A 144179-nucleotide genomic window follows, 5' to 3' on the forward strand; every position below is an offset into this window, starting at 1 on the left:
TTTGTACTACACCCTTAAGTTATGAAAAATACGAAATAAATGTAGCTTTTATTAATATTGGATAATGTTCACATTCAAAGAAAGTGTAACCTACAAATAATTACCACAAAGAGCAAGTGAGTCCCAGAAACAAAGCAGTCACACCTCAAACTAAACCTTCTTTGAGCACCAGTAGAAGGAGGTTAATATGTGACCTTCCCAAGATGGCGCAGGTCTGGTTCCACCACCCTGACGCCATGTCCGATTCCCAGCAGCGGTTTCCGGTTTCTCTGGAAACGGGAGCGAGACGACACCTCGGAGTGAGCTTGATCCGAGCCGAGCTGTGCCGCTGGGATGGCGGACCGCGCCCCGCTGCTCGAGTACGAGGAAGGTCCTGCTGTCACATTCCCTCCTTGGGATGGCTCCAGCCCGGCTCCTGGGAATGCCGCCGGATCAACGGCCTCACCGCGCGGAGCTGCCGACAGCTGGAGCCCGGAGTCGGAGCCGGAGGGGGATGCGGCCGCGGCTCCGGGAGCTCAGCAGCAGGAAGAGGAGGAGCAAGTGGTGGCCGTGTTTGTGGTGACTTTCGACACGAGAGCAGGTGAGAGCGGTCTCCCCCACAGCCACAGCTCTCATCCAGGGTCCGCAGTTAAAATGGCTGCAGAATCGGGGGGTGGGAAGATGGCGGGGTCTCCATGGTACCCGGAGGAGGAGGAGATGGTAGTATCTGCATACTCAAGGGTTGAGGAATTTGTTCTCTACTTTAGTTGCACTGAATGATATTCCTTATAATAAAGCGTTTCTGAGTTGATGATACCTTCTCTGGTCCAAAAACTGTATTGGAATACGGCTACAAAGCGGTAGAGTTCATTCCGACCACTCAGCCCTGGGTTGTTCCAACTTGGTCCCAATAACCGAGGTGCACTGTATCCTTAAAGAGACTTGGTCCGACCTTTTTCAAAAGAAAAAATAACGGTCAATGCCAACCATTTGGATTTGGTTTAGATACATTTGGTTGAGATATCAATGTTTTACTACTTCGTGAGTAATGAAGAGAGTCTGGAGTTTATGGAGGCTGAGATTGGAAACAGCATTGATGTCATCCTTTTGGTTTAAAGGAAGCTATAGATTTTGTTGAATGATTGTGGACTTAGTTCTTAAATTGCTAAGGACTATGTAGCTTGGACATTTGCTGTAGGATGGCCCATCAGGTAGCAGATCTAGAATACATGATGTATTTACTCTTTCTTTCCTGCTTCACCGCTACTTCTATATAGGATCCCTACAGTGTGGAAACAGACCCTTCGGGCCAACAAATCCACAGCGCCCCTCCGAATCATCCTGAATGATTGGTGGCACGTTCTTCACAATTATTTAATGGCAATGTAGCTACACTTCAAGAGGAACTTAAGAACATCTTTGCAGTTTGACCATTTGAGAGTTGTGAAAACAGGATCTGTCAGGGAATGTGACTTTTGACCATCCAGACAGTGACCAATCTGTCAAAGTTAATTTTGCAAGTCTTTTGCCTGATTGTGGACCTGGCTGCAAGAAAGGCATTTGACACTTGACATAAAAATGCCTGCCAAGACTCAACATAGTCCATGATTTGGAGGTGCCATTGTTGGACTGGGGTGGACAAAGTTAAAAATCACACAACACCAGGTTATAGTTCAGCAGGTTTACTTGGAAGCACTAGCTTTCTTCATCAGGTGATTGTGCAGCAGAATCCTAGAACACAGAGTTTATAGTAACAGGATTGCAATGTCATGGAATGTAATATTAAACAAATTAAGCTTAAGCTTTTCATCTTTAAGAATGATCATGTTAGTTTTGGCTCCTTCATATGTAAATCCCAGAACTTTTTTAAAGTTCCATTCTCAAGGTAGCTTTAACAATAGGTGCCATCTCAGCTCAGAAAATGCATTGAAGACGTGAGGTTAAAGTTTGTCTGTGTCCCAATGTTAGGCGAGACTGATTCTACTTCTAAAGTGGAATTTACAGAATCTTACATGGTTTTATGCAGTTTTTGAACAATATAAAATGTAAATCTGCAAGTATGAATTCATCCTACAAGCTTGTGCATGCATGTGCAGGGGAGACCGAGGTGAGTGTGTGCATGGGGTTGTATGTGGGGGTGCGAGTATCTGTGAGTGTGTGTGTGTGTGTGTGTGTGTGAGAGAGGGTGTGTACACTGCAGCATGGTCACCTGTAGCATGACATGAACCTAAGGTCCCAGTTGAGGCCATCCCTGTGGGTACCGAACTTGGCTATAAGCATATTCCAAAGTACTTCTTTCAACATATGGTGGGGGGGGGGGGGGTCAAATGTTCTGGATGGCAAATCTAGAACTAGGAGTCACTACTTCAGTCCAAGTACATCAACATTTAAGATCAGTTTTTTCACCAAAATGATTTTGAATCTGTGGAATCCCCTTCCTCAGACAGCAGTGGATTCTTGGACATTGAGTACATTCAAAATAAACTCAACCGAAATTATGGAACATGTGCATAGTGCTTAATAGTGGAGTTGAGATTGGGTGTCTGTTAGATTTAGGATCCAAAAATAAGCCACCTTCATTAATCTCTCAGTATTTTTATAGTTTCACCCATTTAAAGTCATCAATAAACGTCTTTACACCATGAATGTTTCAATGGTACCCTATTGTAGTTTTCAGGCCCTTCAGTGTTGTGACCTTGTAGCTTTATGCTATAAGTATTGTCATAAAAAGGCCATTTTGTCTTTGATAGCCAATATTCTTGAAGTAGAAGTGATAAAATCTACTTATAATCCAATGCTTTGAGCTGATGGCATGGAAATACATTAAAAGGGAAGAGTAATTTTACACAGATTTCCCTGTTTGAACAGAGCTGACAGGTTTATTTTATATTTCCATGGTTGATATTAAGCCTGTGGATAACTGAGCAAGGACATGTGGCATCAGATTTCATTTATGAAGCCTGATTTAATTTTGGGTGCACTATGTAATAATATAGGGACATCCTTAGGGCTCTTAACGCTGTTCTGCTCCCAGTTTTCTTCCTTCCTGCAAACAATGACAATTAATAGAATACAGCACTCTGAACAGTAGTACCAGAATTTATCAAATTTGGCACACTCATCTTACAATTCATTCCTCTGAAAATCTGAAGGCTTAATCAATAGCTGTGTTAATGAAGATATAAAGTTAAACACACCTTTTATTGAAATGTTAGCTTTGCTGAGTTGGCAGTACTTTTACCTCTGAATTAGGTCAGGGTCAATCCATTCAAGGCCACCTGCTGTCACTGTCTTGGCAGTACAGTGCTGAATGCATTAGTGGCAGCAATATCTTTCAAGTGAGATGTTTTTTGCACTCCTTGAAAAATAAGCTGTACACTCACTGTTCCTTATTTACTGCTTACTAGGTTCTTGAAATTTGCACGTAGTTTAATTTGTCTACAAATCACTTGACTCCACTTCTAAAATAATTCACTGGTTGAGCAACATATTTGAAGATATTGAGAACAAAAATGAAATAATCGAGATTCATTAATTCTTATGTCTCACAGACTGAATCTATAGTGAATAAGCTATTTACTATGCTTTCTTTTATAGGTCAGAGTATAGAGTGTATGATGCAGCTCTATAGGACAGTGGTTAGGCCACTTTTGAAATATTGTGCAATTCTGGTTTCCCTTCTATAGGAAAGATGTTGTGAAACTTGAAAAGGTTCCGGGAAAGAATTATAAGGATGTTGCCAGGATCGGAGGTTTGAGCTATAGGGAGAGGCTGAATAGGCTGGAGCTGTTTTCCCTGGAGCAGCGGTGACTGAGGGATGACCTCAAGAGGTTTATAAAATCATGAGGGGCATGAATAGGGTCAGTAGGCAGGATCTTTTCCCTGGAGTGGGGGAGTCTAGGGCAAGAGGGGAAAGATTTAAAAGGGTTCTAAGGGGTAACTTTTTCACGCAAGTGTGGTGCATGTGTGGAATGAGCTTCCAGAGGAAGTGTTGAAGGCTGGTACAATTACAACATTTAAATGGCATCTAGATTGGTACATGAATAAGAAGAGTTTAGAGGGATATGAGCCAAGTGCTGGCAAATGGGACTAGATTAGGTTTGGTATAGACAAATTGGACTGAAGGGTCCGTTTCTGTGATTTAAATCTCTATGACTCTATTCTCTATTACTGTTGTAGAGAAATAAGGAAATATGTAATGTAATCTCTTAAAACAAATATTATTTATTTTTAAAGGTATGTTTTCAATTGAGTCTAGTCATGAAGCATTCACTTTTTTGAAAGGATCTTTAACAAAACTTAGTTAACAGAATCTTGCATGTTAATGGAGTCTTTAGTGTCACAGTAATTGTTTGAGCAGTTTTCAACTGGGATAGCCTTTGGAACTTTATTTTCTCCAATTTGATTCACACCCCTGAAATCTCAGCACTGAAATCTCTTAACCAGACTCAAAAGTAACATCACCTTTGACTTTATCCCTCTTGTCTTCCTTGACGTGTCAGTAGTCTTTTCCATTCTTGGCTATTCAGTGGCAGCAGGGAATCCATCTATGCTACTGATATAGGCTGAACCATGCAGTTCACAATCTTAAGCCATGCTTTTGCTAATCATTGGCAAGATTATCTCTTTGAACATTGTAATGTTACTTATTTCCATTCTTGCTTCAGTGCTGAAACCCTCAACCAGGCTTTTGTATTTCTGCTGAACTGACTGCTTAAGTGCTTTCCTGGCTGGTCTGTCATCTTCCATCTTTTAACCTTGAGCCCATCAAAACAAAGTGCAAATGTGACCCAATACAAAGCTGAACTATTAGCTGAATTCTGATGTTAAAGTCAAATTGTTGCCCATACTATTTAATTCTTTTGTATGTACCTTATGCTTAGAGAGCAAAAGGTTCATGGTCTAGAGACAGGTTATGATACAGCCTCAACAGAGAGATTCTGAAATAAAACCAAGAATGCAGATGCTGGAGATCGAATCAAAGCAAAAATTGCTGGAGAAACTCAGTAAGTCTGACAGACCCCTTCAAAATTGGATTAGTCACTGGACTCAAAGCGTTAATTCTTATCTCTTCACAATGCTGCCAAACCTGCTAAGTTTGTGCAGCAATTTCTATTTTTGTTTGAGGGTTTATGAAGTTCCTCTCACAGATTAGTAGTCCAATATCAAACTGATAATCAACAATCCTGATGTCCAAGTTTAGGATTTCATGTAGAAAAGCCATCTCTTCAAAATTGAGAGATATGACTGTTGCTGACCTATGCTTCATGGAGTGCTGTAAAATGGCTAGTGTGTAATAATTGACATCTTTCTCCACAGGTAACATTATTGAATGGTGTCTGCCACATGAAGTGGATTTGGAAGGGGTCGAATTTAAATCCATGGCCAGTGGATCTCACAGAATAAATTCTGATTTTGTGTAAGTCATTTTCCAGACAGCTTTTTCAAAACTCCTCTGAAACGAACCTCAGTGGGAAGGATTGATTCTAATTTGTCAATTAATTTAAATAAGATTTAATTGTGTGTGTAACAGATTCATGTTGTCTAAGTTTGAACTGCTGAAATCCCGTTTGCAGAATAAGTTCTGATTTCTGCAAAATCAAGCTACTATGATTGACAGATGGTATCTGCTGTTAGTTTGGTTTGCCACCAAAGAGAGTATTCTTGCACCCCGGCAGTAGGATCAGTTGCTTATTTGTTGAATAAGGTTTGCATTTAGTTACAATGCTAACAGAATACATAACTGAAATCCCACCATGGCAATTCCAGGCAGAATTTCAGTTGAGCTTATATTTTTAAAACTTAGAAATTTAAAACTGAGGTTTAAAAGTGACCATTAGCTGCTGGATTATTGGAACAACCTATCTGTTCAAGAATGTTATTCTTGAGGGAAGCAAATCTGCTTTCTTACCTGATCTGACATGTAAATGCTTTCAGACCCCACCAATGTGATTGAATATGAACTGGTGATGGAGACTAAATTTTGGAGAGTTCTGAGGACAGGTCACTGGACCCAAAATGTTAACTCTGATTCCTCTACACTGATGCTACCAGATCTGCTGAACTTTTCCAGCAATTCCTGTTTTGGTTTGAGACAAAATGTTCCCTTGCTTAGTTTACAAATGAGTAGAGAAACTGGTCTATAATTAATGATGGAGCAATAAGAAGTTAAACATTTAAGTGTCCTACAAAAATGTGCTGGTACAACATTAGACCCTTGTCTGAAGTAATAATTCTTCCAGCTAGCTATACCATTAAACAATAAACCAAACCTTCACCTCTTAATTCTATTGTAAAAGTAGAATACATGATTAACCTGCTAGATGTTAAGATTGCATTTAGTATCATAGAATCCTGACAGTGTGGAAGTATTTGGCCCAACAAGTCCACATCGACTCTCCGAAGAGAATGCCACCCAGACCTGTTCCCCATAACTTGAGCTTTCCCCTGACTAATGCATCTAACCTACACATCCCTGAATGCTATGGGCAATTTAGCTTCGCCAATTCACGTAATCTGCATATCTTTGGACTATGAGAGGAACCTGGAGAAACCCACGCAGACATGGGGAGGACATGCAGACTCAACACAAACAGTTGCCCGAGGCTGGAATCGAACCCAGGTCCCCAGTGCTGTGAGGCAGCAGTGCTAACCACTGAGCCACCATGCTGCCCAATTTAACACTGATCTTTTTGACAGTCTTTTTTACCAAGAGATTGGCTTTTGATTTAAGTCTGTTAGAATACTTTGTACAAGATGTCATTATTTGTGCTAATCTTAATATCTAGCTGCACCATCAGGGTTGATAGAAAAGCATCTCTTCACACAAAGGAATTGAAAATCTCCTTTTTAAAAAAAACTTGACTCTGTCAATTAAAAATTGTTGGGTATTAAGGGTAATGGACCCAATTTGGCTAAATGCAGTTAAGATACAAGTCAGCTATAATCTAAATAGCGAATTAAACTCGTAGACCTGAATGGCCTACTGGGAGATGTTTACTTAATAATACCAGTTATCACAATTCAACTCAAAATTTCTTCTTATCCTTCCTTTTGAGCGATAGAATCTTAAAACAGCAAAGGAGCCACTCAAGACATCATGCCTCTGGTGACTGTTTGAAAGTGCAGTCATGCTTTGTCCAACATCCCTAAATTGACCATTCTCTTTTCAAAATAATTTTGGAATTGACTTCACTACTTTTTTAGGTATTGAATTTGAAAATTCTGACTGAAACTATTTCCCTTTTTCCTCTTTTTCAATATTTATTTGTAAATCTGTAACCTCCTATTGTTGACCCTTTCAACATGAAGAATAATTTATTCTTTGGCAAATGGTTCATCTCTAGTTATTCTATCAGAACCTTTACTAAGTTACCTGTTGGGCTTCTCTTTTCAAACCTCTTGAAAACCTAAGTCTTCATCTCAGTAACATCCTGGTAAGTCGTGGGCTTTCTAAGGTCTTGCTTCTTTGCTGAAGTGTGATGCCCAGAATTGTACACAATGTTCCAGCTCAGGGCAAACCAGTAACTTATAAAATTTCATCTCAATCCTTTTTTTTAAATTCTGTGGTTGTAATTATAAATATGAGTAACCCATACTCTTTTTAACCACCTCAACAACTTAGCCTGCCACCTTTTCTGGATTTCAATATATTGACACCAGGATCTCTGCTCATCTACAATCTTAAAAATTCTGTCCTTTATAGTTAACAATTACAATATGTTATATAATCTCTAGTGGACTTATCCACTTTAGAAGCCATCTGCTGAGGCTCTATCTAATTCAACATTATGTCTATCCCTCAATGCCTATTTACTAATCTCAATGTATCTCGCCCTATGTCAACTTTCTTATCTACAAACTTTATAATGCTGATTTATACACCCACGTTCATATTATTTATAACATTGAAGACTAATGGACCCAAAGCTGGATAGTGGGAAACACCCAGTGCAAACTGCTTCCCAGTCTGAAACAAAATGTTTCTAACACTCATGCTCCCTTGCTTCCTGTCAATGAGCCAATTTGGAATCTGTATTGCCATTTTATCCTTGAGAGGCAAGAGTTCATGAAAATAATGAGCCGCCTGTGTAGGGCTTTGCTTCTGAAGTTCAGGTATAAAACTTTCTTTTTAATCCATTTGCAGGATATGGGTGATACTGGGAAGGCTAACATTTATTGCCCATTACTAATTACCTTTGACAAGGTGTTGGTGAGTCACCTTTTTTAGCATAGCTGAGTGACTTGATAAGCCATTTCAGAGTGCATACAAGAATCACCTGCATGTCTGTGTCTGGAGTGATGCGTGAGTCAGACCAGGTAAGAATGGTAGATTTCTTAAGTGACATTGGTAAACCAGGTGGGATTTTACGATAACTGGTGATTTGACGGTCACAGTTATTGATGGTGTCTTTTTAGTTCCTGATCTATTTAATTAAGTTTAAATTTTCAAGGTACCATGGTCAAGTTTGAATCTCTATATCTTTACTCCAGCACTTTAGTTTGTTAGTCATGTGACATAAATGCTATAGAAGCATGTCCTTACATCTACTGCACTTACCTTTTAACAAATTCATGCTGGATTTCCTTTAATTAAACTTTGCTATTCCAATATGTCCCTGCTACCATATTCCTCATCTTTACCACTGCATGTTAACTGTTCTTTTTCTGTAATGAATATAAGCTGACTTGTGCTGTGATCACATTAGCTGAATTATTTCTGTTATATTGTATTCTACTTTCCCTATTTCATTTCTCAGAATCGTAATCAGCTTGCTTCCTTCCTTGTTGAACTGAAGATGTTGATCAGCAAAGTTCTTTTTAGCATTCGTGTTGTTTTTTCTAGTCTAGATTGGAGTAGTATATCCTAATATTTCTACTTATTTAAATAAATGGCTTGAAATTCTGCCAACAAATTTCAGAATCCACCTCTTACCTATTTTTTTGGTGCACTATATAAGAAAAACTCCCAGTCAAAGTAGCAACTGAGCCTTTGATCCTTGTATTGAGCTAAATAGTTTTACGTTCTTGAACCATCTAGTAAATCTTCCTATTTAGAGCCATAACCACTAGTTGCTTCCTTCTGATTCATGTGTAAATTATCCTTTTTTAAAGAAAAAAGTGGAATCTGGAAGATCTGAAACACAAACAGAAATTGCTGGAGAAATTCACCTGTGGAGAGGAAACAGTTAATGTTTTGAGTCAAGTGATCCTTCTTCACAATTGATAGCAGCTAGGAAACAGCGATGAGGAGGTAGGGGAGAAAGTGAAACCCAGCGTGGAGGGGACGGTGGAGAGAGTGCAGCCGCCACAAGAAGTGTATTTGCAGCTTACAGTGCAGTCTCCTCCACACCAGGGAAACAAAACACAGATACTTTGAGGAATAACTATGTGCTATTTGTAAAAATAACCCCGAGCTTCCAGTTACCTGCCCCTTCACTGTACCACCGTCACCATTTCTTTCTCAGGCCTGCTGCAGTGCTCCACTGAGCCTCAACAAGCTGAAAGAATCTACTCGGGGACATTACATCATTAAGGACCTCATTTTGCATTTACATATGAATACACTCTTTCATATCATTTATTTTCCCCAACATCCATTCAGCGCTGCCAATCCATTTTCACTACTTATAGTTCCCATTACCAGTTAACTAGCTTCTCTCCCTTGGTTTACTGTCAGCAATCCCTTTGTCTGCTTTTTTTTGCCCTGTTTTTTTAGGACCTCTGTCTCCATCTATCCTCTCTCTCTCTCTCTCTCTCTCTCTGCCCTCCTAAATCATTAGCATAAATGCCTTTCCTGGTTGATGTCTGTTCTGAAGAATGGTCAGTGCACTCAAAATATTAACTGTTTTGTTTCTCCTTTGATGCTGCCAGACTCCTGTGTTTCTCCATCAATTATCTGTGTTTTTCTATTGTCTAACCCAGCCAATATTTACCTTAAGTTCCATGAATGTTTCTTCTATTGAACAGTCTCCAAATTGCCATCCTACCCCTGCTGAATGTCTTCTGGAAATGTTTTCCATCCATACACCCTAGTGTTGATGAAAGATCATCAACTTGAATCATTGCATGTTTCTCTCCCTGATGCTCCCTGACCTGCTGAGTACTTGTTTTTGGTTGATTTTCTGGCATCCACATAAATGAATGTTGTCCATAGGCATTCTTCAGTCCTACTCTAGTCACTTTTTTTTATAAAACAAAAATCAATTGGGCTATGATATACCCTTTAGAAACCCATGTGCAATCACTTTAATCAGCTCGAATTTCTCCCAAGTGCTGAGTTGTTCTGTCTTTCATTAAAGATAATGACAGCTTTAGAATGGCTATTGTTAGACTGTTTTGTTCATCATGCCTAAATAATGCAGTTTTCCAATCTGAGGGAGTAATGTCTGAATTGAAGACACTTTGAAATATTATAGCTAAAGCATTTTTTCATCACCTTCCTATAAAACCATGGCGTGGAAATGAAGTCCTTTTAGTCCTAGAATTTTTCACATGCTGTGGAACCTGACACAAACTAGTTATCACCAAGTTTGCCATGTTGTTATTTTAATTTGCAATGTCATCCACATTTTGATTTAAAGGACATACATTGCCCTTGGCTGACCCTTTTCTTATAATATTATTTATTAATGCTAATATTATTTTGTTAATTCCTAGCTCTAATAAATTTTTGTGTATTCCTTTCTGCTGCTTTTTTTAGCACCTTTTATATTTCTACCAGTGCCTTCTAGTTTTGTTGTCTCCTGTGTCTAAACATCCATCCTTTAACTTTGTAAGAAGAGCTCTTGTCTCTTGAGAATATATCGATCCTGAATTAAATTAAAATTTATTTGTATGCCTCTCTCTGTTCGTCTGTGATTTTATCCATTAGGAGTTTGCCCTACTTGATGTCATCAGCCTCTGTTTAATTCCATTAAAGTTGTCCTGAACAAACCTTGAATCTTAATAGCTGTTACGTTGCTTTTTCAAACCTAACATTGAATTTGATCATGCAGTGACCACAGTTTGATAAATGTTCCTTTATTGTTAAATTATTAAAGTAATTATTCATAACTAAGTCTAGTAATCAGGGTTATTTGCAGCCAGGCTGGAAGTCAAGTGCACAACATTATGTTCAGCCACAGGGAGCAGTCAGGTGAAAGTAATTGGGCTGGAATGAGGAGTTTGTGGAGAAGGAACTGCTGCTACTTGCATAATTTTTTTTCTGATCACACTGATTTGTGTAATTTTAAGCATTGTAAGCTTTGCATTTGAGCCACAACAAAATGGTGATGTAAAGGATGCTTTACACTGGAGGGTACTTGAAGACAATGTTGGCTTCTTCATTCAAGTTTGATTCTCCACAACTTACAATCGACTGACTTGTGGCAATGACCATGACAATTCATATTTAATTGAATAACCAAAGAGCTTATCAGAAAGAAACAAAGTTTATAATAGGATAGATTTAAAAAGCAGGTTTTTCCATAAAGTTAATATTAGATACCACAGCTTGTAGTCATAAAGTTGGGTAGTGGTAGAGTATGTATACTTTGAGAATGTAGCTAAAAATGTTTACTAGATATATTTTATTCCTCTCAGTTGTTTTGATGAGTTTCCTACTAAAATAGATGATGACTCCTAAATTTGAATTGGAGGGTGCATGTACAAAAAAAAGCTTTGAATGTGGCAGGGCAAATTGAAAGGAAGTTCAAAAGCATATGAGATTGTTTGCTTTATTAATGGTACAAAAACAAGTTAAACTAAATTTGTATAACTGGACCTCAGTTGGACTACTAGCTCAATATGAATCACTACACCAGTTAAAAGCTGGACTTGATAAATAATAAAACACTAAGGAATGATGATCATTTGATGATTAACTTCAGTGTTGAGTTTGAACTAAAGAAGTGTAACAGCTACTAAAATTTTAGATTTGTTAAGGCTAATTTTACTGCAATGTCAAAGCCTTGGCAGAGTCCAGAAGGGATTTACTAGAATGTTACCAGGGTTGAAAAACTTCAGGTAATGTGGAAAGAGCACAAAGCTGGGGTGGTTCTACTTAAAGCAGTGAAGCTTAAAAGGTGATATGATAGAAGTGAAACAAAATATTTTTAGAAGTAAGCAAGGAACTAATTCCAGGAGCAGAAGTGTCAGTAACCAGTGGGTAACATTCTCGCAAATAAACTGTATATGAAATAGTGGAACATCCTCTTAAAGAGCATTAGGTTGTATTTTGGACCATTACCAAAACTGGTTGGTGAGACAGATTCAACTGTAACATTCAAACGTTGATTGAAAACTACTTGAAATAGAAGGAAAATACATACAGGGCTGAGAGAGAACATGGATGTAGGACTACTTAGATGCATCTAGTATAAGCACTGTCATTGGTGCAGTTGGCCAAATGGCCTCTGTCTATGATTTGTCATTCATGATTAGCACTCATGTCAGTGTGACAAAACTGAAGCATCTGTCTATCATATAGTATTGTCCTACTTTTGATCATTCTACAGGTGCAGCTAGAGTCCTCACATAAAAATAGACTAATATCATCATGATTTAAGACTTGCACCTTATCTAATTTACATCACAGTTTCAGAATTTATTGGTGTTTTTGCTTCTCTGGGAGTTGAGGTTAGCTTTGAAAATATGCACCATGTCACTGCTTCTGTTCACTTCTCTATTCACTCTTTAATCTTTGTCAGTTTGTAGCTTGAGACATGATTCTGGTAAAATGTTAATCTGCTCCCTTATCAGAAGTGGAGAAAACATTTGAGGACAAATGATAACTGACTAATAACTGAAAGAACATAGCCAGAGGTTTCTTATTCATCTCTGATCTATGCCCTGGCTACAAATTGTGTTGCGCAAGCAAGACATATTGTGGGCCATGTGAGACGAGGCCTTTTTTGTAGAAGTAAACTACAAAACAGATTCAAAGCAAAACAGCTGTGAAAATCTAGTCTAACCACTGTTGTTAAGTTGGAAGGAAATGATAGTCATAACTTCAGTTTAGTAGGTTAGAATTTCAAAAATGCCACTTTGAAAGTAATATAGATATGTCAGAAATAGAGGATGTTGAGGGAATTAAGGATGGAAATCCCAAGGGGCTTCTAATGTTACTTCAACACAAGGGGTCATGCAAGAATGTGGATAATTGCAAATGTTTCATCCTTTTTCCAAAAACAGTTTAAGAATAAGTCCAATGCTACAGGGTAGAAAACTTGTGCTTGGTGCGAGTGAGTGAGAGAGAGAACACATTTCTGCAAAGTAAGCAGGCAGAAGGGGTGAGAGCCCCGAGACTGAGCAAGCCAGGTACAGCAATGATTTGTGATATAATAAGTTTTTGTTAACAATGTTGAAGTTCATGGAATTAAAGGAACAATGACTTCATGGATAGAAAATTAAATGTAAGGAAATAATACTGCTTCGTGGCTGAATGCCGGCTTAAGAAGGTATGCAACGGGGTTTCCCAGAGGTCAGTTCTTGCTTGTTTTTTGTTAAATGTTAGTAACTCAAACTTGGGTGAATGGGGAACAATTTGAATGTTTGCAGATGCACATAACTTGGATGCACATTTAGTAGGAACAATGATGAGAGGAAGTAAAGTGCAATACTGATTGGGTGCCAGAACAGAGGTCTTCAGGTATCTTCACATAATTCATTGACGGTTCTAGAACATGTTGACAAAACCACTTAGAAAGCATAAGAGATCTTGCGCTTTACAAATAGGGCCATAGAATACAAAGGAGCAAGTGAGGACTGAAGATGCTGGAGAGTCAGAGTCAAAACATGTGGCACTGGCAAAACATAGCAGGTCAGACAGCATCCGAGGAGCAGGAGAATTGACATTTTGGGCATAAGTCCTTCATGAGGAATGGGGAGGGGAAGAGAGCTGAGAGATAAATAGGGGGCTGGGGAAAAGTAGGTGGGAGGTGATTGTGACAGGTCAGTGGGGAGGGTGGAATGGACAGGTGGGATGGAAGATAGACAGGTAGGTCAGGTCAAGACAGTGATGCAGAGTTGGAGGGTTGGATCTGGGATGAGGGGTTTGGGGAGATTTGGAAACAAGTGAAGTCAGTGTTGATGCAGTGTGGTTATGGGATCCCAAGGTATAAGATGACATGTTTTTCCTCTAGTCGGTGGATGACTTTGATTTGGCAATGGAGGTGGCCCATGATTTGCATATCCTTGGTAGAGTTAAAGTGGTTGGCCACATGGCAGTGGGGCTGTTGGTTCGTGTGGACCAGAGATGTTCCCTCAACTGCCCCACATGTTGGCATTCAGTCTCTGGGTTGTCCTGGAGTGGAATTGTCCCTCCTGGGAGCAGATACAGTGGAGTCAGAGGAATTGGGAATCAGGGCTTATGTTTTTGCAGGAGAGGGGTGGGAGGAGGTGTAGCCAAGGTAGTTTTGGGAGTCTTGCAACTGACTCAAAATGGGCATCTATTTCAAACCCTTTATTTTAACACATCAGTATTTTAAAAAAACCCAAGAATCTTTTTTTAAATTCACATCATGAAAGCACTACCTCAAAGCAGTTCATTTAGGACTTTCGAAAGAAAATTGGGTGAACATCTAAAGGTAAAATTAATTCACAGAGTTTAAAGGAAAGAGTGGGCGCATGACAGAAACTGAATTGCTCTTGTTAAAAACAGGTACAGCCATAACTGTCTAAATTGCTGCATCCTTCTATGCTGTAACCATTGAATGATTGTTAGAAAAATGGTTCGCCTTCTTGAATGTGTTGAACTTATACCTCTTTCTTAACTTTCATCAACATCTATTTTTAAATAGATAAATTGTCTAATTCATCTGATTCACTCATTATTTTTCTGTATTGTTGTTATTAATAGACTATATATTTCCAGTTTTCAGGTATGACAAAATATTTAAATCCAAAAAGTCAACCTATCTTTTCTGTTTTTTTATATTAACACATCCTAGAGAGCTAGGAACAGGATGGGGTAATTCAACCCACCAAGCCTGTTCTGCTATTCAATATGATCAATCTATGTGTGTTGTTTGGACTTCGACCAGTAGAGGGCGTTTGCTGCCATCATGTCTTGTGCTTCTAGCTTCAAAATGTGTTACAAATCCATGTCAGTCTTTGACTTAAGCACCTTGATGCTAATAGTGTATCAGGTAAGCCTTGAGTCTTGGGAAGTTTCATCTGTATTTTGCTAATAAGTTTTTTTTTTAAAGCCTTTATCTCAGAAGACTGAATTTAGGTGAACAATTGATCAATTAAATTAAAATTCCTGATCAGATAGCTGTCCTTTGTGCTTTCAGCTACTTTCGAAAAGGTAACTACTTTGGTATGGCATGCTTTGCCAACATGCCTGTGGAGAGTGAACTGGAACGAGGCGCTCGAATGAAGTCTGTTGGAATACTGTCCCCATCGTATACACTCCTGTACAGATACATGCATTTCCTGGAGAATCAGGTCAGGTGAGGGCTCTTGTGTTAGTAGCCCTTAATGTGATGAATCATTTCATGTGAATGGTGTAAGCATTCACAGGTCGAAAAATGTTTGCAACTTATACAGTTGGAGACTAAATAGGTATTTTTCTCCAAGCAGACTTAAAGATCCTTTCACTAACTTGTACTTACATTATTCTGTTACTAATAAACTACATGAACTCTGTGCTGCTAACTGAATGTTTCCTGATGTAATGTAGAATTAAATAGACTTGTTTTACTGATGTGTTACTAAGAAAACCTTGTGCATCGATTCTCAGCTAGTATACACTTTCTAAGTGTAAAAAGTGATAATTAATAGATTGCTGCCTATTTAATTTATTTCCCTCAAAATACTGACTTCTGTTGGTACTGACACGTTTGCTTGTTCTTGAAATATTTTGATTAACTTTCTTGTACTTTTTTACTGATTCATTATTTAAAAATCTTTTGATTTAATACATTCTCACCCACCAGTTTCACACCTCCATGAGAATTACAAAAATCTGTCTATTTAATTTGATTCATTCTCATTTATATTTTATTCCTTTGCATTTTTTGATTTGTTTCCATGTTTGAATAAAACATGCTTTTTGTCAAGTTTCCAATTGAAACTCATTTTCAGATCTGATAAAGTATATAAACTCAGAAGTGCAACCTATTTTATGTTTATTTTCTAATACTGATGTATCATCTGTGTAATTCATCAACAATCAGTTTGATTTTGCAGTCATTTGAATCTAATTTTATAAACGTGGATACCCTTCCAGCAGCATGCTATACCTTACATGAGTCCACCACTAGTATAGTAATGGTTGAAATTCAGTTTTGAGGATATCATATCACACTTCCTCATGGACTTAACTAAGCTTTTTCTCATATTGCTTACTGAGAAAAAAAAAATTGCTATCTTAACTTTCCCTGCCTCCTTACCCTCTAAATAATTCTACATAGAACAACATTCAAGCTTGGAAGTTTCCTTAGTATCAGTAGCTTGCAATCTAGATTTTATTGAACTAAGATAGCTGCTGTGAGATACACAATGTGATATATTGCATTTTGTGTACTATTTGTTCATTCTTACTGAACTGGAGATTCATCTGTTCCCTTTAGCACTGTAATGCCACCAGATGTACTGGGGTCTTTGGAATTTAACGGTCTGTGCACCAAGCATCTAAATTTGTCTTTTTTTAATATTTCTTTCTTTCTGCACTTCTTTAGATTTGAAGAAAAATTGTATTAGACTATGCACATAGCATACCCATTAGCCTATACTTACAATATTATTGATTCTGCAGATCACAGAAAAGGGGCATGTTGGCATCCACTTGACCCCAGTCTATCTCATCCCTCTTGCTGTATTGAATGCTTATTATCTGGAATGAATCTCAAGGTTAGGTGCACAAGTTAGCTAAATAAGCAGTTTTCTTGGATGGACTCAAGACTATTGGCAAATGGAATAAAACAATCAAAATTTGGCCATTACCAATTGCTCTGGAAGTAGGTTTGCTTGCTAAATAGAAAGCAGGAATTATCAATAGTGCTTCACCTGGAAACCCACTGAAGATGTTCTGTAGAAGGGTGATGAAACGTCTGGAAATGAACCTTCCAGCTCAGCGAGCAAACCTACATGCAGAACCTCAACCTGAGCTACAAATCTTCTCAAAACTCGCCATTTCACATTGTGTTGAGAGAAAAGGCATTCAATATGCATCCACTTCACATTGACCTAGAGACAAAAGCTTTGGATAGCCATTGAATGAATTGCTGTGATTTAGTTTAGTACAATTATTGGATTATTGACAGACATACAGTACAACCAACATATGAAAGCAATATCTAAGAAAGGATTGTTGTACTCCCCACCCTTCTCTGTAAGCTTAACAAACATGGTGTGTCCAGCTGAGGTAGAACTGTGTTAAATAAATTGAGTGTCAATTTTTGTTCTAAAGATAGGCAATATTTTAAAACCCCTCCAAACAGTAAAGATATTGAACTGAAATTCTCAAAGTTACAAAATCCCCGAATAGCTCAGAATACATTGTATATTTTTACAGGCATCAGCTTGAAATCCCTGGGCATTATGCACAATTAGAAGCCTTTTATGAAGACAAGAAAGGTGTTTTACCAACAGCGATGAGCAGCAAAGGAATTCCTACATCCCTTCAGCCCCTTCACTGGTTGCCACCTGTTAATAAGTACATGTATCCAGAAATGAAGGTAAAAATAACACAACTATTTAAAGCATTTGGTGTATGAAAGGCATATAGTTGTTCAAAGGGATTTGCAAACCCAAATAATATGGTAATTACTATGTGCGATACTATTGTCATCTGAACTCTGCTAATTTGGCACAAGTTGAATTTCATAATCACTAGAAAATTAAGTTCTTTTGGCTTTGTTTTAAGCAATTCTCATAATGCTTTTTGTATTAGGTTTAGATGTTAAAAGCTTCAGTTTATAGTGTGCAAAACAAGTGGGAATGTACATTCTACACTAACATTTTCAAAGAATGAAAGTTTTGAGCAGATTAAAATGAATATAATAACTTGGAATTTTGAATCAACTGGGAAATATAGCTTCAGGTGTCCACATCATTAGGGGGAAAAGAATCCAAAGCTTTTTTTTTCTTTTGAAAGCTTATTATCTGGAATGAATCTCAAGGTTAGGTGCACAAGTTAGCTAAATGAGCAGTTTAATTGGATGGACTCAAGACTATTGGCAAATGGAACAAAACAATCAAAGTTTGACCATTACAAATTGTGCTGAGAGCAAAGGCATTCAACATGCATCCACTTCACTTTGGCCTAGAGACAAAAGCCTTTTGGGTGGCACGATGGCACAGTGGTTAGCACTGCTGCCTTACAGCGCCAGAGGCCCGGGTTCAATGCCTACCTCAGGCAACTGTCTGTATGGAGTTTGCGCATTCTCCATGTGTCTGCGTGTGTTTCATCCGGGTGCTCCGGTTTCCCCCCTCAGTCCAAAAAATGTGCAGGTTAGGTGAATTAGCCATGCTAAATTGCCTGTAGTGTTAGGTGAAGGATAAATGTAGGGGAATGGGTTTTGGTGGATTGCTCTTCGGAGGGTTGGTGTGGACTTGTTGGGCTGAAGGGCCTGTTTCCACACTGTAAGTAATCTAAACCTGCATAACAAGTTGTACAAGAGCAGAATTTATTTCTCTCTGGAGTGTAATTTGAAAGCAACATTTTAGTTAATGACCAACCTGCACTACTCTTATTTAGTTCATTACTTCACTGAGAAATCCAAAACCAGTTTGATAGTGAAGTGATTAGAACTTGATTGAATGGTTGGGTTTAAGAAATGTCTTAACAAGAGAGTTTGAAAAGCAAAAGGTTCCAGACAATGGACTTGGCTAGTTAAACGTATACCCTATAACGTAAAGGGAAGCATGAGAAAGTTATGAGAAAGCATGGGAAACTAGAATGAATAAATGCTACATTGATAAATCAAAGTATAGAATCGATATAGACTCAATTAGGAATAAGATTTAAATGTTACTTTACATCTCACAGTCCTGCTTCTTTTTATATTTTTGTCCATCCATTATGAAAAGTAAGTGCCACTGTTTGACTTTGTTATGTTGTCTGTGATCAGTCAACTTATTAGAGTCCAGGTTTGGCCAACCCTTATGAGAAAGCATAGGTTCTGCCCAGGAAGGGCTAATTTCACTTTTGTTGCTCCATCTTTCATTGTATTTGAATAATTGATATTAGTATCTTCTCAAATATTTAGTATACCCAAGATCAGCGTTATCATGAATTTTATTTGCAATAGCCTAGTCCTTGCCCTAAAAACACCATTACTGTTTAAAACATACGTGATATGTGTCTCTGTTTGGATTTGTCGTTATTTGAGAATTTGCTGCTAGAATCCTTATTCAGTCAATTAACTAGCAAATAGTATTATTGAAATGTTGCTAAAATTCTTGTCTTGGAAACAGATCACACATCCTGCAGGGTGCATGTCACAGTTCATCAAGTTTTTTGGGGAGCAGATAATGGTTCTTTGGAAATTTGCACTTTTAAGGAAACGGATTTTAATTTTCTCTCCCCCTCCCGTTGGAGTGGTCTGCTACAGAGGTGCGTGCTTTGATTGAATTCAGTTTTTCATGCAGTTCGCAATTTAAAGTTCATGTAACGCTAAAAATGAGAATATGAAGCACAGACCATTCTGTCATTTGCAATAGTGACTGTTGGCTCCATAGTTGCATAATTCCAGTTATTGACATGAAATATTTTATTATTGTAAGGTTCCAGCTCAAGCTGTGCAGCAGAAACCTAAACAAATGATAAGTTACATAGCTAGCATTATTTCTGATTAGAAACAAGATGAGTCTTCATTTTTATTTTATTTCTGCTTGATTAAACACAATGAATACTTAATATTCCTACATAAAGTATAATTTGGGGCGGCACCGCTGCCTCACAGCGCCAGGGACCTGGGTTCGATTCCCACCTCGGGCGACTGTCTGTGTGGAGTTTGCACATTCTCCCTGTGTCTGCATGGGTTTCTTCTGGGTGCTCCGGTTTCCTCCCACAGTCCAAAAGTGTGCAGGTCAGGTGAATTGGCCGTGCTAAATTGCCCATAGTATTAGCTTCATTAGTCAGGGGAATGAGTCTAGGTGGGTTACTGTTCAGAAGGTTGGTGTAAACTTGTTGGGCCGAAAGGTCTGTTTCCATACCATAGGGAATTAATGCTTTTGCTTCTGAAGATAAGTAATGTATGCAATATTGCAGAGAACCAAAATGGGTTATTCCTTGATCTTGATTATCAATGCAGTAGGAGAAAGTGAAGACTGCAAATGCTGGAGATTAGAGCTGAAAATGTGTTGCTGGAAAAGCACAGCAGGTCAGGCAGCATCCAAGGAGCAGGAGAGTCGACGTTTCGGGCATGAGCCCTTCTTCAGGAATCTGTGCAGTATCAATGCAGTAGCTAAATTTGACTTGAAGTTACTTAGACAAGAACGGTTAGATCTTGTGTGATCACATCAATTTAACATTGGTAAGGATTTTGAAGTTAGTTTCCATCTTTCTTTGTTAGTTGAATGTCCACATTCCACTTACCCTTTTGTCATCCAGGCAAGAAATCTAGCCCTCTCTCACCATACTCAGCACATCACTACATTCATTTTCTCTCTCTCTCTTCCCCCATTTTTTCTATTCTAGTTTACTGTTGCTGCTGTCTGGCCAATGTTTCACTGCCTGGGATCAGAGGAGTGCCTGAAACCAAGCCTTACTTCTACATCAGTGTAGCGGATATTGAAACTCTGGAGACAGAAGTATCTTATGTGGCATGTAAGTACATAAAACATTCTGAAATTGCCTTCTAACGTAAGTCTCTTTGAAGACCTAACAGATGGCAGCATTCCAGCATTTTGGTTCTGTTTGACTGCAAAATCTCAGCATGTTTATAAAAGTTTTACGAAATTTAAGGAGGAATTCTTAAATTGGTGGAAAAAATACATTTTTCTTGTGCTCATCAAGATAATTCATAAGAACATCAATTCATGTGGAAAATCCCTTGTCTCCTTTTTTCAGCAATATTCAAGTTCTGCACTACTTAAGGACTAATTGTATAAATGCCAGTTGGGTTTCCATGAATGTGATCTTGAGCTCTTAATTACAAATTGCATTCCATGTTTTAAGGCACAACAGAAAAGATTTTTGAAGAAAAAAAAGATCTATATGATGTTTACGTTGATAACCAAAACGTGAAAGCAGACCGTGAGCACCTGCAGCAACTACTTAAAATAAACAGTGCAGATAAGGACAAGTATCGTAAGCTCAATGACCAGAGGTAAGCAAAATCCCTTTTTCTTTTCCCCTCAGTTTTCCTCTCCCTTTTCCTCTTTTACTTAAAAATTATGTATTGGTTATTACTTCAGGATATTCCAAGGATTGAGTCCAAAGATGTACAGTATAGGTGGATTGGCCGTGCTAAATTACCCAGAATGTCCAGGGCTGTGTAGGCTAGGTGAACTAGCTGTGAAAAATCCAGGTTTACAAGGTAGGGGAATGGGTCTGGGTGGGATACTGTTTGGAGGGTCAGTGTAGACTCAATGGGTTGAATGGCCTCCTGCCATACTGTAGGGATTCTGAGTGAGGGATAGATACTCCTGACTAATGTATAATTTAGGCAGGCAATGGATGGCTTGTGCTTTTGCCTTGTGAGTACTTTTATTGCCTTCGCTCTGCAATGGGAACTGTGTATAGCATTCTGTTTATATTTGCATGTGCAATGTTCTGTATTTAATATTGCTTAGAGGGTTTAAATTTTGAAGGCTTGTCAGAAATGGAATGCCCACAATACTTGAAATGCAATCAGGGAGAAGCTTCTTCAAAAGAGTTCATTGAAGGTTCACTGTGGACATTGAAGATATTTTTAACAAGGCTTCCCGGAAGTTTCATGATTAGTGATCGCTGTTTGCTTTACTGTAGATCATACTGGAGCTTGTTTGTTAATTGTGACTAGCTTGAAGTGGTTTTAACTGATTCATTTGGGAGAAGCCAACTATGAACAAGTTGCCCAGCTGATCTTTCCCATTTCTGAAAGAAAACTCTTTGCATTAGTTTGGAATACAACCTATTTGTTCTGAAAGAATGATTAAAAGAATATCTGGAAGATGCTATTTCCTGAGCAAGCTGTATCCATGAGATCTTAGAGACAGCCATTCATGTCTATATGTGCCAGAGCACGAGAGCAAAAGATGCCACAAAATCGTAATCTTTATCTTTTTGACTCCAAGAATAACTTCTTGGTCAGAATTATTGTTTTTTTTTCATATAGCCATTCTTTACAGAGAAATCGCTTTTCCTCTGTTTCTGAAGCATATTTGTTCATATTTGCATGTATCATTTGGGGATGTTTGTAGGTGAAAATACCTCTAAGTTGCTGACTATGTAAGTTCATTAATTATTGTATCTTTATTGGGTAAATTTTGACGAAATAATAAACCTATAATTGTTTAAGAAACCTGGTTGATGGATCTTTTGAAATTTAAATCTTGATATATGAACAGAGAACTAGGGGTTCAGCTACATAGTTATTTGAAAGTTGTGTCACAGTTAGACAGGGTGGTAAAGAGATGTTTGCTATGCTTGCCTTCATTGGTCAGACCATTGAGTATGGGTGTTGGGATGTCAACTTGCGGTTGTATGGGATACTGGGGAGTCCACCCTTGGAGTATGTGTACTGTTCTGGTTGCCCTGCTATAGGAGGGATATTATTAAATTGTAGAAGGTGCAGAAAAGATTTGCAAAGATGTTAGTGGGACTGGAGGGTTTGAGTTTTAGAGAAAGGCTGAAGAGGCTGGGACTTCTTTCACTGCAGCATAGGAGGTTGTGAGGGGTGACCTTTTGAGGTTTATAAAATGGTGAGGGGCTGAGATCAGGTGAATAGCAAAAGTCTTTCCCAAGGAGTTCAAAACTAGCAGGCATATTTTTCAGGTGAGAGGGGAAAGATTTAAAAAGGACCTGAGGGGCACCTTTTTCAGAGTGATGAGTGTATGGAATGAACTGGTACAGTTAAGACGTTTTTTTTTGTAGATATTTTTATTGAAATTTAACATTTTTGCAAATTTACAAAAATAAACAAAACTCTCAAATACAAACATTGATGTACAATTAAATCATATATACAATAGTCATAATTTAACAAAGAAAAGAGAAAGAAAGAAAACAAAAAAAGGAAAAAAAAAGAAACGAAAAAAGAAAGAAAAAAAAACTCTACTTTCTACTAATCTAACCTATAACTAACCAGAGTGTATACCTAAGTCTCTTACACGCTCGGAATGTATAAACATCAAATATAATAAAACCCGTATTCGCGCAGGATTCCTTTCCCAAGGGGCCCCGGAGCAGCCCGGTCTGAAATCTTCACTAAATAAAAGCCCTTGTTAGGATAGCTGAAATATCTGCATTTATGTAATTCAAAAAGGGCTGCCATATTTTATAAAATAATTCAGTCTTTCGGTGCACCATATTTGTGAGGAAGTCAAGGGGGATATATTCCATAATTAATCTGTGCCAATTTGAAAGTCCAGGGGGGCCCTCAGCCACCCAGTTCACCAAAATATTTTTCCTTGCACAGAAAGAGAGAATAGAAAATAGTCTCTTCCCATGCATATCCAGAGATGAGAGGTTCGAAAAGCCCAAAAGGAGAGATACAGGGTCCACCCTAATTTCCGTTCCTAAAATTTCTGTCAGGGTATTTGCCACTTTAGTCCAGTATCTGCGGATTTTCTGACAAGTCCACAGACAATGTACAAGAGTACCCACCTCTATTTTACATTTGGGACACATTGGAGATGCTCCTGCCTTAAATTTTGCCAATCGAGCCAGAGCTATATGGGCCCTATGAAGTATCTTTAGTTGGATAGCCTGAGTTCTGTTACAGATAGCAATTCTTCTAGCATTTTCCCAAATGTCATTCCACATATCCTCAGAGATTTCTAGCCCCAAGTCCTGCTCCCATGTTTTAAGCAGGTCATCCATGTCTCCTGAGACTCCATCATGTAGCAAATGGTATATAGTACTAACGGAGGATGCCCCCGCTGGTCGTAAGACATTACGTTCTCTGTCTGATTTATAAAGACTATCTATTAATGTAGTCTTCCTCTGTATATAATCTCGAACTTGGAAGTATCGAAAGAGATCCCCATTAGGTATTCCGAATTTCAGACGCAGCTGCTCAAAGGACATCAGGATCCCATCTTTAAATAGGTCCCCTAAGCATGAGATACCCCTGGATCTCCAGAGTTTAAAGGTGGCATCTGTAATCCCTGGTTGGAATCCCCATGCGCCTACTATTGGTGCATGGGGGGATGTTTTATGTGAGTTACCCTCATTTTGCCGCATTATATTCCAGCCCTTAATTGTGTTTAATATTATGGGATTTTTACAGTGGTCTGTAATGATTTTCCTTTTATCTGAAAATAAAAGGTTAAGAAGTGGGTATTTTACTTGGGAGGCTTTGATATCCAGCCAAATTGATTGTGGATCAGATGAAACCCAATCAGCTATGTAACTTAGTAGGGAGCTTAACTGATATTTCCTAAAGTCTGGGAAGTCCAGTCCTCCCCTTGCCTGTGGAAGCTGTAGCTTCTTCAGCTTAATAAGGGGCCGTCTATGGTTCCAAATAAAGGAGCCCAACCAGCCATATAATTTACGTAGGGCTAGCCTTGTTAGCATCAGCGGGAGCATTCTCATAGGATATAAGAGACGGGGCAGAACATTCATTTTAATTAATGCTATTCTCCCTAGCCAGGAAATCGGAAGGTCTCTCCATCGCTGGAGGTCCTGCCTTATCCTTTCCATTAATTGTACAAAATTAGCCCTATACAGCTGATCAAATACTGGCGTGATAAAAATACCTAAATATAAGAAGCCCTCCAGGGACCAACGGAAGGGAAAAGGGGATCCGTCCATTAAGTGGGGTATCATAGCCAGACCACCCATTGGCATGGCTTCCGATTTTGAAAAATTAATTTTATAGCCTGAGAATGCACTAAATGTATTAATAACTTGAATTAGACGAGGCACTGACATTAAAGGATTACTGAGGAATAAGAGAACGTCATCTGCATAGAGGGTAATTTTGTGTTTACCTGTACCAATCCTCGGGACCGTTATATTAGGATCAGTCCGGATGGCTTCTGCTAATGGTTCGATTATCAGTGTAAACAACAATGGTGAGAGAGGACATCCTTGACGGCAGCCCCTACCCACACTGAAGCCATCCGATCTTAACCCATTAGTAATAACAGCTGCTTTGGGGTCATTATACAATGTTGAAACCCATTTGGTAAACACCTGTCCAACGCCAAACCTTTCCAATGTGTAAAATAAATATGACCTTCAACCCTATCAAATGCCTTTTCCGCATCCAATGAAATTACTACTCCTGGTATCTTTCCCTGATGACAGGCTTGGATCATATTCAAGACCCTTCTGATATTGGATGATCTGCGGCCCTTAATAAATCCCGTCTGGTCCTCCTTTATAATATATGGCAGTACCCTTTCTAGTCTTAGTGCTAACATTTTTGAGAGAATTTTAAAGTCTACATTTAGTAAGGATATTGGTCTGTAAGATGCACAATCTTCTGGGTCTTTTCCTTTTTTGAGGATAAGAGAAATATTTGCTTCTTTCAGCGTGGGCGGGAGACAGACCTGACTATGCGCAAAATTATACATATCCATAAGTGGGTCAACCAATATTCCTGTAAATTCTTTATAGAATTCAGCTTGAAAACCATCCGGGCCCGGTGCTTTTCCGCTCTGAAGTTGCCTAATTGCCTCAAGTATTTCTTGGACTGTTAAAGGGGTATTTAGGGCCGACACCTGTTCCGGAGTCAGGCCCGGGAAGGTCAAATTTTTAAAAAATGACTGCATCCTCCTAATCCTATCTTCACAATCCTGCGATCTATATAGTTCAGAATAAAATTCTTTAAAGGTCGCATTGATCTTTTTATGATCATGAGTCAGGGTACCTGTACTTTCCTTGATGGTCGGAATAGTTTGAGGGGCTTTCTTTTTCTTTGCAAGAAATGCTAAGTATCTACCCGGTTTGTCGCCATATTCATATAATCTTTGTTTCGCAAATAATATTTCCCTTTTAGCCGTTTGAGTAAGCGCGGTGTTTAAAGCTGTCCTAAGAGCTGTAATCCTCTGCAATTTTGTGATAGAAGGTCTATCAGCGTATGCTGTTTCGGCTGCTTTTAGGCGAGCTTCGAGCAGACGCTGTTGCTCTCCCTTCATTTTCCTCTGGGTCGCTGAATAGGAGATGATCAAACCTCGTGCATAAGCTTTGATGGTCTCCCACATCATTGACGGATTGCTAGCCGTACCAGTATTAATTTCTAAAAAAGTTTTAAGTTCTTGGGAGAAGTACTTTAAAAATTTGCTATCTTTTATCAGGAACGGGTCCATACGCCAATGCCGAGCAGATGTCCCATTGTTCTTTACCTTAGTTTCCATGTATACAGCGGCATGGTCAGAGATTGCTATAGTACCTATTTTACAGGTTGCTATAGAGTTTAGAAAAATCGATGGGGCAAAAAACATATCAATTCTTGTGTGACATTTATGTGGATTAGAGTAGAAAGAAAAATCTCTACCCTGTGGATGGAGACATCTCCATACATCTACCAATCCTAATTCTTTATTCAGGTCCGCCAGTTGTCTAGATCTGGGAGATACTCCAGCGGCACTCTTGGGAATCCTGTCTATTTCCGGATCCATAATACAATTAAAGTCTCCCCCTATAATTGTATGACGGGCACCAAAGGCCATCAGTTTTGAAAAAGCTTCCGTTATGAATTTAAAGGGGTGTGCCGGGGGGCAGTACACATTTAAGATCCCATATTCCTCTCCATTTATGAGGGCTTTAATCAAAATATATCGTCCAGATTCGTCTTTTATCTGATTTAGAATTTTCAAAGGGAAGTTCTTCCGGACAAGGATAACGACTCCCCTGCTTTTTGAATTAAAAGAGGAAAAAAAGGCCTGATCAAATCCGCCCTGTCGTAATTTTAAGTGTTCTTTATCCGACAGGTGTGTCTCCTGTAGGAGAGCTATATCAACTCTCTCCTTCTTAAGATTTGATAATATTTTCTTCCTTTTAACTGGCGAATTACTCCCCCTGACATTCCAGGTGCACCACTTAACCGACTGTTCAGCCATAATCATCTGGACAGATCTGAGACCCCTCGGGAGGGGAAACCCTATCTAGAACATCCCGAGCATGGAGCATACAAGATTTACAAAAGTAAAGACTCTCTGATACACTCAAAACAATATAACAAAAAACTCTTTCTAAGTATAAAAAATATAAAACATTCCGAATTGGAGATTTTCTCCCTTGTTCCCAGGGAGCGTCACTTCCTCTCCCACAGTCCATCTTACCCTCTTCCAACCAGTGCCCCACCCTTGACCCAGGTGTTCCTCAATAAAATGAGGAGAATTCAAATATAATATAAAGCTAGAGTTAACAGTGAACACCCCACCCCCACCCACACCCACATCTAAATATATTTGGGAATATTAATACCATATATAACTATAAGATTACAATCTCAACATGTAATACTTAAATATAATACCACAAAATAACAGGGGAAAGAAAAACAACCCCGCTCCTAAAAACAGAAGTAAAATAGAATAAGGTAACCACCTCTCCCCATCAACATTAACCAAACGCCCCAACATATATATATATACATACACACATAGGGGGAAAGATAAGTAAAGATGAAGGGATGTAAACCAAAATAATGGGAAAGGCAGACCAGCGTCCACAATCTCTTACAGTTTATTTAAGAGAGTCCAAGAATTCCTTAGCCTTCTCCGGTGATCCGAAGTTATATATGGATCCTTCGTGGCTAAGGCGTAGTGTCGCTGGATATCGTAAGGAGTACTGAATATTTAAGTCCCTTAAACGCTTCTTCGCCTCATCGAATGCCTTCCTCTTTCGGACCAAAGCTGGGGAGAAGTCCTGGAACAGCATGATCCTGGATCCTTTGTGGGTCATAGCTTGGGGATCTTTTCCCAGATTTCTTGAGGCTTCCAGGAGCATCTGCCTCTCCCTATAGCTCTGCAGCTGGAACAGGACCGGGCGTGGGCGCTGGGTTGAGCCGGGCCCACGTACTGTGACCCGGTAGGCCCATTCTACCCTTACCTGGCCTGATCCATTATGCAGATTTAAAAGTTGTGGCAGCCAATGCTCTAAGAATGCTGTCAGCTGACCTCCCTCTTCCTGCTCAGGCAGGCCCAACAACCGAATATTTTTTCTACGACATCGATTTTCGAGGTCATCAACGTGGTTTTCTAGGTTCTGGACTCGATTCTCGAGAAAACGGATGTGGTCAGCTGTTGATTTTATCCCAGTCTCTGAGGCTGCGACCTTCGACTCCACCTCTCTGACTCGGCACTCCAATTCCTGAATGTCTCTGCCCTGCTTCTGCAGCTCGGCTGATAGTGCTTCTCTGCTCTGCCGAGACTCATTGATAAAAGCATCAATCTTCGCCTCCCACCTGGCAAACATCTCCTCAAAGCTCCTCTTCATTGGTAACTCTCCTGAAGTAGCTGAAGACACCTTTGTTGCAGATGAAGAGGGAGAGGGTGGGGGAGGGGTCCCTGCTTTCTTAGAGCCGCCTGTTCCCTTCCCTTTACTCATTTTCCAGCTAGTATTAGACTATTTAAATGTACTAATAGGTAACTATTTAAGGTTAACAACTATTATAAATGGTTTAGTGAGTGTGGTGGGGGTGGATAGCCCACTTTTCCCAAGTTTTGGGTAGAGCACTGTGGACTCAGTCTTGCTGGGTCGCCGCCATCTTGGATCCCTCCTGGTTAAGACGTTTAAAAGATATTTGGTCAGGTACATAAATAGGAAAGGTTGAGAGGGATGTGGACCAAATGCAGGTAAATGGGACTGCTTTAATTTGGGAAACTTAGTCTGCATGGATGAATTGGATTGAAGGGTCTGTTTCCATGCTGTATGACCTATGAGGTATTTATTTGGTCATCTTGGTAACAGAGAAACTAATTTTGTGGCACAACATATGAGCAGTCAGACTAGAGCCACAGTGTATTCCTCCAGTCCTGCTTTTAACACATGACATATAAATCTTTTCAACAGGCAAATGCTACTTTATTCTCAGGAAGTAGGGGGAGACTGCAGTACCAATGAAGAAGACCTGTTCATTCTGTAAGTAACTAACAGTGCAGACTTGTTGGGAAAGAGAGGAAAAAGGCAATATTAAGACCCAAGTCTGTTCAGGTGGACAAAACTCTAGCTCTGATGAATTCTAATGAACCATGTTAGTCAATTTTATTTGATGTCTAGTCTCAGTGCGTTTCAACCATAAATTGAAATAAATTTAACGGTAGAAAAACTTATTTGATAATGCAAAATTGGATTCCAGGTGTCTAATTTTCCTTAAGTTATCACAAAGAATTGAAAGAATCTAAATATATAGTTATGAATGGCGAGTTATGTCTAATTATGTTCCAATTCAGAATTAATTGCTAAGCAAGGTTGTCAGGTAAATTAAAATGCATAGATCACGGAGCGATCAAGAAGAAATGCTGTGAAATACAGAAATTGGGGAAAGTTTGTAAACTTCTAATTCATTCTTGTCTTCCTGATTGCTAATGAAGAGTAATTTGCTTAGTCTAGATCTGTGATTTTTTTTTAAATGGTTCTCATGTAGATCTTGGAAAGCCTCTAATTGGAGCATTTGTCTGTCTACTAAGTTGGGAGCCATACTGTTTCTGTGAACAGCATGTCTTCAAGCAATTACCACTCTTCATGCATTAAAGCTGTTTGACTCGTCAGCTAGCTAATGTTGTCCCACTTCTCTTGCAGGTTTTTCATGGAACAGAACAATCGAATCTTCCAGCTGTTGCTGGAGGTTTCAGCATGCCAAGATAAAACACTGACAGCTGACCATGTGAGGAGTATGGGGCTGGATCCCCAGGGGGATCGCATCTTCCTGATGGACTTGCTTGAAGTTTATGGCATTGATGTAATGTTGGTTATTGACAATCCTTGTTGCCCATGATCCAAGTGAACTTTGACTAACAAACTGCTATATGAACTGGGAAGGACCAAGACAGGAGGTTTGTATGGATGCATAGAGTTTGAAAAAAAAATAATTAAAACCAAGTGCACTTGTATCATGACTTGCCACAATCTCTTGATTGTGCCCAGGTCAGTTCATGGGTCACTTGTTCTCCTGCCTCTTCAGTTATCTATGTATTTAAAGATTTTTGGAGAACTAATGGGAGAAATTAATGGTTTAACTGGAAGAAAAACACTTCGAAGGAAATTTTATTTATTTGTAGTTTTTGATTTTTCCTTTGACTTTTTTTGCCATTTGCGAATGTGTTGTACAACTATCAGCTGTGAATTAGCACATATGCATGAATGCATTCATATGAATTTATTTCTAGTACATCAGAGACTCCATACTACACCACTGTGAAATGTAGTGAGCCTTCCCTGTTTATCAGGTTTCAACTAAAATTGCATTCTTCTTTTCAGTAAGTCCTCAGTTTGATTTTCTTTAGCTGCTCTGCTTAATGGCTTGCAATGGCCCATTCACTTTTAAACTTGGGGTTTTGTTTTCTAGAACAGGCATTGAAAATTGTCCCTTTGCACAACCTTTAAGACTTATTGGCTGTGATAGATGACTTTGATGTTCCACATGAAAACAAATTTAATCATTAACTGTATGTCCCATGACAATGTGCCATTATTAATTTGAAATGCAAGGAATGAAAGGAAGTGTCTGATCCGGAATAGTTCTCTCTGGTGACAGAACCATCTGCAAATTCATGTTAAACACAAATTCAGTGATTGTTTTCTATGTTTGACTGCATCTTACATCTTGCTGTTAAACAGCAGCTACAAGGGAAAGTTGGAGCCTATTTATGGAGTGATCACTATTTTAAGTGAGAAAAGGTTTCTTCAGCGCTACCTGTAAGGCAGGGTTGCATGGAATAGTTTGCATGCTTTTCATGAAGCCTTTGCATCGTAAGCTGTTTGCTCAGGATGAGACATGGTATTGCTGTACTCCAAACCGTGACCTTCATCTTTATTTCGAATTCTTTGAAATGTTTATGCTGCTTTTGGTAATCATTTAACAAGCAGAAAAATTAACATTAAATTTCAAATACATTTGAAAAAATAAATTTTAATGGTACTTAGAATGTACAAAATAGAAGGACTAAGTAAAGTTTTGAAGAAAGCTATGGAGTTAGAAAGGAAAATGATAACGATTGTTAAAATAGTTGCAGAAATGTTGAAGCTTAGCTTAAAAGAAAATGCAGTGTGAAGGAATGGTGGAGGTACAAAATAAGTATGCATCTCTTTTTCTGTGTTTTTGTATGAATGAGAGGGTAAGATGAGGCTGCTGAGCTACTGGAGAGGACAAGAGATTGCTAAGAAAAGCTGGTGAAACTTAACAATAAATCAGTTACAGACCCGTTTGGCTAGCATTAAATGTTGACAAGTTTTGAAAGTTGGACATGCATACTCATCTAGAAGTATGACAGATGTGCTCAAAATTGAGGGCTTTGATGTAGAAAAATGACGCAAGCTATTTCAGCTGTTTGGTGAATCTGTAGCTAGAAGATATTAAATTAGGCTGATCAAAAAGAATGAGGTTAGTTTTTGGGGACACTTTCTAATTGTGCTTTAGTATGTAAAAATCCAAATTGAATATTAAACAGAGAAATGAATATATGTTTTAAAGGACAATTGGATGGAATATAATGATGGTTGAGAGATACAGGGCTGATTTGGAGTGATTTCTTTGTTCTGTAAAAATTGGAGTTTAATATACAGATTGAATAAAGAAGAATAGTTATGTACCTGCAGGGTATACTCTTATTCTTTAAAAGTGCTGTATGATAATATAGAAAGAAGGCTTTTCAACTTCAAATAATTATCTAATTTCTTTATCTTGTATTCACTCACAAATGTGTAATTCAGGTTGCTTCAGAAGATTATCACAATGTAGAGAGTGGAATATTTTATCACAAGTGACTCTTTGTGTAATTGAGAGATTTCTTTTTCCATTCTGGAGATGATTGAGTTTAAGCTGCCGTAATATGAATCAGGCTGTCAAAACAATTCACTTACGCAAAACCTTCTCGGTTTTCAAACCTCTCTCGGGATTCAAGGGATTTTAAAATTTTCCAGTCAACGCAGATTCTCAATCTTTCAAGCCTGTTGTAATCAATATTGTTTCATTTACTTCGACAATTTTAATGGATTTTCACCAAAGTTTGCCATAGCTCTAATATTTTAATGGGAATGTTCAGAACTCTACTAAAGTCTAAAGTTTGCTTTCCCAAATAACGCATCATGTTTAAAATTTATATTACTTTGTTTAAATCCCTTTGTGGTATTTTTCTAAGAGCACTTGCACAACAAATAATAGGTTATGTCTCACAAATCATTTGGAACTCTTGAAGTGGTTCTTGATTTATTGGACACGAATTGAGTTACAGATATTTTTTGTTAAATTTAAAGGACTGTTAAAACTCATGAAATTAATGATGGGCTAAATAGTGTTGTTGAAAATTATCAATAAATTTTAAATCTCCTTTGAAGAAGATAAGATGGCATTCTGGCAATTCCAGCAGCAGCACAGAGCTACAACCACAAAGGATCATAAGCATTTCTGTCCATTAGGTAGAATCAGTGGTTTTATGTAGCATTGAGGATAACCACTCTCCAAGCGTGGTGGAAGGTGTTACAGCCCTTGTGCTATTGGTTTTATTCTACACCATACTCTAGCTAATTGAACTTGTCAGTCACATTATGACAATTAAATTTCAGTTGGCCAAAGTAAATGCCATTACTGACTAATCAAAGGGAATTATTCAAATGCCTCTAAACAAATTGAAAAATGGGGTAATGAAGGTCACTGACCTAATGGCAGTAAAGTAATGTGTATTGGAACGTGGAAACTATCTACTCAGTAAACGCCCATTAGTAAATTATGAGAGATTTCTGTGTGCTTATTGACCTTACTTCAATTAGCCAATCAATATTAAATTCATCATCAGAGCTCCAAGTATAGGAAAAGTCTCAAGGACATTTAAATTGTTAAGGTCATAGCAAAAATATTGTTAGATTCAATGCTCCATCTTTCAGGAATTAATCCTTTTTGTTTGCATGTTGGGAATATTGGCGCTTCATTACATATACAGTTATATTGTCACACATGCCACTGACTTGAAAATTCAAATCTAGAGAATTTTATATGAAATAATAAACTTGTAATATATTACCACAGGTGCTGAAGTATGGAGTATCTGGTGTATTTTCTCACCAATCACTTGAAGGCAAGACTTGTGTTTTTTGTCTAATTTAAATTTTAGAAATGATATAATTATCCAATAATTTCATGTCTTTAAAAAGTAAGATTCCATTTCAGATATTGAGAGACCAAGATTAGGTTTTATTTTTGAATCTGTGGGCATCAATAATCTGTAAAGTTCCATTCCATTGTAGATCTTTCTAATGGTGACTTGCACTCAATGCCTTTCTATCAGTAACAGTAATTGGGAAGGGAGTGACATTTATTATTGGAATGAAGGGTATTTTTAATGCTGGATTGATTTTTAGTAGTACATTGAATTTATGGGAGCTGCACTTTGGCTATCTTGAGTTTGGAGCCTACACTCCATCATGTAGCTCATCCAAGTGATCATTTTTGTTTACATTTGTGGTCCACCCATTAGTTTTCAGTTTGTGTGTATTGAAGTACTAGTTTTCAAGAAGTATATGGTTACTGTGTGTGTGTGCATTTGCAAACATTTTGTCATTGAGGATGGATATTAAGTTTTCCTACCCTTCCCTATCAGCCAGGGTTGAGAGTTTTTTTTCCTTCGCCACATTGTTAATTTAATATTGCGAGATATATTTAAGCTGAGTACATGCTAGAGCTACACCAACCTACTTGTGTGTTTATTAATACCATTGCTGAATTAACACCTATCACAGCTTATGTCATCTATTCAGTTATATTTTTGAGTATTGGTGTATTTTTCGTTTGGTTTAGCTGTATTTAAGGATATCTTTGACACCTGGCTAGATCTCCTGGTGCTACCAACATGAATAACATTTCTGGCAGTGAACCATTTAATTCTTTTATTCCTTTTAACATTAATATTTATTAATGTAAAGGGTGCAGTTAAGCAGCAATAACCAACTTCCAGTAAAAAGAATAATGACCAAATTGATGGAAGTGTGATTACAACTAAAATATTCTTATTGTAGTTCATGTTTAGTCTGCACTGATAAGTGTTGATGCTGTGTATAAAATCCAAACCAACGCTGCTGTTGTATAGTATGTCCAAGTATTTAACATGTAACCAGATTTTGTAGTCTTTTGTATGTATTGCCTGGTGTCTCTCAACTGTACACTCTGAAATATTCAAAGTTGCATGGACATGAGGTAAATGGTAATTTTACAAAACATGATCACACAATCTGAGTATTGCATTTGTGTACATTCTATGACTGTTTTAAAGCATCACCTCTTAATTTTTAAAACTGATTTTGAAGTATTTTGTTTATGGTTATAAAACAGTCATCTTGGATAGTAAATTATCTATTTTAACAGCATTTAATGGTTTTTTTTCACTTTATTGCACTGGTGTGACATGAATCACCTTATTTGATGTATCCAGCCATAGAGAATCCACAAAACTGGTGAATCAGTCTCAGATATTACTGCACAATAATCACCTTTTAGAACCATTTTAACTAAAGTGCTATTGAAATCCAATCATTTCCAAACATGAAAAGGAATATGTCAGCATCCATGGTGTCTAATTCCTAATAAGATGATCCTATTGAATGGAAAAGCAGACTTGAGGGACTGAATGACTCACTCCTTTTCCTATTAAGGACAATTTTTGCTTTCATTATTACTTTCTGACATTTTTAGTTTGAAAGAGGTTTGATAGAAAGCTTCAAATTTAGGAAACTAAGTCCAGTAAATAGTTTAGTGACTTTTTTTGGTAAAGTGTTTCTGTGCACTCCCAATGCATTTAGACCAAACCCCCTAGCTTTCAGATTGTATTTGATTTTATACTGATACCTTGAAATTGTTTTTCCTCCTTTAATGTAGAAGCTGAAAGCCTGCAGCTAATGTCAGAAAAGAGAGGTGACTTTGTCCTTAGGTATTGATGGGTCAATAATATGACAGTGGTAGTTTTTTTTGTTTTAGTTTGGAAAATTTTGGGAAAATGGTTGATCTTTTTTCACTGCCTCCACTTTTTGATACACTTGTGATAGCTTCATAAAAGCAAATGGCTGTAGCCTGCACAATTTTTGAAATTTTCGTTCTCTAATAAGGTGCATTGTTAATATCGTTAATCAATATGTTATGAGAGTGATGAGAAATCTATACAGCCCCTGCCAATAGTCTGTTGGGATTTTGGTGGAAACCAAGTCTCTAAACATAATGAAGTTATGAAATTTTGTCTTGTTTTGAAAGTTGAAGATTTTAGATTCAAAGTTCATATTGTTATGCCTGAGATTAAGAAATACTTTAGTTACAGAGAGAGCCTTAAATATTGTGTAAGGCGCTATGAAACTTATCTGTATTTCATTGTTAGGATTAGAAGAAAGTAGAGTGCAAAATTTGGATTAAAAAAAAAATACCTGCTGTTGAAATTACTAAAAGGGACTTTTTTTTAATAAAAGCTATATGTGAAGAGATGTAAATTTCTCAATGTCTTCTGTGGATAATTTTGTACTCTGTAAATCTGGATAGATGATGTGCCTAATATATTTTCTAATTAAAAGTTATCTGTAGTAAATCTTGTTTTTGTATCAGATATGATCTGTTGTCAGTGCTGCTCACTATTGAGCCACATCATGCACCTGTAAAAAGAGTATCTCTTTTAAGTTAGCCTGTTTACAATGCACTGCACTTATAACATTGTATTCAAACTTTTTGCAGCTTGTTGTATTAAAGCAAATGCATCAATGCTACGTTAGAAACAGATGATGAAGGTGGCTGGAATGCTTTGTGAAGATTATAAATCTTCAAGTTTGGTTTTATTAGATGGCTTCAGCGATTTTTATAAAGTTCATTGTGATCTTGTGTACAAGGTATAGAGAAAAATCTGTTCTTGTTCCTGTATTCAGCATTGTCAAGCTTTACAGATCAATAAGGTTCATGTGAATCCTTAACATTGTTAGAGTTTAACTCATTTGGAGAGAAAAGCAAATATTAAAGATATATGGCTTTTATGGGTCATTCTGGAAATTTGTGGTGGGCACTGTTATTACTTGATCTACATGGAATACCAGTGAGCCTTAACATCCACTGCTTCTGCACGAGATACATGTTACTCCTATCACTTGTTCCAAAAAGCAGGATGGAATTGTACTGAGCCATTATTGTTTGATAAAATATCCTAAAGTGCCTAAAGGCACAAAGAATAAAATGGGCCTTCTTCAAAAGGTTCATTAGAAGTGACTAACGTTCGATATATAAGGCATGGTTTGTAAAGAAGGTTTTGAGGTTTCAAAAATTGAATTGTGTTTTGGACCTGAGAACATAGTTGACAGAAATGGAATAAAGGTAGGATTTAATGCAGTTAGGATGGGAAGTGATGATTGGGCTGGTGGGGGGGAAGAGGTGAATGACTCAGTGAAAGACTTTAATCGTGGTGGGTGGAAGTCACAAAGGTTGGGTGACGAGTGGGCACGCAGGAGAAAAAGGTGGAGTTCATGGAATTATTTATAGACATGCACAGAAACATTGTAGGTGATGAGAGGGAAGAACAGAGTAAGCAAAATGAGCAGCAATGCTGTTTTGTACTTCAACAGTAAAAACGCTGCCAGCAAAGAGTTGAGAATTATGAGCTTGGATTTGATATACATTGAAGTCAGTGTAGGTTACAGCTGAGGGTATACACAGATTTCAGTCTTATTTTGAACTGTAGTGGCTGCTGTAAAGTGCTTTGGACATATGGTTATTAAAAAGATTAATGTGATCTTTTATTGCTAGCTTAAGAATTAACATTTGCATTATATGCAAGTAATTAGTATTCTGATCAGAGTACCCAGTTGCACTACAGTCCACAATGTGGTGTACGTTGAAACGTTCCCATATGTGCCAGATTGATCATGTAGCACTCTGAAAGGGGCTGTCTAGTGCAACGATCTGCTTATGCCTATTAAAGAAATTTAGAGTGAACAGTGGGGCTGATTAACCTATGTATAAAAAGGTAAGAATGATGAGGAAATGGCACTTGGAGGGAAGGGAATGCAGCCATCAGAGTTTGAAATGAGTTAAAATTAGGCAAGGTTGGGAGTCAGCCAGACAGCGTTGGTGTAATAGATGCTGGGGCTAATGAGCATGTGAAAATCTTTGAAACCTGTCATTTAAGTCCACAGGTCAATGTTCCCAAAGTGGAGTATAATATTCAAGGAGAAATTTAGCTTTAACTCTTCAGAATGCTAAGCAAATTCAGCATGTCCACAATGACTCTTATCAACTTTTACAGATGCACCATAGAAAGCATCCTATCCGGATGCATCTCTGTTTGGTATGGCAATTGTTGTGCCCAAGATTGCAAGAACTTGCTGAGAGTTGTGAACGCAGCTCAATCCATCCATTGCCTCAGTCGACACTTCCCGCAGCCAACGTAATTGCAGACCCTTTCCACCCCGGTTATACTGTCTTTACCCTCTTGCATCAAGTGAAAGACACAAAACTTTGACAATACGTACCAACAGATTCCAGAACAGGTCCTTGCCCGCAGTTATCAGACTTAGGAATGGACCTCTCATATATTAGGTTTGATCTTTCTCTTCACCTTCTCTGTCGTTGTAACACTGTATTCTGCATTCTGTACTATTATCGTGATGTACTTATGTAAGATATTATCTGTCTAGTTTGCATGCAAAGCAAAACTTTTCACTGTCTTAGTATGTGAGAATAAATCAAATAAATTCCTCACTCCACATTTTGTTTTCAGATATCTTCCAAATTTGAGGAATCACTAAAGGGGATCTAACCCCACAATTCAAAAACCTGTTCTTGGGCATAACAGGAAACTTTCTTGAAGTTTGGGCTCTAATTTTTAAAGAACAAAGTTACAAAAATAGACAATGCATTTATGAAGAAAGATCTATCAGAGATGAAAATGTGTTGCTGGAAAAGCGCAGCAGGTCAGGCAGCATCCAAGGAGCAGGAGAATCGACGTTTCGGGCGTGAGCCCTTCTTCAGGTCTATCAGACTCTACTTTAACTTTCACTCTCCAAAGATGCATCCAGACCTACTGCATTTCTCCATTTGTATGACAATGGCTTTGTCCTCTCAATATTTGTTCACGGCAAATCTCTGCTCTTCCAGTGCCGGGTCGTTAGACATCAATTTGACAATTTAGCAAAATTGGGGGAGTCAAAAGAAATGAAACTGGGAGTTATCGACATTTGTATGAAAACTAGTGCTATGTTTTCCAATGATGCCAATGAACAGCATGCCTATCTCTCCCGGCTTATTTTTCAGCTTTTTCCCCCTTGCCAGTGTTGGCTGACACCTGGTATTGCTTACAACTGTGTATGCTTCCAAAAAAGTTTACATTATATAGAATTCTAATGATGACGTGCAGAAAAATGTGTGCTATTCAGAGTTCAGTTCACAATATTAATTGTAAAGCATCTTCATAGCTAGTAAAACTGACACATCATGCATTCTGGTACCATAACACTGCATGTCAGCAGTGCCTTCATGGATAAAATTGCCCTCAAAACCAGTGTTTCTGACAGTATTACTGGTGTCATAATCAATATTTCTGTATTACTGCTGCCCTGACTGGTTTTATTGGTGGGCACATACAGTAAAGCATATAGAATACTTGTATCGAATGCAAAATTGCTGGAAAAACTCAGCCAGTCTGGCAGTATCTGGAAAGAAATTGAGCTGAAGTGTCAGGTCCAGTAACCCCCCTCATGAACTGATTATAGCTAGGAAAAAAGTTTGTATTTATGCAGAAGATCAGTTGGGATGGCGGTGGGGAGGTGGAGTAAACCCTTTTCCTCTAGGGCACCATGGTCCCCTCCTCCTTCACTCTGAGCACATCCCCACAGCACATTTGCACCTTCCCCTGCAATTGCAGAACGTATATCACCTGTACATTTACTTCCTCCCTTCTCACTAACCAAGGTGGTTCACAGACTCCCAGCCAAACTGCTTGTTCTGAGGTGCTGTGGAGTCCATAGACCATGTATACATGCGATGTGGGTGTTTGCACTCTCTCCTTAGTTTTCTGGAAAACCACCTCCTCTGTTTTTGATTGCACTTCAGTCCCACTCACCTGTTCTTTGGGTACCTCGTATGGAGGGGGGAGGGTAGATCACAGGCCCTCCACGTGGGTCTGCTCCTGGGCCTGGCCGTAAACAGGTCCAGGCAGCAGATCGTGGAGGGGGTTGTTATGGCCAATTGCCTGTCCCTATTCTGTGGCTACGTACAAGCCCGGGTGTCTTTGGAAAAGGAACGTGCGGTGTCTACCAACACTCGAGCCATTCAGGGAGTGGAGTGTTTTATTTCCCCCTCCAACTCTATTTTGATTTAATCCCTGCCTTTCCCTTCACTTTTTGCTGATCACGCAGCATTGCCCTTTGATGAGAAAGGCATTATGTGTCACTGACACTTAGGTGTTTCTTTTCCTGCTGGTGTAATATTAATAAGGATTTACACACTTGTTTGTTCATCACTGTGTCAGTTGCAGTTAGGCAGTAGTGTGGGGATAAAGAGGAATAAAAAGGGAAAAAAAATTAAACCAGAAGATAGCGTCTCCTTGGTTTATGGGGAAAATATATTACCAGGAGATTTGGAATCCCTCCGTCTAGAGATGGAGTTACTGTTGCTGTTGGTTTCAGCTTTTTTTTTTGTGGGGGGGGGGGAGAACTTGATTCCTGAACTGACTGGTTTACAAAGCCAGTTTCGCTAACTAGTATTCCTTTTTTTTGTGAGCAAAAGAAAAATCAAAATATACTGCATTTGCTGCCCATAATGGGGTCTCCTGTACTCTGGGGAAATGACACACAGACTGGGTTACTGCTTTGCACTGTGTTCTGCCTGCATAAGTGACCATGAGCCTTCAGATGCATAGCCACTTCAACACATGACCATGATCCCTTGATAGCACATGTCTCAGGGTTGCGGCAGTGCTTCAGGAAAGAGATTTATAGAATTGGAGGCAAAAATGGTGCAGGACTCAAGGTTCAAACATGGACTGGGAAGAGGATTTAAAAAGAACAAAATAGAAAATTGAATGGAAGCAAAAACTGAAGTTATAAATTTTAAAAACATAATGTTTTTAAGTTTTAAGATTTTACTGTGGTTACCTAGAAAATTGAAGCAATGTAATTTTAAGGAGCAACAGCGCCACCTAGTGTTGGTTAAAGAGAGCATTGTTAACAATGAAGAATAACTTTGAGCCAATATTAAGAGTACTAATGATAAAGGCTGATTTCTTTTCAATGGCAACCAGTTCAATGTTAGCAAAACACTTGAGCAGGATCTGCCCAGCTTGATTTTGATTGCAACATCCTGATATTGAAGGTAATTGAAATCTAATATATTGTGAAAATTCAATATTGCTTTTGCACTTGTTTCCACTGAGAGAAATGATAAAAGTGCATAAACAGTGGTTTAAAATGATGGAGTCTTCGAACAACTTGAACACTTGAGACAAACAGTATATGTTGCAGTCAAGAATGGTTTATCTGCTAATGAAGATACTGCTGAGAGGGTAGAGTCATCATAGAGATGTACAGCACGGAAACAGACCCTTTGGTCCAACCCGTCCATGCTGACCAGATATCCCAACCCAATCTAGTCCCACCTGCCAGCACCTGGCCCCTATCCCTCCAAACCCTTCCTATTCATATAACCATCCAGATGCCTTTTAAATGTTGCAACTGTACTAGCCTCTACCACATCTACTGGCAACTCATTCCATACACATACCAGCCTCTGCGTGAAAACATTACTACTTAGTGTTCTTTTATATCTTTCCCCTCTCACCGTCTTCTTTGAAATAGTATTATAAAATTTATTACACCCATTTGAGGGGGCAGACGTAGTCTTGGTTTAAAGTCTTGTTCGACAAAAGGAAGTAAAACCCACACTTATTTGCAAAAGAATGCAGGGGAAACTCACTTCTTTGAAATGAAATCTTATGCTTGCCTCCTAGACGCTACCTTAAATCCAACCCATTTTTTTGAGCCCAGGTTCATTTTTCAAGCAGAATAGATGCCTGGTGGGTATCAAAAGAATTCTATCAAAGGAATACTTCCAATACTGGAAAAGTGGCTTATTGCAGGGGGACTGTTATTACATACACAAACACACGACCAGCACCTTTAAAATACTGAGAAGCCATGAAAACAAAACAAATAACCTGAATTTGTATGTTGTAATCAAAAACTTTGATGAAAAGCAAGTAAATTACCTCATAATAAGTATATCTAATAACATATGTCACAATAAATATACAAGGCTTTGTAAAATATGATCAATTCCATCAATATGTCTAGAATATTACATATTGTGTTTAAATAAATCCAATTCGAAAGTTTTCAATAAACGTGGTCACAGTATCAGACTGATAATATTGGTTCAAATGTAAATTAGATTTATTTCAGAAAAAAGGTGTTTTATAATGGAATTAATGAGTAATTTGAAGCATGAAATAATGAGCACAGTGAGCACTGAATAAATTTGACACTAGACCAATGCTTTCCATAGTTTTCCAACACCAGCTTTGATTTGTGTCATTTTTAGTCTTTATAGATTAAGTGACTGCTGTAATTAGTCAGCAATTTCTTTATCAGTAAATTATGTAACTACTATGATAATAGAAGGCACTATCGATAGCAATTTTGTTCAGCAATTCCTATGTATCTCTAATAGATTTCATAAATTATAATTCTAATGTGTATATGGGAATGTCTTCAGTGTAAAAATGATTGTTCAAACTACTTGTTACATATCTTGAAACAATGTAGGAAAGAGCTTGTTGCAGGCTTCAGACACAGAAAACGTCATGTGGCCTAAACAGCTATGAGTGATGTGAAATTATTGAAATGGTGGCATTGCGCCAAAAAATGGATGAGAAAATGTTTAGTAGCCATGATGTGATCAGACCTGTATCACTTCTACTGGATAAATTTAGGAATGCAATCATGGCACTTTACAAAGTCACGACATACAAACATACAAAATAGGAGATGAAGTAGACAGATGAGGTGAGACCCCTTGAGTCTGCTCCATAATGCAATAACACCTATTTATGTTTTGAATTCCACATTCCCATCTACCCCCAATACCCATACCTAACAAGAATCTATCTCTTTGCCTTAAAATATTTAATGACACTGCTTTCCCTATGTTCTGAAGCACTATTCCTAAGTAGCACAATTCTTTGAGAGAAAGAAGTTCTAATTTCTGTCTTAAAAACATCACCCCTAATTTTAAAACAGTGTGCCCAATGTTCTGGATACCCACAAGAGAAACATCCTTACCAGGCTCACCTGGTCAAGACCATTCAGGTTCTTATATACTTCAATCAAATCACTCATTACTCTTCTAACCTCCAACTAGAAGCAAGCCAGCCTCACAACCTTTCCTTTATCACTTAATCCCATGCATCAATTTATTAAATCTCCTCAGAACTGTGTCCGATGCCTTTACATCATTTCTTAAATCCAGAGATCAAAACTGCACACAGTGTTCAAGATATGATCTCACCAATGCCCTGTATAACAAGTGTAATATCCTTTTTATGGATCACTCCTTAATAAAGGATAACATCCCATTAGCCTCCTTGAGTAATGTTGGAGGGAGAGATATCAACATGATTCTTGAGTTCTGTGTTTAGGAGCACAATTGACCTTTATTCAGAGAATCCTACAAATGTAGTGTGGGAGAGGACCTTCTCTAGAACACTAGTCCTCTCAACGAAGTACAATATCTTATATATTCTGCATAACAAAATTACATGCAACGTTGATGTCATTGTTAGTCACATACCCCAAATGTGCAGAACCAATCCTGTAAACGTACAATCAATGACGGTCAACTCTATGGATAGCCCTAGTTCATCCCATAGTCTCATGATGTTTACCAGATACCTTTATCATCTGTCTTAGGGATCTTACAATGCATCTCTTTCAATCACATTCCAGCGCTGACAGTTATATCTCTTCCTAGACATTTGCCAGTTGCAACACATTAATTGCCAATAAAATGGATATTTAACTTATTACTTTGAACTCTTCCAAATTCTGTGTTGCAATATATATTCCCTACTAACCTTATCACAAACGATACAAAGGATGCTAATTTCTGCCAATCGTTATAAAATCACACTACTATGACAAAGCTGCCCAATGGGGCAATGCTTCTTTCCTCTCTCTCCTTGGGAGATCAAACAAATACAGAGTCTCTGTCTTGCAGCTACAGTTTGTGACCTCTGCTATTTGCATGCTCTAAGTTAGTTTTAAACAACATTTTTACTCTTGGATGAACCTTTCTCTCTCTCTTCTAAACTAAATATCTTTTCTAAATAAGACAGCATCTATTCAAATTGCATTGCTAAGGGTGAAATTTAATCATTTGCACAGCACTATCAAATCATTAAAAGAAACTGATTTGGATTCTCAAGATAAAAAAGGACATGACCTTACTCCCACTATTATCTTATTATTTGTCTCTGTCATTCTTTGGATGCAAGGATCTGCTCAAATTGTCTACAGCTGAGCTATGCTGTTTGCTCAGCTGGAAAGTTGCAATTGTTTATCTCTCCACAGTCACAATGACTGCTTTATGACTGTTCTCTCCCCTGGACGATTGTTTGAGCTGTGTTGGTCATCTCTATGTTGAGCATTGCTTCATGAGGGTCAGAACATCCACTCTGTAACTGTTGTAAACAATTACTGCAAAGGGAAGTAGTAGTCTGCTAAGGTGCATTGTTCAGTGGGTCCTCTGGTTTTCTCTGGGCCCACTTCTCAGCCAACTGAACTAATTTCTGTAAACCAGAATCAGAGAATGTACACATAAAACAAACCTGGTGAACACATGTTTCACTCTATTAATCTCATGGAAAACATCAATGTAATTATGCAAGTCCATGTGTTTGCAAAAATTTGTTGACTATGTATTTTACATAGATAGTTTAATTTAATACATTATAATCTGATGTTAAAGCTGGTCTCCTCTCTGCAAGGACAGACCACTATAAATGCCAGAAGAAACATCAAAGAAGCGCTTCGCAGGAGGCTCCACAGCACTGATGATGTCTCCTAGCCAGGGGACGAAACGTTTGCAACAAAAACTTCCAGTTCGGCGAACAAAACCACTACAAGCACCCGAGCTACAAATCTTCGCACAAACTTTGGTCTCCGCTCTATTTCTTCTACACATTGGGTAGCACGGATAAGAAAGCATCTGAGCATGAAAGCCCATCACTAGTCCTCCTTGAATTAAGAGTCTAATGATAACCACAAATCCAATGTTGATTGTTGAAAAAGCCTATTTGGTTCACTAATGTCCTTTAGGGAAGGATACTGCCCTCTTTATCTGGTCTGGTCTCCATATGATTCCAGACCCACAGCAATGTGGTTGACTATTAACTGCACTCAGGGCAATTATGGATGGGCAATAAATGTGACCCAGCCAGCAATGCATGATCCTGTGAATGAGTTTTTAAAAATCCCAATCACTCACTACCATCTCCTCGCACTGTCACGTCTTTGTTCTTGTTGCTTCCCTTGCAATCACCAATTCATTGCCAATATGGTCCTCATTCCTGATCAGTTCCAACTCAACTATTCCCTCACTTCTATTGCAACCATATGCTTTCCTCTCCATTCTGCTCTTGGGGACACTTACCTGTTCCCACAACAGGGGAAAAGGGAAGACAAGTTTAAGGGATGATAACTGCAATGGTTGAGATTCTAATCTTGCAGAGTAATCAAGGCTAGAGATAGCAGAATAGATGCTAGCTGAGCAGGAGCCAGAGCACAGAAAATATAGAGGTTTGGTGATTCTTTTCTTATCTCTAGTTTCCCAATATATATATTTTGATAACATAAAGTCAGTTCACTCTTGCATCAAGAAATATGTGAGGTAGTCTGTTGTGTCACCATAGTCTTACCAGACTACAGGGGCTGCTCTCTCATTAGAGAGAAGCAGTTGGTGCTGATTTAACCTAAGAGCTATTAGATCTCAGGTTAGGGAAGAGGTTGAGAAGGACAGTCCTTCATGTTAACCTCAAGCTAGAGATGGGAATTGAACCCACACTGTTGGTATCACACTGCTCTGCAAACCAATAATCCAGCCAACTAAGCTAAATCAATTCCCATAACAGGCAGGATAAGGGAGTTAAAGCCACAATCTGGTCAGCTAAGATCTGATGTCATGGCACATTGACTTGTTGGACCAAATGGTCTACTCTAACTCTTATTTCTTATGTTCTTATGAAATAAGCTGGAGTGCTCTATCATTGACAGATTGTCACCTTTCTGAGAGAATGGAGGTAGCTGGCTTGTTTTGGAGTACAACTGAATGCTATTCTTCTGTCTCTGGCAGTGAGTGTATCAGTCTTGATTGCTAACAATTGTGAATGGCAACAATTTGTGCACCTGTATAAGTTTTTATTTGAATTTGATGGTTCACAAAATTGATTGCTCAAATATGATTTTGCGATCCCTTTAACTAAACAAGATCTTCTCACAACTGTGGGATATAGGTAAAGTAGTGTTACTTCTGCAATTATAATTACTTATGCAAGGTAAATGAACTCACACCAGTGTGTAATTGTTTCAACTAAGAGCTGAGTCAACAAGAATGAAAACTATGAGGAAGAAATACATAATTTTTTTTGAATTAGCTAAAATTGTATGCAAGACTGAAATGTGACTGTAAAACAATGGTGGATGTTACTGACAAATAGATAAGGTGCTGTGAGGATGTAGGTTAAGCCAGAATAGCTTGCACAAACAGTAGTTATAAGCATCTGTTGCCCACTTTTGCAGAAACACAGGAACAAACCCCAATTAAAAAGTCATATGGATCAGAATGGTTGGCGAAAGCACAGATGGAGGGAGTAGATAATGGTGAAGAAAGGATGTACCTAACAATGACCCACAGCGGGATGAGGTCAAACAGCCTTGAGAGGCCAGAAATAAGCATTTTGTCAGAGATAAGGCAAGAGATAAACAGGAGTAATGGGTGCCGGTCTTAGAGAAGTGGAAGATGTAAATGGGGAGGAGCAATGGGATAAAAAAAGAGGAACCAAATTACATAAATATCGTGAATTCATTGAATTCAGGGTGTGTTTGTGGACAGTGAACATCGCACCCACTTGCAAGTGTGAAATAAATGACACTACGGATTCAGATCTTGTCGCGGACTGAAATTATTGAAGTGAGTGAGCTTTGTTTCGCACACAACCTTATTTTTCCTTATCTGCCTCTTAATTATTTAAATATGGATATCGTTTTGGATTATTAGTAAAGGTCTGTGTAGAAAAAGAGGAGGTTTTGGAAATATGAATTTTACAAATTCCATATGAAATTTCAAAAGCTACACAAACTCTACAAATATCCAGGGAAGAAATGTCAGTATTTCAACCTGATTTGAATTCCCACTAGAGAGCAGTGCTTCAAAATGATCACATTTAAGTTTTGTTTTCTTAAAAGAAAAGTGAAAACTTAGCATAATTCTGGAGGAGTCTCAAGCTGGTCTCCAGCTAACTTAAGTTGGAAGGGACATGGGGGTGGGGAATGTCAAAAGCAATGAGTATTTTTCGCATTGCAGATCAAGTGATGCTGAGTTCAAAATTCAATAAAAGCAGCGGAAACTACAATAAATTATGTTTCAAAAAGTGCATATACAGCTTTGGCTGATAGCAACATCTTACGAACAGTGGAAATTTCGGTCAACAACATGTCACTTCCAATTGTGTAGATGGACATGTGTGTCATAGCTGACCAGAATGTAGCCTTAACTTCCCTTTACTGCCTGTTCCACATAGTTCTTGACACAAGAGTTAACTGCTTTTATTTATCAACATTTATATATTAAGAGACCAGAAACAGCAAAAGAATCAACAAATCTCCATGTCTTGATTTCAGTGCTCAGTGCTCGATTTCAGTGAGGAGTGAGTTATAAATCAATCCCCAGCCAAAACACTCCTGCCCATCTCCATGACTATCAACATAAGGATTATTGAGAGAAAAAGGTGGCTTGGTTGTTTTTGAAACTAAATTGCACTTTGGGTATTTCAATTGCATTTGTTTTACTTTTCTGGTGCATACTGCTGCTTTACTGTTGAGACTTGTTTAGTCAGGGACATAAATGGCACTGTACTGTGTACTGACACGTCTCGTGGTTGGTGCACATTGGTGGTTACAGTGGAGATTAAGACATTTCCATTATTATGAAATAAATAATTTGCATATCAGTGTCTAATGTTTTATTCACGATGAGACATGGCTGAACTTGCAGACTCAGTTAGTCCTCTGTTTTATGGATTGTAACAAACGCTGCCCGAAATAACAAGAATAGCTGCAATGTTACAGGTACACTACCAGAATATTCTGATACTGTTTGCGGTGTTTGATTGAACTCAAATGGGATAATGCAGACCAAGTCTTAATCACAGATGGTTATGATGTGGAAGCAGGAACATAGGCATAAATTGCACCTTCCCACAAGCTGCAACAGCAAAAGAAAAGTCAAAACCTACTCCTGTTTTCACAGTGTTACCAAAATGACCTTCCCCTGTTCCATTTCAGCTGGCATGCTATCTTTTCTGCTGATTGTATTTCTGCACCATTGCATCCACACTGCCAGTTGATTCCGGTGCTGACTCTACTAGAGTGACCTCTGCAACCAGAGTGAGGACGACAACCCCTTCCACCAGAGTGACCACTTCATCACTTCCACCAGGATGACCACTAACCCCCTCCACCAGAGTAACCACTACATCCCTTCCACCAGAGTGACCACTACACCCCTTCCACCTGAGTAACCACTGCACCCCTTGCACCAGAGTGACCACTACACCCCTTCCACCAGAGTGACCACTACACTCCTTCCACCTGAGTGACCACTACACCCCTTCGACCAGAGTGACCACTACACCCCTTCGACCAGAGTGACCACTGCACCCCCTCCTCCAGAGTGACCACTGCATTCCTTACACCACAGTGACCACTACACCTCTTCCATGAGAGTGACCACTGCACCCCTTGCACCAGAGTGACCACTGCACACCTTCCACCAGAGTGACCACACCACCCCTTCCACCAGAGGGACCACAGCACCCCTTACACCAGAGTGACCACTACACACCTTCCACCAGAGTGACCACAACACACCTTCCACCAGAGTGACCACTGCACCCCTTCCACCAGAGTGACCACTGCACCCCTTCCACCAGAGTGACCACTGCACCCCTTCCACCAGAGTGACCGCTGCTCCCCCTCCAAAAGGATGAACACTTCATAAGACCATGAGTTATATGAGCAGAATTGGGCCACTCGGCCCAAGAATTCTGCTTCATCATTTCATCATGACTGACATGTTTCTCAATCCCATTCTCCTACCCTCTCCCAGTAACCCTTGATCCTTTACTAAATCGATCTATCTCTGTCTTAAGTGCACTCAATGACTTGGCCCCTACAGCCTTCTGTGGCAGTGGGTTACATAGATTAACCACTCTCTGGTTGAAAGGATTCCTCCACATTTCATTCTCCTACTAAAGGAAACATCTTCTCCATATCTCTATATTTAAGCCTCTCAATATTCGATAAGCTTCAATCAGATCCCCCTCATCCTTCTAAACTCCATCAAGTACAGGTTCACAGTCCTCAACTGCATCTCATATGACAAAACTTTCATCCCTGGGATCATTCTTGTAAACCTCCTCTGGACCCTTCCAAGGTACATCCTTCCATCATTCCTGGGTCCATAACTGCTCACAATATTCCAAATGTGTCTGACCAGAGCCTTTCACAGCCTCAGCAGTACATTTATGTTCTTGTGTTGTAGCCCTCTCAAAATGAATGCTAACATTGCATTTGTCTTCCTAACCAACAACTGAACCTGCATGTTAACATTAAAAGACTCTTGAACTATGACTCTTAAGTCCATTTGTGCTTCAGATTTTCAAAATAGCCTAAGCCTCTATTCCTTTGACCAAAGCATGCTCACATTTTCCCACATTGCATCTGCCCACTCTCCTAACCTATCCAAGTCCTTCTGCAGCATCCCTGCTTCCTGAACACAATCTGTCCTTTCACCTCATTTTGTGTCATCTGCAAACTTAGCAACAATGCCCTCAGTTCCTGTTTTCCAGATCATTAATGTATAATGTGAACAGTTGTGATCTCAACACTGGTCACTGTGCAACTCCTCTAGTCAATGGCTGATCTCCTGAAAAATACCTTTTATCCCCACTCTCTGCTATTTTGCCAGTCAGCCAATCCCTTCTCCATGCAGTACCTTGCCCCTAACATCAAGAGCTTTTATCTTCTTTAGTAACCTTCTATGCAGCATCTTTCGGAACGCCTTTTGGAGTTCCAAATAGATCATGTCCACTGGCTCTTCTTTATTCAACTTCCTCATTGCCTCTTCAAAGAATTCTAACAGATTTGTCAGGCATGACCTCTGCTTGATGAAACTGTGCTGACTCAGCCCTATTTTATATACACTTCCAAGTATTCCGCAATCTCATCCTTAATAATGGACTCTAAATGTTTACGATTTGGAGGTGCTGATGTTGGACTGGGGTGCACAAAGTTAAAAATCACATAACATGAGGTTATAGTCCAACAGGTTTATTTGGAGGCACTAGCTTTTGTAGTGCTGCTCCTTTATCAGGTGGTTGTGGAGCAGAATCATATGACACAGAATTTATAGCAACAGGATTGCAGTGTCATGGAATGTAATATTAAACAAATTTAGCTTAGTCTTTCATCTTTTAGAATGATCATATTAGTTTTGATTCCTTCATTTGTAAATCCCAGAACTTTTTAAAGTTACATTCTCAAGATAGCTTTAACAAAAGGTGCCACCTCCGCTCAGATAATGCATTAAAGGCATGAAGTTAAAGTCTGTTTGTGTCCCAATGTTGGGTCAGACTGATGATTACCAAGGTCAGGTTAACCAGTCTATAGCTTACTGTGTTCTGCCTCCCACCCCTCTTAAACAGGGGTGTTCCAGTAGCCATTTTCCAGTCCTCTGGGATGCTCCCTGACTTCAGTGATTCATGAAAGATGACCATCAATGCCTCTACATTCTCAGCTATCTCCTTCAGATGTCCAGGTGACATTCATGTTCAGACCTTTCAGCTTCCCTAGCATCTTCTCCTTGGTCAAGGTGATATTCAAATCCTGTGCTTGGATACTGCAAGATAAAGAGGGGGAAAGAAACCAACAGGGAGGAAAGTTTTAGCCAACATCCACAAACTAGATCAGTAACCTGATCAGATTTGTTTGTTCACCATTGCTAAAAAACTTGTTTATCCTTATCCCTCAAAGGAAGAAGCACTCTGGAGAACCTTACATTCAACTAGCATGAACCTTAGCAAGCGATATACTATGGAAAATAAAGAACATGAAAGCATGGGAAGGGTTAAAGCATGAAGACCACTGGCAACCTGTGTTCTGTGGAAGGCAGGAACGGATAACCACAGTGGAGCATTCTTACACCAATTAGCAGAGTAAGGTTAAGGCTGAAAGGTCAATATGGCGTGATGAGATAACACAACTAATAAAGCAAGTTTCTCTGTTAAGTGTTATTATGACAGGATTGGGACAATAAAATTTGGGACATGACATTAAAGTATCTAATTAATAGTTAGTAGAGTCAGCTTGAGACAGGAGACTAATAGCTAAATATCTATCATGACAGGTTAGACTGGAATGGAAAGATCACTGTAGCACAATTAGCAATAAATATCTAATGGTGACATTAAAATAACATTAAGTAGAATGTACAACTAAAGAGATAATAGGAACTAACATCACTGGGTTACTGTGTAGCTAGAGTGAGGTACTTTGATTAATATAGTTGGACATGCTGATAAGCTAATAGAAACATGATAAAAAAAATATAAAAATCCACAGACCCTGAGGTTAATGGGCATTCGAGAATCTGCTTTTTCAGTGTCACGGTTTTTTGTTTGCAAATAAAAGACCTATTTCTTGAAGAATTCTCTGCGTCTCCTGGTGGTTCTCTATATTTTCTCCAACAACAATACCTGATACAACAAGCAACAGAGGAGAAAGTGAGAGCTGCAGATACTGACGTTGCTGATGAAGACCTTACGCTCGAAACGTGGGCTCTCCTGCTCCTCGGATGTTACCTGACCGGCTGTGCTTTTCCAGCACCACACTTTTTGACAACAAGCAACAGAGCTTTGAAACTGGGGGGGGGGGGGGCAGTGATACTTAAAGAAGAACAATCAAATCTGTATTTCTCCTTCTGGAAGGTTTCCTGCTATCTTGATCTTTTTCTTATTCTTTGTGCTATGTGTATAAAAACACTTCTAAAGTCGCATACCTGAGATTGGTATTCACAGTCCGGAGAAATCCTATTTTGAGTTAAAAAAAACACTTGCTTTTATGTAGCGCCCTTCACAACCTTCGCCAATGAAGTATTTTTGTAATGTAGCCACCTTTCTAACACAGCCAATATGCGTATAGCAAGCCTCTTACCAGCTGCAATAAGCCACTTTATTCCTATTCTCTGAGTATTCGTCTGCTCTGCAGAACGTCATTAACATCCGACTGTGGTCATGTGTTAGAGTTTCTATTATCTGTGTTTTAGCCGGAAATGTTTCGGTTGTACTCCGAACACGGACTATGTTCTTGGTTAAGAAATGAAAAGGTTTATGGTACCACAGAAACACATCACGGCTTCGGTCTATCTTTTTAAAGGATGAAAGAAATTTCAAAACTCTCTCGCTATCTTTTATGGTGATTGCAACACTAGTTCCATTTAATTAATCATGCCATTTCGTTCTGGAGAAGGATTTACGTCGCTGAAGTTTCACTTTCATTTCCCAGGTTTCCAACTCACATATTGAGAAGGATTTTGTCACAGTCATTCAGCGAGAAAACGACGGGCAGAAATGTCACTGTCAACACTCCAAGTGAAAATCGTCAAGATCCTGTGTTCCAATGATGGATCACTGCTTTATGAGCAGCTCCGCAGAATTGTCTCCAAAAGTGATGCGGTATCTGACGTACATCTGACCATGGCATTGAAAAGCTGCCAGCGTTTTACCATTGTCCAAGGAACTGGGGGAGAAATATCAGAGGCTGAGCTAACGTCGGACAGTCGAATCATAGCCACTAGCGTTGTCCGGCTCTGTAAGGACTACCCAAACAAGAAATGTCAAGACTGTGGCCAACTTCACCTGTGCAGATTTTTTATTCTGGGTCACTGCAAATACTCAGGAGAAAGGTAATGTATAGGCTAGATCGTTAAAGACTAAACAGTTACTAAGTCAATGTGAGACACTGTTAGTAACTGAGATAATGGAAAGCTAGTGGCAAAGACAAACTTTAAACAATATTTATGGAAGAATATCTTACTTTGTCATACTGTATTACCTTTGTAAAAAAAATTGTTAACTTTCTGTTGTGGTTCTGTTCGCCGAGCTGGAAGTTTTTGCTGCAAACGTTTCGTTCCCTGGCTAGGGAACATCATCAGTGCTATTGGAGCCTCCTGTGAAGCGCTGCTTTGATGTTTCTTCCGGTATTTATAGTGGTTTGTTCTTGCCGCTTCCGGGTGTCAGTTTCAGCTGTAGTAGTTTGTATGTGGGGTCCAGGTCGATGTGTCTGTTGATGGATGTTCTTGCCGTTTCCAGGTGTCAGTTTCAGCTGTAGTGGTTTGTATATTGGGTCCAGGTCCATGTGTCTGTTAATGGAGTTAGTGGATGAATGCCATGCCTCTAGGAATTCCCTGGCTGTTCTCTGTCTGGCTTGTCCTATGATGGTAGTGTTTTCCCAGTCAAATTCATGTTCCTGGTTGTCTGAGTGTATGGCTACTAGGGATAGCTGGTCGTGTCGTTTTGTGGCTAGCTGATGTTCATGGATGCGGATTGTTAGCTGTCTTCCTGTTTGTCCTATATAGTGTTTTGTGCAGTCCTTGCATGGTATTTTATAAACTACATTAGTTTGGCTCGTGCTGGCTATTGGGTCCTTTGTTCTAGTGAGTTGTTGTCTGAGTGTGGAAGTTGGCTTGTGTGCTGTTATGAGTCCTAAGGGTCGCAGTAGTCTGGCTGTCAGTTCTGAGACGCTCCTGACATATGGTAGTGTGGCTAGTCCTTTTGGTTGTGGCATGTCCTCGTTCCATGGTCTATCTCTTAGGCATCTGGTGATAAAGTTGCGTGGGTATCCGTTTTTGGCGAATACCTTGTATAGGTGTTCCTCTTCCTCTTTTCACAGTTCTGGTGTACTACAGTGTGTTGTGGCTCTTTTGAATAGTGTCCTGATGCAGCTTCGTTTGTGTGTGTTGGGGTGGTTACTTTCATAGTTTAGGACTTGGTCTGTGTGTGTTGGTTTCCTGTGTACCCTTGTGGTGAATTCTCCGTTGGGTGTTCTCTCTACTAACACGTCTAGGAATGGGAGTTTTCTATCCTTTTCCTCTTCTCTCTTGAATCGTATTCCTGTGAGTGTGGCGTTGATGATTCGGTGTGTTTTTTCTATTTCTGTGTTTTTGATGATTACAAAGGTGTCATCTACGTATCTGATCCAGAGTTTGGGTTGGATTTGTGGTAGGGCTGTATGTTCTAACCTTTGCATAACTGCCTCTGCTATGAGTCCCGAGATTGGTGATCCCATGGGTGTGCCATTGATTTGTTCGTATATCTGATTGTTGAATGTAAAGTGTGTGGTGAGGCACAGGTCTAGTAGTTTAAGTATGCCGTCCTTGTTGATAGGTTCGGCCTCCTGTGTTCTGTTATGTATGTCCAGTAGGTTGGCTATTGTTTCTCTGGCTAGGGTTTTGTCAATTGATGTGAACAGTGCCGTCACGTCGAATGATACCATGGTTTCTTCTTTGTCTATGTGTGTATTCCTGAAGATGTCCAAGAATTCCTGTGTTGATTGTATGGAGTGTTTGGATCCGCTGACTAGGTGTTTCAGTTTTTGTTGTAGTTCTTTGGCCAGTTTGTATGCTGGTGTCCCTGGTAGTGATACTATGGGTCTGAGTGGGATGTCTGGTTTGTGTACTTTGGGTAGTCCGTAGAATCTGGGGGTGTTATTGCTTTCAGGTTTCATTCTTTGCTGGTCCGCTTTGGTTATCTGTCCGTTTTTTATCCTGCCACAATGTGTCAAGTACAGACCTCCAGTAAATAATCCACAAGCCAGGGAAACAGCCAAGAAGAACGGATTCAGGATGGTCCAGGTAATGATCACAGACGCTCACAACCGACTGCACAAATACAAGCAAGAAATTGCGCGCCAAAAGTCGTTAATTTTAAAAACCACTAATCAGGAATGGACCCGGACCATAGAACAGGCTATCACTATAGGACAGAACAGGACAACACTTCGCAAAAAAACGGCACTAAAAGAAAAAATGGACAAACTACCCCACAAACAGGAGGACACTACAACACACACCTGGGTTAAAAACCTCTCCCACAGACAGCTCACAGACATGGAAAGAACTATACTGGCCAAGGGACTCAAATACAACTACAGGGGTGCCAACACAGCAGACTTCCTAGCAGCACTAGAATGCACACTCAGGAACAATGGACTGACAGAAGAGACACAACAAACAGTGAGACAAACGGTCGTACCTATGATGATAAGAAAACGACATACACATAACTTCAACACCAAGGAGAGGGAAGCACTGAAAGCACTGAAAAATGACAAGAACATAATCATACTACCGGCAGATAAAGGCAGAATGACGGTCATCTTAGATAAATCAGACTACATCAATAAAGCACAACAACTACTCGCAGACACCAACACCTACCAAATGAAGGATTCCGACCCCACACCACAACTCACCAATAGAATAATCAACACACTAAAGAATCTATAAAAAAACGGACAGATAACCAAAGCGGACCAGCAAAGAATGAAACCTGAAAGCAACAACACCCCCAGATTCTACGGACTACCCAAAGTACACAAACCAGACATCCCACTCAGACCCATAGTATCACTACCAGGGACACCAGCATACAAACTGGCCAAAGAACTACAACAAAAACTGAAACACCTAGTCAGCGGATCCAAACACTCCACACAATCAACACAGGAATTCTTGGACATCATCAGGAATACACACATAGACAAAGAAGAAACCATGGTATCATTCGACGTGACGGCACTGTTCACATTAATTGACAAAACCCTAGCCAGAGAAACAATAGCCAACCTACTGGACATACATAACAGAACACAGGAGGCCGAACCTATCAACTAGGACGGCATACTTAAACTACTAGACCTGTGCCTCACCACACACTTTACGTTCAACAATCAGATATACGAACAAATCAACGGAACACCCATGGGATCACCAATCTCGGGACTCATAGCAGAGGCAGTTATGCAAAGGTTAGAACATACAGCCCTACCACAAATCCAACCCAAACTCTGGATCAGATACGTAGATGACACCATTGTAATCATCAAAAACACAGAAATAGAAAAAACACACCGAATCATCAACGCCACACTCACAGGAATACGATTCACGAAAGAAGAGGAAAAGGATAGAAAACTCCCATTCCTAGACGTGTTAGTAGAGAGAACACCCAACGGAGAATTCACCACAAGGGAAACCAACACACACAGACCAAGTCCTAAACTATGAAAGTAACCACCCCAACACACACAAACGAAGCTGCATCAGGACACTATTCAAAAGAGCCACAACACACTGCAGTACACCAGAACTGCGAAAAGAGGAAGAGGAACACCTATACAAGGTATTCACCAAAAACGGATACCCACGCAACTTTATCACCAGATGCCTAAGAGATAGACCACGGAACGAGGACATGCCACAACCAAAAGGACTAGCCACACTACCATATGTCAGGAGCGTCTCAGAACTGACAGCCAGACTACTGCGACCCTTAGGACTCATAACAGCACACAAGCCAACTTCCACACTCAGACAACAACTCACTAGAACAAAGGACCCAATAGCCAGCACGAGCCAAACTAATGTAGTTTATAAAATACCATGCAAGGACTGCACAAAACACTATATAGGACAAACAGGAAGACAGCTAACAATCCGCATCCATGAACATCAGCTAGCCACAAAACGACACGACCAGCTATCCCTAGTAGCCATACACTCAGACAACCAGGAACATGAATTTGACTGGGAAAACACTACCATCATAGGACAAGCCAGACAGAGAACAGCCAGGGAATTCCTAGAGGCATGGCATTCATCCACTAACTCCATTAACAGACACATCGACCTGGACCCCACATACAAACTACTACAGCTGAAACTGACACCCGGAAGCGGCAAGAACAAACCACTATAAATACCAGAAGAAACATCAAAGCAGCGCTTCACAGGAGGCTCCAATAGCACTGATGATGTTCCCTAGCCAGGGAACGAAACGTTTGCAGCAAAAACTTCCAGCTCGGCGAACAGAACCACAACAACGGACATCCGAGCTACAAATCTTCAACCAGACTTTTGTTAACTTTCTGTTGGTGTTTCTGAAATAAAGTCTAAGGTTGTACTCAGTAGTAAAAATGCATTGGGATGGTGGGGAAAAGCATCTTCAGAGAAAGAGTATAGCCTCTTCCGTATTTGCAGAAACCTCCACATAAAGTAGTTCTGGTGCTGCTTTGATTAGATTAGATTACTTACAGTGTGGAAACAGGCCCTTCGGCCCAACAAGTCCACACCGACCCGCCGAAGCGCAACCCACCCATACCCCTACATATACCCCTTACCTAACACTACGGGCAATTTAGCATGGCCAATTCACCTGACCTGCACATCTTTGGACTGTGGGAGGAAACCGGAGCACCCGGAGGAAACCCACACAGACACGGGAACGTGCAAACTCCACACAGTCAGTCGCCTGAGGATCTCTCCACTAGAAGCATTCAGTGAGGATGTCTAGGGAATGGGCTGTAACAAGGATTGGAGGCATCCTATTATGTTTTCGCATGCGTCATTCAGATCATACAATTTCTGTTAATGTTCTCAGCAGTTTATTATCTTCGTGCGTTTGGTCCAATAGCTGCTTTCAAGAAGTTCTAAAACAAGGGAAAGCACCGTTGAGCAGGCAAAAAGGGAAAGCAAAGGTGGTATTTTGATTTCACTGGAAGTAATAGTAACTGACTGACGATGCACCAAAATCTAATGTCAGAATTGGTGGTATTCAGGTTGTACTATCTCACAGTAGTACAATAATTTACTGAGAGTCTAAATGTAATATATTTACATGATGAACATTTCTGCCACTAGTACTAAAACAAATTGAAGATAAGTCTGAGTGGCATTGTGGACAACAAAATAGACAAGCCATGGGATGTTTTTCGCTGTCGATCGTTAACGAATTAGGCAAGGTATTTGCAGAAATACTAGTCTTAATTTTCAGAAGCTCTCCAGATGTAACAGTTGTGCCATTTGAATTGGAAAAGAGCATTTTTAAACATTTAATTCATAATAAATGGACAATGGTAGCAACACAAGAATTTCATGCCCATTTATAATGTTAATCTATTATTAAAGGGGGAAACCAGGAAACTGCAGACTTCTCAGTTTAATGTCAGTTGTGTGGAATGCACTAGAATTTATCATCTAAAATGTAGTTGCAGTGTAGTTGATCTATGAGAGTTAGAATGGATTTATGAAGGGTGGGTCATGCTTGACTAATTGAGCTTTTTTTAAGGAAGTTGCAACTGTTGTGGCAGCTGAATGTCTACATATTAGGGAATAGTAAAAAATGAGGTCTGCAGATGCTGGAGATCACAGCTGCAAATGTGTTGCTGGTCAAAGCACAGCAGGCCAGGCAGCATCTCAGGAATAGAGAATTCGACGTTTCGAGCATAAGCCCTTCATCAGGAAGGAATAGTTTACATGGTATTCCAAAAGAAAATTAGTTTCTAAAGCTTTGGCTTTCATATGAATTAAGTTTACAATGGTCACCATGGTAACTAATGACTGCTTATGCACAATGATAGCCAATGATAATAATAATTAGACATATACATGAGAGATAATAAAAGCAATTATCAGAACATTTAGCACTCTAATGTTTGAAAGAAACAGCTGACCTAGCTCATTTGACTGGAGGCATGAAGACATTGTTATGATCTCAGTTGATGTTCATCTTGGACAAGTCAGTACTCAGAGTGAAACTTATAGATTTTTACAATTGAATTGGGTGATTATTCTCTAAAATGTAGCCACATGAGGCTGTAAATTTTCTTTAACTATGAAACAGAAGTTTATTGTGTGTAAGAAGATAAAACAAACCAAGCTATCTTAATATATGAACACATTTCAAAGGCTCTTAAAGCACACAGCAAAAACAAGTCTCATCAATTCCTGCAAACCATCACTTCACAGACTTTCAGCTCCAGAGAAATCAGTTTTCTATATCAAATCTTAAGATTTGACTGAACTGTTTTTCTCCAGTACTGACATATCAACTGTGAAGTCTTCTTAAATGAATACTCACAACACCAAAAGTTTTAACTTTATCCATTTAATGCCCAAACATCAGGTCAGGTATACCAATTTATTATAGTTGCATTTGAAATATCACAAATGGTTAAACATCTGGGTGATGAAGGATGAACTGGCTCCCCTTCTGTATTCTCCCACCTCTTGGTTGATTTAAAAATAGTTCCTTTCTCACTTACACCTTTCTCTCAGATCCAAATGAACTTGAAAGACAGTCCTTTTGTTGTCCCAGTTCATGTTGTCTCACTCAGTAGCTAGCTGACCTCTGGCACTCTGAGTGGGAGGATACCTTTACCTGCAGCATTGAGTAACTGAAGTACAGCTTTTGATAGTAATCACCACAGTATGCTAATGCTGAAACCCAGGCTAATACACTGAAGTAACTTAGTCTGCAAGACCCATGTGGACACACCATTATAGTTCAAACTGGCTTTTTTTTCACCATTGCATTTGTGTATTCTTCAGAGGAATAACACAAAATCTGTCTGCAGTTTGGGATATAGTCCCCAGGCTGTTGTGCCTTTTTTTTTACCTTTGTAGTTACAAGAGATCATGGTCTGATCTGCTTTGATTTGATTCTTCCTGCTTTGAAGAGTTGTCATTTGATGTTCCATTTTCAACTTTATGAGTGAAATTCTGTGGGTCTCTCTCTCTCTCTCTCTCTCTCTCTCTCTTTCTCTCTCACTCTACAATTGCTATGTAATTTATTTCCGTAGCCATTTTTGGCTGTAATAGTCCCTTTTAACACACACACTTTGAAGATAAAATTTAAAATGTGCATAATACTTCAGGGTTCTGACCAATGGTCATGACACAGTTTTTTAATCATCAGCACATTTCTATCGAAATACATCTGGTTTAGAAGTTCCCCAAACTAAACTTTTGCCTCAAAGTAACTGAGCCTTCACTTGAGTTACGCACCTTTCTGAGAGAATCTATATTTGTTTCTGACCCCAGTCTGTTCTCCTCCAAAATTCCTAAAAACTTTAAATCTCTAGGTTTTTCTAAACTATAACCAAACTTTGCTTATTATAAATCCAAAACTAATTCCTTTCAATGTTTACATTCCCTGCTGCAATCCTCAAAGTACCAACAATCTTCCCTTAATGCTGCAGGGATTTTGCTGTCACCTGCTCACTGACGTATACTGAATTAGATCATTGTTCTGGAAATAACTCACTAATTTGTTTCTTTTTAAATTTTACAAAAATAATTAAGACCTGTATGCACTAACTTGAAATCTGAACTCTAAAAATGATAAGAGATAGCCCGCAACTGTTACTACAACTCCTTTTGAATAGAAGAGATCACTCCTCACACTATCATCGCCAAAGCCTCCAGATGAATCATTTTTTGAGGCTGCACTCCGCAGTGTTTTTTTCATGATTGTTTCCGAGGTCAAAATATCACTTAAAACAAGTATAATCAGTTTCTAGCTGCCTGCATTGAAAGTGGAATGTTGCAGGGAACAGCTCTGGGACACACGCACCCAACAGCTTCACCACCCTGTGGCCAACCACTTTAACTCTCCCTCCCAATGAGCCAAGGGCATGCAAGTTCTGGGTCTCCTTCACTGCCTAATACAAGTTAGCTGACGTCTGGACGAAAAATGCCTCATCTTCCACTTTGGGACTCTTCAACCACATGGCATCACCGTCAGCTTCACTAGTTTCCAAATCTCCCCTCCCCTCACCTCATCCCAGATCCAACCCTCCAACTTGACACCACCCTCTTGACCTGTCTCAACTGTCCGATTTCCTTTCCACCTATCCATTTCACTGTCCCCTCTGACCTATCACCATCACCCTCCACCTGCAAGCACCTATCGCCTTCCCAGCTACCTTCCCCTGCCCCATCCCACCATCCTATTTATCTCTTAGACCCCTACCCCTCACATTCCTGATGAAGGGCGTATGCCCAAAATATTGACTGTCCTACTTCTTGGATGCTGCCTGACCAGCGTCACATGTTTTGACACAGAATATGGTAACTGAGTGTTGTGATAAAGGGAATGTTGTTTGCCTTCCCCTCCACAGTTCTGCAATACAGGCAACATGTTCAATAGAAGTACAGCTTCATATTTCTGAAGGAAGCTGATCAGCATGTGGGGCTCTTTTGCCATGTTAAAAAGAAGGGTTTGGGTTATCATCTGCCTATAATTACCATTCCTTGGAACATTTGGCCCAATGTTACACTATACATGAAATATTTGAAACTTTCTTATTAAGATATTGGAAATAAAAATTCAATACTTTTTCCCTAAATCATGTTTTATTGACTCAAAGCTCAGCAAACGGTCAATTAATTTTATTTTATTAATCCTTTTCTCTCAGTTAGAACAGCTGTAATTACTTTATGGGGTTTTCTTCTGGCTCACTTCAGAACATTTTCAGACTAAACATAGCAGCCTCAGCTTCCAGCAGATTTGTGTTTCTAGTATTTTTTCTAACCTATTTAAGACTTTTGCCAGCCCTGATGGTTTTGGAGACTGCTGTACTAACAGCATTTAACTTTTTGGTCTGACTGAACTTGTGAACACTGGGACCTACTAGGTAGTTCTGCCTTTCAGTGATACAGCACTCCTGTTGCTATGCAACCAAAATTATTTTGCTATGCCTTGTTTCTAATGCACTGAACTATTCACCTCAAGCTCTGTTCCAAGATTTTAAACCCCCTTTCAAAATGCACGTGTCAACAAACATCCAATCAAGTTGTAAAAAGTGAGGTCTGCAGATGCTGGAGATCAGAGCTGAAAATGTGTTGCTGGTTAAAGCACAGCAGGTTAGGCAGCATCCAAGGAACAGGAAATTCGACGTTTCGGGCCAGAGCCTGATGAAGGGCTCTGGCCCGAAACGTCGAATTTCCTGTTCCTTGGATGCTGCCTAACCTGCTGTGCTTTAACCAGCAACACATTTTCAGTTCAGATCCAATCAAGTTGACATCACTCATAGAATTTAAAAAAGAGACTAGGACTATGCCTTCCCTTTTTATTACACACAATATAGAAATACAATTCAATCATAAAACTATACATCATTTACCCAATTTAACACCGAGGTTTCCAAATACAATAATATGCCATGAAGTTTCATTAGACTTGATCGGTTATTGCTGAGTAAGTCTTACTTAATGCAGTCATTCCTTTGCTTTGCCCATGACTGAAGGTAGACTAGTTGCGCAGTAGTTGTCCAGTTTGGATTTGTCCAGCTTTTGGTGACAGAGCAATTACTGGGGCAATTATCCATTTTACCAGATAGATGCCAGTGTTTAGCATTTTTGGAATAGTTTGGCTAACGTTCTGGCCAATTCTGGGACACACATTTTAAGAACTATAACTAGGTGGTTGTTGAAAGTCTTTGTTGCATTCAGCACAGTCAATCATTCTTTGAAATCCATTTGAATGAATTGAAATGGCCAAAAACCTGTTTTCCAGGTGCTGTGAACCTCAGGAGGAGGTTGAGATAAAACATCCATTTGGCACTTTTGGCTGAAGGTGACTCAGATACTTCATTTTAGTCTTGTTGTCATGCATTACATTTTGCCAAAATTGAGAGAATCAAAGTTCATGGATCATTTCATTGTTTAATTTATACCACCATTTGTTCAGGACAAGGGAGGACCATGCAATTTTGATCACATCAGTTCTGATGAGCAATCTGAGATATTAACTCTGTTTCCTTATCTCCAGATGATGTCCAGTTTTCTGAGCTTTTTCTGCATTTCTAACATGCGCAGTGGTTTTCTTCTGATCTGATTCTTTGCGCGGTCTCTTATTTCTGGCTGTAGCATGCTGGCTTGGCTGTTTTGCATGCATTTTTACTACAGGGTTTGAGACTGTGATTCACAGTCACCTCACATCACATTGTTCAGTTCACTCCAGCTGCAGAAAGCATCAGAATATCCAGTCCAGAGCAATCAGACATCGAACTGGAATTAGAGCAGAAAGTGTTGGGTGGAGCACATAATTGAAAATCACAGAACAAGATCAGAATGGACTTGACTTCAACGTAATGCCAGACTGTCTTTAAGTACGATATAAAGCTGTGCTGAATAATATAGTTTCTAATAATCAAAGCAGTCAATTCTCTGAGCATGAATCATTCATTGAATCATTTGCAACTGTGCAAAAATGTTTTGCCAAGAATGACAGCTAGTGAGGCACAGACAATATAAATAGCTTCACAGAACTGAAGTTGACATTGGAGCACTCTTCCAGTGACATCTCCATTGAGCTTCTTAGTTTCACGAGTGACTGTAAGACATTTTCAATCCCACATGATTGAGACCCAGCCCTTCAGAATCCATGATATGGTTCTGTCTATTTTTTGTCATTTTTGGAAAATTGGACAGTACTCTAATGTGGGGCGTCACATCATTGTATTGCTGCTTTATTCAGTTTGGTAGAACATGCTGAGCAAGTGACCAGCAATAGAGGCCTGTGGCAGGAATCAACAGGTATAAGGGAGTTGCAATGTCACTACATCCAGCCAGCTCATGTGACTGTAATTGATGATGTTAGAAAATGGGAATAGGCAGTTTTAGTAATGGTGTAGATTTGTGAGATTGGTCATCATATTTTATATTCTCCACATTTTGAGACAGGCTGCTTGGTACAATGGTGAAAAAAACCTGCAGGAAATCCACAAGGGATAATCTACATGAACTAAATAAGAAGAGGGTAAACACACATTGTTTTAGTTTCAGAAGAATTCATACTGGTAGGAAACGTGAAGTTTAGTCTCTTGCTAAGGGAATGCTGTGAAAATACATTATAAGCCTTTTCTCTGAAATAGTTATCATTTATTCCTTTCAGTGATGCTTGCAAATACTCCCATGACATCCATAGTTTACACAACTGGAAAATCATTCGCTTTAACCAGCTTCAGGATCTGGACATGAAAGAACTGCGTTTCCTCTTGCTTCAAAATGACCCATCTTTGCTGCCTGAGGTGTGTATTCTAAACTTGTTGCAACACTTCCTGTCCTTTGTCAATGGAGCAATTCAGTAGATGGTAAAACAAGATCCCTACATTTGCTGCATATATTCATACAAAAAAAAGTTTGAATGCAAACTTTGATAGAAATTTTAATTATTTTCTGCCTGCCTATTATTAGAGAAAACGGTGCCGGAGGTGGGGAGAATATATAAAACTGGCATTCAAATCAAACAATGCAGTGAAAGTGATCAGATTTATAATTTTGGAAGGCTATGAGATGAAGTATTGTTGAATTTTCCAGTTCCTGAATTGCTGTGAGCACTGTTCATTGGTCTCACCACTGACAACAAAATAGTTAAAAGTTCAAGGTGTAGGGGATAAGATACTAGCATGAATACATATATTGCTGGCAAACGGAAAACAGAGTGCATGTGGAGGGTCTTTGATCAGTGGGATTTGAAGAATGGCAACCCATTGGTGCCTGTGATGGGACTCCACCTTTTACAATTTGTGTCAATAACTTAACGATAGGAAACAAACATGGCAATTAAATTCACAGATAGCACCAAGATAGGTGAGTGAATGGCAGAAGTCAGACAGATGAAGTATTATTTGGCAAGAAGCAGAAAAAAACATGAATAGAGAATAATTGCAGAATTCCGATGTGCAAAGCAATTTAGGTATTTTGATGCATGATTCATGAAAAATTAATTTGCAGATGCAACATGTAATAAAAAAAAGCCAGTGAGATATAATTAGTTATTTTTTATTGAAATTCTTTATTATGTGTCTCATTCAACATCAAAGTAAGGATGTTATAATTCAGTTATAAACAGATTTGATGAGACCATATGCTGAAGGTTGTGTGCAGTTTTGGTCTCTTATTTAAGGAAGAATGTAAATGCATTGGATTCAGTTCAGAGAACATTTACTAGATTTATACTTTGAATAATTAGGTAGTCCTATGAGGATTGGTTGTACAGGCTGGACTTGTTCACATTTGAATTTCACAGAGTAAGGTGTACCTTGATTGAAGTGGTCTTGAGAAGTTGGAAGTGGAAAGGATATTTCCTGTTGTGGATGAGTCCAAAACTAGAGTTCACTGCTTCATAATGCACCCTTTCAGCCAGAATTGAAATTTTGTTTCTTGAAGAGTGCTGAGCAACTTTGAAGCATTTTGCATCAGGTAGTGGTGGAAGCAAAGTCGTTAAGTATTTTTAAGGTAGAAGTAGATGGATTCAGTTCGGCAAGGGAATCGATGGTTATTGAGGGGAGATTAGAATGTAGGATTAGAAACACAAACAGATCAGTATGTTCTTATTGAATGACAGAGAAGGCTTTAAGTGGCCAAATGGTTTTCTTGTGGTCTTAATTCATATGTTTGTAGGTTCATGAGACTTGGGATCAAACATGATTTGAATTCTAAGAAATCACTCACCAGCCAAAATCATGACTCTCTGGAAGGGAACATGGATCAGAACCAGAGCAGTAACATTAAGACCTTGATTCCCACAAAATAGTCGAATATTGGATGATTTCCCCTAGAACGGCAAGAACAGACAGGACTTAATCATGATTTGATGCATAGAGCACCACCACCTTCAGGTTCCCCTCCAAGCTTCACACCATTCCACATGGGAAGAATAAAGCCCTTCCTTTCCTCTTCCTGGAACAAATCTGAAACTCCCTTCCTTACATGACTTGCATGTATCTACCCCAAATAAGCTGCAGCGGTTCAGGAAGCCAGATCACCATCAATTTTGCAAGGGCAATTAGAATGAGTGGTAAATATTGGCATCCACATCTTATGTATGAATAAAAAGGGTCCACTCCTTATTGGAGATTGCACAGATCAGGAAAACAACTGGAATCCTTGCGGAAGGGTATCAGAGCTGCCATGCAATCAGTTGAGGAGCTTGAATCATGACTTCATTTGCCCAGTGGCCTGCCCAGCCAATGTTCTATTGAACAGATGACATTGACTGTGTTGCCATTTCCATAGATGGATGAGTGATCTCCCTAATACAGCAGGGAATGACAGTGTCAGATATTGCATATATTGCCTGCTCCAATGTGGAGAGGGCCTATTATCAAAATATCATGACCAGGCAATGCTGACTTCACTTGGCTCTGAGGTTTGACAGCTGCCACTCAGATATAAGGAGGCAGACTTCAGTGAAACAGATATAATAGATCTTTACTAAGTTTGAATTTGATGAATTAAGATCCTCAGTGGATATGTCCTATTGTAGGCTGTTCTTCCTCTCTTCTTTGAATTGTATGTCTTCCTCTATTCTGCTTATTCTCCACCTCATGTGCAAGAGACATGCCAAATACTGCAGACATAACTGGGAGCAAGAGGTCAAAACAGAATCTTTGAAGTGAAAACTCTGGCCTTAACAAGTGTTACGTACACTCTGGAGAATGCAGAAATTTTAACTAGCAGTGAGTAGGACCATACACTGCTACCTCAGCAGTCAGTAGAAATCTAAAAGTGGTATTTAAATGGTTGTGTTGGGGAAGTAGGTTTCCTCCTGCTGGTGAACCACAGTGTGAAGTTAAGAGAGGTTATTAGTTGAAATATTAAAGCTAAAGATGGCATCACAAAACTCAAAGCAACATTAGACATTGGCTAATTTTGTGTTTTGCTTTGATCAACGTGTAATGGCATCCAGTGCAACTTGCCCAATGAGTGTGTGTATGCAGTGTGGGCAACACTGTAGACCTAAAACAAAAGTCAGTTGCTGAATGTTAAAAATATCAGCACTGTGCAACAATCATTTGCGCAAGGAATAAAACTAGGACCCTCTGTTGTTTGTCCGGGTTAGTAACAAACAAAATACTTCACAGTGGGATAGAGTTTCTAAGAGCTTTATCCTGTATCACATTTATGCTATGCAATTGATATTGCATGGTGTAAGTAGCCTATAATGTAAAGATTTTCACTTCACTGCAATAATTTTCCTCAGTTGAGTGGTACAAAAGAAGTCCTCAGAAGACATATTATTTTCCTTTGTTTCAGTTTACTTTGAACATTGAATTTGAAATCACTCCTTTTCTAGGTCTGCCTGCATTACAACAGAGGAAATGGGGAATCTCCATTTGGAGGCTGTTCACATAAACGTACCTGTAATAAGCTCCACATTTGCTCATACTTCATTACCAGAAATTGTAAGTATGGGGCTGAGTGTCGCCGTTCCCACAGTGTCCGTGACAACAGTGCCCTTCTCAAGAAATTTAGTCTGGATGAAACTGTTATGAGAAACCTGCTACTGATATATCAGAACAGGAGCCACATTAAAGAAGCACTCAGTCCAGCTGGTGAGACTACAATCCTAATTTTTTTTCTAATCTTTTGAAATTTATATTGGCTCTATATACATTCACAACAGGGCTCCAAACACAGATGATGCCAAATTCAAACTGATTTATCTAATTTCAGACAGGGTGGCATTGAACATGCTCTAACTGGCTCTGAATTCTCTGCTGCTGATTGTGAAAATGTGGGAAGTGTTTGGCAGCATGATTGAACTAGAATATAGTCTTCCCTACAGTTGAACTGCCTGGTAAATGTAGGATAGATAGACTTTAGGTAATCCTGCATTATAGTATTATGACCCGTAACAAAGGCTGAGTGTATTAGGTATTACACATGGGAAGTAATAACAATGCAACGCAAGTACACACAGATTAGAAATAACAAGTGAGTTAAAAAAAAAGTAACAGCTAAAATATAAAAATACAGATCGGACTCTGAGTCATTTGTAAAGAGTAGAGCATAAAATATTGTGGTTGATACAGAGAATGCTACCAGTAACATTGATGTTGTTAGTTAAATGATCCATTTCAAGATTCTTGGACTTGAATGAAATTCCGTTATCCTGGTTCCTTTTCACAGTGGCTAGCTGGTAGCAATCAGAGTGAGTGAATATAGTTTATTTTACTTTAGCGATGGCGCAGGGATGCTTAATGGCTATTTTCAAAGCTATGATTCTCATAGCACACTAATCCATGCACTTGGATGTCCGGTCACTAAGGCACAGATCGGGGTTGAAACTCACTTTTAACCCCACTTTTTGTTTATCCCTGAGAGGGTAAGACACAAACATGGAGGAGATGGAGTTCAGCTGAGAATGGTTTGGCAAGTCCACCTCTCATCGCTCCCTGTTTCGTCTTTCTGTTTGAGAGTTTCCCTGACTCTGTACAGTGTGACATTTCATGGGTCCATACAGGACTCTGCTAGACACTCAGTGAATTTATATGCACACTCACTTTTGAGTTCTGCAGTTCTTTTAAAACCTCATGTTTGAATTAAAAGTTTGTTATGTACATAGATGATCTAGGATTAAGATCTTTGGTCATAATAGGTACAAAATATTGTATTAGAAAATCCAAAGAGTAATCTGCATAAGTTTAAAGGTAGGATGTATGGATCCTAATTCTTCTATTGCTAAAATTTTCTAGCCCTCAGGTCTGGATCTGTTTCAGACTAATCAGTCAAAATTGATTGCTGCAAATGGTTAAAAACTCCTATCTCATTTTATAGTGCAATCACCAAGATAGTAGAAGGTGAAATGACTGGCACAGACAGAGCCCGGAAGTGGGGGAAGGTGCTGCTATCCAAGTCATTCGAAGTACTGTCCATGAGTCAGTGGCTTGCAAATGGCAGGTTGCTAGTAACACAGGAGACTGTGCCTATTCAGGCATTTGGTCTTGAACATTTGCTTCTTGGTCCACAAATCCTACTGCAGACTCTGACCTGCAGCATTAAGGTTACTGTTTTCATCAAGTTTTATGATTCTAGGTCCTTTCAAAAATCAGTTTCAACCTGAGTGGTATCACTCAGTTGACAGCTCATCACCCTTCTCAGTCAGATCAGAGATGTCCTATTCTAACACATTTAGCTGAGACCAATGGACAGTGCAGGCACAACAGACATTGGTCTTTGCCATCTTTGGTGGACTTTTTTTCAGGTCCTTGGTGTCATTGATAACACCAACAGCATCAACAGACCAGCCATCTTGAATTGTGAAGGAAAAAAGCTTGCACTCACTGGTGGCCTGTGAGCATGAGAAGCACATCCTGTACACCTGATCCTGTGCTTGGTGTTATGATTGTTTCATCTGTAAGAGTTCCACGCGCTGCATGTCTTCAAGCAACATCAGACTCTGTTGGTCAATACTGGAAGATAAGGATTATATTAGGGCACGGTTGGGCCATTCAATGTGCTCAGTTCTTGCGCTACAGAGTTGCTGTGTACACAGCCAGACAGCTGACACTGGTGTTCCATTTGCCACTTTCCTACATATCAGGTCATCAAATTTCTTGTGGTACCAAACTAATTTCCTTCTGGTGGCATTGCGATTGCTTACAGTGGCCCCTCTCCCTTGACCATCACCCTAACCCCACTACTTCCAGTCTTTTGGTACGTATTTGCAGGAAGGCAGGTTAAAGAGAGGTTGTTGTTGCTCCTGCCTGGAAAAGCACAACAGGTCAGGCAGCATCCGAGGAGCAGGAAAATCGACGTTTTGGACAAAAGCCCTTCATCTATTCAGATGCTGCCTGACCTGCTGTGCTTTTCCAGCACCACTCTAATCTAGACCCCAATCTTTTACCTTTACAGGCAGGCCCTGTCATACATCACAAGTCATCATGCGATAAAGATTATTCAACAATAACGTTGGTTCTCAACTAGCAAGTAAGGCTATGTATGTACAGGGGCTGGGAATCACAGCCAAATCTGATACTGCATAATCAGAGCAGAACCAAGGGACTACTACATCACACCCTGTCTTATCAGTGAGAGTGACTCACAGCTGTTTGACGTACATTTGCTGTAAGAAACATTTACATCATAAGACAACATGGGCTAAGTGAATGGCAGGTCCAGTTATGGCTGTGACTTGCCTTTCTCGTCTTTAGACCTCTCTCAGCAGCACTGCTCAGACATGGGATACAATCCCTTAGTGTGCTTCAGAACAGAAATTGATGTGACAGCCATCTTCCCGACACCAAATGCAAATTCATCCCCGATGCCAATCTGCTGCTACTTTTTTAAAAAATAACCTATCTTTCTAAAGAGATGTTATTACACACTTCTGGAGCAAGGTGGGTCTTGAAGTCATACCTCCCAGTCCAGGGGTAGGGACACTACTACTATGTCATAAGAGTACGACATCAAGATCAGAACTCAGGGATATGAGAGAACTGATCATTCAGAAAGATAGCAGAAGAGAAAGGCTGAGGAAAAGAAAAGTGAAAGAGGAGTTCACATACAGGGTAAAGAATGACAAACTTTAACTTCCTTTGTATTTAAGAACAAGTTAATCTAGATCCCAGATTTGTGTAAATAGTTTAGTCATGCACAAGCCATTGTATATAGCAAATTCCTTTCCATTGTGCTAGTGTCCTGCTGAATCATAATGAACAAATTATTTCATGCAATTCCTATTCCCGAACCATTGATTTACATTTTGTGCTGAGAGATCAGCTATAAACTACATGGTCACTAAATGCATTATTAAAATTAGTGCAGGAAATCTCCCACCGAATTTAATCTATTATACTGTACATGCAATTATGAGCTCTACAGACCAGGAAGATTCTAAATTCAAACCTCTGTCTCTTGGCTGCAGCTTTGTTGATGCCAGGACTCAATCAGATTTTGAACATTATTATTAATAGATTATCTTGTCACTGCATTGTGTCTTGGTTATTATTGTCACTAAAGCTGTGAACTAGGTCTGTTTAAGAAAGATTACCTCAGTTAACACCAAATTTTGGAAGATTTATTCCTTGGTTCAGTTGCACATGTAATACAGTTAGGTCATTTAGCTACTCCTGCCTGTTCCGGCAGGTTTAGACTGAAACAATATTATCAAAGAAGATCCTCAAGATATCACGAAACATTCCTCATATTGACTCAGACTGGATTCTAAACTTTAAAGATGAAGGAGAATTTGTTATTTACTGTACATTAAACTTTCCATTAACCTTGGTTCTGTTTCCATGAGAAAATATTTGACAAGTCTTCTGTTGTTTTTTTATTTAACGAATTGTTTCCTTGCCGTTGGTTTCCCTCCCTTCCCTATGTGCCATTCCTTGCTCTTTGTCACCTTATTTATCTAATAATTACTGGTATGAGTTTTACTGTTGTTGTGATCTAAGTGATTAGTTAATTCAACAGAAAGTAGGCATTCTAGCTGGCACTCTTGAGAATGTGTGAGCTATCTTATTTCTAACACCTCAAACTAACATTGCATCATCTTCTGATTTTAATTCACTTCATGTGATATCAAGAAATAGCTGAACACCCTGGATATTTCAAATACAGGGATAACATTCTGGCAATAGTATTGGAAACCTGTGTTCCAAATTAGTCATGCTGGTATTGCAGTTCACCTATGACTCAGACACCTACCCAGTAATGTGGAATACTGCTCACGTATGTCCTGTCCACAAATAACAGCACAAACCCAACCGAGTCAATTATTGTTCTAAAAAGTGCTGGAGGGTACTGTCACAAGTTCTGTCAAGCAGCACTTGCTCAGCAATAATCAGCTCATTGACACCCAGTTTGTGTACCAGTGGGGTCAGTCAGGCGCTTATTTCACCTCAGCCTTGGATTAAGCATGAAGGAGCTCAGTTTCAGAAGAAGGGGGTAAGAGTGATTAGGCAGAATTTGACAGAGTGTGGTAGCAAGGAGTGCTGGCAAAACTGGAGTGAAGTGGAATTGGATTAAAACTCTTCACTGGTTAGAGTTATATTTGACACAAAGGAAGATGGTCGTAGTTGTTGGAGTTCAATCATCTTAGTCACAAGGCAACACTGCAGGTGTTCAGAGTAGTATCCAAGGCCAAACAATCTTCAGCTGAATATTGCTTAAAGACAAGACATTTTCTCAATTAATACCACCGGGCAAAAAAACTTTAGCCTCGTTATCAATGACCTTCCCTTGATGAGAAGGTCAGATGTGGTAAAGTTCATTGATGATTGCACAATGTTCAGTACCATTCACAACTTCTCTGATACTACAACAGCTTGTGTCCAAGTGCAGCAAAACTTGGACAATATCCATCTCTAGGCTGGTAACTTTTGCACCACATCAGGACTAGAAAATGACCATCCCCAACAAGAGAAAATCACCCATGATGTTCAATGGCATTGCCATTACTGAATCTCCACGATCAATATAAACACACCTGTACATATATACATACAATAGCTTTGGAGCAGGTCAGAGCTAGGAATTCCACAGTGAGTAAATCGCCCCCTGTTTCCCCAAAGCCTGTCCATCATCTATAAAGCACAAGTCAGGATTATGACGAAACATGTTGCACTTGCTTGGGTGAGTGCAGTTCCATCTACACGAAAAAAACCTGGACACTGTTCAGGACGGAAAACCCACTTGATTGGCACCACATCCACAACATTTACCTCCTCCATCACTGTTACCTTTAGAAGGACAATAAATGCTGGACTAGCCAATGACAATCGCATTCCATTAACAAATATAAAAGTCAGTCAAGTAACCCAATGTTTATCTACACGGTTTCAGATCAGTTCAATAAATAATTCTTCAAATGGATACCTCAATTTATAATCTTTTGCTGTGTTTTTGCAGGATTGAAAGCTGTGCCTACAGCTTCTCCAACAAAGTCCCAGCAAAATTCTGACGCTGAGGAACTCTGTCTCTACTACATCAGAAAAAACTGCAGGTTCAAAGGTATCTGTAAAGTTTCAAATATTTTGTCAAAGATGATGACTTTCTGTTACATACTTTTACTGATGCGTTGTTCCATTATATGAGGTATTAAATACGCATTTATTTTTACCCAATTTGCTTTGCGCACATACTGCATTTACCTTACATTTCCTTCACTGATAGTATCTTCACCTAACCAGAGGCTTCCACAACATAAATTTCATTATAAGAGTAGTTTCCTTCTCAATTCTAGAGCCAGCAGGACACCTACGTCAAGTAGCTGTTCCTTCTGAAGGTAGTGTAACTCCTCTGATTCAGTCTTAGATGATGTGTAGCATTTAATTCATTCCATTTATCCGTACTACTCACTAGGAAAGGTCAATAAAAAACAAATCAACGGAAATGTTCAAAAACATATGGAAGTGTGGTTATTAGTAAATGTACTGGCGATGTAAAACCCTGTAACTGAATGAGATAGTTTCTACTGATCTGACAGCCTCAATCTCTTATGTAAAACTAGTTCAAACAGCTCTCCAACCTGAACACAGCCTAAAACAATACAGTTAAAATAAAGCAAATTGAAGTAAAGGTTAGGAGGAAGGATTACTGGACTTGAAATATTAACTCTGATTTCTCTCCACAGATGAAGCCAGACCTGCTGAGGTTTTCCAGCAATTTTTGTTTTTGTTTCTAATTTCAAATTGAAGACTGATGTCTCAATTAAGGAGGAAATGGCAGAACATCAGCAGCCCCCAATGAAAGCTATGCATGTATTGACCTTGGTATGTGTGGTGATTTGTTATCATCTACCAAGGACCACAAACACCTCTCTTTATTTGAGAGACAAAGTGATTATATAGCTTAAGGAACACTACTCCGCATCAAGAATGGGTCAGTATAAGGAGACAGAACTCCATAAACTACCAATTAGGACAGGAACCGAAACCATGCTTTGCAAAACTCTGCACTATGTGCTAACCAACTGAGTTAATCAATCTCAACTTGGTAAATGTGTTGTGTACAAAAGGTAATTATCAGTTGAGTTTGGCTGTTAAGATGCCTCATGGGGTGAGGTAACCAAATATGGTGCAGGTACAAACTCACTATTATAAAAGCCATAGTTAGATTTGTGTTTTGCAAATGTAATATCTGACTTACCCATAATAGCAAACGTCATCACCTCCAAAAATACAGCTTGAACTTTGATAAGTAAATACAAGATTACTAAATGCTATTCATCCCTGCCTTTGTTATTGACAGGCTTGACTATTTAAATGTACTGATAGAGTCATAGAAGTCTACAGCACAGAGAAAGGTCCTTTGACACATAAAGACTGTGCCCATCAGAAACAAACATCAATTTTAATTCTATTTGCCTGCACTTGGCCTATAGCTTTGAATGCATTGGTATTACATGTGCATATATACATACTTCTTAAATGTTGAGGGATTCTGTCTCTGCCACCCTTATAGAGCACTGAATTCCATATTCTCATCACCTTCTGAATGAAAAAAAATCCTCACATCCCTTCTAAACCTCCTGCTCCTTAATTTAATTCTATGCTCCTGGTTATTGATCCCTCTGTGCAGGAGAAAGGTTTCTTCCTATCTACCTTGTCTATGCTATTCATAATCTTATACATCTCTGTCATGTCTCCCCATCGGTCTACTCATGCTCCAAGGGAAACAGACCCAGTCTATCCAATCTCTCCCCATAACTAAAACTCTTCAGCCCAGGCATCATCAACCTTCTGCCTTGCAGAAACTTGAGGTCATCTGAAACACAGCTGCCTCTGTCCCAACCTACACCAATCCCAACTGCCCCTCACTGCTCTTCTTGCTGATTTTCACTAAATCCTGGTTAGCCAATGGCTCAATTTTAAAGTTCTCTCCTTTATTTTCAAAGCCTTCCATATACTGACACTCCATATCTCAGTGATCTCTTCCAGTTGTACATTCCTCCTTGAAATTTTGATGTTCCTCACATGTGGGCCACTTACATGTCTCCAACATTGAAGGCCATACCTTCAGCTTTAGCAGTCGGGGTTCCTAAACTCCAAACTTCTCCTCCTCTTCAACTTGCTTTCATCCTTTAAAACTCTCCTTAAAACCTACCTCTTTGACAAAACATTTTGGGTCTCTGGCTGAATATCTTCTTCTGTGCCACAATATCATAAGTTGTTTAATAATGCTTATGTCAAAAGTATTGGGACATTTTATTGCATGAAAGGAACTTTAAAAATACAAAAGTATTTTGCTGTTATTCAGTTCATTGTGTTTGCTTTGAAAACTTAAAAGTAGAAACTGACTCAATGATATGGGAATTTTGCAGAATCAACTCAATCTAAAGGTTAATAACCACATTTATATTTTTACAGACAAGTGTATTCGGGTTCACTTCAACCTTCCCTATCGGTGGCAAATATGCAAGGGAACATGGCAGGATTTGCCAAACATGGAGGAGATTGAAATGGAATTCTGTGACCCAAAGAATATCACCAGGTATCTTTCTGATGTATTAAGTCCAAAATTAGAACAAATCATATCTGAGTGCTGATGTACTTAAAAATACAATTATCAAAATCACTGAATTCCAGATTTGCATTTATTCCGTATCCCATGAACAACTTTAATTTCAAATCCAACCTTCAAAAAAATCTAAGATAATTCCAAATTCTTAACTCAATTTACTTGAAAGTTTTATGAACAGGCTTGAGGGGCTAAATTGCTTACTCCTGATCACATGCACTCCTCAATCTATGGAAGCTAGTTGCATGGAACTCCGAAGAAAAAAAAACACAGAAAGCTTATCTATAAGGTTTAGCTAATGGATTTTATCCTTTCTGAAATAGATGGCCAACTGGTAATGCTTGGAATATCCCTGAGCAAGTTGAAAATTTATCTGGATGTTTAACTGGATATTTTATTTATTCACATTGTTTCTCTGGACTATGAGAGAACAAATGGAATTAATTAAAATCATCCTTTCCAAATGAACAATTAACTGACAGTGAGATCTTATGACTTATCACATCACATTTTATAATAACTCTCTGTTGTCTATTAGCTAGTCAGTCCTCTATCCATGCTACTATACTACCTTCAATACTCTTACCTTATTAAATAGCCTTATGTGCAGTACCTCAATCTTTCCACTTCTACAGAAGGATGTTTAATCTTCAGATGGTCTGATGTCTCAAGTTCTTTTATCATTCTAGTAAATTTTTTTGTGTCTTCTCTTGTGTCTCTGTATCCTTTTGTAATGATTTGGAGATGCCGGTGTTGGACTAGGGTGTACAAAGTTAAAAATCACACAACACCAGGTTTGTAATGATATGGAGACCTCCTGATGCTCAATGTTCTTTAAATGGAACCTAATTAAGGCTTACAAAATTTACCCAACAATCTCAAAAGTAGTTAAAGGCAATCAGACAAAAGTGAGGTTTAGTGACGATAGCATGAAAGGAATAGATCCTGCAGGGATTATAAACAACTTTAGTTTGAGAGATTTTTTTTGGTTTTTCAGGAATCATTATATGCCGGTTTAAGAGCTTGGTCAAAGCATATATAAGTGTAGGATGAAACAAAGTTGCTATGTTTTGGTATCAACTCATGATTCATTCTACAAAGACTTAGCCAATATCATAAAGAGAACAAGTACTGATGTGCAACTTTGATGTACAGAAAGTCATTTGCGTCATTACAATGTTGGTAAATTGAACTCTCGATACTCCTCTTCCATCATCTGATTTTAATATCAGAGACCTTCATGGGTTAAGATGATTTTTAAAAAAGACAACTACCAATCTAAAATAGATGGTGCAGTTACCTGACCACAGATTGAGGCAAATTCAGGGAACTCATAATGAAGACACTCAACTGGATAAACTGAAATCACGACCCAAAAACATGGAACCCAGGGAACTAAATCAGCATCAAGAGATTAGCATCTCTTGTTTAATTTGCACTTACATGATATTGGGAGAGTATTCAGTTTGGAAAGATATTGGAGCTTGACTTAGGAGTATACAAATGAACACTATTCATGGAATTATTTTGCAGAATATTTCAACATATTCTGAAATTTTGGTTTTGGTTTAATTCAACTCATAAAATAATGTTTAGAATGCAAAGTACGGAGAATAAAAGATTGGCCAGCCCAACTCTTTTCAAGCTCAGTTACAATTGATCCTGTCATTGACTCCATCCATAAATTGAATCTCCTTGCAGTGCTATAGAAATACTCCCAAAACTCTAAAAGTTAATCTAAGAAATCTTCCGAAAACATGATCATCTCAATGTTCAAACCTCCAGTCTACTGTCCTCTGCAAAGATCATTTTTCTTGCATCAGGAACACGGCAACTATAAACATGGAATATGAGATATCTATATTTTTCCCTACAAGCCAGCAGTCTTGTCACAAAATTAAATATCTAGCTACAGCCTGTTGCATGGGTTCATTACATACATTCTAATCACTAGTCTCTTTGGAGAATTGGACTTAAATCTTGCACATCATTCCTGTGTTAACTTGGTGCTTGTATATGTATATATATTAATGCCCTGAATTATGTCTCCCTTCAAGTACTCTTTCCTAAATTATTTTAACAGCTCAGGACCTACTCCCATCAACTTTGAATCAATGATGTGTGGGTCTCACCAGGTGAGACGTCTCTGTACCGCATCTTCAGTTACTAAACCCCCACACTGCATCCTTACAACTGAATGGCTGTGGTACATGAATGATATGTTTGGAAAATGGACTGAATATGATTGTCAAGTAAGTTCTATGATTTTTTTTAGTTCTTAATCTTGGGCAGTAATGCTGTGTAACAGATCAACAGCTTTAATTGGTGAAAATCATAATTTTGAGGCAGATTTTCAATATACTACCCAGTCAGAATATTGCCTTTCCTTAAGAGTAAACACCTTCAGATGAGTAGAAGATAAACAAACTGGGTGTGTGTGTGTGTGTCTGTGTGTGTGGGCGGGGGGGGGGGGGGAATGGAGGGCAGAGGCGGTGGGGGGAGCATTGTGGAGAGAGACAGACAGAGAGAACAAGAGAAGGAAAACAAATATTTCTTAAAATATTTTCAAGAGTGCAGGAGTTCTTTCCACTGTCTGGACTAATATTTACTCCTCAATCCATGTCACAAAAACAGATTATCTGGTCATTATCACATTGTTCTTTGCTGGGGTCTGCTGTGTGTAAATTAGGTAGTGAACTTCCTATACTGCCATGTATTGACTACATTTCAAAAATGCTTCATTGGTTGTAAAGCATGTTGAGACATCCAGCAGTCATGAAAATTACTACATTAGTATAAATTTTTCGTCTTTGACATGTCCGATGTGATTACAAACCTTTTCAATTGTACTTTCAAAATTGAAATGTGAAATGATAGATAGCATTTTGTCCTTTGTTACAATCCTGATGGAGACTGATAATTTTTTAAAACCTCTCAGACTTCCAATCAATGGCTGAATGAGCGATCCCACAAGATTACATGTTACAAAATCTCCATTGTAACAAGTGACTAAAATAATACTTATTGATTAAATGCTATTTTATTTTCGTAGGAAAATCATACTTTCGATACAGAAAGTGACATTTACCTTGTATACTTACCACACTTCACATTAGTTATGGAATATGGCAAAAGGTCTGTTTCCATGTTGTAAAACTCTATGACTCTATGATTGCACTCCCAGATTCCAATGGGTTCCCATCTTCCCATTTCATGATGTAGTAACTTTGGGTGACTGACTACAGACACTGACCTCAGTTTCTGAAGTATTTTATTAATACAACACCAGCAGAAGAAGGCAGTTTCAATGATTGCATTTGCCCTACCCATGCCAAACAAATCTCCCAGAATCAGTGGAATACTGCAGGATTTGCCTTTTTGATAAAGACCGTCTCACTCCCACTTCTAGCTAAAGTAGCTCAGAAAGTTAAGCAGCCTTTTCTCCCAGAACTTCTGCTGTCAGTCTGTAATAAGTCACTAATTTGTAGGGAGGCCTGTACATCCTCTGGCATAATTTAATTGCACATATGCCCCTATTCAATTTTTAATCTGCCAAACCTCACATGTCTCTTCACTAAATTGAGCTGGCATCCTGTGACCATTCCACTGGCCTGTTTGTATGCTCTTGAAGCCTTTTGCAGTCTGTTTCATTTTCATTTCCAAACTTCACCTTTTGTACAATCAATGAACATATTGTGTTGACAGCCAGCTTCCCCAAGATCTATTACTTGTCCTCACGTGACTATAAAGATACCAACAAAAAGACCTGAAACACTTATCAACAGGTAATTTATCAGCAGTCCATCTGTGCCCAGTCTGTGGCCAAAAGAATAACTGACACTGGTTGAATAGGAGCCTCCTTATTGACAGTAACCAAACAACAATCCTTCCAACAGGACTCATAGATAGTCTTCTCTGGCAATGTAAGAACTTGATGACTTGTCCCTGTAGGACAAACTGAGCTCCTGTGGGACAACCATGCTGGGCCACCAGTAACAGTGGCCATTTTCAAGGCTGTACTTTGTGGACTTCAGCACTCAGGCCCTGAACTGACTGGTCTAGGATACAAAGAGAGGCAAAAATGAGGACTGCAGATGCTGGAAACCAGAGTTTAGATCAGAGTGGTACTGGAAAAGCACAGCAAGTCAGGCAGCATCCAAGGAGCAGGAAAATCAACATTTTGGGCAAAAGCCCTTCATCAGGAATAGAGGCAGGAAGCCTCCAGGGTGGAGAGATCCACCCTAGAGGCTTCCTGCCTCTAGTCCTGATGAAGGGCTTTTGCTCAAAACATCAATTTTCCTGCTGTGCTTTTCCAGCACCACTCTGATCTAAAAACTAGGATACAAAGAGAGCCACATACCCTGTGTATGACATCACATTACCCTTGCCTGCTCTCCAGCTGCTGCCACATCATGTTCTCCATAAACTAGCTGCTCTCACATCAGCTCATGCACGTCAATCCCTAAAATGTGATTGAGCTCATCTGGTCTGTAGATAGCTCCCTTGTACTTCATGCTCTGCTTTATGGAAACACCTGGTATTAGAGGCATGGAGGTGTACAGCATGGAAACAGACCATTTAGTCCACCTTGTTCATGCTAACTAGATATCCTAACCTATGCTAGTCCCATTTGTCAGCATTTGGCCCATTTCCATCTAAACCCTTCTTATTCATATCCCATCCAGATGCCTTTTAAATGTTGTAATTGCACCCACCTCCACCACTTCCTCTTGCAGCTCATTCCATATACGCCCTCTGCATGAAAAAGTTGCCCCTTATGTCCATTATACATTTTTCCCCTCTCACCCTAAACCAACACCCTCCAGTTTTGGACTCCCACCCCAGGAAAAGTCCATGTCTACTTACCCTATCCATGCCCCTCATGATTTTATAAACCTCGATAAGGTCACCCCTCAGCCTCCGATGTTCCACAGAAAACAGCCCCAGCCTATTTAGCCTCTCCATAGAGCTCAAATCTTCCAATCCTGGCAACATGCTTTTAAATCTTTTCTGAACTGTTTAAATTTTCACAACATCCTTCCAATAAGGGGGAAACCAGAATTGCACACAAGATTTCCAAAAGTGGCCTAACCAATGTCCTGTACAGCCACAATATGACCTCCTACACTCACTGCTCTGACCAATAAAAAGAAGCATACCGAACGCCTTCTTCACTATCCTATCTACCTGCGACTCCAATTTCTAGGAACTGTGAACCTGCACTCCAAGGTCTCTTTGTTCATCAACATTCCCCAAGACTACCATTAAATATATAAGTCCTGCCCTGATTTGCCTTTCCAAAATGCAGCACCTCAGATTTATCTGAATTAAACTCCACCTGCCTCTCCTCAGTCCATTGGCCCATCTAATCAAGGTCCCATTTGTAATCTGAGGTAACCTTCTTTGTTGTCCACTACACCTCCAATTGTGATGTCATCTGCAAACTTACGAACCATACCTCCTATGTTCACATCCAAATCATTTATATAAATGACCAAAAGCAATGGACCCAATACTGATCCTTATGGTACTCCACTGGTCACAAGCCTCCAGTCTGAAAAGCAACCGTCCGTGACCACAACCCTCCGTCTTCTACCTTTGAACCAGTTCTTTATCTAAATGGCTAGTTCTTCCTTTATTCCAAGTGATCTAATCTTGCGAACCAGTCTACGATGAGGAACCTTGTTGAAAGCCTTACTGAAGTCCATTTAGATCACATCCGCTGCTCTGCTCTAATCAATCCTCTTCATTACTTCTTCAAAAAAACTCAATCAAGCTAGCGAGACATGATTTCCCAAGCACAAAGTCGTGTTGGCCAGCCATAATCAATCCTTGCCTTTTCAAATGCATGTAAATCCTTCCTCTCAGGATTCCCTCCAACAACTGAGGTCAGGCTCACCAGTCTATAGTTCCCTGGCTTTTCCTTACCACCGTTCTTAAATAGTGCCACCACATTAGCAACCTTCACTTTTCTGGCATCACAGCTGCGACTATTGATGATATAAACATCTCTGCGAAGGGCCCAGCAATCACTTCTCTAGCTTCCCACAGAGTTCTAGGGTACACCTGATCAGGGCTTGTGGATTTAACCATTTTTCTGCATTCCAAGACATCCAGCACTTCCTCCTCTGTAATATGGACATTTTTCAAGATGTCATCATCTATTTCCCTATCGTCTATAACTTTCATGTCCTTCTCCACAGTAAACACTGATGCAAAATACTTGTAAAATACTTGTTTAGTATTTCCCCCATCTCCTGTGGTTCCACACATAGGCTGCCTTGCTGATCTTTGAGGGTCCCTATTATCTTCCCAGTTACCCTTTTGTCCTTAATGTATTTATAGAATCCCTTTGGATTCTCCTTACCCCTATTTGCCAACACTATCTCGTGTCCCCTTTTTGCCCTCCTGATTTCCCTCTTAAGTATACTCCAACATGCTCCCCCCAACTCTTCAGTCACTTTCCCTATTTTATTTCCCAAGAGTAGGCCATGTTTTGCGACCTTCTCTAATAGGTACATTCACATACTGAATCAGAAGATTTTTGTGTACACACTTAACAACTTCTTCTCCATCTAAACTCTTAACATAATGGCAGTCCCAGTCTATATTCAGAAAGTTAAAATCCCCTACCATAACCACCCTAAAATTCTTACAGCTGTCAGAAATCTCCTTCCAAATTTCTTTCTCAATTTCCCGCTGGCTATTAGGAGGTTTTTAATGCAATCCCAATAAGGTGACTATCCCTTTATTATTTCTCAGTTCCACCCATATAACCTCCCTGGCTGTATTTCCAGGAATATCCTCCCTGAGTACAGCAATCATGCTATCCCTTATCAAAAATGCCACACCCCCTCCTCTCTTGCCCCCATTTCTATTCTTCCTGTCTCCTCTACCCCACCATCACCTCCCCTTACTAGTTTGAATCCTCCTGAGCAGCTCTAATGAATCTCCCTGCCAGTATATTAGTCCCCTTCCAATTTCAGTGCAATCCATCATTCTTATACAAGTCATGTCTACCCCAGAAAACATTCCAATGATCCAAAAATGTAAACCCTTTTCCCCTGCACCAGTCACACATTCTTCTGCTCTGTCCTCCTATTCCTACCCTCATTAGCTTGTAGCACTGAGTGTAATCCTAATATTACTATTTTTGAGGACCTACTTTTTAAATTCCTGCCTAACTTTCTATATTCTCCCTTCAGAATCTCATTCTTTTCCCTTCCTATGTTATTAGTTCCAATGTGTACAACGACCCCCTGCTGGTCCCTTTCCCCTTTGAGAACATTCTGCACCCTCTCCAAGATATCCTTGATCCTGGCACCAGGGAGGCGACATTCTGACTTCTCACTGCCAGCCACAGAAACATCTGTCTCTGCCTCTGACTAGGAAGTCCTCCATCACAATCAATCGCTTGGAAGCCGACGCACTGCTCGTTACATTTGAGCCCGTCTTAGTACCAGAAACTTGGCTCTTTGTGCTACATTCCCCTAAGAGTCCATCAACCCCTTCATCTTCCAAAACAGCATACTTGTTTGAGATGGGGATAGCCACAAGAAACTGCTGCACTACCTGTCTCCCTCTCCAACCTTTCCTGGAAGAAACCCATCTACCTGATTGTATCTGCGGTTTTTCTACCTTCCTGCAACTGCCATCCATCACACCCCCTAGCCTCTGTAGTTTCCGTAATGCCTTTAATTGCCACTCCAACTCATCCACGTGATCTGATAAGTTTTGCAACCAAAGACACGTCCTGCAGACATAATCATCAATAACATGGAAATTCTCTTTAATCTCCCACTTCCACCAGGAAGAGCACATCACTCTCCTAAAGGCCATCTTTGCTTCTTAACCATCTACAGACCTAAACAAAAGCACAGTCTTATAGTCTTAAAAAACACTGCTCCAGACTCGCTTAGTAACTATGTTTTATATTTTTTAAATTTAACAAAGGGTACGTAGTTCTACATAGCATCTCTGGGCTGTGGATAGCTGCATGGATGATCTTTGAGGATGCTCCCTTTTACTATGCTGGCATTTTTCTTGGTCACTAGCATCTCTATTTTATCCACAACACAGAGTTAGTGTCTCTCATTCCTTTCAATATTACACAATATCTTCATCTTAATTTTTACACTACAATTTGCTCTCTAGTGTAGTATTAAGATCTCAGTCTTTAGAGGCTTTTTCTGATGTCCCTATTCTGATCTCATTTGCATATTCTATTCTACTACATTTGTGGACACGATCTCTCAATACTTCGGAGATCTCTGCCAGATTGTCACACATCTGCTGATGTCCAAGACAACCTATGACTCTTGAGGATTTGCCTCTTTGTCCCATGGAGATTTAATATGACAGTCCTCCCCTCTCAAAGGGGACTGTACACTGATACCTCTGCCTTTGACACCTTCTCCACCACAGTAATGCTGCACTCCTCACCTAATGCCCTTGACATTAAAACAATACATCGATTCACTAGTGTGCCAGTATATGTGCTGGTGTGACAATGATTCCTCAGACAAATTTATCTTCTTTTGTTTCCCAATATGTTTTGGTGTCTGGGGTGGGACTACAACCTGTGAGATGAAGACATGAAAACCATTATCATTCTTCAGTGATGGGTCTGTATACTACATCTAGTGCTTAGCATGCTGTCAGACTAGACTTTCCTCATAAATTCAGTACTACCCTTTGACTTTGCATCCAAATTCCCTGCAACCCAAAACCCTTCAAACTCAATAGCCTCCCAAAGTAAACAGCCTTGTGGAGCACCAGCATATAATTCCGGGAATGCCTCTTCCGTGGTCGTGTTCAGGTGAAATGGGGGATTTGCTGACACTCATATGTTCTCTAGATAGGATCCTGGTTCACACTACATATCACATTCAATCTCAGCATCGGTCTTCAACACCATTCATCTCCCTTTCTTGACCTCTTGTCCTGCAAGGATAATAGGGAGAGGGAGATGAGTCAGTGCAATGCTCTTTGGAAAAGGGGATTTCCTCCAGCTGATTTGAAACAGCATCTCCCATCTGGTTGCCTTACTTATTAGCACTGTGTGCTGTGTAGGTGACTTGGGTACACATTCCTCCAAGGTTGAGGAGGAATATGCACTCTGTTTCACCCCAGATGCTTTGCTTGATGTATGCTTGAATCCGAAGGGAGACACCAAATATGCAGAAGTCTCAATGACTTTGCTAGATTATAGCAGGCTGCAAAAGTGCTAGTGGCACTGCACTTCAATTTTTTGGAGCTCTGCACAAACTGAATGCAAGTTGCCTTCATCATGATTGGGAAAATCTTGGAGCGGTTGACAAGAGATTGTCCTTCATGTCATTGAACACCTGCACCAGAATGTTTAGCTCATGGTTCTTAAAGTTCTGAGCTGAAAGTCCCAGCTCTTGCAGTGGCTTCCTGCCTCTGACTTCCTGGTACTGGAGGAGATGGTTCAGTTTGTGTATTTCCTGTGTGGGACAAAACATTGGCTTGGTAAGATAAGACCATGTTAACGTGAGGTTGGTGTCTTGTGGTCTGAATGCCAGTTTCTCATCTACAGGCTTGTGGCTATTGCTAAGTGATTTGGCATGCATTGACACTGTGGCCATGTTGTAGGGGAACAGAGCTCCTTGAGATACACACATATTTGCCTTATATCCCAATTCCGTTACCTAGAATTGCTTTCAAAGTATGTAACAAGTATGTATAACATTGTAGGTTCGTACAGTAACCTGATTTGATCTTGGACATGCAAACTCTATCTTTTTAGGGAATAAATAAAGTGATTTATTTAGTTGGCAGCAGCAGTCATTACAGTCAGGCATTAGTCACCAGTCAAGGGACAGAAGGAAATGGTATCAGCAAGATGATGATGATCTTAAGAAACCAATCAAGAATTAGGCACATACTGCCTAGAGAGACAAAGCAGTGAAAAAAACAGTAATATTGTAAATGGACATACTGGAGCTCGGTTTTGAAGTCTAGAAGATAAGTTAGATCAATGTGCATTCTGTGCTCTTTTACTTTCTGTCTGTCTCGCCAATCCAAGACTGATTGTATACTGTTTACATAGTTGTGAGCTAATTTGAGTTCACAGTTGCCAGTGACAATATACAAGAGTAGTACCGAGCAAGAGCTAATACTATAATAACTCTTAGCAGTCCAGGAGCACAGTAGTATGAAGAGAAGAGAGAAGAAGAAATTTAAACCAGAACAGCAGCAGACACGTACAGAATCAACCGTGAGCAATTGTTCTGAAGTGAGTTGGCTGAATCACTGCTCGCATTAAGAATAATTTTTTTATACTTTTCGTGATACACTTTATAAGTTATGTGAAATGTGTGATCTTGTAGCTAATCAGCATTGAAGGACTTTTCATATCAGCTATCTCATGCTCAGTCTATAATTATAATTGAGGATTCCTGTTGTGCTGTGGTAGCACCCCTACATCTGGGTTCAATCCCACCTGACCCAGACATGTGTGATAGCATGCTTGAACAGGCTGTTCAAAAATATCTGTAATTATAATTGTCTTATGTTTTATAATTAAAGTTAAATTAAACCCTATAAATCTGACACAAAGGCAGCACTGATCAGCATTTATAGGGTAGCAGGATATATAGAGAACCTGTGTTATCAAAACTTAGCTTTTCTAAATGCTGAGAACATTTGGATATTCTGAATCAAGGAAAGGTCGTTAGGCTCAAGCACTCGATTTCTTTATAGACCTCAATTCCAAGCTTCTCACTATATCCTTCAATTTTTACTTATTAAAGATGTACCTGTTTGCTCATTTATGTATTTACACTGTCTGTTATAATGACAGCTCCTGTTAATTTACATTGTTGCCAACTGCCTTCATGTAAAACATAGTTTTGTATGGTTTTGTCTGTATTCCATTCTTATGAACAACCTATGCTTTGACCAAAGTAAATCAGAGCAGGACTTATACACTAAATGGTAAGGTCATGGGGAGTGTTCCTGAACAAAGAGACATTAAAGTGCAGGTTCATAGTTCCTTGAAAGTAGATTCACAAGTGGATGGGATAGTGAAGAAGTTATTTGGTATGCTTTTGTTTATTGGTCAGAGCATGGAGTATAGGAGTTGGAAGGACAACTTGTGACTGTACAGGACATCAGTTAGGTCACTTTTGGAATATTGCATGCAATTCTGGTCTCCTTCCTATCAGAAGGATGTTGTGAAACTTGAAGGGGTTCAGAAAAGATTTACAAGGATGTTGCCAGGATTGGAGGATTTGAGCTACAGGGAGAGGCTCGAATGCTGAGGGATGACTTATAGAGGTTTATAAAATCACAGATAAACAAGGTTGGTGTGAGTGGGTCCAGAACTAAAGGGCATAGCTTCAGGGTGAGAGGGAAGAGATATAAAAGGGACCTAAGAGACAGCATTTTCACTCAGAAGGTGGTGCGTGTGTGGAATGAGCTGCTAGGGGAAGTGATGGAGGCTGGTACAATTACATCATTTAAAAGGCATCTGGATGGGTATACGGATGGGAAGGGTTTAGACGGATATGGGCCAAATGCTGGCAAATGGAACTAGAGTCAGTTAGGATATCTGGTCAGCATGGATGAGTTGGACTGAAAAGTCTGTTTTTGTGCTGTAGATCACTATGACTCTATGACTTTATGTATCCACAAATAATTAAATCCTTTATCACTCTGGTCTCTGGATTTGAACATATGAATTAGGAGCAGGAGGTGGCCACATGGAGCCTTTAACCTGATGTGCCATTCACTAAGATCATAGTTGATCTGATCACTCCACATTCATGCCTTTCATCACTTAGCTTATCAGAAATATAAGTCTGTGGATAGTACTTGAGAACCTCTTCTGTAATTTAGCTTTTAGTTTCTGTTCCTGTGTCAGCAAAACCTCTTGCCTACTCTTTCCTGTCATGCCTTAAAAATATTCAAAGACTCTGCTTCCACAGCCTTTCAAGAAAGAGGGTTCCAAAAACTCTTACCACTAAGAGAAAAAACAAATCTTCTCATCTCTTCATTATTTTTAAATCGTGATAATCCTTGGCAATCCTATCTAACACTTGAAAACATCATTATCATCCAGAGCTTTCTCCAGCCTCTCTTAGAATTGAAACTTTAGATTCTACATTTGTCCATGTTTACCTACTTCTCCATCCACTAAAAAAACCAACAGTACTAAGTGATGTGTTAGTAAGCTTTGCTTTAAAGTATTAAGCCTTCACAAGCCAGAAACCTGATCATCAATGGGCATTTTGACACAGGATGACGTGCATGTGACATCGGCAGACCTTGAGAATGTCTATTTGGCCAATAGCAACGCTGAAGTATCGATTGGAGAATTCAATGAAACATTAAGTTTTAAAGGTACGGTCAGTTCATGTAACACTGTAATCTGTGTAATTTACAAATGTAATGTGACATTGTTGATGCATTTTAGTTTCGTGGTATCTATAGAGGAGTAAATTTGGAGAATTTGTTGGAGACCAGAATAGTCTGGTATTCAGTGGAGGAAATTATGACCCATTTCCCTCCTCCTCCAACCCTCACTCACTCCACAAAATTGGGGTGGCTACAAAGAAGCAAGAGGAGGCTGTTTAACCACTGAGTCTGTCCAATCGTCAATGAGATCACTACAGAACTGAAACCTAACTCCATAGATAGAACTTGAGAACTGTTGTTTTAAAATTTAGCTTGTAATTTCTGCTCGTCTCCAAACAGAACCCTTTCTCTACTCCTTTCGATCTTGTTGATCTATTGTTTGGTTTGCAGTACCTGTATTTTCACTCATATCCAAACATCTTATACAAAAACATCAATTTTGAAAAAGAAAAATATATTGATCTTTTTGTATAAATATGTATAATTTTGTAGACTGTTGGTTTATTAAAAGAAAAACAAAAAATTAAGAATGTTTTTCTGTTTGGTCATAACTATTGGAAGGTATGATATGACAAATAAATCTTTAACTTACGCCAGTGTTTAATAAGGAAACCTCAGGCTATTTGATATTTATCCTGTTCTAGTGGGAAGCAGAACCCTTTGCTCTGATTGTCATTTGTCCTAAAGTTTTGGGCAGGATGTGACGAGTGGCACTACTGAGTAAATTGTGTTAGACTATCAGTTATAGATAAGAAAAGTCAGCATATGCTTCATTAAATGTTGCACCAAATATTCACATTCAGAGATACCCCTTAACCTGAAAAAAGGCCACCTGCTGTAGTGTCACCTTCTCAAACATGCTCTCCAGTTCTTAATAGAAAAGCAGCAATTCTTGCATCTCCTCCAGTCACCATCTTCAATAAGTTAGCTTTCATCAAAACTAATTGTTCCTTTAGTTTAATTTTATAGCTATTTAAGAACAACTGCAATTCAGGATCGCTATCCAGAGCTGTTAAAAAAATATGTAATCTGTGAGTGGTCCTGAGTATGTCACAAATTGATTAAATTACTTAGATCACTGCCCATGGAATTTTATTTTACAAAATCATTTGAGATTCCATTTCTGGATGCATATTGATTGCTCATTGCCTGTATTTGAAATTGTACGTCTTCCTTCTCTTAGAAATGATTCAAAAAGATAAATTTTCTGAAAGTGCACATGAAGTTCGGAGAAGGCCAAGATTTATCTCTAAAGAAGACGTGGAGACAAAAGTAAACAGGTGATTAAAAATGCAATTAATGAGGTTGGCAAGCATTTTTCATTATTGTATGTTTGTTTATTTAGCCTCTATTACCTTGCAGAGTTTAAAGTCTTCAGTGAGGGAAGCAATGGTAATAATGGAGAATGAAATGTTTTCTAGCTCAGGCAATACCAGTAGCATCAAGCAACTCAGGGTGGGAATTGTAGGCAGCAGCAAAGGCAACCTGAGGATTCTTTGCTTGTTCACAAAAGATGTGTTTATTTTAAACTTTCCAGCTTTTTCTGATAAACATTCAGGTTTCTCCGTGAAGGCATTTACATAGCCAATATCTTACAAGTTGCTCCTTCATATTTTGCTTCAACATTTTTCCTGTAAATTCATGTTTGAGTTCTCCAGTCAGGCAACTGCCTTGCCATAGCATTAATCAAAAGCCATAAGTTACAGACTGTGTAACGAGGTCTGTAAAATGGTATTTCTCCTCGATCTCTGTTTTGTAAGGTAATGGTTCTGAAAGGGTTAATCTTGCAGTTGCATTAAGTCCACACAATTTAATGAGGCACTCAGTCTTTGTGTGAAGAAGCAGTGTATATGAGCCCCTGATGGAGATAGACATGTCATCTCTGGCTATTAATAGTCTTTGAAATTTTGTCCAATTAGTCAAAGTAACTTGTAGCAAACTAATCCTGTTGTGTAAGACATGTGCCTCTTCTCAGTAAGATTCAATGGTGGTTTCTGCTCAACCAGTGCTAATTAAGTGGGCTATTAGTCTCAGCTCAAAAGGAGGGTGGATAGCAGTACCCTACCACAACCAGTGCTGCCGTGATTGGTGCCACAAATGCAACTGCCACATTATCACCTCTGGATTTCTTGACTGTACCATAATCCTTCAGTGTCTCTTCTCTCCATTGTTTCACAAAATGTGACTTCCTTCACCTCTTTCCATGCTTAGATTTTTGGATCATGCCACAGTATCTTTAGAAATGACATGTATTTTACTGTCCCTGGACTACTACTTGTGGAATGTCCTATGGATCTGTCCTTGTCTCCTCCTCTTTCTTATGTGGGCATTGCCTCTAGATGGCATTATTTAAAGACATAGAGTCAGCTTCTACAGAATGGCCTTTAGCTGTAGTGAGGTGCTGATAGCCTGGGGTTTCATTAGGGAGCAGTTTGCAGGATGCTTCTCTGGCCTCTTCAGCTTGATGGTAAAATGCTGCCACTTTTCCATGTGCAAGCTTCATTAGGGCTATGGGGCCTTCTAGAAAGTTCTGATGGCATGTGAAGAGTGCTGTCATTTGGATTTTAATTAGCTTAATTAATACCATTAATAGTCATCAATCATCAGAAGCCATCTTTGTTGGCAAAATGGTCAGAGGTTGACAGACATATCAATTAGTTGGGAGAAATTGCCAGGCCACTAAACTCTAAACCTGGCTCTATCTCAGGATAAAAATTTTACCTAACTGTTTCAGTGCTCCCTAACCAGCCTTCCATCTTTAATCCTCCATATATTTCAACTCTTCACAAACTTTGTTAGCTGCAGTCCCATTCAGCTATCATCCGATTTTTGCAAAAATGCTGCCCACTCCATGTTTCACGTCAGCTCTGATGAAGAGTCATCTAGACTCAAAACGTTGGCTTGCTCTCTGTCCATGGATAGTGCCTGGCCTGCTGCTTCTTGTTTTCAGTGTAGATTCCAGCACCTGCAGTAATTTGCTCCTTCATTGTCAGCTACATTGCTTCTGCTAACATTAATGGATATAAAATCACAGACCATGAAATCACAATGTTCTGACAAACCACTTGTGGTTTGGAAAGTTGTGCCGATACCACAGGACCTTGGAAAGCTCCACCAATAATGTGTCCAGATGGGAACATTTCCCTTTCAGGGCTTCATAGCATCAACAAAAGCTCAGAATAATCATTAGAATTTATGATATGTAAGAACTAAATGGTTCTGTAAGTATATTATCAGCTGGTGGATTGTCCAGTGGTTTATTTTGGAGGTGTGCATTCCTAGCAACTTTCCACATGGAATTCTCATGCATATAATTTTCCAGTGGTGTTAGTATGAAACTACACTGCTTTTTTTTTGCATATTTTGTTTCACAGTTTCAAGGAGTATTTAAATAAAGCCTTAGTGCATGAAAATTGAAACATACAGAACTTCCCCATAAGTTGTGATGGGACTGTGCTCAAACTCCAGCCTTACCTTTACAATTGTATATAAAGAGAATACCAGATGTAAAAAAGTTTTCAAGAAGTAGATGCAGTTTTTAAATGTTAGTTCTCAATAGTATTTTGTGTCATTCTTAATTTTTGAAGGCATTTTTCTATAATTCCCAATTTTTTGTTTGTTTTACTCTATTGGCATTTTTACACAAATAGGTGTTTTATTTGGAACATCTATAGGAGGTTCATTGTTGGTCACAGTCTCACTAAGGGTAATTTTACATGAATATTGCATTGGGAGAGGGATTTTATCCATGGGAATTTTAATTTGTGAATTCAGGCTACACTGTGATTCTCCCCTCTAACTTCAGGTCTTTGCATGCCTATCATACCATTGCCAAGAATCACAAGCTCTTTAGGCTTTTGTTCAGCTTTGCATAGTTATACAACTTTGACATGAATTGCAAGGATATGTGAAGCCAATCTCTATTAGGGCTATTGCTGCCAGTCAAAGTGGCAGCATTTTTAAAAACTGCAATTATATATGCTCCCTGATTTATATATTTTTTGTCTCTTATTATCCTCTCTCCTATTCCCTTGCCTTTTGATATGCTCCCAGCTGGAAAATGGGAAGCCTTCAAAAATGAGATAACAAGAATCCAGAGCCAGTATATTCCTGTTAGAGTGAAAGGCAAGGCTAATAGGTGTAGGGAATGCTTGATGATGAGAGAAATTGAGGTTTTGTGTTAAGAAAAAGATGGAAGCATATATCATATAGATAGCAGATATCAAGTGAATCCTTAGAAGAGTATAAAGGCAGTAGGAGTATACTTAAGAGGGAAATCAGGAGGGTAAAAAGAGGACACAAGATGTCCTTGGCAAATGGGGTTAAGGAGAATCCAAAGGGATTCTACAAAAACATTAACGGCAATAGGGTAACTAGGGAGCAAGTAGGTCCCCTCAATGATCAGCATAGCAGCCTTTGTGTAGAACCACAGCAGATGGAGGAGATACTAAATGAGTATTTTGCATCAATGTTTACTGTGGAGAAGGACATGGAAGATAAATGGTTACATCTTGAAAAATGTCTATATTAGAGAGGAGGACGTGCTGGATATTGTAAAATGCATAAAATCCACTCAACTCATAAAAGCACATTTATCCACTCAATCCCCAGGACCTGATCAGGTGTGTCATAGAATTCTATGAGAAGTAAGGGAAGTGATTGCCGGGCCCCTTGCTGAGATATTTGTATCATCAATAGTCACAGATGAGGTGCTGGAAGGCTGGAGGTTGCTAATGTGGTGCCTCTATTTAAGAAAGGTGGTAAGGAAAAGCCAGGGAACTATAGACCGGTGAGCCTGACATTGCTGGTGGGCAAGTTGTCGGAGAGAATCCTGATGGACAGGATGTACATGCAATTGAAAAGGCAAGGACTGATTAGAGGTGGTCAACATGGCATTGTGCATGGGAAATCATGTCTCACAAAGTTGATTGAGTTTTTTGAAGATGTAACAAAGATTAGGGCAGAGCAGTGGATGTAATCTATATTGACTTCAGTAAGGTGTTTGACAAGGTTTATCATGGTAGACTGGTTAGCAAGGTTAGATCTCATGGAATACAGGGAGAACTAGCCATTTGGATACAGAACTGGCTCAAAGGTAGAAGACAGAGGGTTGTGGTGGTGGGTTGCTGTTCAAACTGGAGCCCTGTGACCAGTGGAGTGCTGATGATTTGGATGTGAACATAGGAGTTATAGTTAGTAATTTTGCAGATGACACCAAAATTGGAGGTGAAGTGGACAGTGAAGAAGGTTACCTCAGAGTACAACAGGATTTTGGGCTAAAGGGCTGACGAGTGGCAGATAGAGTTTAATTTAGATAATTGCAAGGTACTGCATTTTGGAAAGACAAATCAGGGCAGGACATACACTTAATGGTAAGGTCGTGAGGAGTGTTGCTGAACAAAGAAACCTTGGAGTGCAGGTTCATAGTTCTTTGAAAGTGGAAGCACAGGTAGATATAACAGTGAAAATGGCATTTGGTATGCTTTCCTTTATTGGACAGAGAACTGAGTACAGGAGTTAGGGGGGTGGGGGGACATCATGTTGCAGCTGTATAGGGCATTGGTTAAGCCACTTTTGGAATATTGTGTGCAGTTCTGGTCTCCCTCTTATTGGAAGAATGTTGTGAAACTTGAAAGGGTTCAGAAAAGATTTACAAGCATGTTGTCAGGGTTGGAGGATTTGAGCTATAGGGAGAGGCTGAATAGGCTGGGACTGTTTTCATTGGAGCATCAGAGGCTGAGGGGTGATCTTATGAGAGTTTATAAAGTCATGAGGGACATGGATAGGGTCAATAGATGAGGTTTTTTTTCCCTGGGTTGGGGGAGTCCAGAACTAGAGGGCATAGGTTTAGGGTGAGAGAGGTAAAGTTTAAAAAGGACCTAAGGGACAACCTTTTCATGCAGAGGGTGGTGTGTGTATGGAATGAGCTGCCAGAGGAAGTAGTGGAGGCTAGTACAACTACAATGTTCAAAAGACATCTGGATGGGTATATGAATAGGAAGGGTTAGAGGGGTATGGACCAAGTGCAAGCAAATGGGGCTGGATTTGGTTCGGATATCTGGTTGGCATGGACAAGTTGGACTGAAGGGTCTGTTTCTGTCCTGTATGTTTTTATGATTTTATGACAAAATGTCTTAGGACCTCTCTTCAAATATGGGCCACCTTCAAAACATACCAACAGAACATTCAAGTAGGAAGTTGTCGATATTTAAACTGTTGTGCTCTGAGATTAAAAAGAAATCTCTCATTGCACCAAACTTTAAGAGTTGATTTAAAATTGAAGTCAATCACAGGCAATGCTGTATTCTGCAGATCCTGAAGGTAAAATCTGCTTAATGCATGCTCAACCAATTTTACTAAAGAACTGAAGAACTGTACATTCTTTGAACTTAATTTTATTCGAAAAGATGGTTTTCTGATTGTCTTATTGGCAAACTATCTCTCAAAATGCCCTAGTATTCAACATTAAATAACTTTACAGCACAGAGGAACCTCTTGGCTAGACCAATTCAAATTAATCCCAATGCGCCATTTTCACTATGATGTGTTTTTAATTTCTTCTTTAAATTGTTTATCCACTTTTTTTTAAAGATGCAATGGTCTGTCTTTCAGCCAAGTGTAAAAGTGCGCAATTTGAGATGGAACTCCCCAACTCTCTATATGAAGAATTTACTCCAACTCTCCATCCTCAGTCGTAGTTTTAAATTGGAACCTCATTTTTAATGATTTGTTTTCCATAGGGAATAGGTTTCCTCTATTAATTCTATCATATCACTTAGAGTTACTGGAAAATATGATGAAGTTATCTTGGAATTCTCCTGACTATCTTCCAATCCCCTGGAGTTTTGCATGTTTAAGAGGAAATAGAAAGATCCTTTTCAGATTCTCTGATGTCTTGCTTCAGGTCCATGCCACTTAGCTGCCTTGAGAACTATTACTTAAAGTTAATGGTTATAAAATCATGAGTCGAGCAACTGCATTATTCCAACGTGGCTACCAAATGGATAATGTATATATGAGAGAAAGATCTAACATGATTAGATCACATTCTGAAAGGTCAGAAGAATGACTTGTGGAAAATTGGTATAATAAAGAGTGTTCAAGGTTGAGATTGTGCAAAAGAAATTTTATGCTGTATTTACGAGTTTAGTAATTGAAGTAAGGCAGTGCAAAGAAACCTCCCTCCTGTACAAAAGCAAAAAATGCTGGAAAGTTTCAACAGGTCAATTTTCTTCAGAGTTCTGTAAAATGGTCACTGGACTCTAAATATTAACTCTGAGGTATTCCAGCAATTTCTGTTTTTGTTTTAGATTTCCAGCACCCACAGTTCTTCATGTTATTTTAACCTCGCTCATCTGTTGTACTGAACTTGGGAATGTGTAATTTTAACCTCACTCATGTGTTGTACTGAGCTTGGGAATAGAACATAGAAGCATAGAAAAATACAGCGCAGTACAGGCCCTTCGGCCCTCGATGTTGCGCCGACCAAAGTCTACCTAACCTACATTAGCCTAATAACCTCCATATGCTTATCCAATGCCCGCTTAAATGACCATAAAGTGGGAGAGTTCACCACTGCTACTGGCAGGGCATTCTATGAACTCACAACCCGCTGAGTAAAGAATCTACCCCTAACATCTGTCCTATACCTACCACATCTTAATTTAAAGCTGTGTCCCCTAGTAACAGCTGACTCCATTAACAGAAAAAGGTTCTCAGTGTCTACCCTATCTAAACCCCTAATCATCTTGTACACCTCTATCAAATCTCCCCTAAACCTTCTTTTCTCCAATGAGAACAGCCCCAAGTGCCTCAGCCTTTCCTCATACGATCTTCCTACCATGCCAGGCAACATCCTGGTAAACCTCCTCTGCACCCGTTCCAATGCCTCCACATCCTTCCGATAGTATGGCGACCAAAACTGCACACAATACTCCAGATGAGGCCGCACCAGAGTCTTCTACAACTGCAACATGACCTCAGGACTCTGGAACTCAATTCCTCTACCAATAAAGCCCAGTACACCATATGCCTTCTTCACAGCACTGTTTACCTGGGTGGCATGGACACCAAGATCCCTCTGCTCATCCACACTAGCAAGTAGCCTACCATTAGCCCAGTAATCCATCTTCTTGTTACTCCTACCAAAGTGAATGACTTCACACTTAGCTACATTGAACTCTATTTGCCACCTTTCTGCCCAGCTCTGCAACTTATCTATATCCCGCTGTAACCTGCCACATCCTTCTTCGCTGTCCACAACTCCACCGACTTTCGTGTCATCCGCAAACTTGTTCACCCAGCCTTCAAGCCCCTCCTCCAGGTCATTTATAAAGATGACAAACAGCAATGGTCCCAAAACAGATCCTCGTGGAACACCGCTAGTTACTGCACTCCAAGATGAACCTATTCCATCAACTACTACCCTCTGTCTCCTTCCAGCCAGCCAATTCCTAATCCAAACCTCTAATGCACCCTCAATGCCATACCTCCGTAGTTTTTGCGTTAGCCTACCATGGGTACCTTATCGAACTCCTTGCTAAAATCCATATACACCACATCTACTGGTTTGCCCTCGTCCACTTCCTTAGTCACCTTCTCAAAGAATTCAATAAGGTTTGTGAGGCACGACCTGTCCTTCACAAAACCATGCTGACTATCCTTGATCACATTATTCCTATCCAGATGGTCATAAATCCTATCCCTAACAATTCTCTCTAAGACTTTGCCCACAACAGAAGTGAGACTCACTGGCCTATAGTTACTCGGGCTATCCCTACTCCCCTTCTTGAACAAGGGGACCACATTCGCTATCCTTCAGTCTTCTGGCACTATTCCCGTAGACAATGACGACATAAAAATCAAGGCCAATGGCTCTGCTATCTCCTCCCTAGCTTCCCAGAGGATCCTAGGATAAATGCCATCAGGCCCAGGGGACTTATCTATCATCCTTTCCAGTATTCCCCAGACCTCTTCCCTACATACCTCAAGGCCATCCATTCTAATCACTTGTGACTCAATATTCACATCAGCAATAGTGTCCTGTTCCTGAGTGAATACTGACGAAAAGTATTGATTTAGTGTCTCTCCAATCTCCTCCGTCTCCACGCACAACTTCCCACTACTATCCTTGACTGGACCGATACCTACCCTAGTCATCCTTTTATTCCTGACATACCTATAGAAAGCCTTTGGGTTTTCCCTAATCCTACCAACTAAAGACTTTTCATGTCCCCTTCTCGCTGCTCTTAGCTCTCTCTTTAGATCCTTCCTGGCTACCTTATAACTCTCAATCGCCCCATCTGAACCTTCACGCCTCATCTTTACATAGGCCGCCCTCTTCCCTTTCACAAGGGATTCCAATTCCTTATTAAACCACGGCTCCCTCACAAGACCCTTTACTCCCTGCCTGACTGGTACATACTTATCAAGGACACCCAATAGCTGCTCCTTGAACAATCTCCACATATCATTTGTGTCCTTCCCTTGAAGCCTATTTTTCCAATCCACGCATCCTAAGTCATGCCTCACCGCATCATAATTTCCCTGCCCCCAGCTATAACTGTTGCCCTGCAGTGCACACTTATCCCTCTCCATCACTAAAGTAAAAGTCACCGAGTTGTGGTCACTGTCCCCGAAGTGCTCACCTACGTCCAAGTCTAACACCTGGCCTGGTTCATTACCTAGAACCAAATCCAGTATAGCCTCACCTCTTGTTGGCCTGTCTACATATTGTGTCAGGAAACCCTCCTGCACACATTGGACAAACACCGACCCATCTAATGAACTCGAGCTATAGCTTTCCCAGTCAATATCTGGGAAGTTAAAGTCCCCCATAACAACCACCCTGCTACTTTCACTCTTCTCCTCAATCATCCTCGCAATACTTTCCTCTACTTCTCTCGGACTATTGGGAGGCCTGTAGAAAACTCCTAACAGGGTGACCTCACCTTTCCTATTTCTAACCTCAGCCCAAACTACCTCACATGGCAAGTCTTCCTCCATCGTCCTTTCCACCGCTGTAATACTATCCTTGACAAGCAATGCCACACCACCCTCTCTTTTACCCCCATCTCTGACCCTGCTAAAACATTTAAACCCTGGAAGCTGCAACAGCCATTCCTGCCCCTGTTCTACCCTCGTCTCTGTAATGGCCACAACATCGAAGTCCCAGGTACTAACCCACGCTGCAAGTTCACCTACCTTATTTCTTATACTTCTGGCATTGAGGTATACACACTTCAAGCCACCTTTCTGTTTATAGGCACCCTCCTTCGAGATCGATGCCTTGTTCCTAACCTCCCTACACTCAAGGTCCTGTACCATGAAGCTACAGTCCAGGTTCCCATGCCCCTGCAGAGTTAGTTTAAACCCTCCAAAAGAGCACTAGCAAACCTCCCCCCAAGGATACTGGTGCCCCTCAGGTTCAGGTGTAGAATGGTTGGTGAAACTGATACCAAAATGTAAAGAATGTTCAGTTCTTCACCTCTGACATCTATTTCACCGAAAGCAAAATACGTAAATGTTGCAAGTGTCTTATATGACTCTGTATTGTATAATATTGTGTAATATTTAATATTCTTTAATTTTACAATAGTGTTCAATCAGGACAAGGAAAAGCCAGTTCCTGTGAATCTAAAAGCATTCCAGATTATTGGGACAAGTCAGCTTTAACAAGTGTAGGATACACGGTAAACTCTTTTCCTCTATTACACAATAATGGTACAGAAATTCTGCAACAGCCAGTTTACATTTAAAGTATTTGATTACACATTTATAATTCCTGCTATAAGGTGCTGGTCCATCATCCACTCCCTGTGGTTTAGATCTCACTTAAGGAAAAGTGTTTAAGGGGGTTCGAGAGTTGGGTCTACAGCTCGTCATTGAGGTGCTGGATTATTCAGGGACTTTTTTGGGGAAAACTGTGTTTAAATATTTTTATTTAAGTTTTCAACACTTTTAGAGGATCAAGGAAAGAAAAACAACGAAGAACAAATATCAAAATGATGTCAAACACAATTGCATGACAATTGGTAGACTAAAGCTGCCAAGATATTCTGCCTTGATGGATGACAAAATAAATGTTACATCAACTATTTACAAGAAGGATTGCTGTCCTTGAACCGCTGAACCTTACTTAACAGGAAGTGGTGAGGCTCAATGCAGTGTCGGGCATAAATATAGTTTTTAAGTTATTTATTGCCACATATATCTAAAAGAGTACTGTGAAAAGTGTTTTTGTCACCACCATCCAGCACCATTTTGAGTTACTAAAAGAAAAGAAAGCAGTTACATAAATAGAGTTCATCTTCTCTACAAGGGGTCTTCAAACAGAGTTCCAGGGCTTTGCAAGATCTCTGCTATGTGTCCCAGGCCTCTGCACAGGGTACAGCAATGACAAACACGCTTCTGGCATATTGCAGCCAGGAGTCCCCACTCCAGGCAGCGCCTCTGCTGCAGCCGGAGACTCACTGAGTCCCCAAATCCACACTGTGAGCCTCCCGGGGCCAAGAGTCCTTGCTCCAGGCACTGCCACCATTGCAGCTGAGGCCTCGCCACACCACTCTGGCTTCTCCATGATGTCAGAAGATGAAGGAAAGGAAAAAGATAAAGAGAAAGACGATAAAGAAGAAAGAGAGATAGAAGGATGTAGCCAGCCTGGAACAGACATGCCCAGAAGCTGAACACTACCCACCATGCCAACACCGCCATCTTCGAAATGGGAAGATAGGTGATCCTTTAAGGAACTGGTAGGGTAAGGTGATGCAATTTGTGGCTATTCAGAAGATAGCTCTATTAGTCTGTTACCAAATTACTGTTTGTCCACACCAAGTTCTCATTAAAATTTATAAACTTGTAAAAGTGTCTCATGCTTCTTAAGTGTTATTCACACATTGTCCTCTACTGACAGCCAGGCTGTGTAAATATCAGTGAGCCACCCTGTTGCATTTTAGAAACACATTAGATGTTGTGTCCATGCTGTTCCTGGCCACGTTATCAATCCAGCTGTCTCCTGTTGGATCCACATATGGACAGTACATGAGATTACATCATAGTATCATCCAGATAGGTAGCACAGCCTGCAAATTGGTGAGAAAACAGCCAATGGCTACAAGCTTGCTATCACCCCTCACCACACCCCAAGAGTGATTTCCCTGATGAGAACATTTGATCATTAAATAAACCAGACAGAATGAATCTTTATTTGAACATTCTCACTTACATACTCATTGTCTGGATTCTTTTTGCAGCGTATTCAGCTCTCTCCACTCTCCAATGAATATAAGAAAATCCAGTCCCTCTTCGAGAATAGCATGGAGCCCGGCAAAATCCAGAAAATTGACAGAATCCAAAACCTTGGACTTTGGGAAATATTTCAGTGGTTTGTAAAATATTACCAATTAGTACAATTCTATCTACCTACTTACAACCTGAAGCACAATCTTATAAAGAACTGAGGGGTATAGCTTTGGTGATATATGTGGCAGAATGAGATGAGAAGTGCAGGAGGGCAGATCTCAACTGTGAAATTGTCTTGGTCCATCTTTTCCACTTTCCACAAGCAGGGTAGGAAGATTCTTACCAGTCAGCAAGAATTAATGCATGTTAAGTTTCTTATTAACAACTGGATGAGCCTCGTTAATGGTCAGATTCTGAAATTATCAAACTCACTACCAAATTAGACTTTGGGAAAACATTGTGTAGAAATCCGGGAGGATTCACCTCCAAATAGCCACCATTTTGGAAACAGGTAATAATATTTCAACACACGGTCTATGCGCACTAGCTGCACACACTCCACATCCACAGACATTAAAGTCCCATTTTTCCAGCCTCCAAGAACCCTCAACGTATATCTCTGATCCACATATAGGACACTTATGAAGGTTAAGTGCTACCCATCAGGCGCACTGGCAACTAACATTGTAAGGACATTGTGCATTCAGGAACACACACCCAGCTCAAGATTGGACCAAACTGAATCTCCAGGCTCTTTACTCACTCTCATAATGCTCACTCACTCTGAGCCTACCTGGATGATCACAGCACCTCTGCCCTGCATTGCCTTACTTTGCCTTTTTGTTCCTTGCCCCCTTAGCCAGAGATACCAGATTCATATTACTGTTGTCTTATCTTGCCATTTAGTGCAGAAACAGAGCCAGGAATCTTCTTATAGTTGTCAGCAGGCCTCAGTCAAATCAAGGGGGAATAGCCTTTCCTCAAGGATTCCTGGCTCAGTATAAGAGCAGCCTTCAATACCACTTCCGTTTGGAATGCTTCCGTTTGAATACTCTCCTCATAAAAGGTGAGAAACCAAATGAAAGGCACCACTGTCATAAATCCTTCTGTCCGATTATGTGATGTTTCTTGGAAAGGTATGACACAGCTTTGATTAGATTAGATTACTGACAGTGTGGAAACAGGCCCTTCGGCCCAACAAGTCCACACTGACCCTCCGAAGTGCAACCCACCCATACATTTACCCCTTACCTAACACTATGGGCAATTTAGCATGGCCAATTCACCTGACCCGCACATCTTTGGACTGTGGGAGGAAACTGGAGCACCCGGAGGAAATCCACGCAGACACGGGGGGAACGTGCAAACTCCACACAGTCAGTCCCTTGAGGCGGGAATTGAACCCGGGTCTCTGGCGCTGTGAGGCAGCAGTGCTAACCACTGTGCCACCGTGCCGCCCACATGCTGTGGTATAGATGCAAAGGTACCCAAACCGAGGGAGCAGGATGCTCAGATGGCATGCCATTTGAGGGTATTTAGCAGGGAGAGACCTGGGGCTGCATATTCGAGGAGTGAACTGACTATGACAGTGTTGTTCGAGTGTGGCTAGCAAAAGAGTAACAGTGGTAATAAGGGACATTATAGTAAATGGGATTGACACTATTCTCTGCAGCAAAGTGCAAGAGTCCTGAAGGCTTCATTACCTGCTTAGTACCTACATTTGGAACATCTGATCACAGCCTAAGAGGAACTTAGATTTGGAAGGAGGAAATCTAGTCACCATCATCTATGTAGGTACCAGTGATATTAATAAGATTCAAAAGAATTTCTGTAGTCAGTATTAGAATTTAGATACCAAATTACGAAGCACAACTCAAAGATAATACTCTTCTGATTAAGACCTGATCTTAATCTGATCTACACTAAATTAGCATTGATCAATAAAAAGTAGCGAGGTTGATGTTCAAAGATTGACGAGGTGGCAGTGGGTTCTAATTCATGATGCATTGGCACCAGTACTGCAGCTTTTTCATTTGGGCATTCTACACTTGAAATTTTCCTGGGCCAATGATGCAGAGAGTCACATAACTAGGGAAGTCTGGAGGTTTTAAAACTAAATAGTGGGTACAAGGGATCAAATTTGTGAAGATGTGGTAAAATCAAAAAGTGTAGATAAGAGAGAAAGGTACGAATATAGGAAATGATAAACAGACTGTGACAGGAAGGGAAATAGAGCACAAATTTAAAAGCATATCAGCAGATAAGACTGGAAGTTAGAAAACTAATACAAAGACATAACTAAAGGCTCAGTATCTGAATGCAATGTCCAAGCATAACAGATGAACTGAGAGCACAAATAGAAACGAATAGATATGATCTGCTAGCTATTACAGACACATTGCTTTGGGATAACAGCATGAATGTTAAAGGTTTCATGACATTTAAGAATGACAGAATGCAAAGAAAATGCTGAGGATTGCTCTGTTAATTAATAGTGGTCTGAACATAATGAAAATGGATGACTATTGGACATTTTGATTTGGAACTATATTTCCAATTCCTTCGTTGTCACTGGTCAAAATTCAGGAACTCCCTTACTGACAACAATGGACTGCAACAGTGCTGCTCACCATCACCTTCTGAAATGCAATTAGGGATAAGCAACAAATTCTGGCAAATGTTGCCCAGATCCAAACAAAAAGAAACTCATCACTCAAATATTTAAAACAGAGCTGTCTTTAAGAGTTAATTGGGCTAAAAATAGAAAAGTAGCTATGCATAGAGCCAATGCATTTCAGAATGCCAGACAAGAGGAAGGAGGTATGCCTAGAATTTACTTAAAATTTTTGGAAAGATTATTTCTGATAAAGATTGGAGCATTGCTAATATTGCATTCTGAAACAAGAAATAGAAAAGGGATAGTTCAGGAAATTATAAACCAGATTGTCTTATCTAAGTTGAAAATTTTGTTTTGGAAGGTTTCATAAATTTACATCTTACGTCTTCTGTTGACGCAATGCTCATATCTTCTCACATGAACTCTTGGAAATAGTATTTACTATTCCCCATTTCACGGTAACTTCCATGATTATCAGCTACAAATTGACTGTGCTAGTGGAGCAATTTCGTTTACTGTGATACTTGGTCTCAAGTTGTTGACACCTCTCTTTGTTCCTTTATTCAATGTTGTAAAATATTTTTAACACTTTCTCTTATAAATCTTGTATATCCCAATACCTTTTCCCACGTCATGTTTTCTCTCCACCTCACTTTCAGTTGCTTGGTAATTCATTTAGGATCATGTTTGCTTGCTCTGAGCTTATCAACTTTGGGAATGAACTTATCCTGCATGCTTAGCATTATTCTTGTAATGGCATTCACTTATCATCTACAAATGTTTCAAATAATCTGAACCTCCCACTCACTCACTGTTTTATATCTTCCCTCACTTCATTGAAAGTACCCTGTTTAGACTCTTGTGACTTACGTGTGATTTTTGAATATTTTTGGGTCACAGATCGCATCAATACAACAAAGAATTCATACTAGACAGCTAATTTTATTAATATGAAATATTAAAAAATCTAAATTTTTAAATCTAATATTTTAAAGTAATTTCAAATGCAAAAATTCATTGGAGGTTTCAAGTGTCATCATGCACTGAAGGAAACAAATTATACCTTACAATTCAAGCAGTTATTTTGTGTTGGTCATTTATATTCATGACTATTTTTAATACAGGCTATTAAATATTTGCAAAATAGCATTCATTAATCAGAAGTGATTTTCAGTTCTATTGGAAATTAAGGTGCCTCAGCTTTGACATAGAGATTTGATTGCATGAGTAGGATATTCTGATGACTCAGTGGGTCAATAGATGGACTGTTTTAAAAGGAAATTGTGATGGTAATACACCAAAAAACAGAAGAACTGAATACATACTTTGTATCAGTCTTCACAGTAGAGGACACTAATAGTATTCCAAACCAATTAGATAATTAAGGAGTAAAAGGGGAGAGAAGGTGAAATAAACACAATAACTATCACTAGAGAAGAGGTTCCTGGGAAACTAATGGGGCTAAAGGCTTGTAGGTCCCCTGGCCCTGTTGGTTTACATCCTAGGATATTAAAGGAACTAGCTGCAGAGATAGTGGTTATACTGGCAGTAACCTTCCAAGAATTCTTAAATTTAGGAAAAGTCCCGGAGCATTGGAAAACTGAATTTAACACCATTATTCAAAAAGAGAGGGAGAATGGTAATTATAGGCCAATTAGATTTCCATTGGGAAAATATTAGAACCTATTATAAAGGATATAATAGTAGAACATTTAGAAATGCATAAAATAATCAAGCAAAGTCAACATAGCGTCATGAAGGAGAAATCATGCCTACCAAATCTTTTAGAAACATAAAAAATAGGATCTCCTTAAATATCCCCATACTCAATGATGGAGGGGCTCTGTACATCAGTGCAAAAAGATAAGGCTGAAGCATTCATAACAATCTTTGGCCAAAAGTGCCAAGTGGATGATCCATCTCGGCCTTCTCCAAAGGTTCCCAGCATTACAGATACCAGTCTTTAGCCAATTTATCAAGAATTGGCTCGAAATCCTGAATTCTGCAAAGCCAGGGGCCCTAACAACATTCCAGAAAATGTACAGAATGTGCCGTATCACAAGCTAGCCTGTTCCAGTGTAGTTATAACACTGAATTGGCATCTACTCAATAATGTGTCCTGTCCACAAAATCCAACTTGGCCAATTATTGCCCTACCATTTTACTCTGGATCATCTGTAAAGTGATGGGAGTTGTCATCAACAATACTATCAAGCAGCAGTTGCTCACAAACAGCTTGCTCATTGCCACTCGGTTTCTGATCTCATTGCAGCCTTCGTTCAAACATGGGCAAAAATGCTGACTTCTGGCAATGAGGTGAAGGTGACTGTCCTTGACACCAAAGCCACATTCTACCAAGTGTGGGGATCAAGGAGCTCCAACAAAACTGGAGTGAATAAGAATCAGGGGAAAATTCATTGCTGCTTAGAGTCATACCTGACCCAAAGAAAGATGGTTGTATTTATTGGAGGTCAGTCAATCAGCTCCAGGACATTTCTGCAAGAGTTCCTCAGGGTAATGTCCTAGGCCTAACACTCTTCAGGTGCTTCATCAATGACCTTCCCGCCAACATAAGGACAGAAGTGGGGATGTTTAGCATTGATTTCACAATGGTCAGCACCAATCGTCACACCTCAGATCCTGAAATGGTACATCAAACAATGCAGCAAAACCTGGGCAATATCCAGGTTTTGGTTGATAAGTGGCTAGTAATATTCATATCAGACAATGTCCATCTTCAACAAGGGAGAATCTAACTAGTGTCCCTTGACATTCAATGGCGTTACTATCACTGAATCCATGCTTGCTCCCCATCAACATCCTGGGGTTATCATTGACCTGAAACTGAACTGGACTAGCTGTATAAACATTGAGGCTACAGGAGCAGATTGGAGGCTAGGAATACTGTAGCAAATAATTCAATGTTCTGACTCTCCACCATCTACAAGGCACAAGTCAAGATGGTTTAGATGGGTGCAGTTCCAACAACACTCAAAACGCTTGACACTGTCAAAGATCAAACAACACACTAGTTTGACATTGTATTCCTAGCTTTCAATATCACTTCCTCCACCACCAATGCACATGGCAGCAGTGTGTATCATCTACAAGATACACTGCAGCAACTGACCAAGGTTTCTTTGATAGCACCTACCAAACTTGACTTCTGCAACCTAGACAGACAGGGGAACTGACAAATGGGGACATAACCACTTGTTAGGAGTGAGATGGAATACTCAACACTTGCCTGGATGTGAGTGTAGCTCCAACAACATTTAAGAAGCTTAACACCATCCAGGACAAACTAGGCCATTTAATTGGCACCACATGTTCACTCCCTTTACATCGATATTCAGTAGCAGCAGTATATGCCTTCTACAGGATGCAGTGCAGAAATTCACCCAGGCTCCTTGGGCAACATCTTCCAACCCTGTGAGCACTACTATCTAGAAAGACAAAGGCAACAAGATACATAAGAACACCACCACTTGTAAGTTCCCCTCCAAGCCGTTCATCATCCTGACATTGAAATATACTGCTGTCCCTTCTCGTGTTGCTGGGTCAATATTCTGGAACTCCCTCCCTACCAGCATTATGGAACTACCTACAGCCAATGATATTATAGCCTGATATTCAACATCAAAATCTTTTGGAGCAAACAGCATGTTGATATGGCAAGAACATTCCTCTGGTTTCCATGTTGTGTTTTCCCTGATGGCAAGTGTGTATAGTGAGTTTTGTGAGATTACAACCAGTGGCAGATTGAGCTGTTAACAATACATTTAATAAGTAATTATGTATGTCAATTCAAAACTCAGCACTGACTAGTGTGAAATCTCACCACACTACTTGGAAAAAACATACAGAGTTAGGGCTCACTAAATATCTTAGCCCAGGTTGCTCAGAACCTGATACGATTTCATTCAAACACATTATAACACAAAGCAAAATAAATACTCATCCTGTTGTTAAATGCTATCCATTACAGAGAGTCACATCAGCTGAAATTGCACATCTACAGTAAATCATTAAGTTAAGTAATTCTCTCAGTTGTTCTTCCAAAGTTTTCATTCACCTTTTGCCTACTGATCCTCAGGCAGAAAGAACAAATAAAGAAAAAGAATCATGAGGATGTGGATGAACAATTTCTTTTTCACGAAGTTACAGATCACTCGATTGTTGATGCCATTTGCTACCAGAACTTTGACTGGGGAAGCTTCTCACAGAATGGAACTTTATATGGGAAAGGTAGGTAACTTTGCTTTATTAATTTTCATGAAAATTAATTTTAAATTATTTACTTGCAGCCTAAAGCAATGTACTAAATAGAGAAAAGTCAGAGTCCTGGTTCCAACCAAACTGTAATTTTATGTATATCATGTTGGGTGCTTTCTGAGACACCTTGGCTTCCAAATGAGGTTGAAAATTAAGAAGAAATTGTACAATGGTATCTGAAGCAAAGGAGATACCTCAGTTCAGGCAGTCTTTGAACCTGACTTGGGAACTAGCTGCAGAACACCAGAAAACCAAACTACTTAAAATTGGTCTTGTTTAAAGTTCATCTGAGCATCTGTTGTCAGCATCGTTATTGCATTGTAAGCCTCATTGTCTCATCCTGACAAATCTTAGTCCAAGAGAGGATAAGTCTAGATAGCTGGTTATAATCCAGATGCAGTGGAGGGAAAGGATGTCTCTTATGCTTTATTGAGCTTTATACATTCCACAACACAATGCTGACACATTTTGTGGAAAGTTGGACCGTAGGTTGGTCTCATCCACCTGAATCAGTCTGTACATGATAGGGAAGACAAATCTCTTAAGTTATACAGAGAAGAGTCCTGATGACTACCCTTTCCTGGTTTGACAAGCCCATCAAAGCAGTTTACCAGGATGTGGTCACTGTCAAAAACTAACTACTACATAGAGCCATAGGTGACAAAAAGCCAACATTGCTCACATAAAAAAAAGTTCTAGAAAGATGGCCAGATCATTTCAAATACATCCTGTAATGACCTTCATATATGAGTGAAGAAGCAAACAACAGGCAACCACAGCTTGTGATCTGTTACTGTCTTGATGGACCTTCCATGCTGTTGCCATCAGCAAAGTATAACAAACTCCTGTTTAATGCAAACCCCTAGGAGTCAATACTGTCCCAGTGGATATATATATATATATATATATATATATATATATGGTAATAAACAATACCTCATCAAGAAGCACACTGAAAGTCTATGTAGGAGCAAGGAAGCATCCTGCAAAAATACAAGGATCCTTCATTTTATGTTTTGTGACATCACTGACCTGGTAGCTGTATTGTAAGGAAATAATAGCAAGTCCGTTAAGATATCTATGGAATACCATTTTTTAAGAATGCTTGAAAAAGACTACTAAGTGTTTGCATCAGCTGTAAAGTGATCAGTTGTAATGGCCATCTCCACCAAGCAATAATTTACCCACAATCCTTTGATGTTCAGTGTCATAACCAACCTAGAATCCCACACCAGGCTGGGGTTTACCATTGCCCAGAAACCAAAATGTGCTTGCTACATAAGTACTGTGACTACAAATGCAGGACAGAGGTTAGAAATGCTACAGTGAAAAAAATCACTTCCTGACTCCCCAAAGCCAAGCAATCATCTATCAGGCACAAGTCTGGAGTGCAACAGAGTACTCCACACTTACCTGAATGAGTGCAGCCCCACAAATGCTCAAAAGGCTCAGCACCATCCAGAGCAAAGCAACTCATTTTATATGTGCAATGTCCATAAATGTGCATTCACTCCATTAACTGATGCACAGTGGCAGTAGTGTGTACAATCTACAAGATGCACTGCAGAAATTCACCAAGGCTTTTTAAACAGCACTTTCCAAATCCATGACCATTGCCATCTGGAAGGACAAGGCATATATGTGGAAACATCACAATCAGCAAGTTCATCTCCAAGCCACTTAGCGCCGTGACCTTGAAATATAATCGGCATTCCTTCACTGTCAAAATCCTGGAACTATCTCCCTAATGGCATTGTTGGTGTGTCTATACCAAATGGACTTCAGCAGTTCAAGAACGGAGCTTAACACCACTTTCCCAAGGACAGTAATGGACATTAAACTTTGGCACAGCTGGAGAAACTCATATCCCCTGAAAGAATAATCCAAAAAATCTTGCGTTATAAGAAATATTGGCTCACATGCTCAAACAGTTGACCTAGAAATAGTATCAGCAAGAAAAGAAAAGAAACTGTGTTGCTGATGGACACAAAGTAAAAAAGAGAGTGAAAAGTAGAGGGGCTTCGAGGATAAAGGTAATCAACAACCAGCTGCAGACACAAAGAGAATTTAGACAGAAATAGAAACAAGAGCAGAGCGAACCTGTGAGAAGAAACAAATCAGTTCAGCAGCAGGTCAGTTTTCTCTTTTGGTGGAATAGTTCTTGGATTACTGCAAGAGGAAAGTGAGAAGGTCTAAATTCTGGAAAGCTTTGTGAATAGCTCAGAGATACTATTTACTGTTGGCCTGGAACTGGCAAAACATATGTTCGTGGTTAGTCAGTTGAATTGGAACTCTAAAAGTACATCATCCAGACTGTTGTGACTTGACAGAAGCAAGGTTCATAAAAGTGTGCCTTACGAAAGATAATTATAACCATGAAACTCAAAAGTAAAACATACTGTTGGATGGGACTTCTAGCATACCTTGCATGAATAAAGAACAGCATGTTCTGAAAATTGTGCAGATATGAATTGTCATATGGTGGTAAGAAGTATTGCTAATGCTTGTGGGTATATTAGATTCATCCCAGTATCACTTAAAGTTAAATTTAACTTTTTTCTTTGAAGTATCATTTGCTTGTTAATTGAGTTTAATTTGGGTTGGTTCTGACTTGTGTTAAAGTATAAGTACAGAATGCCAAATCCTGTTGGCAAATTCTTAAGTTGGGGGTTATTTGGCAAATTTGATTAATTTGGGTTATGGTTCCCTGGGGACTGTGATAACCTATACAAGTAAAAAGAACTTGAACTTGCCACTCACATGACACTCAGTGAGGTATTTCCTTTCATCACTGGTAAAACTTGCATCCAGAATTTCTCTGAACCACTTAGGACAATGTCTTTACCAGAATCTCTCAGCAGAGAGCCAATGAGTTTTCAGAAAAGGTTGAGGAATTATGGATGTATTGCTTACGGTTAGATGGCTCCAAGTGAAATTCCAAAGAACAAAGACGTCATTTGTTTACCTGACCAAGGCCTTCAACATAATCAACCATGAGGATCTTTTAAAGATACTGGAGAAGCACCTGACCTGAGGAATTTACCACAATGATTTGACAGGTTTACAACAGCATTCACACGTGTCTTTGGTTGATAGTGAGTTTTCTGACTCATTCCTAGCTACTAATAGAACACCAAACCTCTTCAGCAAGGTCTCCCATGATGATATAGTAGCATCACTATCCATGATCACAAGGACTGGAAGCTGCTCATTCTGAGGGAGATACTTTGCATTTCTCTGCTTGCCAATGTCTACACTCTAGGTGCCAATTCAGAGTTGGGCAATGTAGGATTAATTTGTTCTCCCATGCAGGCAACAACTTCACCTTAATTTTCATTACAAAGAAAAGTGAGGTAATATTCAGGAAAGTTCCATCTTGACCTCAAGGTTTCAGTCTAGATTTTTAGATTAGATTCCTTACAGTATGGAAACTGGCCCTTCAGCCCAATAGTCCACACCAACCCTCTGAAGAGTAACCCACATAGACCCATTCCTCTACTCTATATTTACCGCTGACTAATGCACCATAACACTATGGCAATTTAGCATGGCCAATTCACCTGACCTGCACATCTTTGGATTGAGGGAGGAAACCCACACAGACACAGGGAGAATGTGCAAACTCCACACAGACAGTCACCCAAGGCAGGAATTGACCCCAGATCCCTGATGCTGTGAGGCAGCAGTGCTAACCACTGAGCTACCATGCCATCCCGTGTAAATTGGAACACATTCTATTACCAGAACCTGTCAGCAGAGAATAAGTTCATGAGTAACTCAGCACCTATCTCTTTCAAGTTGAATATACTGACAAAAAGATACATGCAACATTTGTCAAATCAAATTTAGCCTTCTGCAAACTTTGAACATTAGCCTGGAACTGAAAAGGAGTAGATCCCCCCCACCAAACTGAAGATACATAGAATATAATCTTGTCCACTCTGCTCCAAGCATATCAGAATTGGACTGTTTACCAGCGTCATACCAAGAAGCTCAACCACATTGATTGAGGTGTTTACAAAGATGAAAGATGAGATGGAAAATATCAAACCCTGAGTTCCTCAACTGGGCTGGTATGCCAAGCATTTACACCACATTCAGATGATCACAACTGTGTTTGCTGGTCATGTAGCCAGAATGTATGATTCACACTTATCAAAGCAAATCTTGTATGCTGAACTTATATCTAAGGTATGCTGTCATGGCACTCATAGAAACCACTACAAGACTACTCTGAAGGCTTCACTAGGAGTTCTGATATCGAGTCTGAATCCTGGGAGAAGCTCGGCTAGATTTGTTGCAACTAGTGCAGCTGAATATATGGTGCAGCTTCCTTTGAAAGTGCATATCAGAAGCAGCGAGAGAACACAGCAAATCCTAAGTCAGCAACTCATCCACGTTGGTTTCATATAACTTGGTCAACCTAATGGGAGATGTGATTCTGGTTGCTATTTTAAGACAATGTTTCTGGATCCTTTTAAAAAGTCATTTCAATCTGTGGCTGTCCCAGGCATTAAATTGGCTTATGGAACTCAAAAGTTCAGTATTCCATATATTATAAATTAAAACTTTCCATAAATTTAAAATGTACTTAAAAAATTCGGGTCTCCCTGCTGTAGGAAAGATGTTGTTAAACTTGAAATGGTTCAGAAAAGATTTACAAGGATGTTGTTGGGATTGGAGGGTTTGAGATATAGGGAGAGGCTGAATAAATGGAGGCTATTTTCCCTGGAGCATTTGAGGCAGAGAGGTGAACTTGTAGAGATTTATAAAATCATGAGGGGCATGGATAGGGTAAATAGCTAAGGTCTTTTTCTCAGGGTAGGGCGAAGAGGGCATAGCTTCAAAGTGAGAGGGGAAGATTTAAAAGGGACCTGAGGGGTAACTTTTTAATGTAGAGGGTGATGCAAATGGAATAAGCCACCAGGGGAGGTGGTGAAAGTGTGTACAATTACAACATGTAAAAGGCATCTGGATTGGTATATGAATAGGAACAGTTCAGAGAGATATAGGCCAAATGCTGGCAAATGGGACAAGATCAGTTTAAAATATCTGACTGGCATTGGCAAGTTGCACCAAAGGGTCTATTTCATGCTGTGTAACTCTGGGACTCTCTTTGACATAGAAAATAGCTTGATTATCCCATTTTCTTCTTAAAATTTTGTTTTTACATGGAGAGTCTATGAGAAGAAGTTGCTTCTTCTCCCATCTGTAGAATTTGACAACAACACGTGCTTTCTTTTCTTTAGGGACATACTTTGCCGTGAAAGCATCCAACGCCAACTTTGACTTGTACTCAGATTCTACAGCATATTTCAAAATCATGTTTTTGGCACGGGTTTTGATCGGAAAGTTTATTAAAGGACACCCAAGTTATGATCGACCACCATCACAAGATGCCATAAGCTTCAAACCCTATGACAGCTGTGTTGACTGTGTTGATAATCCATCTTTGTTTGTCATATTTGAGAAATATCATATTTACCCAGAATATATGATCCAATTTAGTAATGAAGTGTAGAAAAGCATTTGTTTCTGACAATCTTTGGCTAATAATGATATCTCATGGGGAGATATGACAACATTATTTTTGCTTTAAAGAGTGTGTACTACTTGGGAATTTAATGCTTCTGATTTCTGCTAACTATGAATTGATTTTGTAAGTCTGTGCATGACCAGACGGATATTGCATGCAGCCATTTCACATCAGAAAATTGTATATTTTATTGCATGTTATTTTTTAATATGTGCTGGTGGCAGTTTGGCTTCAAGTTAGACCTTAGCATCACTATAAATTGCTCCAAGGATCAGTGTCTAGAAAGTGTTCTGTCCCTCCAGAAATCATCTCACTCCAACATTGAAACACAGAGCACAGGCTTCTGCACTCTGATTCTTATGACCTGTCTGAATGAGAGCAATAGTTTAGTGAGAGCTTGTGCTTGCTTACAAGTAATGAGTCTCAACTTGATAGCTTGTAAAAGCCAACAATTCACCTAGCTTTGGATCCATATTTAATTGAATCAGACCAATGTGTAATACAGGATAATTTACGAAAGTGTTTTTAATATAGTATTCACTCTTCTGGGCAAGATTTTAAAGAAGTATTCTAAAGATCTTTTTAGTTCCCAATATCATCCTTATAACTTCTTTATCATCAGTACTGCCTTTAATTCTTTCTCACACAGGATTTTATGAGAAAACAGCAGATTTTTAAATAGTCTTTGTTTAATAGATCTGTTTACATCTTGCCTCTGCTCAAATTAACATGACCAAGGCTTTGTAGCACTTTGTCTTTCCTCCACCAATGTCCCCAGAAATCTAATAGCTTCAGTAAGCAAATGATTGTATTGAATCTTATAAACATATTGCCCATTTGAGGGAATTTATCCAGTTGCATTGTCTGCATCATTTTATGGTGCATGTTTATCCTTGATAACAGTTTTATGTAGATTATTATTCTTTCTTTAAATCAAGTATGATTAGCTAATTTGCAGAAATATTAACTTATTAAATGGATAGAATGCACTGCAAATGTAACAGATGAGGCTTTGATTTGAACACAGATCATTGGTTTTTAATTTGGGAAATTAGAGTTACCATTTTTACTACTCATGTCCTTAGATACACATGCTTCCTTCTCATCGGCGTTTATTGTAATTCTGATTTAAGTATGAAAAATGTTCTATTTCCTGTTAGAAGGTTCTACTGTTATTAAGCAAATTGAGGGTATTTTGCTAATCCTATTTGAGAGACCTGCTCCTTCTACTCATTCATAAATATTGGAATGATCTTTTGTCCTAAAAGTGGGAATTGTTGATCATCTCATTTTTTTAACTAGCAACTGAAAATGTCCCTCATCCGTTGTTTGAGATGGAATTATAAAAAAGGGATATACTGTATAGCTGCAATGTGCATTTCTATATTATTTTGCTCCTACTGTCATTAACCATATTGAAGTCTGTACAATGTAACTGTGTGAATCTTAATGTACATTCATCTTGGCTCCCGTACTTGAAGGGTTCTGGTGTGGTACTGTGTGTTTGTTAAAATAAATCTTTTGGATTACAAAATTAGAAAATGTTTATTTCGCAGACTTGACTGAACACCAGCAGCATCATTTTGCAAGTTCACCATTTCACAAAAGACAAACAAGAATAGAATTGAATTTAGTAAATAAAAGCAAAATAAAAGGGAGATAAACTGAAAGTAAACTTTCGAGTATTTAGAGTCATCGTCATAGAGATGTACAGCACGGAAACAGACTCTTTGGTTCAACTTGTCTATACCGACCAATATCCCAACCCAATCTAGTTCTACCTGACAGCACCTGGTCCATATCTCTCCAAACTCTTCCTATTCATGTACCCATCCAAATGCCTTTTAAATGTTGCAATTATACTAGCCTCCACCACTTCCTCTGTCAGCTCATTCCATACACATACCACCCTCTGCATGAAAAAGTTGTCCCTTAGGTTTCTTTTATATCTTTCCCTTCTCACCCTAAACCTATGCCCTCTAGTTTTGGACTCCCCCATCCCAGGGAAAAAACTTTGTCTATTTATCCTATCCATGCCCCTCATGATTTTATAAACCTCTATAAGGTCACCCCTCAGCCTCCGACGCTTCAGGGAAAACAGCCCCAGCCTGTTTAGCCTCTCCCTATAGCTCAAATCCTCCAACCCTGGCAACATTCTTGTAAATATTTTCTGAATCCTTTCAAATTTCACAATATCTTTCTGATAGGAAGGAGACCAGAATTGCACCATTTGATACTATAGCATGATCTTTTGCATCATTTTAAGCAATTAAAGCCTTGTCTCGGTTTCCTTTAAGTTACTGCTCAATATGTGACCTTGTAATAACATAAGCTTAATATTTATATAATTGTCATCTGTACATGTGCTCCTTCAATCTCTCAAAAGACAGAACCAGCAAATTTGTTAAAACAAAGCCAGCAATTATCTTTAAGTTGTTTTATTGTTTTTTGAATGAACATACAGGGAAACAGTTGTGATCAGATCCATTTATTTCAATTGATATAAATATTCTTAGCATTGTAATACAAAAGATTGAACACATTAAGCTTCCCCACACCTCTTTCCTGACTTAAAAAAATCTAAATACTCCACTGTATTTTAACCTTTTCACAGTCTATACTGAGCATGACTGTTCAATCATAGAATGATAAAATACCGAAGGGTGCAATTCAGTCAATTTTGCCAGCCGTTTGAAAGAGCTACCAGTAATTCTCACTTCTCTTTTCTAAAGCTGTGCAAGTTTTTTTTCTCTTTTTTGATGTATACACCTAATTCCTAAGCTTCATAGCATTTTGTTTGAAATGTCCCAGTTGACTATCTATGTTTCTGATTTCATTTTTCATCTCATATTCCCAGCAAGGAAAAAGAGAGATTTTCCAACACAATAGGTACAAGATGGATTTGGTTTTCTGGAATAGGCTACTAAACTGTTAGTTACAGTTTATGGGAAAGTAATGTTAAAGTCAATTTATTAGTATTTCAATCATATATTGCATGTTTATTTAAATTCACATTATGAACTATACACGAGAATAAACTTTATCCAAATGAATTTTGAGTTTTTTTATTCCAACTGTCAAGCATGTTGTTATTAATTCAACATTTAAAGAATGAGTGATTACAATCATGGCTCAGCAAATAAACTAAAACAAAATAGTTTATTCTGCAGATGTGTTTATTATTTGCTGCTGATATAAGCTATTAGAATGACTTTAACTACATATTAGACTATGAAGCAAAGCAAAAGGATTCTCAAAGCTTTGGTGAGTATTTTAAACTCAGAAGCGCTTATAGGAACAAATAAATGGAAGTTCATCTGAACAGACTCTCTCATGCCATTTGCCTTCAATACCTGAAAAAAAAAGTAATTGTTATGACGAACACTTTCTGTCACAGATATTGTCCTTAATAAATGATTGCTTTATGGAGATATATTTCTTCTATTTGGGTTTAATGCATGAATGCTGGATTAGACAGTTCAAGATGAAAAAAAAATGGAAGTATTCCTTTCTGATTTTTCTTTTGGAGGTGAAAAAGCATTTATGAACAGTATTAAGAGCTACTTTCACCTATCATGTTTCAATAACACAATTAATTCTTCATCATTCAAAATTTCCCACACATCATAGGAGTCTCTCCATATTCCAATTGATTGTGGAAAATGAATGGACAAACTAGAGAATATTTGGTGCTGATTTTGATGAAACATTTCTTTCTTTCTAAATTGTTGGCAATTCAGAATATAGCATTTTTTTCTTGAGATTTTTGAGATGAGGACCAATTTCTCTATTCATTTCCATAACTAGATTCTTATCGTTTTAGGAATTGTTTTACAAAAGAAATAAGTCATGGATGCAAATGAGATAAAGTTCTTCTGAATTAACCAGTCATGGTCTGCAAAGTTAATGAGTTGCACTTCATTATTATGACCCTTATGTGTTCTTGCCAGTTATTTCTCAACAGCTTGCATATATACATAAATATAATATAACATCCCAAATAATTTCATATAAAATAATGCAATACCAAACCACCAAGGAAAGCATTGGAGGAATGTGAAAAAGCCTGGTCAAACCAAGTAGGTTTTAAGGAGCATCTTAAAGAAAATGAGAATGGAAATGAGGAAAGGTTTAGAGAGGGATTTCTGAAGCCTATGCCTAAATAGTTAAAGGCAAGTCTAACAGTGGTGAAACAATTAAAATTTGGAACGTGCAACAGGATAAATTGGAGGAGCACAAACATTGTCAATGTTTATGGGGCTGAAGACAGTTACAGGATAGAGAAGGATGAGGCCATGATGTGATTAGAAATCAAGCATGAGTATTTTAAAACTGAGACACTGCTTAACCAGTCATAATGTATGTCATAATCACAAGCGTGAGAGATGAATAGTGCTTGTGCTTGATTTTTAGACTCTACATCAACTGGGAATAAAGGTGGATGAACACTAAAAACAGTGCCACCTACCAGTGTGTAAAATCCCTATCTCCATTTTGCCTTGGGCCATACTTTCCAGAGACAGGCAAGCACAGATGGCTAGTCAGCTTATAAAGGCTAATTAATGGTTTCCAAAGGAGGCTGGCACTATTTAGATACCCAGAGATGGGGTCCTAGTGGCAGTCTGAGGTATGGGTGGTGGTGATAGTGTCAATGCTCCAGGAAGGCCACAGGCTGTCCTTGCCTATCTGGTTGCAGCAATATCTGTATACCACCCTATTATGCACTCCCCCTCATTTGCCTATTATACAGCAGTGACATAGCTAAAATGTCATTCTCTAACTCAAATTTCATGAAGCTCGAGAGACAGAGTGCTTCCATTTTGAAGTGCCCTCTACTCACCATCACAGCCTTGGACCTTTCATGAAATGAGGTTTCTGACACACCCTCCAGATTCAAGAGCCTTAATTGACAGCTAAGTCAACTTTTGGCCATTTCCTACATCACATAAGCTGAAAAATGTGTTGCTGGAAAAGCGCAGCAGGTCAGGCAACATCCAAGGAGCAGGGGAATCGACATTTCAGGGCTTACACCCGAAATGTCGGTTCTCCTGCTCCTTGGATGCTGCCTGACCTGCTGCGCTTTTCCAGCAACACATTTTTCAGCTCTGATCTCCAGCATCTGCAGTCCTCACTTTCTTCTACATCACATAAGACTTACACTTCAAAAATATTTCATTTGGCTGTAAAGCAACGAGACATCTATTGCTGGTTATGACAGACACTAAATAATTGCCTGTCTTATTGAGATTGTGTAGAGAGAGAGAGTAGCTTTTTATTTGTCAGTTCTACCATTTACAACTGATACAGTAAAAACAAGACAGCGTTCCTCCAGCACCAAGGGTGCTACAATAGGCATTTTTCTAGCATCAATTCAGTCATGCAAAGAATTTCTGATGGGAAAGAGTCCGATCATACTGTGTTAAGAAGCCTGGTGGCTTGGGGGATGAAACTGTTGCATAGCCTGGCCATAAGAGACCGAATGCTCAGGTATCTTCTGCCAGATGGCAGGAGGGAGAAGAGTTTGAGTGAGGGGGATGTGGGATCTTCCACAATGCTCTGAGCTCTTATAATTGATCTATCTAGGGGAAAAAAACATATTAAGTGACCAAATAGTGAGCTGCACCCTGGTGTAAATGGTCTTGACCCTGTTATCCATCTTATCCAGTAGCCATTTAAGAGACATCAAGCCATTAATTTGGCTTGAGCCAGACCTTCCATCACAGTTAAGGAGAAAATTCAGCATCTGAGAGCAGATGGCCAATCAAATAGCGAGTAGGTCTCTGTTCCCAGTAGCGCCATCATGAGCGGTGGCCAGAGCTGGGACAGCATCAAGTCCTCAAAAGTGATCAGCGCTGGAGCTGGATGTAAAGGCAAATTAATTGTGATGGCTGGGTGGGAGTCATTGCCAGAACCAGGCAGTGTTTGAAAAATACTTCAATTGAAGAATGAAGCATTTCAATAAAAATAGATTGTTAATTTTAATTCTTTTGCATCTTTAATACTGAATAAAAGTCAATACCATCTCTTGAAAGCAAGGCATAACTATTTGGTTCATTAGCAATTGTTGACTTAACAAAGAACGTTTACATCATTTCAAGCAATAGAGGTATTCAAAAAAAATGAGGAAGTTTTAGGTCATAGATCTTACCAGTTGTATCAAATGAGACTGATTTATGACTCTATGCCAAAGATGTAATTATTTAAACTTGTGGTGATTCCATCAAAAAAGCATTTTTAACTGTTGGCTATCAGGACAGTCTTAGAAAAACCTCTCAGATACAATACAGCAGAATCTAAAAGTCAACACTGTCAATGCAGAGTTCAGTTCAAGTCACATCTTATTGTAAGAGTGATTAAATGTTCAGAGTTAGTTGGAATGCAAATCTCTGTGATGGCTATTTTTGGGTAAGAATTTGCCCCATTGTGCATTACATCAATGTTTTCATGGTTCTGAAATTAATAAGCATAATAACATAGTTTACAATCTCAATGTACCTTCAGAATTAACGCTCACACAGTTTTCAGAGTCTGACTCATCATCAGGTTGGTCAGTATTCCACTTTGTGAAATCCAGCAAAGACCCATCAGTCCAGAGGTAAATGCCCTCCTTCATGAGAAATAATGTCATTAATGACAAAATATCAGTCACATAATATAAAGTTGGAAATTACAGTCAGCATCAGCTGTCAAGCCTGCATTTTTGAAAGTTTATACAGCAATCTGTCCTTTATAATTACTACTATAAATACAGCAAAAACATGCAGCTATGTTGTATCTTTAGCATAGAGAAATGTTCCTCAAAGTGTTTGATCAAGAAAGGACAGTAAGCTAAAGAAATGCTGAGTCCGAAAGTTTATGACTAGACTTCTTACAGAAGACATGGAATTAATCCGAAAGGATTAAAAGAAGTGGAGAAGTTTGAAAAAGGAATCCCAGAATGCACTCTTGGCTTCTGAAGGTACTGTTGTTGATAGTGGAGCAAAGAAAGTGGAGGGCGACATTAGGTGCCAAATCAGAGGAATATAAAGCGTACAAGTGATGATGTTGATAAGGATGCAAACAGTAATGGAATTGGAATCTTTGTGATAAAGAAAAAAATTGATCCGGAAATTCAGTTTGACCTTGCTGAAATTAAGAAGAGGCTAGGGAGAGAGATAGAATCAATTGCAATGTTACAGAATTTGTGCTGGGAACCAAATGTGATAGCTTTAGGCTTTTCAATATTTTGCTCATAGAATAAATGGATCACCCAAGTCTGGGTGTCAAGCAAGAGTCTAGTACCAAGTTAGTGGAGCAGTCAGAGAGATTATAGAGAAATAAAACTGAATTTTTCTTAACTTTTATTTAAATAACTAGAATGCAAATGAGGAAGGGTGAGGCAAGAATGATTTCTGGAGGACTCCAGAAGTAATTCGTTCAGGTGCTGAATATTCTACAACATTATTCAGATATACAAGAATGGAGTCAATAGGTGGAAGCTTCAACAAATTCATTAATACAGGGTGGATTAAGTGAGGAGGACTTGAAGTGAGGGATAGTCTAAATAATAATAAAAATCCAGACTAGTAATTCTGCTGTGTCATTGATAGTCAACAGATATTCATTGAAATTGAGATTTTATCACAGCTGTAGAAAACAGTTACATCCTCAGGGAAAAAAACATTGAGATGTTTGGTAAATACATGAATTGTTCTAGTAGTAAATATCCAGGTTACAATCTCTCAAAACAGCTTTACTTTACCTTGTGACAATCACTCAGTCCAATCCACGTGTTGGATTTTACTGGATTTTTCTGCTTAATCAACCCTTGAATGAACTGATTTTGTTCTTCCCCATGTATGGAGGCAAGATGAGCACCTCGTGCATACATTTGGCAAGACATCTTGAAATTAAAATAAAATAGTTTGTAAATTTTCTTCCCCATCCAGTCATGTACAGTTCCATCATGCTTTAATGTGATTACAGCTCTCCAGTCAGTTATTCTCATTAAAATCTTAAAATAAAGAGAGTTCCCAGCAGAATTGCTATCAAGCACCAAGGATTGTAGAATTGCTCTGATGATTATCCACTAACCTCATATTTCCCTTCAAGAACCACTGCATAAGCAATCCCTATGAGAATCCAGTCAATTTGTACGTTTTACACATTCAAACAGGTTCCAACCAAATTAGTGAATTTATAAAAATGGAAAAATTTTACCCAACCTCTGATTTTGTCAATTGTGCCTTGTCAGCACTTGTTTCGTCTTCCTTCCTCCTGTTCTGAAAGTTTTAACTTGTGCAGAAGTATGATTTGTATTGTATCAGCTGTACTTCCAATTTTTTTTATTGAATTGATCATTCTTCAGTAATAGATTGTTAAATCTCCGCTCCAACAAAAGGTAAAGTTCGACAATCATTAACCCAAAAAGGAACTTGAACCTGGAATTTTACATTACTTCATTCCATACTTAATAGTACATTTGCCTACATATTGTTTATGCCATTGTGTCAGATCATCAAGCTCTAACATTAAAATCTGCAATCCTATATCACGAGTGCCAACTATTTTTTGTAAGGTTTCAAATACCAGTCTAATTCTGCATAAGTCTAATATAATGCATATATAAAACAGCATCTCTATGACTGAATATGCTTTGTTAATCTGAATTATCAAAATGTAAACCAGTTAGGAATTATTGGTGTTTTATCCTTTAACAGAACTGATGAGCTGTTTTAACAACTGAGAAAACAAGCACATCTAGAGTCTCACCTCAGCTTGTATCCAGGTCATTTTACCTTGAAAGATGCTGTAACAGGTAGATAATTCACTGTTAAAAATCCACCCAGGTAAACAAGATGCTTGATTGATATGTGAACTTATTGTAGCAGGTGATGGTTCCTTTTGGGCCTCAATCTCTGAAGAAATTGCAATGTCCTTTTCTATGTCATCCTCTGCAGAAGAATCAGCATCCTGTTCTAGCTCATCTTCTAAAGAAGGTTGAGTTTCCATTTCTGTCGCATTGTCTGGAGAATGAGAAGGTTCTACCCCTGACTCATGTTCTGAAGATGGATAAGTTTGTACTTCAGAATAAATAATCGGTGCTAATTTGTTCTTGTTCACAAAAGGATAAGAATGAGGATAAGGATGGAGATAAGGACGGTTGTCAGGCATAATTGCATTGCTTTTCACAGGAAATTTATGTGCAGAGGCTACAAGATAAGGACGAGGAAAATCTTGAGCTGAAGTTGGTTTGTTCTGAGAACGAAAAGGATGAGTACGGTAGTAAGATGATTCTAAATTACTCTTGATGAACGGGACAGGGTAAGGATAATTTGCTACAGTGTTGCCCTCAGGCAATGGACTAGAATAGGGATAAGGTACCTTTGCATTGTTGTTGTCAGGCAAAGCAATGGGACGAGATAAAGGTATCTCTGGGTTGTTCTCAGGCAAAGGATGATCATAACGTGGCTCTGCATTTTTCTCAGGAAAAGAAATAGGACGTGGATAAAATTTCATTTGATAATTATTGTCAGAGAAATGGTGACGAAGTGTTTGCCCTTTTTTCTCATTCAGTCGAGTTGCTGAATTCCGAATACTGGCAGTTTCTGTAAAATTAATAAAATAAACAAGTCAGCCAAAATTACTAGGAGCATCAAGAGGCTTTCATATATTTCTAATTAAAGTCAATGATCCTTTAAAGTTCAGTGAAATTCCAGCTGATTACAATGCTACTGTAACTGCTCCATTTGTCTTTCAGATGAGATATAAAACTGAGGCCTATCCATCTTTTTGTTTGGATGCAAATATCCTAAGGCACTATTTTGGAAAAATGCAAGGGAGTTACCATCTGCCTGTTTTTGTCAGTATTTATTTTTCAAGAGCAGCTTATCTGATCACTGTCACATTTCCCTCATTACATCAGTGATTATTTTTAAAATTCTTAATTGCCTGTGAAGTTCCCTGTGTTCGTGAATGGTGCTGTATAAATATGTCTTTTTTAAGAAAATATTTTGAGACATACTGCCTCAGAAATGATGTAACTTGTGTAATTTAAGAGATAAACTCAATATTTAAGTTATTACAGAATTATTATAAACCATAGCCGACCAGCTGGTAACAGACCCTTTAACAAGGTAAATTACATCTTACCTTTAGTGTAATCTGTAGTAAAACAGATACACAATTTTTAAAAAATATAGAACAGCAAAATCAGAAGCTGCAAAATATGTGGCAAAAGTACAATAGGAAGCTACAAATGAACTGTTTAATAGAGACTTTGTCTAGCAAATAAGAAATGCTTCAGGAAATTGCAATGTGAAAATCATTGAGAAGTTTAACAGGCTAGAGATAAAGGGCCAATCAAAGGGAATGATGAAAGTACAAGCCATTTCAATGAGATAAAAATGTTGATGCCTGAATATATCATATTGTCACTGGTGAAGTGACACATAACATACTCCTTGAAATTCAGCCATGCCCAAAAATAGACACACAAAGTGTATCAGTTAGTACCATCCAGTCAACATTTAAAATTTCTGTACCTTAACCATTATCATTAAACAATGCTGGCATCATGGGGAAAGTATAACCTTTCCTGTTTATTGGCTACATGCAGAATGCTTGTGAAGGTCAAGGTGTTCGAAGGGTCACTGGACCCGAAATGTTAACTCTGATTTTTCCTCACAAGACTGTCACACCCGCTGAGCTTTTCCAGCAACTTCTGTTTTTGTGCCAGATATGAAGGTTCTCTGACATTACTTAAAGGTAATCAGCACTTTTTCAAGGGAAAGGGCATTTTGACTATAAAACCACATTGAAGCTGTTGCATCAGATACGTTTATAATGTTCGCTCTTTCTCCATTCTTTCTATTGATAAACATCTAAAATATAGAATCTCATTGCTATTATTTTTAATGTTATCTGAAATTTTATTCATTCTCTGTCTTGGCCTCATTGCATTCTATTGCTTTCTATAAGCATTCCTATTAATATTCTTATGAATATTCTTTATCCTTATATAAGATCTCTCTTTTTATTTAATACTGATACTAAACATTCTTAGACAATGGTTATATCACCAATATACAGTTTTCTTTAAATTAATAGATATCTTCTTCAATAAATCTCATTGTTGGTTCACAGATTTATTAGTTAATAATTAATAATTATTATAGACCTCTGTCAACATGTTCTCAATTTCTAGTATTCTTACTAGGTATAGTTGTAGAGCTCTGACCTGATTTTCATTTCTTTATAGAGCAAGTTTCTCCAGTCACTGTAATGTCAAAACAATCAAAATGGCCCTTCATACGGGTTAAGCAACTAAAGCCACTTGATGGCCTCCCCAATGCTATTTGCTTCCTGCTGATTGTGAAACAAATACATAACCTTAAAAAATATGCAACAGTAAAATTGGAAGCTGCAAAATATGTGGAGAAAGTAACAATAGGAAGCTGCAAATGGACAACAACACAAGGTGAATTGATTAATTGAGACCTTGTCTTACAAATAAGAAATGCTTCAGGAAATTGTTGTGAAAATCATTGAGAAGTTCAACAGTAGGATCAGGCAAAGACCTGAAACCTCGTGGAACCAGAGAACAGACAACGATTATATTACTTAATGGATACTTAGGTTAGAACTCAGCACATTAATATAGGTAAGGGGTTCAATACAGTGGTAGAGTCCCTGCCTCTGAGGCAATAGGCTAGGGTTCAAGCTGTACCTGCCTCAGACATGTGTCTGAACATACTGATTTAAATATATCTTTATAACCGAAGGGCTATAGTGACACAGTGATAGTGTCCCTATATCTCACACAAAAGACCTGGGTTCAAGCCCCACTTATTATCTCACAGTAGGTTGATTAGAAAATATTGATAAGTATGGAAAATTAATAGGTGTGTTGGAGTGTGAACTCACAATGAAACTCTGACTAGCAAAGTATTTTACTGGGCTTTGTTTAAACAGCATTTTAGCCATGGTATATAATATATCTCACTCACTGTCCCTTCTCTGTGCTATAGGGAATAATCCCAGTTTTTCCACCCTCTCCAGATGTCATTCATTCCTTCTAAACTCCTTCTATCCCTTCTCAGAGCCTAGTATAACTACCTGAATTGTGGAAGCTAATATTTCTCAAGATGCTCCAGCTTTGGCCTAACAATGATTTGGAAAGATTGAGCACGAATTCTTCATTTCTCTATGAGATGCCCCTTCCATCAAGCCAAGTTTCCCGTACATTTGATTTACCATTGTATCAACTTACCTTCCCTCTTAAAAAAAATTGTAAACATGCTTCACTTACAAAATGAATATAATGATAATAATTGACAGGTAAATCCCCTCTGGTTCACCTATCCTGACCCAAGGATTGTGATAGTTTGTAAATCACGATATATACTCCCTTCACTCCACTCAAAACCATGTGATCTCGTGTGGAAAGTGACTGAAGAACTATGCCATTATTTAGAATAACCAACTCTCCTAAAAATAGTATGCTTTTAGTGTACATCTCCGTTCTATTTTGCTCCTCCCAAATCTTGCAGTAATCCATGTTAATTTTTTTTTGTCATATGTCTGTGCATTTTATCAAGCTATGTTTTGTGAAATCTAAAAACAATTTCTTCACTACTTGCTACGTTGCCAAGTTTTGCATTATTCGCAAATTTAAAAATTGCACTCTCTGTACCTGAGAATCCAAGGGAATAATCTTAATACAAATATCCTTTAGTCAATTGTATACCCACATTCTTAAATGATATACTTGTATTTCTGCACCTTAGTTTAATTTACTCACTTCAGCTTCAGGTCTTACTCCTTAGTAATCTTTCATAATAAAGTCTATCAATTGCATAGCTTTAGGGTGAGAGGAGAAAGATATAAAAGAGACCTAAGGGGCAACTTTTTCACGCAGAGGGTGGTACGTGTATGGAATGAGCTGCCAGAGGATGTGGTGGAGGCTGGTACAATTGCAACATTTAAGAGGTATTTGGATGGGTATATGAATAGGAAGGGTTTGGAGGGATATGGGCCAGGTGCTGGCAGGTGGGACTAGATTGGGTTGGGATGGACGGGTTGGACCGAAAGGTCTGCTTCAATGCTGTACATCTCTATATCTCTATGACTCTAATTTCAGGCAGCAAATAAAATGAACATCGAGTGGCTTGTTTGAGATCCTGTCTTCTTTACTGCCATTGTTATCCAAGTGGAGAAGGGGGCAGGCCTTGAACTCCACCTTCTCCTATTGATGAGGTAACTTCAATCCTTGCTAACTCATTATCAGCCTGGCCCTGGTAAGTTGCTGATCATCACTAAGGCAACAAGATCCGCCAGTTTCTGGGCATTAGGCCAACTCAATGTTGGCGAGGGCAGAATCAGCTGTAAGCTAAGGTGAGAGGAAACATTTTGTGGTGACACCAAAGAAGCTGAACATGGCAGTGGGGTGTTAACCCATTTTGTCAGTAGATGACTAGCTAACCTGTCCCAGTTCAACTGCTACCATCTGCACAGTGCACAACTTTTGTCAAAAAATATTGATTTGTAAATGGCTGCCACAGCAATGGCTTCTAAATCAGCTGAAAACAAGTCCATTTCCCTGGAATCTGACCTCTATTCCTATTCCTGCTCTCCTCAGCCACAATCTGAGCAGCACAGGATTGTTGAAACATCTACCTCCAGAAATTCCTTTTTTCAATAGGCTGGTGACAAACGTAGGATTGTGACCTGGAAATGTATCTACATAATGCCTCCCACACCTAGGTAAAGAAATTCCAGTCTCTGGTCTCAATGCATTTGGGAGAGCGTTCTAAATGTTCACAACTTCTATGTGAAGAAGTATTTCCTGATATCAGCCTTGAATAATTGTCCTCAAATTTTAATGTTATTCTCTTGTTCTGGACATCCCAAAGAGAGCTGTTTGACTCTGTCAACTATATCAATTCCTTTAATCATTTTAAGCAACTCAGTTAGATCATCCACTAGTCACCTATACTTAAGGAAAGACAAGTTTATTTTATATTGGCTATCTTCATAATTTAACACTTTTAACGCCTACAATATTCTGGTGAATTTGTCCTAAACTCTCTCCACCTGCGAAATGCTGTTCTTGAGGCGTAATGCTCAACTGAATGCAATACTCTACTGCACTCTAACCGCAGTTTATATATCTCTTCACATTTAATTTGAGCAAATACAGAGTAATTAATTAGCTTGGAAACAGTACACAATGCTTGCATTCCTTATGATTTCTGGCATTCTCCAGTACTTTACTTATTCAGAATTGATAACTTTTAGGGTGTAATGGAAAAGTAGTCAATGTTTTCTTTCATTATTGTTTTAATTAAAAAGTGAGGTGGAAAATAGGTGTCAAAAACGATATGATCTGAGATAACGAGAGAAAAAATGTGTTTTCTGGTAAAGGTATAATAGATATCAAAGAAAAAAGTGATTTTTTTAAAATAAAAGATAGTACAGCAGGAAATAGAACATCTTAGTGGAACAGTTACTGACTTTGGTAATGACACATTCAGAATGAGGAGTTGAAAATGGAAATGCACACAAATAAAATGTTGATATTTTAATATCTGCTTTTAAACTTATTTTATCCCTTTCATTCAAATAAGCAGCTAGGCTACTAGCAACTTTGTACCTCATTCTATTTTTACCATATTGTCTGCATTGTCAGCCTGAACTTGCAATAGACTGAAACATTATAATTTGCAAACAAGTTGTGTGAATTTGTAGTTCTGTAGCCAGTGAGTCCTATTTATATTGATGCATGATCTTCAGCACAGTTGATGCCCTGCAGCTGGCAAAGCTCCATTGACAGCCATCTCCTCACAGATTTCCACTGAACTTTGGTGCAACTGAAAATAACTACCCTCACAGATCAGCCTCAGAGAGCAGCACATTTTGGGTAAGGTTTATGCATTATTCAGTTTGGTAGTTAATCTTTATTACATTATAATATCCTTCAAAAATTCCTTGGAATAATCTCCCTAAACAATCTCAGATCTCAAACAGAATCAAGATCTCTGAACCTGAAGGTTGTAGACTTGAACACACTTCAGAGACTTGACCATAGATTTTAAGTGGACACTTCAATGTGGTACTGAGGGAAGTGCTGAAGTGCTGTCTTTCAAATGAGATTTAAGCTAAAATCCTTACTATCACCTCAAGATGAAGTTAAAATATCTGTTAACATTAAGAAGAAGGGTACTGGAATTGTCTCTAGTATTCTGACCAATATTTCTCACTTAGCATTATTAAAACAGGTTTATTTGGTAATTATCATAATGTTGTTTATGAGACCTGCCACTACACAGATAGTTTCATTTTCTTATTTTACAGCAGTGACTAGAGTTTAAGACTAGAGTTCATTGCTTTTTGCATGCATTTAGAACATTCTGTGTTTGTGAATGGCACTATATAAAAGCAATATTTTTTTAAAAAACATATGAGAATATTCGATAGTCCAAGTAAACTACTACATAGAGTCTGATAGTTTTAAAGGAAGCTGACTTGTTATGAAATAGAACTGCAAGCTAAAGTTTATAAAATCAGGATAATTTTGGTCAAATCAGTAGAAAATACTTTGAGCTTGTATGGATTTAAATACAAAACAAGTTAAACTTTTTATTTCATTGATATTTTCCAACTTATACCAGGTCTTCACTTCACAGCAATAAATGGCATGAAATATGATTATGATTGAAACTACCTGCAGCATCAATGTAGATCAGTGCAGTGAGCAGCAAAACTGTCCTCAGTCTCATGTCTGTAAATTTCCTTTCTTGCGCCTAGAAAGAGAGAAAGTTTTAAATTTTAATGCCAAAGTAATGTTACTTCCCTGAAGCAAAGCAAGAACTGTCCACTATGATTCTGGTTCTTCAGTAAGAGCATTTCATTTGTGGTAATTATATATGTGGCAAACATAGCAATTTTTTGGAACTGCGAGAACCAAATACAATTGGTTCGGTTCGTACTGAGGTCAAAATCACAGCTAGCCAATAACTCACTGACATGTTCTGATTGGCGTAGAAATGCCAGGTGGGGTTGGAGAGGTTCTCCTAGAAAGTATTACAACTGCAAGGCTCAGTGCATAATCCAAGAAAAATTACATTATTTCTTTACGTAAAGCTGGCAGTCAATTAATTTTGGATGCATGAGAAAAAGCCAAAAGTTTATGTTCTGATGAACATTAAGCTCTGATAAAGATCCCTAAGTAAAGGGAAATATAAATCAATAAACCTGTTTAAATCCATACTGATTGTCAGTGCTCTCTAGTGATAAGTAACTCATGAAATGATATTGCTTGTAAACTGAAAATCTCAATTTAAAAAAAATTCCAGAACAAACTGTTTTGTTCAGCATGAAAACCATTGGAAGTACATTGTGAAACAATTAACATTGATTGTTTTTAATGTCTGTCATTGTTACATTACTTATAAAGTAAACGTGCGCTCACACCAAAAGCAAAATCTGACAGGTGCTGTAAATCTGCAATTAAAAATGATTAGATTAGACTTACAGTGTGGAAACAGGCCCTTCGGCCCAACAAGTCCACACCGACCCACCGAAGCGCAACCCACCCATCCCCCTACATTTACCCCTACCTAACACTACGGGCAATTTAGCATGGCCAATTCACCTAACCCGCACATCTTTGGACTGTGGGAGGAAACCGGAGCACCTGGAGGAAACCCACGCAGACACGGGGAGAACGTGCAAACTCCACACAGTCAGTCGCCTGAGTTGGGAATTGAACCCGGATCTCAGGCACTGTGAGGCAGCAGTGCTAACCAATGTGCCACCGTGCCGCCCACATTAGATTACTTACAGTGTGGAAACAGGCCCTTCGGCCCAACAAGTCCACACCGACCCGCTGAAGCACTACCCACCCATACCCCTACATTTACCCCTTTACCTAACACTATGGGCAATTTAGCATGGCCAATTCACCTGACCTGCACATCTTTGGACTGTGGGAGGAAACCGGAGCACCCGGAGGAAACCCACGCAGACACGGGGAGAATGTGCAAACTCCACACAGTCAGTCACCTGAGTTGGGAATTGAACCCGGGTCTCTAGCGCTGTGAGGCAGCAGTGCTAACCACTGTGCCACTATGCCGCCCATAAATGGATTTTGTGGAATTGCTCAGCAGCAACTATAACAAGGCATTTATTATTTGTCAGGATTTATCTGAAATCTTAACTCTTTGACTTTAATGAGATGCTCCCAGATTTACTGAGTGTTTTGAACATTTATATTTATGATTTATATATTGTTTCTAAAATTCTTTGGATTGAAGCCAGAATTTCAAGCCAACTGCAATATGATTCTATGTACAGAAGTGTAGAGGTTCTAATGTGGGAAAAAAATCTGAGGTCCAGTCCAAACTGTACCAAAATTATGCAAGCTTTGAAAAGTTGTTTGCTTTTTTTTAGAAGAACCCCTACAGTATGGAAACAGGCCCTTCGGCCCAACAAGTCCACACCAACCCTCTGAAGAGTACCCCACCCAAAACCATTTCCCGACCCTATTACTCCAGATTTACCCCTGACTAATGCACCTAACCTACACACCCCTGAACACTATAGGCAATTTAGCATGGCCAATCCATATAACCTGTACATCTTTGGATTGTGGGAGGAAACCCACGCCGACACAGGGAGAATGCACAAGTTCCACACAGACAGTTGTCTGAGGCTGAAATCAAGCCCAGGTCTGTGGCGCTGTGAGGCAGTAGTGCTAACCACTGAGCCATGGTGCCACCCCCATTTCCTGCCAGCTTCAGCTCAAACCCACTTGTATATCGATAAATGTAAAATTTGCCAGGAAGCATGTTGCTATAAAAGTGATTAAAGATTGGTGAGTTAGCACAGTTTGATTAAAGCAATGAGTTTATCAAAAAATAAACACTTAAATCATAGTATCAATCCATCACTTGAAATCAGCCCACTTTCAAATGACTTCAAAAAAACTATACCAAAGCATTTGCTGTTGATATTGGTTTACAGTTTTCAGTTTCTTATTAAAATAAGTATCAAAGATTTTTAAAATCTCCTTATTAGCGTCATGGTATCTAAACAAATCCTTTTAATCTTACAACCCATAAGCGGGTGCAATCAGGTGAATCTTGCGATGTTGATTAATTCAAACTGGAAGTTTGGCCTTTTTTTGTCCAGAATGATAATTTAGTACATTTTGTTTTAAAACATATAGCTCAAATGATCGAAGAGACCCATTTTGAGCCTAAACCCAATTGTGCTTAAAATTCCACAATCGATTCTGTTGAGTCAGCTTCAGGTGCATTCTGCTGAAGAAAACAGCATAAGCCAACAGAAATGCTAGACTGGAAGGCGTATAATGCTGGTGAATAGTTCTGGTAAAGTACAAAATAATGTTCATTCCCATCTGCATGCTGCATGGCTGCAGAGCAGAACTGTAAGATCCCACACAGATCTTGTCCTGCAATAAATAACTAGTGTGTACAGGTACATTAAAAACTTTTAAATGATCATGTACTGAAAAGGACTGGGCTGTACATAGCGACCACATTTTCAGCAAAACTTCACAGGTGATATTGGCAGTACTACCAAACAGCCTTCACTCATCAATAATTTACTTATCACTGCTCAGTTTTGATTTCACCAGAGTGGCACAGTCACAATGGGCAGAACGATCTTCTTCTATTCCATAAATTTTCTTTGATTTTATGCTCACATTTCTGCAGACCTAATTATAGCATTGTTCAAACTCAGACAAAGGCGATCCTTCACATCCACTGACACCCTTGTCCTCACCCTCCCCTATCCTTACTTTCCAACCCCCCCCCGCCCCCGTCGTCACTCTACCCTCACTCCACCACCATTTTCATCCTCATCCTCATTCCATCCCTTTCTCACACCCTATTGTCCACACTCCCATTTAAAACTGCCCATTGTTTGCAGTTCTTCAGTCATTTCTGTGCCCACATTTCTTGAACGTGTTAAAATTGGTATGCTAACAATGGCTCAGTGGTTAACAGTGCTATCTTACAGCACCAGGACCCAAGTTTGATTCCAGCCTTGCACAACTGTGTGTATGGAATTTACACATTCCCCCCTGTGCCTGCGTGGGTTTCCTCCCACAGTCGAAAGATATGCAGGTTAGGTGGATTGGCCATGGGAAATGCAGACTTACAGGGATAGAGAAGTGGGGTGGCTCTGGGTGGGATGCTCGTCAGAAGAACAATGTGGACTTGATGGACTAAATGGTCTGCTTCCACACTGTAGGGGTCCACTGATTCTAACACATCTTATATTGAGAATATTATATATTATTATTTTCATAAGAACATGATCATGTTAAAAGGATCCAGCATTTACACTTTTCAATGACTATTCCCATGTGAGTGGTGCATAAGAATCCCAGCAGTATAGTAAAGTGCTGGCTAATCCCCAGCAAACACTGAAAACTGCTTGAACTACAAAGCCTAGCCACTGAATGTCACTGTTTTGTCACTGTTACATGTTTCATTGTGGGAAGTTACCATATTTAAAGTTCCCCTTTGCTTTTGGCTTTCTAACTAATCTGTTATTGATTTTACAATTTATCACTTGTAATTGCTCAAAATGACTTCTGAAAACATTAACCAGGATTACACTGGAAATTTTCCATCTCACTTCTTGAATTGCCAATTTCCACCATTTGATCTGATGATGGAAAACCCAATCATGTGATTACATGATTTCTAAAACTATTTATATATTTATCCTATAAATGTAGCTTATCACTTCACTTCCCAGTTTCATGTCAGCAGCTGTTGTAATACCTGTGCTGAGAACGAGGAGACGACACAAAACAGAGAATGATGAGAGAGGGATCAGAGGTTGGGAAGGAGGGGAATTGGAGAGTTGGGACAGAGCATATGGAGAAGGGGGCTCCAGGGATATAGGTTGGATATGAGGAGAATTTAGCATGGGGATGAGGGAGGATGGAGGATGGGAGAGATGGGAAATGGTGTGTGAGAGATAGGGAATCAGATAGCAACAAACAGAAGATTTAGAGAGTTGGGAACAAATGAATGAGAAAATAGGGACAGAGAGGAAATGGAACATTGGGAGTTTGAATATAGACAGTGATTCACAGAGAGAAAACCAAAGATTGTAAGGAAAATTGATTCCACTAATAACTAAACCAACTCACTAGAAGTGCAGGAGAACATGAGGTATGCAGATGCTGGAGATTAGAGCCGTGAGTGTGGTACTGGAAAAGCACAGCAGGTCAGGCAGCATCTGAGGAGCAGGAGAATCCGGAGAATTGATGATTCAGGCATAAGCCCTTCATCAGGAATGAGGCTTGTGGGCAAGAAGGATGAGAGATAAATGGGAAGGGGGTGAGGCTGTGGGGAAGGTAGCTGGGAATGCAATAGGTAGCTGAAGGTGGAGGGGGACAGTAAAAGGTCGGAGAGGAGGGTGGAGTGGATAGATGGGAAGATAAAGAGAGATGTGCCGAGTTGGAGACTTGGGATTGTGATAAGATTGAGGGAGGGGAAATGAGGAAACTGATGAAATCTACATTAATTCCAGATGGTTGCAGGGTCCCAAGGTGGGCGATGAGGTGTTCTTCCTCCAGGCGTTGGGTGGTTAGGGTTTAGAGAAGAAGGAGGCCCAGGACCTGCATGTGTTTGGCGGAATGGGAGGGGAAGTTGAAGTATTCAGCCACGGGGCAGTGGGGTTGGTTGATGTGGGTGTCCTAGAGAGGTTCTCTGAAATGATCCGCAAGTTGGTATCCAGTGTCCCCAATGTAGAGGAGACCCACATTGGGTGCAATGGATGCAGTAGATGACATTGGTGGAGGTACAGGTAAATTTCTGTTGAATGTGGAAGGATCCTTTGGGGCCTTGGACAGTGGTGAGGGGAGATGTGTGGACGCAGGTTTTACACTTTTTGCAGTGGCAGGGGAAACTGCCGGGAATGGGGTGTGGGCTAGTGGGGGGCTGGTAGTCGATCTGACAAGAGAGTCCGCAGACAGAGTGGTCTCTCAGAAACACTGATGGGGTGGAGAGGGAAATATATACCGAGTGGTGGAGTCTGTTTGTAGGAGGCAGTAGTGGCAGAGGATGATATGATGTATTCCAGAAGATGGTGAGATGGAAGGAAAGGACCAGAGGATTCTGTCTTGGTTGCGTTGGGAGGGGTGGGTTCAAGGGCAGAAGTGTGGGAAATGGAGGAGATGTGCTGGAGGGCATTGCCGACCACACGGGAGGGGAAATTTACATCTTTGCAGAAGGAGGCCATCTGAGATGCTCTATGGTGGAATTGGTCATCCTGGGAACAGATGTGTCAGAGGCAAAGGAATTGGGAATAAGGGATGGTATTTTTACAGGAGGTAGGATGGGAGGAGGTGTAGTCCAGGTAGCTGTGGGAGTTGGTGGGTGTGTAGTAGATGTTCAAGTTAGTTGGTTGCCGGAGATGGAGATGGAGAGGTCCAGGAAGGGGAAGGAGGTGCCCAAGAATTGAAAATGGTCCAGATAAATTTGAAGTCAGGGTGAAAGGTGTTAGTGAAGTTGATGAACTGCTGAACCTCATTGTGGGGACATGAGGTGGAGCTGATACAGTCATCAATGTAGCAGAGGAAAAGGTGGGGGATGGTGCCGGTGTAGCTGCAAGAGTTGGACTGTTTCACATACCCGAAAAAGAGGCAGACATAGATGGGGTCTATGGCTACCCCTTTGATTTGGAGGAAGTGGGACGATTGGAAGGAGACATTAAGGGTGAGGACCAGTTCAGCCAGGTGGATGAGCGTGACAGTAGAAGGGTACTGGTTTGGAAGGCATGTGAAGAAGAAATGGAGGGCTTGTAGGCCTTCGTCATGGCGGATTGATGTGTACAGGGACAGGATGTCTGTGGAAAAGATAAGGCATAGGGGACAGGGAAATGAAAGCCTTGGAGGAAGTGAGAGGTGTGGGTGGTGTCCTGAATGTAGGTGGATAGTTCCTGGACAAAGGGGGACAGGACAGTGTCAAGGTATGTGGAGATGAGTTTGGTGGGACAGGAACAGGCTGAGATAGTGGGTCAGCTGGTGAAGTCAGAACTCTGCCCTGCCTGATTATCCCTCCTACCAAAGACTCACAAGCCTGACTACCCCAGTCAATCCATTGCCTCAGCCTACTCCTGTCCCACTCAACTCATCTCTACCTACCTTGACACCGTCCTGTCCCCCTTTGTCCAGGAACAATGTTGCGTGAAATTCTGGTCTCCTTCCTATTGGAAAGATGTTGTGAATCTTGAAAGGGTTCAGAAAAGGTCTACAAAGATATTGCCAGGGTTGGAGGATTTGAGCTATAGGCAGAGGCTGAACAGGCTGGGGCTGTTTCCCCTGGAGCATCAGAGGCTGAGGGGTGACCTTATAGAGGTTTATAAAATTATGAGGTGCTAGGATAGGATAAATAGACAAAATATTTTCCCTGGGGTGGGGGAGTCCCGAACTAGAGGGCATAGGTTTAGGGTGAGAGGGGAAAGATATAAAAGAAACCTAAGGGGCAACTTTTTCACAGAGGGGGGTACATGTATGGAATGGGCTGTCAGAGGAAATGGTGGAGGCTGGTACAATTTCAACATTTAAGAGGCATTTGGATGGGTATATGAATAGGAAGGGTTTGGAGGGATATGGGTCAGGTGCTGGCAGGTGGGACTAGATTGGGCTGGGATATCTGGTCGGCATGGGCAGGTTGGACCGAAGGGTCTATTTCCATGCTGTACATCTCTATGACTCTATGACTCTAATTGAACTAGTTCCAGGTAATGCATTCTAATCCTAACCTCTTGTTGAATAAAAAGAGTTTCCTCATTTCACCCTTACTTCTTTTTCAGATTACTTTAAATCTCTGCCTCCAATCTAAACCTATTATCTGTATCTGTATCTATAAACAAACTATTAATAATAGGTGCACTACCAAAGGAAGTGCTAAATTTCCTGAGAGGGGGTCCTATCCTTTTATAATGTCATTATTGACATGGATTCAATCTGCAAAATCTAGGATTTATCACGCAGTCCAAAAAAATCATGTCATTTGTCCACTCAAACGCAAATGTCAGCTTTGAAGGCTAAGTCCTGAGGACAGGCAGCAAGTTAGAAGCAGGGCTAGTTGTGAAGCTGAAAATATCAGAAGTTTTTTCCTCAAAATGCCTGCTTGCAAAATGCCTTCAATATCATCAAAGAATTCCTAAAAGAACCTTTGATTAGAAGCTTTGCCGTTTTTATACATAGTTCATGTTTCATTTGTAGATGCCTTTAATTTTTCATATTTTTCTATAGTGGATTTTCTGTAAAGGTAGGCTTTCTTTTTGACAATGCCCAAGTAGATGCAATGCTTTTCAAAATCATATCAAGTTCCCAGAAATATCTGAATAAAAGAAAATTCAGGTGAAAATCTCAGATCTCTCAGATGTTTTCTTTACTAACTGACTTAGGTTTACAAAACAGAAGCCTAAGTCAAGAAAACCAGACAACAATTAATGTAGATGTGCCCTAGTCTTTTCAAAATTAGGTCTTCTAATTATCATAGTTCATGAACCCAATCTCTCAATTCCTTGAAAGCTCTGCCTGCTATCTCCAAAGTTTTTTTTTGGAAGGTGGCTGATAACATACATTAAGCTGTTGACTTTATTTCTTGATATATCGATTTTGTAAACATTTTCCAATACAAAATAATTGTTCATGCTATTCCATATCTTCCAATTTTTCAATCCCAAGGCTACTTGCTGAATTGAAAGTGAGGATATTTGTTATTTCTGATCTCACTAATGCTGAAGTACCTTGCTTATCACTATTGCTGGATATTACCGGCTACTTTTGGTGAAATTTTGTAATCATTTTGTTGAATAGACTTCGACAACAATATAGAACACTGACATCATTAATTGACAGATAAGGTCTCCTGATTCTTAAAAAAAATTCATGGGTTGTTGGTTTTGCTGCCAAGATTAGCAGTTATTTCCCATCCTAATTGAAATCACAAATGATAGAAGTACAGATTTACTCCAGCAACAGGGAAGCCATTTGGCTTACTTTGTCTGTGATGTTCTTCAAATGAGCAATTTACAGAATGCTACAGTCTGACTTTTACCTTGCACAATTTTCCTTTTCAGAGAATAATTCAACTTCATTTGGAATGCCTCAATCAAACCAGTCTCCACCATACTCTCAGATGGCATGTCCCAGATTTTAGCTAATACAGTAGTCTCCCATTTGAAACTGAGAGAAATTGGTGCTGGGCACCATTTTGCTAGGCACACCATTAACACGAGTAAGGAAAGAGCAAAATTTGAAAATTACTGTAAGTACTGAGGTTTATTTCTTAAATTTCAAATAGAGTTAGGTTGCAAACAAATACTGTAACCAAAACCTTCCTAGAAAGCTTAATGGAAAATGCAACACCAGAATGTAATTAAAAAAATACAGGTTTCACACTTGATTCTCAAATCAACATTAAAACTATTGATAAGCTGACAATGACACACATGCAGCAAACATGTCCATGTTGAGAATACAGCTTACAGCATACTAAATGAAAGTTGATCAGAAAGCAATATTCCAATAATTCCAGTGTGCAACTGATTAAAAATGAACTTTGCTCATTTATTCGGGTAAAAAATGAGGTCTGCAGATGCTGGAGATCACAGTTGAAAATGTGTTGCTGGTTAAAGCACAGCAGGTTAGGCAGCATCCAAGGAATAGGAAATTCGACGTTTCGGGCATAAGCAACACATTTTCAACTTTGCTCATTTATTGTCATTATTGGCACTTCCTACCTTTGCTCCTCACATTCCACACCCTCAGATGACATGAATCATGTAAGAGGTCTACCTCTTTTTCTATGACCTTTGCCTTGATTGCTAACTGCTGGCTACTTATGGTATCCACCTCCGCTGCCAGTATGTGGCGGGGGATATCAGTTGTTGATATTGTTCACGACCAGAAATCTTCCTTTCTCGATATTGTGTATAGGATCAGTTGAAATAGTGGTAAAGGATAGGCTTTTGCTAAGAAGTATGAGTCTTAGATAACAAGATAGTTTATTACTTGCTAGCAATAATCACAAGTTACACTACCAGCCATGAATAATTATTAAGGACTCATGTGGGCTGTACAGAATACACTAGAATGGAAGAATAGTTAGAAATAAAATCGGAAGCCACAGGCCAATTTGATCAGCATCTTTTACAGTGAAGTTGTTAGAAGCATTATCAAAGATGGTACAGCAGGTAAGCTGACATTCAAGTTAATCAAGCAGAGACAACACTTCTTGTGAAAGGAAAAATCATATTGAAATAACTTATTGGAGTTATTTTTTAAAAAAATCTGCTAAGGACCATGGGAACTAGTGGATACACTGGATTTTCAGTGGTTGTTTATAGGCTGTTAGGTTATTGCAAAAAACAAAAGCTCAAGGGAATGAGTAACGTATTAGCATAGGCAGAAGTATGGCGAGCTAAGGAAACAGAGTGTAGGCAAAAATGAATCATTTTCTTGTTAGTAAGATGTAATGAGTGGTGCAACATATGGTTTGATTTGGGCACCTTAAAACTTACAATTTATGTAAATAACTTGGATGAAGGGGGCCAACAATATGGCAGCTATATTTACTAATGACACTCGGCTAGATACTTGAGTAAGCTGTGAAGATGACATAAGGAGATTACAAGTAGGTTAACTGTCCATTTCAGCAGGAATAATAAAAAAATAAATCATATTCTGTAAATGATGAGAGATTTCAGTGTTCCAAGATGCAGAAGATGGGTGTCCTAGTGCACGAATTACAAATGTCAGTATGCTGGTACAGCAAGTAATTACAAAAGCTCATAGAATATTTCATTTATCATGACAGGAACTGAATACAGGTTTAGGGAGGTTATGTTTCAGTCTTATAGAATGTTGGTGAGAACACATCTGGAAAACGATTTATAGTATTGGACTCCTTATTTATGGAAGCATATAAGTGCCTTGGAAACAGTTCAGCAAACATTTAGTAGGCTAACATTTGGAATAAATGGGTTGTCCTTTAAGAAAAGATTAAACAGACTAGGCTTGAATTTGCTGGAGTTTAAAAGAGTAAGAGGCAACTTGATTGAAATATAGAAGATCTTGAGGAGTCTTGACTAACTCGACATGGAAATGATTTTAATTTCTGTGGGAGAATCTAGAACTAACTGTTTAAAAAACAAGAGGTCAACCATCTAATACAGAGTTGAGAAGATTTTTTGTTCACATAGAGGGTTATGAGCTTTTTTCTTCTCAAAAGGTGGTAGAAACAGTCTCTTCAAATGTCTTTAATGTGGTTGTAAATTGATTGTTGATAAGCAAGGTGCTGAAATGTTATTGTGGGTAGGCTGGCATATGGAGTATCAGATCAGCAGGATCTTATTGAATGGCTCAAGGGCCTCAAGGCCCTGTTCCTAACTGATAAGTACATCTGCTCCCTACAAAATCTGTTATAAAATTTGTCTCCACCAAAAGGCATCAAATTATATGAAGTTATTTCAATCAACATTAGTTATTAGTTATTTCATATTACCTTCCACAAAGTCATCTTCTCCCAAGTCTTCTTCCCTCATAGTCAACCCATTACACACCATGATAGTTTCACTTCTTTCATGTGTATTCTAACAGATGAAAGGCTTAACAGACAATCATTTTTTCAATGTATAATTTCAGTTACATCACACTATTAAATTTTGGCAATAAATTCTGTGTGTTAGGATTGAGCCCTCCACTATCACCTGATGAAGGAGCGATGCTCTCAAAGCTAGTGTGCTTCCAATTAAACCTGTTGGACTATAACCTGGTGTTGTGTGATTTTTAACTTTGTACACCCCAGTCCAATACCGGCATCTCCAAATCAGTCCATTGCTGTTTGCATTACAATCTTGGTGTAAACACACACATTTCTTCAGTCAATGCAAGCACTTTTAAAACCCACAGCCTCTTCCTTATCATGAGCTTTCTCCTTCTTATTTCATTCCAACTTCAATTCATTTAACTTCATTTCAGCTAAACCAGCAAATTTTGGGTTAATATATACATATTTAAGTGACAAAAACATTGCTGTCAGCCTGGTGACCAGGTGAGGACACCAGAATTCATTTCCTAAAGAAGCCTAAAACAAAATGTTACCTTTGCCATGAAAGTACTGAAAGCACATTCTGAAGTAATGATGGCAATATTTAACTGCAAGCCAATGTATTTTCACTGTAGATTGCATTTATGTGAACAGGCAAAATACTTAGGCTTCAATAGGCTTGGACATTGAGTTGGATGGACCCAGAATTTCACGCTGTTGGCTGGCTGTGGGTTCCCCAGCTCCATCCTATCCATGGAGCATTTTCCCAGATGTCAGATGAGGATGGGTCAGGGGACAGATGTAGAATAACTGTGGGTTAGAAGACAGATGTGGGATGAGGGTGGGGTCAGAGGACAGATGTAGATGAGGGAGTCAGGAGGCAGATGTGGGATGAGAGTGGGTTGGGGAAAGATGTGGGATGAGGTGGTCAGGGGGCAGATGGGGGATGAGAGTGGGTTGGGGACAGATGTGGATGAGGGAGTCAGGAAGCAGATGTGGGATGAGAGTGGTCAGGGAAAGATGTGGCATGAGGGTGGATCAGAGGACAGATGTGTTGGGATATTCTTCTGAAGGGGCAGGAAGCCAGCTGAAAAGACATGTTGAGGTTGATTTCCCAGTAAGGTTCCAGGCTTCCATAAATGCTGGGAAACAACACAGCTACCTTGAGACCCTGAGGGGTCAGAGCTTCAGGCTAGCTTAAAGATCCTCACTGCCTGTTAGTTTTCAGGTATACAATATGTAGAGACTGGCTGCTAACTAGCTGAAGGAAAGGTGCTTTGTATCCAGTACATTTTCCCTCAATTGTCCGTAGGAACCTTCTGCTACTGCTGCTGCTTCCAAACTGGCTGCCACTGTTGAGCATGCCAAATGGATATTAATTGCCCTGTTTGGAGAAAACCAGAACTGTGTGAATGATTGTTCCCCTCACAGTGCAATCACGTCTTGGACCCTGTGTGAATCTGCAGGTGGATTCTTATCAGCAAGTTGGAGAAATCAGGTACTGGGCTTTCATTCTGGAGTGAAAAACCTGACACCCATTTCATTTCAATGTCCCAATATTGTGCACATCAACTTCAGTGTTGGGACATGACTTTCCAATGCATTGGCCCTACATTCAGCAATTGGTTAATGACACTGGGCAGCTTCTGAAACTAGAATCTACTCTCCAGGTTGGATTGCAAAGGCAGATAAAGAATGGAGCAGTCAGCAGCGAATAGAGAAAGCATTATAATCTGAACAAGTCCCAAATGATCACTTGGAAGATATCTAATCTATGTACTCAAGTGATAAAAAACTTCTGCTCGCACTGAATTCCTCAGGTTGGCTATCCTTTCTCGAAATACATTTTCATCAGCATCCAGGATGAAGAATGGATAACTGCTATCCGTTATACTCCTGACATCAGTGCATTCAAATGCCTCAGATGTTCACTCTTACTAGAAATTTTGAAAATTTGATTGTTTCTCTTCAACCAATTAATGAGCTTTTCAACAAATGTAACATATATCGATGCGATTAATGGAGTCTATAATAAGCTGATGTAATATTCCATCAGAGAGATGATGCCTGACCCAGCAGTGAGCCACCTCATAAGTGCACCATTCACATTCAAACAAAGCTGAAATTGACACTGCTTTACCCCGAAAGTCAAATATCTCTCTGATGAGTGTAACACTGTCACATTTGTTTTGAAGAAAGGTTGCACTATTCTTGTATTCTTACATCTAAGAAATGCCCACACAAGATTCCTACCTGAGAAGAACTAAATCCCAAATTCCCAAATGCCAAGATTTTTCCAAGCTTGGTGTCAGCAATTAGTATTGATCCATGCATCATTTCCCAAAGTCACAGTATCAGGCGAGTTTAAGAATGCTTCTTAATACATATTGTATCCTCAGATTAAGTTTTGGATTATCTTTCAGCCAGGATATATTCCAACAATGCATGGATGTATCATCAAGGAGCTTATAGGTTGACGCTGTACCACAGAAGGAATTGCAGCTCTCAGGATAACTCTATATGAGCATGGCACAAACCTACATTGACATTTGACAGTTGGAAAGAAAATGGTTTATTTTCAACAGAAATATGCATTGAATTAGCCTGAGCTAACCAATTTTTTTTTTGTTTTAATCTATTTGTCAATTATCTGATCCTCTCAAAATAGAAGACATGCAGAGGGTCCTTTCAGTGCAAAGCAAATATAAGTTATAAAATGACTCAGGATCTTTAACTGTTCATTCCCATAGATTGCAAATTTTGTGACCAAGGCATCTTCTCTTTGAGATCTTTACCACAAATACACAGCATACATTTGGTCAGAGAATCACCAGCATATTTTTCATTCTATCATAAATGCTTCATCATCCAGTGAGTGTGTACTTCAGCATTATGATTTCTCTAAGATTATCACAGTGGAAATTGATGCATCTGGAAAGACCTCAGAATATGTCTACTACAGGAAAATAAACTTGTGTTGTGTTTGGCTCTAAGATTCTTGTAACCGTTCAGGTTAACTACTCTAACACGAAAAGAGAGACTCTTGCTCTAGTTTTTGGGATACAACTGTTTAGTATGTATCTATTCGGTAAGCATTTTGTTGTTCTTCCCAACCATAAACAATTAAAAATGATTTATCTGAACTGGAAGATAGTCTTAACTTTCATCACATGAATTTGGTGACTGCTGAACACAGCAAAATTCATCTGATGATGCAAAACTATAAAAGATACCAACAAGGTCATCATTAGCAGGTGGCCTACACTCATTTAAAAGGTCCCTGAGCCAATATGCTCTTTCTAGTCATTCATAGTTAAACTAAAAGAATAATTCTGCAAGTTCTACCTCAGGACATGCTAGACAATATTCACTTAATTCAAATAAGTGTGGAGAAAAATCAGGTTTATGGCATGTCATTCCTTATACTGGCCCAGCATGTTAAAGATTGCACTACAACACTTACTGACACTGACTTGTTGACACTTCAATATGTTCAGTGTACCTCAACAAATTGCATCTGACAATAGTCCACAGTATACAAATGCTTTCTTCCAAGGCATGTGCAGGAAACAGAGTATTTGATATATTACCTCTGCTCCTCAATACCTTCAGTTGAATGGTCTCACTGAATTCACTGTAATATGCTCTATTAAAGTTAAAGCACCTTGCTAAATTTTCAGATTGTTATGTCAAATCTGCATGCTACTGATCTAGGCAATAGTGTACCTTTACCAGCAGCTGTCAATTTTAGGAGGCAGAACCACCCAGTTCTTCTCTCCCAGCACTTTCATCACCCAAACCTATGTGCACAATATTGCTGGAAATAATGGAGAATATACTACAAAAGGATAATTAATGAGCTTGCAAACAGTTATCCCTCATTGAATCAGAAAATTAAATAGTTGAGAGTTTCATTTGAACTCCTGTGTTCATGCTAAGAAAAGACATTAAAATTGTCCAATCTAAGTCATATAATGTTGTAATGAGCAATGGTCAAGTCTTGCATAGAAATCAATGACACATCCAAACTGTATATCATCATTTACCCTTCGCAGGCTGATGACTTTGATACTGAAGGTATCATGCCAGACAACCCCAACACATCTACCACAAATAATACACATTCATCCATGATGACAGAGGGCACACCACAGAGTGAAGTTATGTAGTCAAGACATGATAGCTGTGTAATAACTAGAACCAGTTGTGATATTTGTTTGTCAGAGCATTATCTGAGTGTCTAAAGACAATTTATCAATATAAATGTTGTCAAAAAATGGTTCCAATCCTTTGAAGGGAAAAGAGGGAGGTGTTTATTATTGCACAAATTCTAAACAGGCAGTTACAAGACAAAACGACATATGATAATGATTCAGTATAAATGAACCTGCCTCACCTTTAGGCACTTTCACTTTGGTATAAGTTAATGTAGTGTCTTCAATCAGTCAGCTAAGAAATGTGCAATGTAATCAGTAAGCACAGAACCCAGACTGTGTACAAGTCGATGATATTGTAGCCATGTAAATATTTAGTGCTGTTAATAAACTTCAAGATATCTAACTCAACAAATATTTTCAAGTCTTTTTTTGAGGGACAGATGTAATGCTTTGACTTTGTGTCTTCTTTTAGCAATGTTTAAGCTCCATACAATAAAGAGTTAATTGTCTTTTGGTGGAATTATCATTTTGGCTGTGAGTTTTTTTTATGTAATATAGTTGAAATCCAATAATAGCTTCCTACACTGTACAAAAGAATAGTGACAAAAGTTATAGGTTAATATTTCACTCAGCTGAAACTTACCTAAAGAGGACAAAATGTACGATGAAACAAAAGAAATTTAGTTAACATTTAATGCAATATTCTAGAAAATATGACTTAGATTTAATTGTCACAATTTTCAAAATTAGGACTGTGATCAATGGACGCATACATCAATGTGTCAATTCTCATATAGCTGAATATCTCAGAAGCCTTTACAAACCAAAGGGAAGAGTAATTTATCCAAAGAACAAATTATTGTAACTAGCATATGCATAACAAGATGAAATTCATTGTATAAGTGTCAAGGTAGTATATTGACAACAAATTAATTATATACCTATGATATTGAAGTACAAAACTAATACAAAACTTTGTATTTCTGACCTCTCCTTATTGAAATAATGAATCCATTATGTAATACCAATTATAATGTTGTTTTGCATAGTTCTAAAGAAGGGTATGAAGCTGGCTAATCTAATAAGTCACTGATAATGTGAAATGCTTTTGAACAGTGTCCTTGCCAAAATTTATCCTTCAACCAGCTCATAAAATGGATGACCTGGCTATTTACTTTATTGTTATTTGTGGGACCTTGCTATGTGTATATTAGCTATCACATTTTCTACAATGCAATAGTGACCACATTTCAGAAGTAATTCATTGGCTGTAAGACTCTTTGGGAAATCCTGGGTCATGAACAGCACTGTATAAATGCAAGCCTAGGTTTTCTTAAAAATTCTTCTGTAGAGTTCTGCAGCTGTTTTTTTTCTGTAAATACCATGAGGATAAGTTGAGACTTGCTCATTTCTTGATTGAAAAAGATGTGTGGCAGCAGATGGAGCAGCACAATTATTAGATCTGATTCAGAAATATTTATTTCACCCTTGGACTTGAGTGTCTCC

At 39.2% G+C, this 144179-nt stretch overlaps 2 protein-coding genes across 3 annotated transcripts; both read left to right on the forward strand.

The window, feature by feature from the left end:
* The first annotated feature begins 268 nt into the window (after window positions 1–268).
* dennd11 (DENN domain containing 11) lies at window positions 269–32235 on the forward strand. Of its 2 annotated transcripts, XM_060839844.1 has the most exons (9): window positions 269–580; window positions 5299–5398; window positions 15255–15413; window positions 17480–17642; window positions 19384–19522; window positions 20609–20737; window positions 21089–21239; window positions 29081–29149; window positions 29810–32235. In XM_060839844.1, exons 1-9 carry the CDS (start codon window positions 334–336, stop codon window positions 30003–30005), a joined length of 1353 nt encoding a protein of 450 aa, XP_060695827.1. In that variant the 5' UTR covers window positions 269–333; the 3' UTR covers window positions 30006–32235. The 2 variants fall into 2 exon arrangements, with proteins under 2 accessions (XP_060695827.1, XP_060695828.1); XM_060839845.1 differs by lacking the exon at window positions 29081–29149.
* Window positions 32236–51866: 19631 nt separating this feature from the next.
* Window positions 51867–112808, forward strand: LOC132824715 (protein mono-ADP-ribosyltransferase PARP12-like). The gene is made up of 12 exons (XM_060839387.1): window positions 51867–52469; window positions 63520–63655; window positions 66706–66964; window positions 72267–72368; window positions 74726–74849; window positions 76960–77128; window positions 87140–87242; window positions 88441–88537; window positions 97855–97948; window positions 99509–99639; window positions 106211–106362; window positions 111639–112808. The coding sequence occupies exons 1-12, from the start codon at window positions 52135–52137 to the stop codon at window positions 111908–111910; spliced, it is 1974 nt and encodes a 657-aa protein (XP_060695370.1). The 5' UTR covers window positions 51867–52134; the 3' UTR covers window positions 111911–112808.
* Window positions 112809–144179: the final 31371 nt, after the last annotated feature.

This window comes from Hemiscyllium ocellatum, chromosome 19, assembly GCF_020745735.1.
Source record: "Hemiscyllium ocellatum isolate sHemOce1 chromosome 19, sHemOce1.pat.X.cur, whole genome shotgun sequence".
Lineage (NCBI taxonomy): Eukaryota > Metazoa > Chordata > Chondrichthyes > Orectolobiformes > Hemiscylliidae > Hemiscyllium > Hemiscyllium ocellatum.

Coding starts and splice junctions, on each gene's coding strand:
- LOC132824715 (XM_060839387.1), top strand. CDS start 52,135: ATGTCACTGTCAACACTCCAAGTGAAAATCGTCAAGATCCTGTGTTCC. Junction 74,850..76,959: donor GACCCAAAGAATATCACCAG/GTATCTTTCTGA, acceptor TTATTTTAACAG/CTCAGGACCTACTCCCATCA. Junction 88,538..97,854: donor GTGGAGACAAAAGTAAACAG/GTGATTAAAAAT, acceptor ATTTTACAATAG/TGTTCAATCAGGACAAGGAA.
- dennd11 (XM_060839844.1), top strand. CDS start 334: ATGGCGGACCGCGCCCCGCTGCTCGAGTACGAGGAAGGTCCTGCTGTC. Junction 5,399..15,254: donor AGAATAAATTCTGATTTTGT/GTAAGTCATTTT, acceptor TTGTGCTTTCAG/CTACTTTCGAAAAGGTAACT. Junction 21,240..29,080: donor CGTAAGCTCAATGACCAGAG/GTAAGCAAAATC, acceptor TCTTTTCAACAG/GCAAATGCTACTTTATTCTC.